At 46.4% G+C, this 121,896-nt stretch overlaps 3 protein-coding genes and 1 long non-coding RNA gene across 21 annotated transcripts; 1 reads left to right on the top strand and 3 right to left on the bottom strand.

Moving 5' to 3' along the window:
- Positions 1 to 733: 733 nt before the first annotated feature.
- Positions 734 to 89,218, bottom strand: LOC111837980 (disks large homolog 3-like). Of its 14 annotated transcripts, none has more exons than XM_023800478.2 (24): positions 89,003 to 89,218; positions 88,102 to 88,233; positions 77,920 to 78,017; positions 73,624 to 73,734; positions 40,640 to 40,693; positions 40,290 to 40,340; positions 38,369 to 38,493; positions 37,176 to 37,345; positions 36,812 to 36,948; positions 34,847 to 34,991; positions 34,011 to 34,188; positions 25,440 to 25,596; positions 24,789 to 24,891; positions 18,759 to 18,873; positions 10,611 to 10,787; positions 9,917 to 9,992; positions 7,892 to 7,994; positions 6,678 to 6,719; positions 6,512 to 6,562; positions 6,302 to 6,403; positions 5,902 to 6,101; positions 5,355 to 5,464; positions 4,108 to 4,199; positions 734 to 3,575 (listed from the first exon to the last, which is right to left on the bottom strand). In XM_023800478.2, the coding sequence occupies exons 1-24, from the start codon at positions 89,016 to 89,018 to the stop codon at positions 3,469 to 3,471; spliced, it is 2,652 nt and encodes an 883-aa protein (XP_023656246.1). In that variant the 5' UTR covers positions 89,019 to 89,218; the 3' UTR covers positions 734 to 3,468. The 14 variants fall into 14 exon arrangements, with proteins under 14 accessions (XP_023656246.1, XP_023656257.1, XP_023656254.1 ...); XM_023800489.2 differs by having other exon boundaries at positions 5,902 to 6,074; positions 7,892 to 7,991; positions 89,003 to 89,216; XM_023800486.2 differs by lacking the exon at positions 73,624 to 73,734.
- Positions 22,681 to 24,322, top strand: LOC140579462 (uncharacterized). Its single transcript, XR_011983478.1, has 2 exons — positions 22,681 to 22,905; positions 23,792 to 24,322. It is a non-coding gene; the product is annotated as an uncharacterized lncRNA (long non-coding RNA).
- Positions 89,219 to 89,820: 602 nt separating the features above from the next.
- Positions 89,821 to 106,950, bottom strand: LOC111838049 (arf-GAP with Rho-GAP domain, ANK repeat and PH domain-containing protein 1). Its single transcript, XM_023800616.2, has 23 exons — positions 106,845 to 106,950; positions 106,683 to 106,753; positions 105,886 to 106,342; positions 105,426 to 105,542; positions 104,538 to 104,669; positions 103,920 to 103,980; positions 103,496 to 103,616; positions 103,250 to 103,407; positions 100,104 to 100,210; positions 99,354 to 99,553; positions 99,160 to 99,245; positions 98,039 to 98,221; positions 96,557 to 96,731; positions 96,288 to 96,350; positions 95,516 to 95,639; positions 95,300 to 95,399; positions 94,685 to 94,877; positions 94,251 to 94,296; positions 93,567 to 93,745; positions 92,533 to 92,742; positions 92,028 to 92,133; positions 91,142 to 91,289; positions 89,821 to 90,766 (listed from the first exon to the last, which is right to left on the bottom strand). The coding sequence occupies exons 1-23, from the start codon at positions 106,931 to 106,933 to the stop codon at positions 90,713 to 90,715; spliced, it is 3,180 nt and encodes a 1,059-aa protein (XP_023656384.2). The 5' UTR covers positions 106,934 to 106,950; the 3' UTR covers positions 89,821 to 90,712.
- A 2,059-nt stretch (positions 106,951 to 109,009) lies between these two features.
- Positions 109,010 to 121,555, bottom strand: LOC111838007 (ras-related protein Rab-6A-like). Of its 5 annotated transcripts, XR_002836783.2 has the most exons (9): positions 121,204 to 121,555; positions 119,227 to 119,285; positions 118,918 to 118,971; positions 118,247 to 118,352; positions 113,955 to 114,066; positions 112,919 to 113,012; positions 112,441 to 112,534; positions 111,798 to 111,864; positions 111,134 to 111,199 (listed from the first exon to the last, which is right to left on the bottom strand). XR_002836783.2 is itself a non-coding variant. In XM_023800546.2 (8 exons), exons 1-8 carry the CDS (start codon positions 121,277 to 121,279, stop codon positions 111,135 to 111,137), a joined length of 633 nt encoding a protein of 210 aa, XP_023656314.1. In that variant the 5' UTR covers positions 121,280 to 121,555; the 3' UTR covers positions 109,010 to 111,134. The 5 variants fall into 5 exon arrangements, 4 of the variants coding, with proteins under 4 accessions (XP_023656314.1, XP_023656316.1, XP_023656315.1 ...); XM_023800546.2 differs by lacking the exon at positions 112,441 to 112,534 and having other exon boundaries at positions 109,010 to 111,199; XM_023800548.2 differs by lacking the exon at positions 112,919 to 113,012 and having other exon boundaries at positions 109,010 to 111,199.
- Positions 121,556 to 121,896: the final 341 nt, after the last annotated feature.

Genomic DNA, 121,896 nt, shown 5'->3' with positions numbered 1-121,896 from the left:
CTACATTGTAACCTCTCTGTTGGTCCTTAATAAAACTGAATGAGATTCAAAACTGAGAGTCCGTCCTTTTGAGTGTGATTTTTAAATAACAGGGATTTCCCCCCATCACCCTAAACATCATATGTGGTTAGAAGGGCAGGGGGGCGGGCGCAGCATGTTTTAAATAATACACGGTAATTCTGCCAATGTACATTTTAAATACTTAAAATGGTGGACAGACCAAACTGTTTTTTGTATTGTACCAAAGGGGGAAAAAAAACGGAATGAGAGACGACTGGGTACATTCTCCTGCTGGACTGAATGGATTGGGAGGGGCTCATCAGTAGCTGCTTCCATATTCACCCTCGGTCACTCAGGACAGATGGCATTCCTTTGCGATTCTCATTTTCCAGTGTGAATTCGGCCATAGTTCTCAAAATGCATTTCTTATGCACGAGGGATATAACACCCTATATTATCTGCTATGCTTGAACTCTCACAACAATAGGATACCGCACCTAATCTACTGGATACATTGACACTTATGCTTTTGTATTAAGTGATCACAGGCAGAGAAAAACAAAAAGGCTCTGTAGTATTTAAAAATTAATGGATCAGATTACTACCCAATAAGAATAACTGTAACACACCACAGCGATTTTTAGATTAAGTGACCTATGTCTGTCTGACAAACTCAAATAATGAAACGTAGAAAAAAACAAAAAAAAAACAGGCTGAGCAAACTAACACAATAGCCAATTGAGTCACATATTTTATTATTCATCTTAAAATATTTTTGTCCAGTCCAAAAAAGGAACAGAACAAGATGAAATGAAACAGGACCGGCTGTCTTCCTCCAGCGGCCAGTGGTCTGAAGAACAGAATCGTCTAAATCCCAGCGTCCTGGCTAGTTCCCAGGAAACAGCATCCGAATGATTGAGAGCTCCAGCTTCCACAAGCTCTCCTGCCGCACAGGCGCACCACCGCAGCCGCAGAATTATACATCAACACCCCAAGAGGACCAGCTTAGGACCCACGGAAGCAGACAGACACCCAGGACGCATTCGCAGTCGACCTCAAGCGTACAGCGCTCCAAATGAGAGAACAAAGGAAAGACAAGGATCCTGCAGGTGCACTGAACATGGCTGACATAATGATAGTCAGATACATTAACAGTCAGCTGTATTTAAAACCAAAGAGGAGCAGTATTCTATGTTGCTAAGTTAAGAATATTGAAATCCAGGCTTTTCTTCCCCATTTATTACAGCCTGTTTTATGCTTTTATTTTTCTATTAAAAAAAGTCTATATACTGAGACAACTCACAACAAATCACAAGTAGAAAGCCCCATTACTAGAAAATGTTGTATAGTCAGATTCTGTTTACATAGAATACAGACATTACAGGATGTTTGTATGGAAAAAATTTATGTTTGCGTTTCACTGGAATTCTAGAAAAGTTTCAGCTGTCCCAGTTGCCTTGCTTGAGTGAGGGGAATCTTTATTGTTGGCGTTCAGACATCAAAAGCAACAATACCCTTTCAAACAGTCAAACGGTAATGGCTCAGTAACCTTCAGTTATTCCCTGAACGCTTGCTCTGACGCAGGCATTTAGTTAAGTAGAAACATCTGGCACGCTGCCCATTCATGAACTACCCAGTTGTAAAGTCATAAATAGAAAGGAGGTGATGGGGGGGGGGGGATTATTAGCTTGGTTACTACCCGTTCTAAAAGCAGGACCGTCAAAATATAGATACCTTAGATAGCGTGGCATAGCCTTCAGGAACAGGGAGTCATCGAGCACGTCACTGACTTCAGCAGTTGTGGAAAACTCGCGCAACAGAAGAGATGGACAGAGACATGGAAAGAGTGATCCAAGAGTTTTCTGCAAGTCCCACACGTCCAACACAGCGGCCCTTTGTGTCTTCGAGATAGGAATGTCGTGAAGCTCGTCTCCACCCAGACACCCAGTATTGTTTCTAACTCTAATAAGATTTGATGTCTCAGTACAAAAAAAAAAAAAAAAACATAAAATCTTTCAGTCAATGGACACTAGTGTCTGTTTATTAAGATTCCTGAGCCCGGAAATACAGAAGTTGATATACTGGCTCAAACACCTGACTGGAGCTATGCAAACCACACTAAAATAATCAGACCAAGTTTCATATCACCTATTTCTTTAACCTGTTTGTGAAAAATGCAGAAATAACCAATGCCATAGGCCTCAATATTGTCTTTTTAGCTGCCTTCTGGCCTGCCTGAGGTGGACAGCACCGCGAAGGCAGAGAGTGCGTGCGCAGGGGGCGTGGCCATTCCCGGCGGCTGGGGCACAGCCCTGACTCTAATGCACCAGCTCTCACATCAGCATCGCCATGGAGGGGGGGAGGGAGGGGGGATAAAATCTACTCACACAGCAAGAGACGACACCCACTCCAGTCCCACCCCGCCCGCAGTAGGGGAGTAACGTAAGGATACACAAGTATCACAATGTTACTCGCTGAGTACCAGCAGCAGCAGGAATTACATCGTGCCATTCTTTAGTACTTAATTTTAATGTTTTGCGTTTATGAATTTCCCATAAGGCAGTTTGGCATTTTGCAGAGAGCCCAATTACTCCTCTCTACCTCCTTCATAGATCCAGCAGCTTAAAAAAAAAACCCACAAAATAACAAACCAATCGACCTTTACGAAACCAGACAGCCCTCCTCGTATGTAGAAGTCTTGTGAAGTGTAAAACACCATGTAGTTTTTAATATGTTGTAGAATCATCTCTCCATAAGATTTTATTCTTATAATTTCCCACTTTGATAATACAAATGTATAGATTCATATTCCATTCTGTCTCTTCGAATCCAGCTCCTGAGAAGAGGCCTGAGTCAGCATCACTGCACTGCCAGCAGCCAAACATATCGAGCTGGTTTGTGGTAATTCGGAATTAGCAGTGTTTTTTGTGATGGATTATTTAAAACTATGAACATTGGAAAAGATTCCATGAATAGAACAGTATCATCAGGGATACTGAATTTTATCTAGTCCTCATAGAAAAAGAAAAAAATTAAACCTCTGGTTTTTCTTCCTCCACTCCTTTTTCCACGCGTTAAATTCGGCTTTATAAACGTGTCGTTCCGCTGGAGTCTGTGCTGCCTCCTCGTCTGGCAGCATCTTCACGTCCAGCTCATGGCATCTTTAAGACACTCTGCTCTTCAGCTTGTTCACAGTAATCATAAACCAACTCAGTTGCCTTTTCCCTCTTCTGTTGTAAATGACCAAAATGCATCTGGTGTGACATTTCTGCCACTGATGGTCTGGCTGATAAACTCATGCAGGGGGTGTGCACAGTCACAGAAAGTATGATAAGACTTTTTTTTCCCATTTAACAGAATGATGACAAGAGAACTTGATATGCAACATATCCGAAAAAAAAGGGAGGGATAGGACTTCAGTTGGGTAGGTAGACTTCAGTGTGGAAGCAGGACCACAGGACAGGGCGCTCAAAGCTTTTCTGGGGAGGGAATCCAGATATAGGGGCCTGACTGTTCCTCAATGATCATCTTGATTTTGCTGTAGATTTCCTCTAGCGAGTCACCCTGTACAATAGCTAAAAAGAGCAGAGAGGGAGTTGTTAAATTCACTTTATTGCTGAAGTTAATCACTTTCTCCTCTTCCCCCATTGAAAATTATGGATACATCAAAAAAAAAAAAGATGCATCTTCTCTCTCAAGCCATCAGACACTCTCTCTGAATAGCAAAGGTAACCATCACCCTAAGTGAGCGAGAAATGCGATAGTTGACTCACTGCTTTAGCTACTGCATTTTCTTATACTTTGATGCATCATACTGCATGTCTACCACAAATCAAGTAAATTAGGGGTGTCCAGTGAATAGACTGCATAATATTAATTGCAATTCTTTTTAAGAAACGTCAGAAGTATTTGTGGCCAAAATTTGAATTATAACCAGAATTACTAGAGTGAATTATTTCCGTTTACTTATACATCTATTTCCAGTAAGATTCTTTGGCATGTAAAATTCAATCTGATGCGTATTTAGACCTAATAATTATATTACGTAATATATGGAATATTGCGGCTCCTACATAGCTACCGAACTCAGGCAGATTAAGAGCTTACCTGTGAAATACTCGCCAAATTCCTGCTCCAGTTTCATAGCCTTGTCGAAGACTTTATTGGCCTGTTCATACGTCTGCCTCTTATTCATCTCCCTGCGGGAAGACAGACAGGCCATGACGCGCACTAATTATATGATCAGGGTAAGATTTTTAACAGAGACAGATAAAACAAAAGAAGCTGTATACAATAAGTACAACTGAACAGATTCACATTCAAGGGATCCTGAAACGAGCAGAGGAGGACTGCCATACAAGTGCTATGGAAAGCAGTTATTCATTTACATGACAATTATACACAGCCACTCATTATTTAGTGACTAGCATGATTAGTGACCATTCGCAGATATGTAAATTTGTTCCACAAAGCAGGATCTCAGTTAGCTGGGTTAACTTAAGCCAAAATCATGATCGCCCAATGAGAGTTTAGGTAAGGGGCATTCCTATTGGAAGTCCTTTCAGCACAAGTTAACCCAGCTAACTGAGATATCCTGCTTTGTGGACTACCCCCCCCAGGTCGCTGGAACATAACAGAGGAGTGGTTGTATATGCATTACTCTCAGAGGCCGCTGTATTTGGGCCATCTAGCTGATACCAGGCAGGACCTACTTTGGCCTCCAGAACCACTTCGGGAGTTTACTAGTTGTGCACCCAGAAGCCTTTCTACACCCCACCGTTGCATGGAGCCGTTACGCTTTGCCATTACCTTTAACGAGTCTGGCCAATCTCCTGCAAACTAGCTGTTTTTGGCAACAGAACTGCCAGAGTTGATGTTTGTCCGTCACACCGTTCTCTTAACACTGTAGTGTCAATCCAAAATGGCAGCCGTTTCTGGGATGTTGGAAACCCCAAGTCTGGCACCACTGATTCTATCAGGTTAAAAACCGCTTATCATGCATCTTAGCTGCGCTAATGCTTGGCCAAACAGTAACTGAACCTGCTGGCCCAGTTTCTGGGCTCTTTCTATTCAGTTGCAGCCACGTGATGTTGTTGTTAGAGGAGCAGGGCGTTAATGTTAACAAGCAGCTGTACCTAATGCAGCGGCCGCTCAGTCTACATTCTGTCTCAAGTTTGTTGATTTTTATTCATCATTATAAAAAGGTTCATATGAAGATCCAAATATTCAAACCACACAAGATCTATATTAAAAAATCCCAAAGTCAGGATTAAAACATTTTCCTGTATAAAGACAAAACCGATTTAAAGGTAAGAATTCTTCCATTCATAGTAGACATTCGGCCCAGAACTCACATAAGAGCCTCGATGGATTTTGGTTTGATGAAAATGGCGATAGGATAAAGTTGTGCTTGTTGCAATCGCTTAATGGCGTTCCCAGACACATCCAGGATACAGTGTTTCCCCTAAAAAAATATGGAAGCAGACAGACAAGATAAAACAATCAGATCAGACAAGACTTTCAGTCCGTGTGGAAAACATTTATTATGAACAGTATACCTGTGTTTTGTGGGAAGACGGCCTGCAAACTTAATAGATGCATGGTGGTTGGTTACAACTTATATTTATTTGTCCAAAGGGACGTACAGATGAGGATCAGAATGTATCCTTGGAGTAGCTAAGGCTAAGGGCCTGGATGAAGGACTCAGTGATGATGTCACTCTGCTGAGCAAAGGGGCCTGCCTGACCGGCAGAGCCGCACCCTGCTCTCCGTATGCCACCCCTCAAGCAGACGCGAGGTCTTCCTCTAACGGCCTTTCTGGCTACACAGCGCCGTGTGTGTTTTAGGAGCTCCTGCTGAGGATTCCGCACTGTCAGCATCTCTAACGACGCCTCGGCTCACCCTTTCAGCCACGGCGCGGACCGAGAGGACGCTGGTGCCATAGAGGTTCTCGTTGAACTGGCCCGCTTCGATGAACTTGTTGTCCTGGATGTCCTTTTCCATCTGCTCACGTGAAGCTACAAAGTGATAGTCCTGGCCATCCATCTCGTTCTCCCGCCTGGGCCGGGTCGTGTCTGCAGCGCAGAGCGGAATGATTCTCACTGTGCACATGCAAACAAATTCTTGCAAAAAGGACAGGAAACTACAAAGGAACTCTACCTATACTGTCAATCCTGTTATCATACAGATAAAGAGCACTTCTTACGAAGAAAACTAAAAAGAATACTCAAACTTTTACCATTTCATTACACTAACAATAAAAGCAAACCAGACCTCACAGACAGACCCCCGGAGCACTTACGTGGAACACAGGATCCAAACTTGTGCGGAAATTCAGAAATGAGGTCGTCGTTTATCCGGTCCTTCATAGGTCCCAGAATGATCACAGGTCTTGTGTAGTGAACTAAGGAAAACAGTCACGCATACAAGTGAACTACAGGCCGGACGGAAGCAGGCCGTCTCAGTGTGAGCAGAGGATGGGAGGTAGGCCGGACACAAACGCTCTACTCACTCTCCTGTCGAATCACTGGTTCATACGACAAGATTGTGTCCTCCTGACCCTCTGAAAAAGGAGAAGAGAAATTTTCAGCAAAGAAACCTAACTCTAAAGAAACTACCTGGATGTGTATATTTTACGGAGGGTGTCTGCATTGGTTGGTATACGGAACGGTTCTTACTTGAACTACTCTCACTGTCACTGGTATTAGATGTCAAACATTCTGAAAAAAGATAAATAAAAATTAGGAGAAACCAGAAGATTCTGATGAGAAAAAAAAGCTCAGACTATCATATATATTAATTTGTGCCGTTTGTTGTCAAAATTCTTTGTACTATAAAATGCGCAAGCACCACAAATCCCTACAGGGCAGCTGCCCTTGTCCTTTTAGGCCCAGTGTACCAGTGTCTGCATGTCTTAAAGAGCGCTGACTGGCATCTGAATGATTTCAGATGCCAGGATTAGGCAATCAAGCTCTTCCTCCTCCGAGGTCTTAACCAAGTGGGCCTCTATGGCGGATGCTGGGGGGACTAGCACATGCCATAGAAAGATCTCTATACATGTATGAAAGGGGATTTAGCGAAAGGGCTGAGAAGCAGAGAAGATGGAGAAAGACAGTGGACTGAATCAGGGTTATTCCACTCCAGTCCGGGAGGAGAAGTCTGGGAGTCTTTGGTCAAACCCCTTCCCCCCTTTCAGAGCTGCCACCAGTCTGCTGGGAAACTCTGCTAGACTCAGCCCTCAGGGATTACGGGTAGATAACCCTGCCCTACAGCCTGAACCATCAAGCAATACCTGGAAACCTCCTTGAAGCCATTAGGTTCCAGTAAGTCACAGTTAATTTGAGACTAGTTAAAATGTCGACGAGAGTCTGGTTGGAACACAGCCAGATGCGGCAGCTGCTCAGAAGTGGATTCGGTGACCCCTGTCGAACCATGGAGGGGGGGGGGGGGGAAGACCCGCACACTTACTCAAACTCTTTGATCCATAATAGTCATCACTTAAGCCCGGGAAGTCCTGATTGGCCAAGCGGGTGAAAAGAGGAGGAGAGAGGAAAGGAGAGGAGAGAGAGAGCACACAGGAAGAAGAGGTTAGTGTGAGAACGAGGATAGAGGCTGCCCGGGGAGAGGAGGGCCGTGTTCAGGGTTAGCAGCAGCACCGCCCTGCCAGAACCATCTCCAGGAGCCCCCCCAGTATGGGGAGGAAAAGGGAGGAGGGCGGAGTGCCAGGCTCGGACGTCACGCCCTTTGTGGGACGGCTCCCAGGTAACCCAAAGCAGAGCTGCATGGTGCTGGCGGTCTCCCCGCGGCGCGAGTGGAGAAGCAGGAGAGGGGTGAGAGATGGGAGACGGAAGCGGTGATGGCCTCCCCCGTCCCGCAGCGCGCCGGTACTCACGTTCGGGCTCCCCGCACTCCTGCACAATATTCTCCTTGCTCTTGTAAAAGGGAAACTTCCGCGAAAGGTTGAAGCTCTTTTTGCGCTTTACTTTGACCGACTGCTGACAAACATGCAGTTGGGGAGGGGGGGGTAGGGGGATGGAATAAAACAAAACACAGTGGCTTTAGGTGTGATGAGATGGCACAGGTCAACCCACGGCAAAAAAGGGGGGCGGGGGGGGGACATGCAAGATGGATCATCAAAGTTGTTTTCATAAAACAAAATAAGATGCATGAGGCACGACAGCGACAAACACAAGGCAGCCACATTCAAATCCACTTTAAACAATGACGCCGCTCCATGTATTAGCATGCAAGCATTAAATTAAAGTAATAAAAAACTGAAAACAGGGTCAATCAGCACAGGAAAGCCTTAAGTTGATCTGGTGGGGGGGGGGGGGGGGGTTGGGTGATATTCGGTTTTCGAAACTGCCGACAGGCCATTCTCAAATTTTGTGATAGATGATATCAATATTTAAAAATGTTCATTTAACAATCTGCATGTATATATACAGAAACATGACAGTGTACACAATTATTTTATACACATTAAATTTGCTGAAGAAATTACACATTAGCTACAACTACTTGCCTCGAAAGCGAAAGGTGGCCTGGTGGCCTGCCTTCCTAGGTTTATGAAATAAGCTGTAATGGATGCATGAGGCTCTGAAGTTACACTGGGCAACATGCCAGTTCTTAGTGAAAAGCAGCCCTGCCTCGGAAGGTCGTCAGTTCAAATCCCATTGCTTTCCACCTCTGGGGCAGGCAGAGTGATTTCCCCCTTATGCAAGGTCCTTAACCCCAGTTACCCCAGGGAATGTCTGACCTCAATCCCCAAACGTATGTTGCTTTGGATAAAAGCCGCCGCTAAATAATTAAAGGTAAATGACAGCACTGTCCAGCTGAAACTGCAGGTGCTGGACCTGACCGTAAAGTAGCATTGCTGATCTCTGCAAATCCAGCTGGATGACAAGCTCTCAGGTCAGACCTGTGGCGTCTCCATCTCTATATGCTTTTGGCAGATGCAGAAAATGACTTCATTTAAATCTGCCGGCTCCCCCCTTTCTCCTTTGGCTTGAAGCTCAGATACCTACAGCGGTCATCTTCAGGGTTATGTTTCCCATAAGCATAGATGCTAACTATGTTAGCAACTTACACATTTGGAACTATGCAACCAAATGGGTCCAACTGTGTAAGTTGCCAGCAGGAGCCTGTGGGATACTGACTCCAGGTCGGTCATTTTTGCCATAGAAATTGAGAAGCTACTTTCTGTACTACAGAGCTTAGTGTACATGTGCCCTTCAAGGTCTAGATGCAACACAGATTTCTCGAATGCCCACAGCGGAATAGAGATACTGATAAGTTTGCACGAACAATTAAATGGCAAAATTACCCAATTATTATTTCCAAGCAAATTATCCCCGTGCATCACAGCCGTTGTTAAAACGTCGTATCGCCCAAACCCGCTACATCGAACGGGATGCCAGTGTGGCACGATAGATACGTGCACACGCCCAATCGTACACTATGGCCGATTTAGAGATGCCGATTCACCCGAGTGCATGTTTTTAACTTCAGGAGAAAACTCAACATGGGGAGAACATGCAAGCTCTACACAGACAGGGCAGAGGCCAGATTCAGCCCCCCCACACTGGAGGTGAGAGACAACAGCACCACTTTCTATGGTAAAGCACAACAGATGTTTAAATACACAAAACCCCCAGTCGCTTGTCCCGAAGATATAATCATGCAAGGAAAAGAAGAGCGTTAGTTTCGGATCACATCAACTAAATATGGTATTTTCCTTGACCTATTCAGACAAGTTATTAAGACTAGTTAGTCTTACTGCAAGTAAGAGCCATTGTTTGTGTAGGTGAATGTCCATGGCTTTGACCCACCAATGTGTATAACAGCACTCCGGATCACCCTCCCGGAGTGCGAGTGTGGAGTGTTGGGTCAGGAAGAGCCCCGCGGCATAGCTTACCCTGTTGGAGTCCATCATCCCCGTCCTGGCGTGGAACTTGACGGTTTTTAACCTGGCACGCTCCTTCTTCTCCACTCTGTGGTGCACACAGGAAGGAGGTCTTAGTTACAGCCAAGCTGCACAGACATAGAGGAGCTCTGCACGGCCCGGGGTGCGCAGCGCAGCGACAGGTAAACAACGGCATGAGGGACATTAAGGTGCATCATAAGAGTAAATAAACGGAATGAAACGCTCTGAGCAGAAACGCCAGGCTTGCCTAACATTACTCCCCCTCTCTCCTACACCAGGGCTTCTCAAACCTTCAGATCAAAGGTCACCATTAGATTTTCGTCAGAGGTCCGGAACAATTTTCAATAACAAAACAGCGTTTCATTATCTTTAATGAATTAACAACAACCTTCGATATACACATCAATAAACAACAATAATGGGACCTTAACGCTTGACGGGATGGTTATGATGAGTTATGTGTGAGAGAAGATCGGTTGATCTACCTCGTATTTTGGTACTTCAAACCACATTAAGCCATTTTTATGTTAAACGTATTGACTCATAAGGTGCATTACCGGTTCCGCATCCGAACTGTGGTCCGGACTTTGAGAACCCCTGTCCTAGATGAAAAGAGTTGGACTCATACAGTTGACAAGGGTGTGTGTGTGTGTGTGTGTGTGTGTGGGGGGGGGCAGCTGCGTACCTCTTTTTGCTGGGGATGACCCCGATCTGCTCGCTCTCGCCACGCGGTGTGACCAGCCGCGCCTGCCACCACTCATCATCCGAGGCGTTGATGACGTGCAGGATGTCCCCGTAGGAAAAGCTCAGGCCCTGGCTGGGCAAGCAGCTGTCGCGGGTGCGGTCGTAGTCAAACAGGGCCCTGGGGGGGGGGGGACAGGAGACTCACCACCATGGCCACAGGAGTAGACGGCAATGTACAAGACGTTGTTTCTGCATCGATATGTCTGTCCACATGTTGGGGCGTCTTTGGACATCATAATTCAGTTTCATTTCTTTCCCCCAATTTCAACTTTCAAAAATGCCCAGGGCTGCTCCACACTGAAGCAAAGGATGACATTTGACCCCAATGCCCACGATGCAAAGCTCGTCCTTCCATCACGGAGAAAAAAGGAGCTCTGCCAATCAGCCCGGACCGAAGGGTGTGGCAGAAAGGAAGCATCCGGATCCCTAGCCGACCCCTGGTGGCGCCGCCCGCTTCTTATACAAACACGATCCTGTCAGTGGCGTGTTCTCCTTCAGGCCGTCATCTTAAAATGTCAACACATGTCCGTGTTTTGAGTATAAAAGGGAATTCTGACGCATGCTAGAGACAGCAAACTGCCTCCTTCACACTGTAAAACTGCATTGTGCCGGATGATTGAAGGACAGCTTTTCTAAGTCAAAGACTTACTACACAAACAAGTTTCTGGCTAAATTCACACACTGATTCTGAGAACATTCCCCTCACCGAGACTCACTGGCTACTCAACTCTGCAGTTTTTGTAAGCACAACTTCCACCCTGTAATATTCATGTCACTTTTGTTGAAGGTTCAATGTTGTTTAAGTACTTGCAAATTAATATGGGGTGAGTTTCCCGAAGCGTTCTTAACGCTACGTCGTTCTTATGTTCTGTGTTAAAAGATAGAACTAGCGAACGACGTAGCGTTAAGAAGGCTTCGGGAAACTCACCCATGATTATTAGGTAGCCGATAATCATATCTCAGCCTGGCTAAGCAGACACATGACCACCAGTCACTTCCCATGGAAGATTACCAAACCTCTAGTGAATATAAAGGTGCAGCAATACCAGTGTATCAACGTGCCCTCAGGGACCCTCAGAAGGTCCACATTTTCACTCCCACCCAACAGCCTACCTGGGAGTGAGCGAAAACGTGGACTGTCTGGAGGCCCCCCGAGGACCGGGTTGAGAAACACTGGCTGAGACGAAGACAGTGAGGTTAAATAACATTTCTGCTCAATGCTGGATTTATTTCTATATTTTTAGGCAAACCACCAAAATTCAACAGAAGCATCACCTTATAAGATCAATGACTTACTGCTGCAGCGTTCATGTACTTCTGAAGTAAAACCCATCTAAGTGAGCACTGGCTGTATCTGCTAATGTGTTACAGTGCACTGTAATGTTTTACAGTTTGCAGTGGTGTCTGGTGCCACCAATAAGGCCTCACACTGAATTATTTTTTCCCGAGAGATTATCATCCAAGTTAGTTAGGTGTGGGGGCAATGACGCATCTCTCTCCTAGCTCTTATAACTCAATCTCGCACGCACGCACACGCACGCACGCACCATAATTTTAGTGTTGTCATGTGGGAATGGAAGCAAAATGGCGAAGTCTACTCTACTAGCTAATCTCTTCTGATATGACTGCAGTGTGAATGTAAAACAGTGACAGATTACCATGGTTTGGGGTGGGGGTTCTCCTCCTCCTTTATTTATCACATTGATATCAGGTAACAGTGTATGACATGTGGTACTTCACCATTATGGAAGACTTAGTGGGAATGAAAATATGTTATCCATCACCTGATACATTAACAGGTTTTGTATGTCATGGTGGTGGGGGGGGGGGGGGGGGGGGGTTCACACACCAGAAGACACTCACTTCCGACAACAAACCTGCTAAGTTTGACTGAATCATACGCAGGCTGTGTGCAGTGCTGTTGCGCTGTTACTTTCTTCAGTGAAGCACCAGAGACGGGCAAACTGCTGAGGACTTTATTTAGGAGCCGCTAAAAAAGTGTAGTTATACCTGTCACTGGCAAATAACTAGCCTGTAACAACTGACAATTATGAAGTCTTTGCTCATCTCCATAGAGAGATGGAACATGCCATCACTGCACAATAATAAACACCTCTGGCACACTGTCCCCACACCTAACCTCGGTCCACAGGAAACACTGACTTGTAATGCCAGTTTTGCACAAACACAAAGCTCAGTTAAACAGTATTTTCTTTCACTGCCTAAGACTTATGCGCGTTGCTGTCCATATTGTGCAGAAAGCACGAGGCACCTGATGCCACAAATAACTTGGGGGGGGGGAGGGGGGGACAGGTATCCGACACAGAAAAGCACTACAGGGGTACAACTGTTCAGAACTGTGCTACTAGCTGGACACTGTGTAGCTGTGAATGACTCGTTATGATTATTATAAAGAAAACTCGGTCATTACAAACCCCTAGCAAAGTTTAATAATTTACATGAGACTTACAAGAGTAAGATCAGCTAATAATTTATGCAAAAATTCAAGCATCACAGAGGCAATGTATTTTATACCCTGTCTTTCCAGTCAAATTCTAATTATCTCCAAGTAACTGCTATAAATAAATAGCAGTCACTTTCGTTGGCCAACAACATAATCCACTCCCATGGTGTAAATGATTTGTGAAATTTACAGTATGTAATAAATAACAGTGCAGCTAGTACTGTTCTCTAGGGCTGCAACTAACGATTATTTTGATAATCGATTAATCTGTCGATTACTTTTTCGATTAATCGATTAATCGGATGGGGGGGGGGGGCAAAAAACAATTTGATTTCCAGCAATTTTTAATAACCCAGTCTGTCTTTGTACAAAAGTTGTTTCCAGCAACTCACATAAAAAACAAATGTATGCTACATTAAGAGTATACAAAAAAAAAATTATAATTTATAGCAGCTGAATCAACGTAATGAAATACACAAAATCTTGTTTTATAAAGTGCAACCAGCATGGTGCTTTAGATAATGTATTCAGTACTCCAGTTTTTCAATGTAAAAGCACAGACTACCGCTGCTGCTACTAAGAATATTATTAAATAATCGTCTAATGTTATTTAATGTTGATACACATATATGACAGGGGGAGAGAGCACGCCAGCGAGTCTGTCTGCATTTATTACGGACAAATAAAGTAAACATTTATTGCGAAGAAAAAGCCTTTTCCGCATCTTACGCTAAAAATTACTGAGCAACGCAAATAAGACGATTGGTGACGAAAAACCCGTGAACGGCAGGCGGCAAATTTTGTTTTAAAACGTGTCCGGTTGTTTCAGCATACTACAGTGATGAACTGTAAATAAGATAAATAACATAAGGCTATTTAGTTTGTTTAATAAAAGGACAAGATATAAACCTGTTCTATCGGAAAGGTAGCCTTAAATGACTTCTGTTGCGATCTGGAGCTATATAGAAAATGAAATTAAATAAAATTAACTTGGGGCGCCCACCTAATAGAATGGTAGGGTAAACACGTTGTGGTATACTGTATGTAGCCGCATTTCTAGCCCCATAATAGCTGATTGTGTTGACAACCACGACTTCCCCTGCGTTCATTTAAACACATGTGCGTGTGTGAAGGGACGGGGCGGGTAACGCGGCCGGCAGTAACGCCATTGGTTGCAGTTATTAGTTATCCAATCCGACAGTAAACGGCTCATTAATAAGAATATTCTCAGAGTTATGGTCTCGAAATAAAATCCCGAGTCCTTGACAAGAACGAGTACAAATACGGCTGCTTCAAAGACAAGATCGAGACCTTCAAAAACTGGTCTTGAGTACTACAACATTTGATATTACTATAAATTTCTATCGTGAAGAAATGAAGCAGTGGTGTAGTGGTAACAAGAAATTTAAGGTGGGTAAACTATATGCACAGCAGTAAAAACGGTGGGCAACTATATCATTAACATTAGTGATCTTAAAAAAGGTGAGTAAAAGCTGTTTTGTAAATTTAAAAGGTGCGTAAATGGCGTTTATGTGCATTTACTTTGTTCTTTTATGGCGGTCGGCATCGGTTTATGTGCATTACTGCCACCGCGGCTTTGGTTAGCTTACTGCTCCCAAATTAGGAGGTTGCCACTGTACTTATGTGTATAATAACGTAGACTCAACTAATCGATTATTAAATTAGTTGGCAACTATTTTAATAATCGATTTTAATCGATTAAATCGATTAGTTGTTGCAGCCCTACTGTTCTCACACACCTGCAGGGCTGAAGGTTCGAATCCTGCCTCGATCCCATGTGTGGAGTTTGCTTTTTCTCTGGTAGTCCAGTGATACGCCTTTAGGTCGAGCTAAGAGGTGTCTGTTGCTGCATTCCACACACACGCACACGCACACACACACGCACGCACACACGCACACACACACACACACACACACACACAGCTTCCACAGGTACTACAATTTCTGAAGTAACTCCCATTAGAGCCCAACCTAAGAGCATCAGAAAGACAGGCTGCCATGAGAAACTCGTCCTGTTTCATCGTCTACTTGATGACTGTTCAGGGTCTGTAACATCTTTAATGCTGGAGGGTGTGTATTAGCCAAAGCTACCTCTTCAGTCTGGGACAGGGAGCAGGTCCCTGAATATACATTTTCTGAGGAGAAATTGCCCCTCCCCCAAAAAAACATCTGCTCCGGATTATGCAGGAAAGGATAGTGTGATTTGTTGATTTGCCGATGCCCTTCTCCAGAGCACTTCCACAGCATCTGTTGCAAACTGGGGGGGGGGGGGGGGTGTAATCTATATTTATCAATAATTCAGCATATAATTATTTTAAACTGTACATCATACAATTGACGATTATTTTATTTAACAAGTTGAGATCAGTGATGCGGGCGCTGCATCGGTCTGTCATGGTAAAAAAGGAGCTGAGCCAAAAGGCAAAGCTCTCGATTTACCAGTTTATCTACGTTCCTACCCTCATCTATGGTCACGAGCTGTGGGTAGTGACCGAAAGAACGAGATCGTGAGTGCAAGCGGCCGAAATGAGTTTCCTCCGCAGGGTGGCTGGGCTCTCCCTTAGAGATAGGGTGAGGAGCTTGGTCATTCGGGAGGGACTCAGAGTAGAGCCGCTGCTCCTCCGCATCGAGAGGAGCCAGATGATGTGGCTCGGGCATCTGATTAGGATGCCTCCTGGACGCCTCCCTGGTGAGGTGTTCCGGGCATGTCCCACTGGGAGGAGGCCCTGGGGAAGACCCAGGACACGCTGGAGGGTCTATGTCTCTCGGTTGGCCTGGTAACGCCTCGGGATTCCCCAGAGGAGCTGGATGAAGTGGCTGGGGAGAGGGAAGTCTGGGTTTCCCTGCTGAGACTGCTGCCCCCGCGACCCGACCTCGGATAATCGGGAGAAAATGGATGGATGGATGGAAGTTGAGATAATGTTTGCTAGTCTTTCACTCAGTATTTTCAGCAGTGGCTAGAGCACGACAGCCTGAAGCTAAATGCTGTGAATAATTTCACGACTTTCTTAATGGGCAAATTAACCATCACAGCATCGACAATATTTTGGTGACATCTTTAGCTGGGAATCAGCTGACCTTTTCCAGGAAATAAACAGTGTCACTGACAGTGATGGATCTGCTTTGCTCACAAGGATGGAAGGGTGTCATCCTTTCAAACGATCCCTCAAGTTTATGTTGCCTGAAAAGGGAAAACTCAACTGACACTGTTTGCAAATAGATCCTTTTCTGGTTCCCAAACATATCAAAATACACTTCAAATGCATTTCATAGCCAGTTTACACCAGCAGTACATACACTGTGGACGTGTCTATTAAGTCAAACCTAGACCGGAGTTCTCAGATAACAGGATACTGCACAAAACGTTTATAGCTGTTACTTATTGATAATGCATGTAAAATCGATAAGTGGTCCCAGCCCTGTTAGACACGCCTCCCAATTACACCATTGGCTCTCTCCTGGTCCCCCAAGGACACTGCAGCAATCTCATGCAGCAGAAAGCAAGAACAGCTTCTCAAACAAAGGCTGATTATTTAACCTGAGCAGACCTACATGTCTAAAGCATATTTCCTTCATCTGACTGGACCTTCTTGTTTGGGCATGTGCATTTTAATAAAGGTGACAGAGAGCTGGCAGACTTAACAAAAATGTGTATTTCACTCCCAAACATGCCAGATTAAGCCTTTTTAAGGTTTGCAACTATATTTTAAATGTATAGAATCTAAATTACAATTTAATTAACGGAAAACCTCCATCCATCCAACTCTCTGGACAGAGTTACAGGGGTCACAAATAACATTTTTTGATAATTACAGTGTGTCATGATAATTTTACTTCTTGAATGTGCCACTGTTTCAATCATCCCAATGTAAATAGGTTCACATTTATTTTGTAACAGTTCACGTCTGAGAGGTTTTAAAAAGTTGGCGAAAACACCAAAAGCAGTTTTGCAAAATTTCATTCATGAACATTCTTGATTTCTCTGCCACCACCACAGTCAGTTGCCAGTATAACAGCCCTTCATCCTGTTTAAAGCGAATCTGTTCTCAGAAAACCGTCTGCATTACACCTGGCAGTGTTAGGAATTGCTCGGTCATTCGGCGATGGCGGGACACAAATCCAAGCAAAGCAGGCTAGCAGGGCTGCCCTGGCTCCCATTGTTAATTCTCCTTATTCAATACACTTTGCCCTTAAACCTCAAACCATTCAGAGGATGCGTAAGACACCACACACAGCAGCCCCTGTAAACCACGCTGTGATGATATGCAGCCCTACTGTAAGCGTTCCACAGTAAGTGTTCCACAGGCCTAGCACTGACTGTACAGTAAGCGTACCCCAGGCCTCAGCTCAGGCCTAGCACTGACTGTACAGTAAGCGTACCCCAGGCCTCAGCTCAGGCCTAGCACTGACTGTACAGTAAGCGTACCCCAGGCCTCAGCTCAGGCCTAGCACTGACTGTACAGTAAGCGTACCCCAGGCCTCAGCTCAGGCCTAGCACTGACTGTACAGTAAGCGTACCCCAGGCCTCAGCTCAGGCCTAGCACTGACTGTACAGTAAGCGTACCCCAGGCCTCAGCACAGGCCTAGCACTGACTGTACAGTCAGCGTACCCCAGGCCTCAGCACAGGCCTAGTACTGACTGTACAGTCAGCATACCCCAGGCCTCAGCTCAGGCCTAGCACTGACTGCACAGTAAGCTTACCCCAGGCCTCAGCACAGGCCTAGTACTGACTGTACAGTAAGCGTACCCCAGGCCTCAGCACAGGCCTAGCACTGACTGTACAGTCAGCATACCCCAGGCCTCAGCACAGGCCTAGTACTGACTGTACAGTAAGCGTACCCCAGGCCTCAGCTCAGGCCTAGCACTGACTGTACAGTAAGCGTACCCCAGGCCTCAGCACAGGCCTAGCACTGACTGTACAGTCAGCGTACCCCAGGCCTCAGCACAGGCCTAGCACTGACTGTACAGTAAGCGTACCCCAGGCCTCAGCACAGGCCTAGCACTGACTGTACAGTAAGCGTTCCCCAGGCCTCAGCTCAGGCCTAGCACTGACTGTACAGTAAGCGTACCCCAGGCCTCAGCACAGGCCTAGCACTGACTGTACAGTAAGCGTACCCCAGGCCTCAGCACAGGCCTAGCGCTGACTGTACAGTAAGCGTACCCCAGGCCTCAGCACAGGCCTAGCGCTGACTGCACAGTAAGCGTACCCCAGGCCTCAGCACAGGCCTAGCACTGACTGCACAGTAAGCGTACCCCAGGCCTCAGCACAGGCCTAGCACTGACTGCACAGTAAGCGTACCCCAGGCCTCAGCACAGGCCTAGCACTGACTGCACAGTAAGCGTACCCCAGGCCTCAGCACAGGCCTAGCACTGACTGTACAGTAAGCGTACCCCAGGCCTCAGCACAGGCCTAGCACTGACTGTACAGTAAGCGTACCCCAGGCCTCAGCACAGGCCTAGCACTGACTGTACAGTAAGCGTACCCCAGGCCTCAGCTCAGGCCTAGCACTGACTGTACAGTAAGCGTACCCCAGGCCTCAGCAACCCTTTTTTTGGGGGGGGGGGGGGGGGGGTGGGTCAGGGAGCAGAGAGCGACAGCATACCTGACATAGAGGGAGCGCTTCTCGCTGGTGCGCAGGGAGCCTGACCCCGAGCTCATGCTGCTGTTCATCATCTGCTCCCTCAGGTCGTGGATCTTGGACTCAAAGCGACTGTACTCTGCAGGGACAGACAGAGAGGGTCGATGTGATACACGTCTGCCAAACATGCCCCCCCATTTTTCATATTCTGTGGTTGCCTCTCCTGTGCATAGCAGGCTCATATGAGCACCTGGCTACATCTAGTCATTTGTTCTGCTTGAGCAAACAGATGGAGGTTCATCAAATATCCACAGCAAAACTGATCCTAACGTGCATACTGTCTTCTATGGGGATTTTCCATTAGGAAGTCACAGTAAAAAGATATTATACTGTGCAAAGAACTAGCTTGTTAAACAATCTTTCTTTAATTAGGCGTGCTATTTCTATCCTAAAGTGTCACGACTAACCAGAGGAGCGGGTAACGAACCCCAAAGCTATACTATAGCAGGAAATATTAACCCCCCCCCCCCCCAAATAAGCACTGCACACCAAAAATGCCAGGCAACATTTTCTGAATTTGAATCAAGGACAAAATACCAAATGGAGAACAAAACATAATCATATAATATGGGAAGTTAGAAAATGTAAATAAACTCACTTCTTTGTAATGCAGTTTAGTTACATTGTAAAGGCTATTTCCTTTCATCAAGGGGAAAAACATTTAAATCGCTACAAGCAAGGGGATATTTGCAATGCATCCTTTAATCTGAAGATTCCACATAAATTTCATGATAATCACAAAGCTACTACATCTACGTTTCTTTGGAATGAAAAAATAAAACGGACTAAGAAGAAGCAAGAAGTAATCTGCTGTAAGAAACGCTCGGATTGTAACAGGACAGGCTAGTCGAACCTGTGGCGGGCACTTAAAAACACTGAAAGCAGGCCCAGGGCATGTGTGCAGACCAGCCTCCTGCGACGACGTTTTCCGGAGTCATAAAGGCGCTTAAAGTACAGTCGGCCAACTCGCTAAGGTAAGGTAATCTGACACCACCTGCTTGAAACCAAGGCAACAGCAAGGGCTGCGGGAAATAAATTACACACACAGGGCCACTGAGGCAAAGCAGCCACACAAATGAGGCAAGGAAGGTTGGGGGAGGGGTAGTGACACAATAAAAGGTGCATATTCAGTGACTGCAAGACAGATGGGCAAAATAAATTTTTAACGTTCTAAAAGCACAAACGGACTGTTAGTGGGACATGGCGAAAGCTACCTGACACTGAAAATCCCCCCAGAACAGCAGGGGGCGCCATTACAGGCATTTAACTCTGGCAGGTAGACACAGCGCCATCTGGAGACAGACACGCCGATGAAGGTAATAAAAGTGGCCCCGTGATTGGCTGGTTAATTACATTTACCATCACGGTGAGGGCTGGTCCTTTCCCGCAACCCGGACAGGGAGGGGATAACATGCAGCACGTCGTCCCCAATCCCCCAATGCTGGTGAATTCTAATAACCCATAAAGGGGACGCTGTCAGCTCAGTGACTGAAAAACAGGTCATTCCGCATCTTGCCAAGATGCTCCTCAACCTCATTATTTTTCGTTTCATCGGCTTGGCGGCAATGTTAACTTGCAGTCACTTATGTTTCAATGTCATACTTTTTTACGGAGAACACCAACGTAATAATATGAGCAGGAAGTGCCATTTATCTTAGTATGGACATGAAATCTTACTGCCGTGAACAGCTATGGAAACAGGATCCATAATGACCAACAGTCTTCAGCCCGCTCACTCAAACGAGCACAAAAGGTGGGCAATATATAGAGATGCCAAGAATCAAACCAACTAGGGAGGCGTGAGGCCGCATTGCTAACCACTATGTCACCATGAGAAGGTGTATGGAGACACAAAGAAAGGGAAAACAAGGGGTAGTGAACACAATCTTCAAAAGGATAAGCAGTGGACTTTCTGGTGCAGTGGTTCGCAATACAATACAAAGCATCACCTGGATGATTTGGTTGTAACAGTTTCTATCTATTTATACATCTGTACAGTTTTATGGAAGCAACTCAGATACTGGCTGAGTACTTGGGGATGGCTACAGCCCGTGTCCTTCAACACTAACAGAGCGTGGCACACGATCACCGTGAAGCCAGGCGGAGCTGAGTGTCATGCCCTGACAACTCCCTCAACAAACACTTTCCAACTGTGATGACATCACGCTGGCTGAACTCCACAAACATGTTAACAAAACACAGAAAGAAAACAAAGCAACAGGGAAGAAATTAACTTTATTGTGGCCATTCCTGGGTTTTTAGCCACTTTGTGTTCTTTGTGTCAAATGGCAACACGAGCTCCTTCCACATGGGTTGTTGTGTTTTATTACATGACTGGACATTACAATGTTGAGTCTGGTAGAACTACGATGCAATTAAAAAATCTCTCATCAGAGCAGCAAACTCTCATTGAACAGTACAACAGAACCACGATAGGGGCTTAAGTCTTAAAAATGCCTCTGTTTGGCAGGACAGAAATGCTTCATTGGTCCAACAGTTATAAGACATAAGATTCAGTCCTTAATATTTTACTGTTGGTTCGAAAATGGATGGAAAGAATTCTTCTGCTATGTAACCTAATGATAAACAGTCCCAAAAACTTGTTGAGGTAAGTAGTTAGGCTACTTTTAAACTGGCTACCTAAAACTTCTTAACTGAGCTAACATTTCATCACCATGATGAACTAGTATCATGACCATTTGTCATTACCTGACACAAGAATAGGTGTTTCAATGCAACTAATAATATTTATCACGAAAAGTCTTCAAGAAGTTTTAACTAGGCTTAAGCAGACCAATAGTTTACTGATATTTTAATAGCGAAAAATAATTCACATATAATAAAATGGTATATTAAACAACATAAATGAATTTGGTGTATGGATCAGATCTTGTTCCAGATTCTATTTTAATTACTTGGCTGTCAGCTTGGTGTCTAAAATATTTTTCCTGGGTTAATTTACACATCGCAAAAACAAAACCTACACACACACTGTGCTGTACTTCTGCTTTTGCCCAAGGAAATTCGCAAGATATGTGCTTTTCTATCACACCTACATGCCACTTTACAACTAATACACACCGCCCAAATCCCTGGTCACAGTGGGGGGGGGGGGGGGGGGGGGTTGGCCTCAGTCCTACTCATCACACTAGTGGGAAAACAGCAACAAGAAACAGAGCAGCTATGGGTCAGCCAGAAATAAATAAAACGTAAAACAGCAACAAGCAGCCAGCCAGCCTCCGTCTACTTTCCTTACCAGAGAGCCTTGATAAATACCGATAGCCTGATTGCTGGAAGTCACCATTAATTTAACTTAAGATCAGGTTTTGCTGAAATGTACATTTTTCCCAAAAAAAACAGGACACATTCCATGACCTATTCTATTTGCTATTAGGCTATTCTGTAAATTCACAAAATGATCCATTTATAGCATAAATAATCAATAAGGGTTAGTTGCCCAGATCAGGAACGTAAATGATTTGGTTCACCTGTATTAGACACACAGACAGCAGAGCTCCAGTACATGCAAAACAAACCTGGAAGCTGAACACACACTTTCGTGACAAGGTTCAAGTAGTTTAAGAAGCATTTGCACATTAAATGGAGCCAGAAATGGGAGGTGCGGAGCAGGGGGTAACCTTGCCCTGAAGCATTAAAAAAAGACCCCTGACTTTAAATTTACATTACAGAGTGGAAGGAGAACACCCTCCCCCACCCACCCACATTCATTCAGTACTTTGCTCCAGATCCAAACTTACCGACTTGTTCGTTTGCCGAAATCTCCTCAGAGTGGTGGCCGGTCTCAGTTACCGGCACAGCGGAGGACATGTTGTGACACACAGCGCGTGTTTCCGCATTTTTCTCATATCCACAGACAAATCTTTAACTAAACACTTGCCTTCACCATATCCGACATTGTTGTGCTCCTAATGAACGCCGCTAACCTTCGAGCCTCGCTAACTATCCTTTCCACCAAGGAAAATCATTCAAGATCAACGTCAGAAAGTTAATATCGGACCTCCAAGCGTCCATCCAAAACACACAACGCACAAATTAATCATTTACAACAGTGAATGTGTGGCAGCGGATTCAACAGGAAAAGGACCACAAGGTCAGCCACTATGCTACCTTAATAATTAATATTCAGAGATGATAAATATTACTGTAAGCTTGGTGATTAACTGGGTATTAATGGATTTCTAAGCTCATTGCAAACCTGAATGTGTGTTTCATGCAATGCTCCATGGCATTGGCTACTACTGTACTTGAGGGAAAAGTTTCCAAAGCACATAGAAAGTGTGCTGTCGCACTCCAGGAACAAGGCGGCCGCAGATGAATGCTGTTACAATGAGTGTACAAAGGTTACACTGACGCATATGGTTATTATAACCTGACTGACATTTCTATGGGGAAAACCCAGTCTCGGGGGGGGGGGGGGGAATCAAACTAAATATAAATACAAATATAATATTAGATCCTCGTTTTAACCTGAGGCTAAATTATTACCAAAATCTTTGCCAAATACAGAGCACAGTTACCAATCCGCCCAACCAGACATACTGCATATAAACCAGCAAAAGGATTTACAGTACGTCACAGGATCCCCCATTTGACTAAAAAAAAAGTTTAACAATGAGTTCCTACTGCCCTGACTTGTACCAACCAGTACAAGCAGAAAATGAGGCAGGACACGCTTTCTTCACCAACAGCTGCATGCAGTTATCGTGACTCAAGCTAAAAAAAAAAAGTGAAATCGCTTCATTGAATCGGATCGTCGGATAAATGCGATCGACTCTCGTCTGCCGTAGCCTCGCAAAACAATCCCGATTCACTACTCGATAACTAGTTTGCGAACTAGTTTAACCTCACCTAGCTAGCTGAATGCGATAATGCTGTACCTGAGTTATCAAGATTTTACTTTAACCGCGTTATGCCACATGTATAGAAAATCACGTCCTTATGCATACTAAAAACTATTTATTTGCTTTTTGTGATAGGAAAGTGCATCTTACCAATAGCGCGGTCGCTGAACTGATAAGTCCTCGGCCAGCGGCAGAAACCCGAAGAGACTGCTGAAAACCCGGGAGGCTGGCGGGCGAGGCGCTCATCGGAGCCCCGTCCTCAGATTACAGCCCGGAAAAGTGAGTCCCGAAGGAGGGCGCTCTGCGATCTCCGGCCGATGTCTGCTTTACGCTGCAAATCGCAGCCCTCTGTTATCTATCCGATCATGTGGGCCCGAAGAGCAGCCCGGGCGCCTCGGTCAGGTACACACACCCCCATCCCCCAGCAGTTTGAAAAAGGCTCCTTCTTTCCTCTCCCGCTCCCACTCCCACTCGCTCCAGGGACGCCGCCGCCGCCCCTCCCGCTCGCTCGCTCTCCGGCGTCCCCTTTTGTCCTGCTTAGCGACTATCTGTTGACGTACAAACTCGCAGGGGAATTATCAAAAAAATACCCCCACCCGCCATCAAACAGCAGCAGCACTACTACCACCCCCACCTCCCGCTGTGGGATTGCGGCGACACACAAAAGTCCGAAAAACCGGTTTGTTAAAAAAAAAAAAAAAGAGAGTGGCTCTCGCGGGGGATCCATTCAGGAACCAGCCAATCAGCGGCGCCGCCGCGAGGGCTCATTTGCATTGGAGAACAGTCCGCAGATAAAAAGTAAATTTGGAGAGCTACCTGCCTTAAAGGGAAAGCTGTCAGCAGCCTGTAATTCGGCTTATAAACTGTACTTTCACTTTTACCATTAATTGGTATAGTATTCATAAATCAGGTCAAATTTAAAGAGTTACACTTACCTTCAATATTACAACCATATTTAGCATTTGTTTGAATCTTTTCCCCATTGGTTTTTAAACAGGAATTACAGTAAATTGGTTTACAAGTCATCATTAATCAGCAGTATAGCATAGTCAGGAAGGATATACTTTTATAACCAATCAGTTCGTAACAGTGAAAATCGTGATGACAGGAGGCTGTCCTCTTGGCATCCTACCTTCAGGTCGGAACTGAGCGATGATGGTGACGGTCTGTCCAGCCCGCTTCAGTGCAGCTGCGGCCTGCTCGTGTGTGGCATTCCGCAGATTCACGCCGTTCACCTGAGAGAGCAAGGCAACCTTCAGCAGCTGTGGCCCCCTCCATTGATTGGCTGGCACATCACTTACACTTTAGTGTAATATGTCACAGTGTAGATAGGCTGAAAGCTGTACTTTTAATTGCCCATATTACAAGATAAATAAAAGTAAGTGAAATGGCTGACATGGCAGAAGAATATTCTGCTCTGTTTTTATTTTGCTATTAAGTTTTATCCATACAGCAACATACATACTGCAGGGAATCCCAAGAAGCAGAGGGGACTAAGCAGGACACACACACACACACACACACACACACACACATTCGTAATCATATCGTTCTGGGGACTGTCCATTCATTTCTATTGGAAAAACCCTAATCCCAACAATGACAACTTTAACCCCTACCCAGCTCTAACCTTAACCATAAGTAACCAAACAAAATACAAGACTTTTGACATTTTTAATTTTATATATATATATATTACAAACACATATATGTTACATGGGCCTCATACACATATACAAACATATAAAAGGAGCTCTGAGCTGCAGGAGGTGCTGTTACTCACAGACAGGATCCGGTCTCCTCTCCTCAGCTCCCCGCTCAGGTCGGCAGGGCCTCCTGCCAGGATGAAGGAGACGAAGATGCCCTCGCCATCCTCGCCGCCCACGATGTTAAAGCCCAGGCCTGTGGAGCCCTTGTGCAGCACAATCTTCCGCGGCTCCCTGTGGGAGGGAGAGGCAGCGTCAATATGTTGTACACAGTGTCAGTGTGCAGCACAGAGTGTCAGTGTGTAGCACAGAGTGTCAGTGTGCAGCACAGAGTGTCAGTGTGCAGCACAGAGTGTCAGTGTGTAGCACAGAGTGTCAGTGTGCAGCACAGAGTGTCAGTGTGCTGTACACAGTGTCAATGTGCTGCGTACCATGTCATTGTGCAGTACCGAGTGTCAGTGTTCTGTACAGGGTGTCAGTGTTTTGTACACAGTGTCATTGTGCAGTACCGAGTGTCATTGTGCTGTACAGGGTGTCAGTGTTTTGTACACAGTGTCATTGTGCTGTACAGAGTGTCAGCATGCTGTGCACAAGATCAGTGTGCTGCACGGTGGCTGGAAAGCAAGTACACAGCCACAGGAACATAGGAGTGTCCCAAACATGCAATGTGCACATTTTACACAATCAGTCTTCCAGCTACTTATCCCACCCCAGGCAGCACAGGGTCCTGGATGGAATGTTAGTCAGCCTATCACAGGGCAGAATCACACACTGTAGACAATATATGGCTAATCATATAACTGTACACACACACACACACACACACACACAGGCATGGAGGTGTGAGGCACAGCTGCTACCCACTGAGAAACTTTCTGAATATAATAGTACCAGTTATATTATCCATCCATATTCTAAATGCCTATACAGGACAGGGTCACGGGTTCGAATATTAGTTACATTTTCAAGCAAATATTAAAAGACTGTTATAAAATCTTAATGTACTGTAAGTACAGATGTGTTAGACGAACTGAACATTATCTACAGTATATATCTAATGGGATGTATGATATTCCTGCTTGGGGGATGGGAAGCGGGAGCTGGAGCCGACGGCTCCTATGAGGAGCGGATCCCAGCTGCCATGCGGAATAAATGCAGCTGAAAGGGTCTCTTCTATTCCGCAAGCAGACCACCTTCAATTTCACCAAATCTATAAAGCTTTAACGTTGCAAATATTTACAAATAGGCATAATAAAGGAAATATTCAAACTGAAGGTGATGAAATATATGACACTGACATCAGCATAGAGGCATTATGCAGCTGCTGCGCTTTTCCATGGTGCCGACGCTGCCGGCAGCCGGTCTGACCTCCACCTCGGGCTCTGCTGGGTCTCGCTCCCACCTGCTGCAGCCCTTCAGCCAGAAAGCGGCCTTGTCTGTGCCAGATCAGGGCCCTGCATAAGCCGGACCGCCCCCGTCCTGCACGCAGACCCCCATCACCTCCCTGCAGATTACTGCAGTGGCTCTCTATACGCCTCCGTGCATGAACATGCACTATTATCCCATTCTGCTCTTCGGTGTGTCTGTCACACATTCACATTTGCATTTCACATATTACGCAGACGTTTTAGTCCAATGTTTTGGACATGTGAGGCAAATAGCATATTAGAAACATGCTGTCAAGGACTCGACTAGGTATTAGTGTAGCCAGGCTGAGCTTCCAGTGAATGCCCAGGTACAGGTGTGAACAGTACTGAAGCAGGAGCTACTCCCCCAGGCCCCTGCTCCCCCAGGCCCCTGCTCCTTCATGCCCCTGCTCCCCCAGGCCCCTGCTCCTTCATGCCCCTGCTCCCCCAGGCCCCTGCTCCCCCAGGCCCCTACTCCCCCAGGCCCCTGCTCCTTCATGCCCCTGCTCCCCCAGGCCCCTGCTCCTTCATGCCCCTGCTCCTTCATGCCCCTGCTCCCCCAGGCCCCTGCTCCTTCATGCCCCTGCTCCTTCATGCCCCTGCTCCTTCAGGCCCCTGCTCCTTCAGGCCCCTGCTCCCCAGATGCTGCGTGTCACTTAACCAAGTAGCTACGCCCAGTGAGATGATCTGGCTTAAAGGCACTGGGGGGCAGGCAAAGCCCAGCAGCCTGGTGTATGTGACGTGTCTGTCAGCAAACAGGTGTGAGAATAAAAGCCGTCCCAAGCAGAGGGAAAGCATACAGTAATTACTCGTCATATGCATATTATGTACAGTTAATGGAGGAAGCAGTAAGATGGCAATCTGACCCAGTAATGACCGACATACTCTACTGGATTGGTGTTATTGCAACATTAGGATTTTGTTTATTTCTCTTAGACTATGTAACTTCACATACACTTACTTGGCTTGTGTTTTCAAAGAACACTGATAGATACAAGCTTTCATTGTAAGTCATTCTGTAACCGGCTATTTTTCCGATGACATTTCATAGCTGCTTATCCGTTTATCTTCAAGGTCACGGGGAAGCCTGTCCCAGACAGCAAAGGGCATGAAATCCCGCTGGCACGAGCCAACAGGACCAGCTACACAGCCACCATGCCTCCTAATTACCTTCTATGATATGTTATAACAGATACACATGACCCTCTGCCGGATAAGCCGCTGAAACACGGATTGATGATACACACATATAAATATGTAATTTATGCAACACTTGAGCTTCCTGTGCCAGAGAAGCCATGGATACATTCCAGTGTAGGTTTGTGTGTGAATGTGAGCATTTGTCTGGTTCGTGTACGTTTCTATTGGAGATAATATGTGATCCCTGGGGATCGTGCGGCGGACAATTAGACCTTCCAGAAAAAGCTCCCCAGTCATTACCTAAGACATGGTTACTGCCTCCTGCTGGCGTACTGAAGAAGCTCGGCCTTATCTGTGACCTGCCGCAGGGACGTAAACACTGGCAGGTCTCTGATGGGAAGGTGGCGCTTCACATGCAACCCGTCTCCTCGCAAGTAAATAGTTAATAGCCTCGCCTTTTAGTATTGATTTGTTCCCTCGGCTCTTATGGTGTCGTGGGAGTGTTTTCTGCCCTGTGCCGCGGCAGATGCAGTTAAGATTTCTGGGTAATCAGGCGGAATAGCGGCCCCATTCCGGTCACGTGACTGTGCCCGTGGCGGCTCGGACTGCAAAGGGGCAGGAAGCCAGCAAGTCCACATCCCTGGGGAAACTCGGCTCTTGTGCAAACTGTAACCCCGTCAGGGATGTATCTACACAGGGGTGATATGTGACCTGAGCGACTCCCATAAATGGTCTGGCTCTACCGAGGGACAAAGCGAGAGGCCATGTGCTGTGTAAACCAGCCCCGGGATGACGGCATCTGTCGGGAAAACAATGTAACAGGAGAACACTCCGGGGAAGTGACCCTTACGGCCTGCACTCCCAGGGACACGCTTCAGCTGACAGCCGTCCAGCAAAATGTCCCCGTTCCACTCAGGTGACAGATGGTGCTATTTCAGCCACTTACAAGAAACTAACATTAAACTGGGCAAAACAAGCGTTTAATCACTAATACCCCGGTGTTCCGCTGTGCCCTACTTCCCGGGCTCCTTATTAACACGTCCTTCCTGGGTAAAAACAGCTGCACCCTTCTGAACAGTTACTTTTTTGCAAAGTACAAGAGGGTAAGAAATGCAGGGATCTACCATCCGTACAGCCACAGCTGTAAGACGTTTTGCTCTTCGTTCTCCTTTCAGCCTGGGTTTGAGACACCACTATGTTATTCTTTAATTTGCCCACCGCGCCGGTATGTTGATTCTCTCAGTGGATAAGAATGTAAGCGCAGAGGCAACAAAAGGGCAGCCCTCCCCCACGTAAATGGCTAACCTTGTTGGGGGCAATGTTTTTCTTTGCATATGGGAATGCTTGTGTGATCCCTGGGACGATAGCTTTGTCTTGGGATCTGCTAGAGAGAGTGGTACCAGGCTGCTGGCCCTGCCCACTGTGACATCATAAACGGGCGACAGAGGTGGAGACGGGGCAGGCGTAGGATGCCGAGAGCAGCTGATGTGAGGCTTCAAAGGCTGCTGGGATTCTTCATGCAATTTTTAAAAAATATTTGATTGGTTATGTAAGTGTGGTCTAAAATCTTCCCTTCCGAGTCTGAAAAGCCTGGCCTGATCACCAGGCGCTCCACTTTCTGCTCAGAAGCAAACTTTCCATAAAGTACACAGACTGTAGCAAGCTTAAATTATGATGCCTGTCTTTACAGTTCAGTGGGGAATGTGCTCTATTTGTTCTTCTTACTATTGAAATTCTCACATTTTACATCATAGCAAATCTGTTTTTTTTTTTTGTTATAGCAAAAATAGTTTGTTCTTTTCTATAAAAAGATAATACAGCAATAATATAGCAGCACAGCAAAAATCCCACATAGCCTTTCATGAATAGCTGATGGACAATCGCATCAATAAAAAAACAAAACATATACTGATCTCTGATTTGGTGAAACGCTGCATGTGACAATGGACATGTGGGCCGGATGCCGACAAACCTGGAGCTAACAACGAATGGAGCTGTAGGGCGAGCAGTTTTGTCATTTCAAGAATCTGCCAAGAACAGAGAAGAGCAATGCAGGCAGAGCGAAACGTCCTGCGACGAAAGCTGGGCAGCAGCAGCCTGGAGCTCAGGGAGAACAAGGACCAAAGACCCAGGGCGATGCCTGGCACTGCGGGTTCGCACTCTCTCGAAAGGTCGCCTCTTCAAATTGGTCAAAGTGGTTGCCGTAGTGATGTCATAGTTGGGCCCTTAACCGCAGTTCCTCGGGACACTGGCTGCCCCTGCTCTCTGATCCTCACCTGGACGCCGCTTTGTACTAAAGTACCTGCTGCATAAGTAAATGTCAATGAAATTATCATCTCTTTGGCTCTGAGTTCTCGGTTTGCACGGTGACTCCACTTTACGGAACCAAGTGTGATGGCATCATTCCGATGGTGGCGGGGAGGGGAGGTCGCTCAGGAGCGCCCCCTCATGTCAGATGGAGACAGGTGCCCGCAGGAGTGTGATGGCATCATTCTGATGGTGGCGGGGAGGGGAGGTCGCTCAGGAGCGCCCCCTCATGTCAGATGGAGACTGGTGCCCGCAGGGATTATGCCGGAATCATCTGTCGCCATTGCTGTGTGTGAAACAGCCGCGTTCTGCCGTTTACAGTCAGTCTGCGGCTCTGGCCAACCAGACGCGAGAAACGGTGCTTTGAATATCAAGCTGCCAATGCGGGCGCTGTGCTGCCTGACGTCCGGGCGTCAGAACCAGCGTCAGGATGTGTGGATGTCTGCGTGGATGTCTGCGTGGATGTCTGCGTGGATGTCTGCGTGGATGTCAGCGTGGATGTCTGTGTGGTCATGTATATATTATATCATGGGGATTAAATGTCCCCATAATGTGAACCTGTTATTTTCACACTGTGGGAACTATTTTTTCAGTCCCCACAAGGGGAAACTTAATTTAATTAAAATCTGTAACTGCAACCAAAAACACCAAAATATCAAAAGTCTTGTATTTTGTTTGGTCACTTATGGTTATGGCTGGGTAGGGATTAAGGTCGTTATTTTTTGGGATTAGACTTAATCCCAAAAAATAAAATAGAAATGAATGGAAAGTCCCGATACAGATATAAATACAAATGTGTCTGTGTGTATGTGTGTGTGTGTGTCTGTGTGTGTATGTGTGTGTGTCTGTGTGTGTGTGTCTGTGTGTGTGTGTGTATGTGTGTGTGTGTGTGTGTGTCTGTGTGTGTGTGTGTGTATGTGTGTGTGAGAGAGAGAGAGAGAGAGAGAGAGGGGAGGGGCCACGCTGAACAGCATGCGCATGTTATCGCCCCCTAAGCGGCCTCCATCCTGGGATAAATCAGGGAAGCAGGCAGCTGTCCAAAATATCAATGGCAGCAGAAGGACCCAGTAAGTCACAAGGGCACAGGAGAACACAGCCGAGTGACTGTGCCACTGGGGAGCATATGTGCCTGAGGTCTGTGCACGAGAGCGGCATTCCTCTCTGCTGTCCCTGCGGGTCTGAGCGCGAAGACCAAGCCGCCGTGACGGCCGCGCGCACGTACAGCCGCGCGCTGCATTCAGGGCTAACGGGATTCTGGGTCAGGCGAAACGCACATCAGCACACACGACAAACTGCTGCATGTAAACCAACATACCGCGTTTTCCCAAAAATAAGCCCTAGCATGATTCTTCAGGATGCTCGCAGTATAAGCCCCCTACTCCAAAGATAAGCCCTAGTTACTATCCCATGGACTGTATGGTAACTAGAATTAGATGCGATTATATGTAAACAGGAAACAGGAAATAATATTTATTCATTTAATATTTGTATAGATGTATACACAGTAAATCTTTGTTTGTTCACAGTAAATCTAAATGTACCGTTAGATTGTTTACATGGAAAGATACAGTTAGAAGATGACATAATGTCTGTATTTGAATTAATGTGGATTTTTGTTCATGAAAACCGGTAGATGTACTGTAGTTTGTTGTATATGGGAAAATAAGACACCCCCTGAAAATAAGCCCTAACGTCTTTTGGACCAAAAATTAATATTCCCCCAATTTTTTTGGGGAAACACGGTATATGTGTGCTATAGACAGACCACTCATTTTCTTGATAATCTAGAATGGAACGACACGGTCATCTATTTCAGTTCACATACTTCTGACTAAAGCAATTAGGGCCTGCCTGATATTATACCCGGGTGCACAGTGTACAAAAGCACTTGGCCGGGGATCTAATACCTCTCGCGGTTGGTTCTGTTCTCTAACCACAATGCCTTTGGGTTTCGCTGGGCTGCTGCAAAGCAATGACACATACCCACACCGCCCCCAGCCCCACCCCCCATCTCCATTTGCAGAGTCATGTCCTGAGGCCAGAAATCTGTTGCCATGACAACAGTCTAACAGTTACTGGGGGGGGGGGGGGTTTGGGGTGGTGGTTCTCTCTCTGAATGCTCAGTGCACGATGGATTCTTTCTTGTTCGAGGGCATTAATCGCACCTGTATGCATCACAGTCTCGTGCACTGGTAATCACCACTGGCATGCATCACAGTCACGTGCACTGGTAATCACCGTTAGGATTAAGCTCACAGTAAAGTAATGACACTGCGACCGAGATTTACCATTGCACCAGTGCAAGACGCCTGCCTATACTGCTCTGCGAATACTATGATAAAACAGAGTGTCTCCAGGCTAGGATTCATTTAAAAGGCAGAATTGTACATAGGATTCCTCTTTGGCTTGGACCCGGAATATTAGGATCACATTCCTATAGACACACAAAGGCATGGATAAGTACATACACACACACTACACGCACACACAGCATATAAAAATGGGCACATTTCCAGCTGATGATAACTCCAGATGCGTGTCTATATTATATTCAACGGTGTTGCCTGGGGATTCACATGTAGCCAAGACAGCAACAGACACAAACTGTGCAGCGGTGCAGATGTAACGTGTAAATTCATTTCACCACTCGCATTTTCACAGGCCATGGCCCTCATTTTCCAGCTGCTTTCCTGTCTTAGGCCTTTGATTTTGGTGAAACAGCAGCACAGGGGGAGAGTTCAGGCCCAGAGAGTAAAAATCCAGACCAAGGTTTGGTTTCAACCAACCTGTCAAGTGCTCTGTGACTGACTCTTTATACTCAACTGGTTGGTTGAAACAAAACAATGGTCTGGATTTGTACTTTCTGGACCTGAACCTTCCCACCGTTGAGTTAGTTAGCTAGCTAACTGGGCGTGATTCAGGCAGATCTCACACAAGGACCACACCACGCTCAGTGCCGGTGACAACAGGCCTGGAACCCGGGACCGCACACCGGAAGTGTCTCAGGTCACTGGCCTTCGCACGAGCACCAGAAAGCAGAGGAGCCTGAGGAATTCGAGGTTTGGCACGTGCGTGTTGCGTGGGAACATCTCACACGTGTAGGTAAACCAGGCAGTTTCTACGCTTCTGTGACTCAGGTTTCACACTATTTATTATTATTATTAGTATTATTATTATTATTATTATCGTTAGTAGTAGTATTTTTATTATTGTTATTAAGAACAACCTGTGAAGTGAACATAACCCAAACCTCAGCACTCAGAGCCTAAGCTTAACTATTAATGGTATATATGTGTGTGTTTGTATGTGAGTATGTGTGTGTTTCCTCTGCTCGAGAGAAAAAGAAGCATTCTAATGTATAAAATGCCATCAAAATGACTAAATGCCGGAATGACTAAATCTGAGTACGTAATATTTCCGGAGCCTGCTGTCTGAGGAGCGTTCCTGTAAGCCCCATGGCAGTTTGTGGACCGCACCGTGAACAGAGTTCCAAGCCCATAAAGAGGGCTGGACCTATGGCAAGCTGGCGCGGGACTCCGGAAGCAGCAGACAAACAGGCCCTGATCCGCATCTCCCTCCCCCACATTCTCTCTGACCTCAGGCAGCTGGAAATGCAGGTCAGACCAGACTCACAGCTACGTTTCCAAAACCAGCACGAGGCCCGAAGAAGATGATACAGCAAAGCATAGATGCGGGACAGCTGCTAATCAGCGTAATCAGCTGCAGCCGCATAGCGCCACCCGCTCCGTCACGCAGACCAACAGGGCGGGACGTCACCATCGAAGGGCCACTCACCTGGTGAAGTCCTCATCCCCTAGCATGTGCCGCGGCACTGGGGAGTAGCGGGAGGGCGTGATCTGGGGGGGCTGCTGGTACACAGGCTTGGGCTCCATGCCGCCCATGTAGCCCATACTGGGGCTGTGGCTGACGTGGTTATCGACCATGGTGGGAAAGGCTGCAGGGAGGGCGAGGCCAGTAGGGGGAAAGGAGGCAAGATTAAAACAGCGAACGGCAGCGAGACGCTGTGTGCGCAGGGCCCTGGGCTACAGGCTAGGGGGCGCTCTGGGCACCGCAGGATGCAGCTTCTGATCCGTACAACCAGTAAAACACTCAGGGCTGTACCAAGTGCAATACTACCTACCTTGGCTATTTATTGACCTTTTTCGTGCAATTTTTCATTAGTTTAATTTGTATATTTTTCACTAGTGTGCTATACTTATTTTCATATCCATCCGCTAACTTATCATCTTCATACGTTATACCTATTTTCATATAGAAATCGCTGTATGTGGTGCTGTGTACCATCTGTGTAACTGTGTACTGTGCAGTCTGCAATCACGAGCAATTATCTCCGAGATAATAAAACCGTTCTGATGCAGATCCTGAAGTTACGGACTCTCTGCGGGACAGAAATATGCACCCAGCGAACAAAACAGCAAGCAGAGAAGGCGCGACACAGACGGGCAGTGCCCGTGACTGCATTCCTGGCCGTGCACGACCGCATTCATGGGTGTGGTATGCATGTGCTTGCGTAACGTGGTTGTGTGGAAGTGTGTGGCATGAGTGTGAGCGCGTGACCCCGTGCGAGTGCCCCGCGGCCCCCGAGCCGGCCGCCGTGATTCGATACGTACTGCTGGAGTAGTCTGGGGGGGCGTACATGTCGTTGATGTGCACCGGTCCCGGCTTGGCCACTTTCAGGTAGACCATGTCGGAGGTGTTCTTCAGAGCTGCCACCGCCTCCTCGTGTCTCACATCCTGAAGGTTAATGTTGTTGACCTGTCCGTGTAAGATGTGTGATTAAACACCGGATTGGGTAACCATATCCATTTCATCATAATCTACCACAACTCTGGTTAAAGGTTCCGGGAAAGCTGCGGTGACTCGGAGCTGTTTTTACTGGAGCAAGCTGAATTACTTCTCATCGGTATAATACTGCAATGGATCCACACCGTTTTACTGCAATCGAACTATAATGGCAGGTTTATACAGACGCGCGTCTGATCAAACCCGCTGGCGTCACGCACAGCTTTTGCATAGAAGCCATATAACACACGGTGCTTTCCCACAGCCGAGGACTGGTGGTGGTGCGGGGTGTACTGTGGCACTGCAGAGGGTCCGCCTTTCGGGTGCTTTAAACGCTCCGACGCCTGCCGACACTTTCGGAAAATACGGAAAAAAAAAAACGAGGACGCGCCGCAAACACGTGACCGCATGGCGCACACTGATAGGGGAGCGAGGCCGGTAGTCGCGCGGATAATTGCGGGTCACGCGCTCTCCTGTGTTCTGATGCGAGGCCCGCGAGATTGCGACAAATGAAGGTAATTACACTCGCATTTCTCAAAGCTGCCGGCGACATTAGTTCTGTTTGCTCTGTCACTGAAAATGAGTTTACTGCTTTTGAAGCTACCTTCCTATTGTCAATAATTGTGTTAAGCAGCTTGTACCCAATACAAGAAATAATTGCAGTCTTAAGATAATGTCCCCAAAAAATGAAAGCCCTTGCACCATCTCTTCAGGCAAGTTTTAAACTTCTTAATTACGAGAGACATTTTAAGAACAATTATCATTATTATATTTCGTATTATGTCATTATTTCGGTTGATTACACTTCTTCCAATTCCATGGAGACATAATTAAGGCTGTTACCGTGATATTAAAATACGCAAGATGCATTAATATTCAATATATACATTATACTGCAAAAACCCTTTGCAAAAATCTCAAAATGATGCACATTTTTAATATTTTATCCATAGTTGAACCCAAATGATGCATGCACATTTTTAAAATAACATTTTATTCATACCCGAATGGTTATTAAGGGCAAGCTTAGTCTATGCTGTTTTGATGTGTTGACTGCACCATCCAAATTCATTATTTGGAGGAAAAACCTCATACAACAGTAACAAAACCAAAAACAAATCTCTGCTAACTACTAAATCAGCTTTGTGCGATTTCTATTTATGCGGCATGTTTACTCAAACCACTGCTCAGTATGTTTTGCTCAGAAGCCTCAAATGTGCTTTACACTCTACAGAGATACATTATTCTGAGTTGATTAGCTTTGCTCTTGGCAGACGGGCATGGCTGTACTTTTTCTCTCTTATTGCTAGCTCATCTCTCTGCTGTCCTGCACACTCAGCATAAACGGCGCCATGCAGATGACGGGACATGCGGGGTCCAGGCGGGGGAGAGGCGGGGTCCAGGCGGGGGAGAGGCGGGGTCCAGGCGGGGGAGAGGCGGGGTCCAGGCGGGGGAGAGGCGGGGGAGAGGCGGGGTCCAGGCGGGGGAGAGGCGGGGTCCAGGCGGGGGAGAGGCGGGGTCCAGGCGGGGGAGAGGTGGGGGAGAGGCGGGGTCCAGGCGGGGGAGAGGCGGGGTCCAGGCGGGGGAGAGGCGGGGGAGAGGTGGGGGAGAGGCGGGGTCCAGGCGGGGGAGAGGCGGGGGAGAGGCGGGGTCCAGGCGGGGGAGAGGCGGGGGAGAGGCAGGGTCCAGGCGGGGGAGAGGCGGGGTCCAGGCGGGGGAGAGGCAGGGTCCAGGCGGGGGAGAAGCGGGGGAGAGGCGGGGTCCAGGCGGGGGAGAGGCGGAGCTCAGCTCACCGCTAGGAGGCGATCTCCTGTCTGCAGTCGGCCATCCTTCTGGGCAGCCCCTCCGTCGATGATCTTGGTGATGTAGATGCTGTTGTCTCCAGGGATGTGCTGGTTGCCTATTCCCCCCGCGATGCTGAAGCCCAGTCCTGGCGGCAGAAAAGTAGATAAGGCAGTGTTTCCCAACTAGGTCTTTGAGGCCCCACAGACGGTCCACGTTTTTGCTCCCTCCCCTTTTGCTCGAGGGAACTGGAAGGGAGCAAAAACATGCACTGTCTTTGAGTCCTTATTCACTGAGATAAGGTCATGTGATGTGGGACAAATACAGATCACGTGAAAGCAGTGATGTGTTCAGCAGGCAGTGCGCCGGCCTCACCCTTAGGCCCCTTCAGCAGGTTGACCTCCAGGATGCTTTCTGGTGGTGCCTGTCGCCTCCGCACCAGCAGCCTCACCACAGGCCCTGCCTCCTTCAGCGCCTCCACCGCCTGGCTGTGCACCACCTCAGACACATCCACCTCGTTCACCCGCAGGACACAGTCGTTCACCCTGATGATGGGAAAGATGGAGGAGGCGATTCACATCTCACATATATTGACATACAAGTGAGGCAGACAGCACATTGCAAACATACAGCTGTCAAGGCCTAATGCCGGAGTGACTCCTGATGTCGGAGTTCTTACTCTGTAAGTCAGAGGAACTGACACAACCCCGACCTCAGCATTCAAGATGGCTGCGCCCTTTATCAACAGAAGCTGAAGCTGTAGTTACACGCTGTTTATTATCACTTTTGTCTTACTTGTAGCTCATTAAATCGGCCGTGCACACAGTACTGTCCCACTGCTATCTGTGGACGTGTCGCTACAGTGTTTTTATGCACAAAATACCGCATCATGTGTTGTTATCAACTGATATTGCTAACTGTAGCTAACAATTAACTGAGCTAGAACTGGGGCCCATTTCTGAAAGCAGGATTTCTTGCTTAGCCGGATAATTAACGGATTTGAGGCAGTCTGGGCTAAATGTAAGTGAATGAAGATAAATGTCATTTAAACTGGGGCACCTTAAATCCGATAGGTTATCCAGCTAAGCAAGAAATCCTGCTTTTTTGAAACAGGCATCCGACTGGCTATACTGGAACGCGGTTAACTCAGGCATGACGTCAGTCCCAGCTCCGGCTTCCAGCCTCTGGGGTAAATGGAAGGCAGCATACGTGCAGCTAGGCTGCTCTTCCAGTGAATGCCCGGGTACAGACGTGATGACGGCTAACGCAACCGGGAGATGATCTCACTGCCCGTATTATGGATTTTTGAAATGCTGACCATGCAGAAGGGACAATGAACTCAGAAGGGGGGGGGGACAGAAACTGGCCAGCACATTATATCAGTGTCTTATTTCATGCACTGTTGTCCTACACTCCTAACCACAAAATATCCATTGTGAGAACAAAGTGGGGGTTAATTGTCTGGCAGGACGGACTTGGGAATCCCACGAAGCTGTGACAGTGAGTTTTGGGTTGGGCCTCTGAGGAGGGGCCCGGGGCCGCAGGGGCCCGGGGGCGTGGCCACATACCCCAGCCTGCCGTCCATGGCAGCCGCTCCACCTGGAATAATCTTTGTGATGAAGATCCCGGGGTCGTCGGGGATGTGAGGATTGTCGATCCCGCCGGCGATGCTGAATCCGAGGCCGGAGTTACCCTGTGTGGGGGGGGGGGAGCGGTGAAGGGTTAGAACAGGTAATGGATACGGGGGGGGGGGGGGCGACGTACACTGTGACACTGAAATCTGCATGGGACCCCTTCTCAGCCACACACCATGTGTGCTGCTCGCATGATCGTAACAGTAATTATTCTAATAATAGATTGCCTGGGGGGGGGGTCAAGAAATTATTTTTAGTTTTCCCAATATGGCTATTTTGTGTGTTTTCCTGTGTTTTTATTTTTATGGAAAACACCTGTAAAACGGTGCAAAGTGCTTTGGGACATTGATGTGGTTTCTGTGGATGAAATACCTGTTTTTGTGAGACATACAAAGTAATTTTCTGGGGCAGGGGTACAGACTCCTGATCCTGGAATGTCGATATGCAGCAGGTTTTCCATCCTACCTGCTCTCTGATGTACCACACCTGATCTCAGGATGGAAAACCTGCTGGGTACCGGCACTCCGGGATCAGGACTGCCTAGCCCTGTTCTGGTGTGATATTGGTGGGTCAGTGCCCAGATTGAGGAGCCTCTGCAGCTCAAGCCTCAGTATGTAGCACCTTCTGCCACTTTGCGAAAATACAGCCGGACTTAATAGCAAAAATAAAAGAAAAAAACAGCTGTTGACCATTTATGTCAGCAGATCAGAACATGGTGAAGGCTTGGTATTCCACATCATCCTGTACACAGGATATGAGGTAACAATATGTTGTATAATATGAAATAACAGTTAACCTCAATAGGAAAATGGCACTGTTTGATGAAAATGAAAAGCTTGTTATTGTAATTCTGAGTCTTTTTATTTGCCAACTTACATAAACTATTATTCAAATAATTCACATAATAGTCATTTGATTTTGCATACAGTAGCATACACTTGGCAGGAAAAAACATCGGAAATGCAGCCGCGGTGATTTCACGAAGCCAAGAGTGCACTGTGAGCGTGTGCGTGTGAGCGTGTGCGTGTCGCGTAAAATCAGGAGGAACGAGCCACGGAGAGCAAAGACCTGGGAGAAAGCAACAGAAAGACAGAAAGGGCTTAATTATTATTTTTTTTCATTAATGAGCTCTGACCACATCAGAGGAAAGCAGAGGAAATCTCGGAAGTTCCTGCACGTCACTCCGGATCGGAACAAATCCACACGGATTAGCCAGCAAATGCCACACGCTAACGCGTCGTTCAGAGTGGGATTTAACAGATGAGTGCTTATCTTCCACATTTATGATTTGTGTAAGTTCTATGGGGCGTACACACAAACGGCATAGGAGAGTTCGATATTAGGGGGACAGGGGACATAACTTATATAGGGGACATAGCTGTATTCCTGTAGGGTGGAAGATCGAGAAGTTTCCCTTGAGATTAAGTGTGAAGATGCCCCTGAAGCTCTTAGTCATATTCGCTTCAGGGCAGATCTGTCTATGACTGATCTTAACACAGTCCTGCAGAACGGCCAAACCTGCCCAAGAATCTCTCGCTGTCTCATTGGTGGGCTGCAACACGTACATATCAATCTATGTAATAAAACGAAGGAGTGCTTCATCGCCATCTAGTGGCCATAACTAAACACAAGGAAAAATACTCAATCATAAGGAATTCATGTCATACATATTAAAGAATAATATAGTGCAGCAGTTTACTTCCATAAGAACATTCACTAACTTTATATTTTCCTTCTGTAATTGTCACATACATTACTGTAAATATAGTTAAGTGGTAAAAACACCTCAAAATGGTTTTTAACATAAAAAAAACATGTGCAGTGGAAGTGGCCTTTTCAACGTCAGAATACTCACCCTTTCTAGAATGATCTCCTCATACTTATACATCCCATCACTTCCATTTACCTGAGAGAGATCATGACACCAGAATAAATAAATCAATTCATGCTATTAATAATATTTTTCTATTGATATTGTAAATAATCCATAAATCTGATAAAAAAAAAACACAAAGCTGGGACTGGTCTACAACGGGCTTCTGATGGTTGCTATGTGAGAGTAACGTATAAATGACCAAGCAGTAGACGTTTTGGTGTTTTTTAGTCACTAAGCACTGACTGAAATATGATATGAAGCATAAAGAGAGAGAATGAGAGTGAGAGAGAGAGAGATTGAGAGTGAGAAAGAGGGTGCTTGATACTCACATAAGGTCCTGCATCCAAGGAGTCGGCACTGACCAGGATCGGCGGTGGGTTGGCCTGCAAAATGTAGATTCACACAGTCACTCCTAAGTGCAATATAGCCCCTCTGCAACAAAATGCCCGTCCATCAGTTCTCAGGCAAACCATAAAAAGGCTGTCCAGCGCTACAGGAGGATGCTGCGATTGACGGAGAGTTTGTTTCAGAGAATTCCTGATTCACCAATTCAGCAGCTCCCAGGTTTCGGTGATCAGGAACTTCATCAAGCTACGGTGGAATCCAACGCTCTGCTCCGACATACAACCTTGCTATAAAACAACGGCAATAGTATGATCCGGTCCGCTATACGCTAGATGTGTCTGGGAGCGTTTCTCATCACTGTCGCAGACGAGCACTGAGCTCTGCGCATATCTACTGCAAATCCAGCCCCTCGTCGTGTGGGCAAAAAAAAAATAATTAAAAAAATCTCAGACTGTTATGCATTGCAATGTAATTAATTCTGGTGCATATTTCATTTTTTATCATCCATCGCCAAGTGTCAGGTGGAGTTCGGACACCACCTTCAGAACTGGCCGTCCCACGCGTTGCTTAGCAGCCATGGCAGCCGCCGGCCGAGATGCAAATGAGCGCATGCTGAATGTCTAACCAGCACATCTGGCGAGAGGAGCCGCTTTGCGGGGACTCTGGCCTGCACAGAGGGACCCTGAAGGATGCCAGGCTGGGCGACAGACAGGCTACCATTCCAGCATTAATAGGCGCACGTGGGTGAGACCACAGGTTGGGTGTCAAGGCCCGGCCAGAACTGTTATTTTTGTGCCAGAACCTTCTGCACAAAAGCTGGAAAAGGACCATAACACCCCCCAGAGTGCAATCTAAGTGAAAAATTTGGCCCTCTGATTCCAATTTTTCTAAATTCCCCTGCTTGACACGCTAGCATGAAGTTGGGCCAGCCTGCAAATACTATCGTAATCAAAGACAATTAAATATAATGAAAATGACCTTCCTGACCCTCGGCGACACGGCTCCGGACACATATTAACCCCGCTGAGTGTCTGATTGAGCTAAATATCTGTTATTTACCATAACAGCCTCGCACATAGATTTGACTCGAAAGTTAAAGTGGCAGATACCAGCCAAATCCCTTCTGCATTATGCAAGATGCAACATCACAAACGTTACAAAAAGCAAACGCAAACAAAAGAGGGAACACTTGACACCTTTAGATCAGCCCACACCCCTTAAAAAAGAGAAAGAGCTTTAAATAAACAGTTTATTTACTCTTCAAGCTGCTCTTGCCAAGTGCTTGATAAAAGAAAAGGTGAAAGATTTCTTGTGCTTTTACACACACACACAGAAATATATATATACACACACACACATATATTTGCAAACACGTACCATATGTGTAATAATTTAAATATATGATACACACATGTACAGACGCTCCCAGGGTTGCGATGGGACGTGTTATGATATTTCAGCTTTACGATGGATAAACGCCTTTCACTTTCAGTACATTATTCAATAAATGACATGAAATATTTAACGTTTTATTATAAAATAGGCTTTGTGTTAATAGTTTTGCCCAACTGTAGGCTAATGAAAATGTTCTAAGCATGTTTAAGGTAGGCTAGGCTAGGCTAGGCTAGGCTAGGCTATGATGTTTGTCAGGTTAGGTGTACTGTACTAAAATGCATTTTCGCCTTACGATATTTTCGCCTTATGATCGGTTTGTCAGAATGTAACCCCACCGTGACCTGGGGAGAGGCTTTACATTGATCATTTCTGCATTGACTGTTATACATGAAAATGACAGCGTGACAAAGACTCCTGAGGAAATGTAAAATGAAAGAATATCAGTAATGGCATAACAACACAAAAGCATATTAGCCTCAGAAACGCTTCATAATGTGCATCTGTTTGTACAGTGTTTAATTACCCTATTTCTCACTACGGCACCATGGGCTCAGGGTCAGTATGCTTTCATGCATGCAGACTAAACCCAGCATAAGTCATTGGCTAGGATCTCAATAATCCCTGTACGCAGGATCAGAAAATCAGAAAGGCAAACCAGGAGGAAACAATGGCGTGTGCAGATGGCCCAGGACTTTCCCTCTGGAGTGAGAATGGGGCTGCACTCCAGTAGGTGGCGTAGAGCGAGCAGTGCGTCAGGGCGGCCTAACCCATGCTGAAGCACGCCCTTCTGCAGATATGTTGGGAAAAGAAAGGTAATATCAGATCTGCAGCCTCAAGCCGTGACTCATTAACAACTACCATTAGTGCACTCTGTAGGCAGCTGCGTCAGCTTCACGAACCTCAACCAGTCTGAGCCCCAATCATACCATGTGATACCTACTGACTGGAGAGCAACCTCAGTCCTTAAAGAGATACAATAGATGAGATGCATGCTGACACAGAAAATGTACATCGCTGCATGTGATGATAATGACAACTTGGTGTGTAGGTGCATTAGGGGCCCCCAGGTGATCAGGGAGCCCCCAATAGGTCAGGGATCCCCCAATAGGTCAGGGAGCCCCCAATAGATTAGGGAGCCCCCAATAGGTAAGGGAGCCCCCAATAGGTCAGGGAGCCCCCGATAGATTAGGGAGCGCCCAATAGGTCAGGGAGCCCCCAATAGGTCAGGGATCCCCCAATAGGTCAGGGAGCCCCCAATAGATTAGGGAGCCCCCAATAGATCAGGGAGCCCCCAATAGATCAGGGAGCCCCCAATAGATCAGGGAGCACCCAATAGATCAGGGAGCCCCCAATAGATTAGGGAGCCCCCAATAGGTCAGGGAGCCCCCAATAGATTAGGGAGCCCCCAATAGATCAGGGAGCCCCCAATAGATCAGGGAGCCCCCAATAGATTGAGCCCCCAGTAGGTCAGGCAGCCGCCAATAGATCAGGGAGCCCCCAATAGATCAGGGAGCCCCCAATAGATCAGGGAGCCCCCAATAGATTAGGGAGCCCCCAGTAGGTCAGGGAGCCGCCAATAGATCAGGGAGCCCCCAATAGATTAGGGATCCCCCAATAGGTCAGGGAGCCCCCAATAGATCAGGGAGCCCCCAATAGATCAAGGAGCCCCCAATAGATTAGGGAGACCCCAATAGATTAGGGAGCCCCCAGTAGGTCAGGGAGGCGCCAATAGATCAGGGATCCCCCAATAGATCAGGGAGCCCCCAACTGAGAGGGTTTGCCTTCTGTACACAGTGAGAGGGGTATCAGATCAAGCAGTAGACTAAGCATTGTTTTTGGAGTAACGGTAACTGGGGGGGTGGGGTGGGGGTGGGACAGAAAAGATCAGATCATGACCAGATATGGCAGAAGGCAGTAAACGAGGAGTTACAGATGGAATTACACAAATCTGACTCAGATTATCTTAAATCCCATTGTCCCTCATACTTTGCCCCCAGCTCGTTAGAGGTCTTCAGCAGTGGTGGGTGGCGGGGCTTCGCCTGCCGGCCCAGCCAGACCACGTTTGCCACACCAGAGTGCCGAGCCGTGCCGAGCCGTGCCAAACGATCCCAAACGATCCCCAAAGATCCCCAGCTCCCTCTCTTCCAGACTGTGTTTCTGTCCTTGCTGTCGATCAGGCTATGAACCTGCTGTTCCTCACGGCTCACTCACACTGAAAACATTTACTTACATTAAAAATATTTATATTATTATAAAAAAACCCTAAGTAAACACCGTAAATAAAGGCAGAGAGCTCTGTATATATAGTATAAATTGACAGGCAGCCATATATACAGAAATACCAGTGTCCAGTGTTGTACATCTAGGCTTTGGCAGTATCTAATTTTTCATACCATCACGGTGTCCAGTGTACACAGTGTTAAATGGTATTTTCACTGTATTTTCAAAAGCAGCGTTCTTCTGGTATTATTGCATCTTGGTGATAAAATTTGCTGAGCAGGGTGGGGAATGCATCCCCATGAAATATTACAACGAACTTTAATAGCGCGGGATATCCAAAACACCGTGGTATACCATATTAACGTAAAACCACCCAAGCCTGCTTAGATCATAGAGTCTTTCCATGTCCTTCATTTGACTTTGTGGGTAGCGACCGAAACACAAATTATTCGTATTGTTCCTGTGACACTTTAATAAACGCCCACTCCGCGAGGGCACTAAGTGCCGTTAGTTCTTATTTATTTATTTACGTTATAAATGTGCTTCGCCCGCTCAGAAGCAGCTAATGCTCGGAACACTAATTAGCGAGAAGCGGAGCCGGGCCGTACTCGTTATCGGTGGGGTGCTTTGTTAGCTCCAGAAGCAGCACAACGCCTCCCTGCTCGGACCTTGTTGCAAAGCCTCTGGGATTACAGGACCCACCGAGGGCCCCGTGCAAGTCCCTGAGGATGTGGGGCCAGGGCTCCGTCCATGCTGCCACCCCCCCCCCTTCCAGGTCTGTTAAATAATCCATGTGTTCCCATGGCGACCACAATACAGAGCCTCAGGCCCTCCCCCGTCCTGTCCCCTCCCCCAGGGGAGTGGACCGGGCTCCAGGAAAATGGCACTCCGCTCTGCGCCGGGGCCTGTCACGCGGCCCAGACCAGGATCTGCCTTCTTCTGTTCCTCAGGACAGACTGAGGGCAGGAGATGAAGGGAGCCTCATTCCCATCCCACTCCTCCCTACCCTCGCAGAGTGAAAAGCATTATTTACAATGTTTCGGTAGCGGTTATAGGTGATCTGTGAGCGCATCCGTACACCTACACACGTGAGCGGCATGGAGAGGCCAGAATGCAGAGGCTTGCTGTCCAGGTCTTTAAATAGAGCCCATTCATCACGATGCGCTGCTTCATTGGTGGAAGACAATGCCGATTACTAAGTATGAGTGAGTCTGACGCAAAGGCCCGGAGTGCCAGCGCAGAGTCAGGGCACATCTAAGTGCAGCGCCAATCGCTGCTCCAATTAACTAAGCTTTGATAGGCCTCTTACAACCGGAAAGCGGCTATTTTAGTACAAGACCGTGGCAAATTATAGCAGCGTTATTTGGCCAGTATTTTCCTTCATTAACGACGAAGTGAAAGGCTCTTCGTTGTGCGTAAGCCATGCCCCGTACGCCGTGAAGGCCGTTACATATTTTTGATTGTCCTGATGTGAGCCCACAGAGCAATTACTTTGCTAGTAATTATTATGATCATTATCTTCATTATCATGACTGGCACATATTTAACTGTCCCCAAACATGTCACCATTTTTTAATTAAACTATTTTTTCAAGACTGAGTGACTTTTGTCCTGGGTCAAGTAGGAAAACGGCAAAGATGTGTAACACCAATATTAGTAAATATGAACTGCTTCATATTTGACTCGTGCATTTGTACACATGACTGAGAGAAATCAGTCTAAAAGCTCTGTCTTGAATGTAAAGACAAACATTTAGGTTGTATACATAGTACCAGTCAACAGTTTGGACACACCTATCCATAGAAAGGTTTATCTGTAATATTGTCTACATTTTAGAACAGTTATAAAGACATCATTACTACAGAATGATATATAGATAGATTATGCACTGACCAAAAAAGTATTAAACAAAAAAAAATAATTTGATGGGGGGCAGGTATGTGGATCTGGACTCAGAAGGTTACTGGTTCAAATCCCTGGGTCGGCAGAGTGATCCCACCATTGGGCCCTTGAGCAAGGCCCTTGACCCCAATTGCCCCAGAGACTGGCTGACCACACTGTCCCCTCTACGCCAGTTCCATGAGGTGGCCTCCTGGGATGCTTTCCCAGCTGTCCTGAAGGAGCTCCCACATATATGCTGAGCACTCATTGGCCGCTCTTCCTTCACTCTCCGGTCAAACTCCTACAAAACCATCTCTGTTGTGTTTAGGTCAGGTGGCCAGGTCATGTGATGCAACACTATCACTCTCATTTGTAGGCAGCTTGGTGTGTCCAAACTTTTGACCAGTGCTGCATTTTAGCCCTAGTGCAGACCTTACTGGAGCAATCTTGGTACAACCCCAGCATGCAAACGGAGCTGACAGCTATATATAAATAACTCTCCTGGGTGCAGGATTTCGGAGCGATGCAGGGAAGTTACTTTCAGCAAAGTCACTTGATTCGTGAGGGTTCTTTTCAAATCTTCACCAAATGGACTTATGAATCAAAGTTGCTGAAGCCAGAGGATACACTGTTTTATGTTATTATCATCAGTAGTAAACTATTGTAATATAATCCCTTTGTTGTTCACTTAGAATTTAAGAGGAAGCACCTGGAACAGCAGATACACAGATACATTGTAGAGATTAATCTCATATATTATCATCATCATATTATTAACATAGATAATCTCTTTAAAGCTGTGTCACACTGATCATGCTGACACCCCTAGCAGCTCGGCGTAGGCTGTGCTGATTGTCAGCATCTCCCACATCGCCGTCCACATCGCCGTCCACATCGCCGTCCACATCGCCGTCTGGCTACCACTGCAGGCCAGGGGGAAGCAGGGAGGAGAGGGAGGAATACTTTATGACTACAGTAACTGGCAGTGAAAGAAGAAATGGCAGCGTAACTAAATAGCAGTGAGGAGATATGTATGTATACACAGTAGTAAAGTGATAATTATGAACCTGTCACTATCTCCTCTCCTTTGACTGTAATTTGTATCTTATCCAATACACCTGTTTGCTGTGTGTCGAGACGTAAATGTAATGACCACAATAGATGGGAATGAAAGAGTCTCTTATGGGAGTGAAGTCCCTTTTGTTTCAGAGGGAGACAGATCTTCCTGAGTCATGACTGTGGTCTTCAGGACTACAAGGGGGAGACAGATCTTCCTGAGTCATGACTGTGGTCTTCAGGACTACAAGGGGGAGACAGACCCTCCTGAGTCATGACTGTGGTCTTCAGGACTACAAGGGGGAGACAGACCCTCCTGAGTCATGACTGTGGTCATCAGGACTACAAGGGGGAGACAGACCCTCCTGAGTCATGACTGTGGTCTTCAGGACTACAAGGGGGAGACAGACCCTCCTGAATCATGACTGTGGTCTTCAGGACTACAAGGGGGAGACAGACCCTCCTGAATCATGACTGTGGTCTTCAGGACTACAAGGGGGAGACAGACCCTCCTGAGTCATGACTGTGGTCTTCAGGACTACAAGGGGGAGACAGACCCTCCTGAATCATGACTGTGGTCTTCAGGACTACAAGGGGGAGACAGACCCTCCTGAATCATGACTGTGGTCTTCAGGACTACAAGGGGGAGACAGAGCCTCCTGAGTCATGACTGTGGTCTTCAGGACTACAAGGGGGAGACAGACCACCCTGAGTCATGACTGTGGTCATCAGGACTACAAGGGGGAGACAGACCCTCCTGAATCATGACTGTGGTGTTCAGGACTACAAGGGGGAGACAGACCCTCCTGAGTCATGACTGTGGTCATCAGGACTACAAGGGGGAGACAGACCCTCCTGAGTCATGACTGTGGTCTTCAGGACTACAAGGGGGAGACAGACCCTCCTGAATCATGACTGTGGTCTTCAGGACTACAAGGGGGAGACAGAGCCTCCTGAGTCATGACTGTGGTCTTCAGGACTACAAGGGGGAGACAGACCCTCCTGAGTCATGACTGTGGTCATCAGGACTACAAGGGGGAGACAGACCCTCCTGAGTCATGACTGTGGTCTTCAGGACTACAAGGGGGAGACAGACCCTCCTGAGTCATGACTGTGGTCTTCAGGACTACAAGGGGGAGACAGACCCTCCTGAGTCATGACTGTGGTCATCAGGACTACAAGGGGGAGACAGACCCTCCTGAGTCATGACTGTGGTCTTCAGGACTACAAGGGGGAGACAGACCCTCCTGAATCATGACTGTGGTCTTCAGGACTACAAGGGGGAGACAGACCCTCCTGAATCATGACTGTGGTCTTCAGGACTACAAGGGGGAGACAGACCCTCCTGAGTCATGACTGTGGTCTTCAGGACTACAAGGGGGAGACAGACCCTCCTGAATCATGACTGTGGTCTTCAGGACTACAAGGGGGAGACAGACCCTCCTGAATCATGACTGTGGTCTTCAGGACTACAAGGGGGAGACAGAGCCTCCTGAGTCATGACTGTGGTCTTCAGGACTACAAGGGGGAGACAGACCACCCTGAGTCATGACTGTGGTCATCAGGACTACAAGGGGGAGACAGACCCTCCTGAATCATGACTGTGGTGTTCAGGACTACAAGGGGGAGACAGACCCTCCTGAGTCATGACTGTGGTCATCAGGACTACAAGGGGGAGACAGACCCTCCTGAGTCATGACTGTGGTCTTCAGGACTACAAGGGGGAGACAGACCCTCCTGAATCATGACTGTGGTCTTCAGGACTACAAGGGGGAGACAGAGCCTCCTGAGTCATGACTGTGGTCTTCAGGACTACAAGGGGGAGACAGACCACCCTGAGTCATGACTGTGGTCATCAGGACTACAAGGGGGAGACAGACCCTCCTGAGTCATGACTGTGGTCATCAGGACTACAAGGGGGAGACAGACCCTCCTGAATCATGACTGAGGTCTTCAGGACTACAAGGGGAAGACAGACCCTCCTGAATCATGACTGTGGTCTTCAGGACTACAAGGTGAAGACAGACCCTCCTGTGTCATGACTGTGATCTTTATTCCAAGACACTGTGGTTGCCACATTCATTTTCAACTCTGCACTGCACAGTCTGCCTAGCTAGCAAGCTGTGTTAAGTGTGAAGGGACATTAGCGGTAATTAGAATGATAAGAGAAAAATGCTATATGACTTCACATTATACACACAATTGAGAAAACATCCATGAATACACTCTTCAAAATTATAGCAGGTTTCTTGCCAAATGCTTTTGAAAAAACCACTGGGAAGAGAATCTCACTTAAATGACTCCTGTGGCAGCTCTTTTATGACCCAAATTATTTGTTCTACAAGCGTCACAGGAAAAAAAAATGAATTTCTAATCACCTATGTCCCATTGAGTCGAGGGATCGAGCGATTTGACTATCCACAGCAAATGAATGAACCCATCCACCACAATCAGCCAAAATGACCTGACCTTACATGAAATACACAGTAAAAATAGTGCTAAGTGTTATGTAATGCACATCTTATGTAATATGAGTGTAGAAAACAAACCTAAAAAGCAAAGCAATTTAGTAAATATTTATGTGATATTGTAAACCCAACAGGAAAACATCATTAACACAATGTTAGTTTAATTCATGGCCCTCTTATATGAGGACTCAGGCACAACAAGGATGAAAGATTACGAAGCAAGCAATTACTAATTTCCTTTGTGTTGTGTGTATGACAAAGAGACTCATCGTGGCTTTGGGCGTCACTGGCCTTTGGAGTTTGAGGAGTGAGATATGCGGCAAAATCAATAATAGGGTTTGCATCTACCGGGCACCAGGGCCGAACAGAAGAATCTACAGCCTGCTGTAGTGTTTCGCTATCATTCACAAAGCACCATTAACTGTAAGTGAAAGAGAGCATATGGTTGGCCACCAAGAAAATGCTATGCTTTGGTTAACACTTCAGTATCACAACATGATCCGGCAGAAACCAAAATAGCCCAAAGGGGCTGACAGGTTAGTCCTCGTTCGGTTAGGTATCCTCCAACATCTCCCAATGTCGGGACATTTGGATGAGTAAGCAAAATGTATGGGCACTGTGTTGATTATGTAACTGGAATTTTAATGCGGAATTCTCATCCAAAGTATCTGTATTGGGCTTTTAAAAATGACCGGATCTGGATCTGCAGAAAGCGCAGGCAGCATATTCCGTTAGTGCTGCACCCTCTTGGTATCACACAGGCACCGCAAGGCGCATAAGAGGAGAATGTAACGGCCGATGATAAAGCCAAACCGATCTTCTTACATGGACCTACCTGGACCCATCTGTATCAAAATGCACGCGAAACGGCATATTAGAAAGTACAAGAGCAGAGGTTATTCTAAGATCTTACGTAAGCATTCATTGTGGCCGTTCATCGAAAAACGGTCATGAAACCTCGGAACTTCTACACGTCAGGACAGCATTGCCTTGATTGTAAGAATCACTCCTTGTCGGGGAAAACCTCTCGAAAAAAGAGCCACAGCCAATGAAAGGCTGCCATTTTCTGCCTTGTGAATATTCACAGTATTGCATATTATACGTGTGTATAATCATATATAAATAAGTAGTTTCTTCATATTAATGTATATAACACTCAAATCAATTTATTATTTGTGATGCAGTCGCTGATATTTTGCTTCTGGTCGCGATGTTCACATATCATGTATATTCTGGTATATTCTGGTATTCAGATCCTTCCAAATCTTGGGATGAGTCACTGAACGCTGGTGCTGATCAGAGGCCATTTTTCTGAACTCAATCATTCACGCACTAGAACTCACAAAAAATCTAAGGGGAAAAAACCAGTAGATTAATAGAGATGCTCCAATTTTAAACTAAAGGATAAGGGGGAATGTCTGCAGACTGTATTTTGCTAAGCTGTTACAAATTGGAAAATATCCGCCTTTGGCTCTTAGATGAGCAGAGACGTGAGGAAGCAATGTTATATCTTCTGGTGTCCGTCTCTGTCATGTTTACTGGCACTCAAGAATCCTGCTTCACAGGAATGTTTACGACGCTCTTCGTCCCGTATGAAAGGCCTGCCTTTTGGTTACCTTACACTCATGCTATATGCTGCACTGCTTTCTTTATGTATGTCCCATTAGATGTGAAATTAATATCACCACATGGCAGAAGAAAAGGAGACCTGTGGAGATGCTTCATGGTTTCTGGCAAAAGCAAAATTTTGGCTGGCTTGCAGTGACCCATTCTGACAAAGGCCCGGTTCTAGGGGGCTGCTCTCCGCATACGAGTCAGTCTCAGGCTTCAGGCTCCCGCGGCCCCAGACGGCACGCAGAGCAGAAAGAGCATTCATGCAGCAGCGAAGCTTTTAGCTTTTCAGAAAGAGACGAGAGGCCAGGAACGGAGCAAAGGCAAGAGGAAAAATACACTGACGCTGACCCAAAAGTGCAAATGCCTCTGGACTGACATCCACGAAAACACAAAGTGGGAGCGAAGTGTGTATAAGGCAGCCGCGTTTCCGTGACGATCACCGAAGCGGTCGGCATCACAGACGCAGCCAATGCGGTAAATCTGCTGGAACGTTGCAAATATGCTACTGCTGTTAGCCTTCAACTGTAGCTACACCATCCTCACGCCTCTGTGCGCAGCTCCTACAATCAGCCTGTTACTATGGCTACGCCTCACGGCAGAACAGACTCGATGTTCCGACGCGGGATGAGATAGGAAGGGAAAACCTCCAGTGCTTTAAACGACTTCTCGCTGCCATATTCTTTTCCACTAAAAACAAGAAAACAATAAAAGCCGCAGTGCTTATGTAACACAAATCCTTCATTAGCCAGTCAAATGATCATTACCATATGAGCTGTTGGTCCTGCCAGCTCATATGCTGGATTTTTGCTTGCTGACCATGTACCTGTGCCAAACATCTCCGCTGCTTTTCTGTAACCTGGATCTTGTTTTCTAGGAGTGTGTGTGTGTGTGTGGGGGGGGGGGGGGGGGGTAGGATGATGTATGATACACAACTTTGAGTCTCTGCAGATAGGATTAAATAAAAAAAAAAAGAAAAATGCACCCGTCTGTTTAATATTGAATGACAAACAAGGCCAGTACAGAAGATGCCTGCCTGTTTGTCAGATCCAGGCGAGGTTAGCGATATATCATTGTGGGTGAATAAAACACTGATGAGACTCCAGCAGAGGTCAGCAGGGGCAGCGGATGCCCTAGAGACGAAGGAGAACAGAGGTCACCATGAGAGCGTATTGATTTTAGGGTGTCATGGGAAAGAGGGCAACCTCTTACATCTTAATCCTTGGCAGCCATGAAATTCGCCAAAGCTAGATCATGCGTCTAGGATTCTGGCACAGAGCATAAAAAAGCAAAAATCTGTTTTAAAATGTAGCTTTAGATGACAAAGATCGTTTAAGGGTTTAAAAAAAGCTACACAGGAAGTTACTGTAGCACCGAGTCCGAAGAGCCGTGTAACCTGAAGCAAGAGGCCCGCGCCAACGGGACCAGGGACCAGGGCTGGCTGAAGTTTCAGAGTTTATTTAGGTGCTGGGACTCTAATTTACCCCCGCACCACCTCCCCAATCACCCACCAGGGCCGCAAGCACATGTGATATCCGTCTCTGTCGGCTTGACAGCTTTACTGCAGTCAGCGCTATGGGTACCGTATCCAACAGAGCCATGATGACTGATAATGAACCCAGAGGCCCACTGACTGAGTTCTGTGTTCAACTCATTCCTTTTAATACAGCTGAACAAGATGGCATTTTGGAAAAAAAATAAGCAAACATGCCGGTCTCAAGGGGGTTGTGTTCCATGGTTGAAACAATAGTGCATGATAAGGAAATGTGCTGCAATACAAGAAAAGCAAAGACATAAAGAATGATGTAGCATAACATATTCATTCACAGCTAATGATTCATATCGCGGACAGGACTGCTCTCTGTAGCCAGAGACTACCAGGAATTACATCTGAAATATATAACAAGATAACAAGCCACAAGGAGACGAATAACTGCTCGGGATAAATAAAGATACCTGAGACCCAAGTAATACATCACTAAGGAATTACAAAGTCTCTGTGCATGAAATGCAATTTTAAATGGTGGATTAAAAAAATCAACATATTTCATGGACCGAAAACAATTTAATGTTCAGCAGTAGGGGTCTGGTTAAAAACTACAAAAATATGCAGCAACTCCTTGATCAAAAATCAAAACATTTCTTGATTTTTGCTTGAATATGAATTTTCAAAATAAATTTATATAGGCAACTATGTAAAACAAAGTTATAAGTATAGATACGTTTTAGTAAATATTACAAAATGCCTTCCCTTCTCAAGGTCTGAATCTGCATCATGGTAAAAACCAGTTGCAGCCTTTCCTGGGTGAGTAACGTAGACACCTCAGCAGCTTCTGCCTCCCAGTCTACCCAGTGCTTGCCAGGCCTTTGCTGGACACTGAACTGCTATCTCAATCATCAGAGTGGGAGTGTCGCCAGACATTTCAGCAATCACACATCCAGCCAGGGTAGAGACGCAACCTAATGTTAGTGATCCAGTCCTGCTGGAACCACAGGGAGAAAGTGAGAATCACTTTGGATACTCAGAGCAGCCCGACCTGTGGGCCGAATCTGTTAGTAGAGTGTGAAGATGTCATGGGAGAAAATGCAAATATCAATATTCTGCATATTACAGATTGACATTGGTGGTTTCAGTTCTGGTTAGCCTAGATCCAGGGCTCATGTAGCATTAGCATGAAGCATCGAGGTGAACGGGCATGACAATTACGGGACACTTCCCCATTCATCCTGGTAGTGACCACCATTTCCAGCTGGAACAGAGCATTTAAGGCAGCAGTACATAAATAAACTAAATCAGCAAAGACTAAATCACAGGCTCATTGTGGTTAATTTCCTCATACTGGCCAGTTACATGGTTTCAGAAACAGAGGTACAGATGGCATTCGTGTTGGGACAGGGTCGATGCGCTTCATAGTCATGCCATTCAAACTATGCAATGCTCCAGCAGTCCTGGTTCACCGCACTGACGTGGCCTGGAGATGGAGTGCTGGGCTCCTGGTACACACATCCACATCTGACTTCACCCTCTTGTTTACCATCAACTAAGCTGTTAAAGTTCCTGTGAGACCTAGTGGGACCCAACCTAGTGACCTAAGATTCTGAAGAGGTGAACAGGAGTTGATACCACAGAGTCGGTAAGTGTTAGTGGGACAGATGTTCCTTAATCACCTCACTCCTGACCTTCAATGATTCCAAGAGACAGGAAGTAAGATGGACCAAAAGTGCTACAGGGTAATGACTTTGACTAATGTGTAATGTGGATACTCTGTCCCACTGACCGCGTAGTATGAATAACTCCATGGACTGCATCCAACTGGAGTAGTGACTGAAAGCCCTTGACTATGATTATCTATAGCTTTTGCTGCAGATGAGGGGATGGTGAGCTCCTGACCATCCATCATATGCAGGAGATCCAGGTCAGTGCCTGGATGTGGTGCACAGGTTCATCCGACGACATCGATCAGAGGTGAGAAGCCTGCGGGAATGGGTGTACGGAACATTCCTGCAGTTAGCCGTTACAGACAAAGAAAATCTGGGTTTACCACCATCGGCTGAAACTGACTAATAGCCAGGAGCTACTAGACCATGCTGGCCTTTACCTCGCATGGTGTTCTGAATTAGTTCCTGCACCACAACCTGCTGGCATCCTACCACCCACAGGCTCCCGTGAACGTACCTTCCCCTTAGAACACTGTTCCTACAATGAACGTACCTTCCCCTTACAATACTGTCTCTGCAATGAACATACCTTCCCCGTCGAACACTGTTCCTGCAATGAACGTACCTTCCCCTTACAATACTGTCTCTGCAATGAACATACCTTCCCCTTACAACACTGTTCCTGCAATGAACGTACCTTCCCCTTACAATACTGTTCCTGCAATGAACATACCTTCCCCTTAGAACACTGTTCCTGCAATGAACGTACCTTCACCTTACAATACTGTCTCTGCAATGAACATGCCTTCCCCGTCGAACACTGTTCCAGCAATGAACATACCTTTTCCTTAGAACATTGTTCCTGCAATGAATGTACCTTCCCCTTGACATACTGTTCCTGCAAAGAACATACCTTTTGACAGTCCTGTGAGGGCAAAGGCAGTCATCTCATGGCTCTGCAGTGTCACTGAACCCACAGCATGCGGCTCAAAGGGGCTGCATGAAAGCCCAGGGCCTTAGTAATTTCGTTTTCAAATAATTGGGGGATCGACAGAGTGCCTGACCCCCCCAGGGGGATAATGAATGATGCTGGTCAGTTACGATACTAGAGGTGGATCCATACTAATTTGGTTATGAATGTCTTTTCCCTATCCTCTTGTACCTGTACAAATACAGAGGGTATTTCCTAGGAGATTGTGGCTTTTTACCCTTCATCAAGTAGCGATAAAACAAGACAATGAATTCAGTGTCTGCTTAGGTATAAAAAATATATCAGCTTCAGGTGTCTATATAAAGAAAAGAAAGCCTCTTTTGCGAAACAAAAATACCATGCAAATGTTACATATTGAGCATAAAAAAGCAATGGGGAATTTGTGAGCTGAAAGACTATTGTAATAAACTGACTAATACACATACTTTTATATAAATTCACTTTGTGAAATTGAAGTGGAAAATATAACAGACATCACGCAGTTAAATGAAATTTCAAAAATCCAAAGGGGTGACAGAATCATCAATCTCTCCATGCGATTTTGGCATTCGATCATGCTCGGTCATAGTGAGTCACAGGCTAATGCTGAGCTATCCCGGAAACAAAATCACTGGGGCAGTTTTACTGATTCCATGTTGACAGAGCTGAGTTCAAACCTGAACCCGCTGCCCCGAGACTGGGCTGGCTGCTGAGTCACTGAGCCACTGTTAAGGGAATGACATGTAGGCTGAAATCACCAGAAAGTACTACTGTATATTTCTTGTTGCTACACAGAAAAGCTGACCTGCCAAAAACAGACCCGAGCAAATGACAGAGGAACAGCTCCAATCACACAGATGGACGGCTCAGAACCTCTACCTACGGATTACAGCCAGACATGGCTGCCAGCACCAGATTATCAGCTCCTTATAATCTCCTTTAACGTATGTTTTGACGGAAAATACATTTCATGATTGTTATGAAAAATACATTTATAGTAAGACATTGTGTTACATTGTGCATTTGTGCAGGAAGGCTCTCTGTTGATAAAGCAAAAGGACCATAACTAATATCACTACGATCAAACCTTCACTATCTGTATAATAGTTGAATTATTAATATAAACTAGCAGGCACACAAACAAAGCAATACACTAAAAAAGAAAGAAAATAAAAAAATAATGCAACACCACGGAATAAAAACTACATTTCTCACATCCAGGGGTAACAGATGCTATATTATTTTTACTGTTGCTATTTGACTGTAACAGCACTGCTGGGTGAAAATCTTAAACAAAGACGATAAATAAATATAAATTCAGAATTCACGGCTGTAATACTATCAACAGCAGAATCCTGGCTGTTTAAGTAAAATGATCTAGAATGTTCTAACAGGCCAACACCACCTCTTTTGGAACACTGCAGTAACAGCCTTGGGTTGCATTCTAGAACTATTTCTAGCAGAACAAAGGGCATGCACTCTTAAAAAAACAAAAAGATCTATGGATGCCTCTGAAAAAGACGGCTTTGGGATTGGCTGCTCTTCAAGTGTATCGATTGTGATGCATGCAAGCTGTGGGAGTAGATGGTGTGTATGTGGACTCACTGAGAAACTGCACTGCAGTGAGAATTTATTTTCTGGACCTCTCTGGCGACTTCGGTCACGGTTCGAATCTGAGCTGTGTCAGAGCTCAGAGCTGTGAAGGGGTGGGGGGGGGGGTGCCGGGGGAGACAGCTTTTAAGAGGACCTCCGTGGGTGCAGGAAGAAACTGGCACCATTCTGTCAAGAGGGGGAGAGTTAAAAACGGCCACGGTGTCTCTGCCAGTCACTGTACTGCTGGGACGCCAGAGGGCTGAGGTCGATGATTCCCCCACCGGGCACTTGGCTGTCCTGTGTGCTGCCATGTGATTCACGGCGGGGGAAAGACCAGGCGGAGAGGCAGGGCCAAGGTTTGCCCGTGCACCATGATTTGCAAGGAGTGGAGGACGACACGCAATAATACAAAAGCAAAGGTGGCAATTTCAGGTCCAGAAAGTAAAAATCCAGACCATGATTTACTTTCAACCAACCAGTTGAGTACTCTGTGACTGTGACTCTTAATGCTCTACTGGTTGGTTGAAAGTAAATCATGGTCTGGATTTTTTACTTTCTGGACCTGAAATTGCTACCTCTGCATACAAGTGGCTTTTATTCTGAATGCCAATCTTTCACATAACCTCCTTTGATTTTTGGATTCACAGATGTCACAGAAGCCAGTTTATCTGAGGTTTATTCCTGCTGGGTTGTCAAAAGACCAAAAACCCTTTATTCACCAGGAAATTACTTCTTTATGTTCTCAATGATAAGAATCCTAAAACATCACATGACAAGCTGGTCAAAGGTCAAGTAAGACATCTTTACAAGCAAAGAAACAGTAAGCAAAGTGATAGTTAAATATCCCATGCAATTTCTGGTTAATTACCTTCTCAATAAACTGAGGCTACATGACTAACTTAATGTTATATGTCTATAAAAAACACATTTCAAAAGCCTTTTGTAATGCAAAACTGTTCATTTTCAATTGTATTACTATTGCCATGATAATGAGCCTCTGAATAAAACAATAGGCTTGACGCTTGGACCGTTCTGCAGAGTGACCGCATTCTGTTGCTTAGCGATAAACCCACTCCATCTAATGACAAAAGACAGCGCATCAGTCCCCGAATCGGGGGCCTCTTTGCACAGCGAGTTTCCATTTCCAGGCCAGTGGCAACTGTGGTCAAAAATCCAAGCGAAAGCCAAGCAAAGTGGCAACAAAATTATCAGGCCCCGCCCATCAGTCCCCCCCCAGGGCCGGAAGGACAGGTGAGGACGTGTTGTTTCAGGTGAGCCACTTGCAAACGGTTGACATGAGCTCTGACAATGGGACACTGCAGAAGCAGGATGGACACAGTCATCTAACAGCCTGTCAGCACGTGTCAAGCGGGCGGAATGTGAATTTCCGGACATGGAAATTGAAACGGTCACCGAGAATGCTGCCGGGGTCACCAGCCAGGGTCAACTTCTACTTTATGACAGAGCAGCCAAATAAAACATCCATGAGAAAACATTTCAAGTTGTATTCAACATATTAGATCAATTCCCCAAATCCGGTCCTAGAGGGCCAGAATCCAACACAGTTTGCAGATTTTCCTGTTCAAACACACATACCAAACCTGGTAATTCCCTGACTAAGATGTGTTTGAATAGGGAAATCTGCACACCGTGTTGGATTCTGTTCCTCCAGAACTGGATTTTGGGGAACCCTGTTTTAGATCAACTAATCCTAATACACTGAGAGACACATAGCTAACAGTTATATTTACATGATTACAGTTACTGATGAAGAAAATTTAATTCTGTCACACCCTGCAACGACCGCAGCGTGAGAAACAATTACAGTACTGTTTATGGTCCAGCCATATAACCTGCTATATAAAATATATATTTTATTTGGAATCTATTGAATTTATTGGTTCAACAACAATTTAGCAGTAAGTTAGCATCAAAACCAAAATAAATAAATAAATAAATAATGTGCTGTGTGTTTTAAGCGTCTGCCTATTCAATACTATTATACTGTTAATATGCAGATGCCAGTCATGTGAGAGTAGGTGTCTATGGCACTATCAGTCACACAACACGACATGAGAATAGCAGCAGCAGTTCGTCAGAGTCGGTTTGCGGTAATCAGATCCATTCGTGCATCATTCCCAGGAATCTATAACACATATCACATTTCCTTTTCATATACCAATGAAACGATTGTTTTCATTTCCTACCACAGAATACAGCTCCCATTGTTTGTCAGCTCCTAAAATTAGCTGCCATACTCATCTGATGCCACATCCCTGTCCATAGCACCTTAATGTTTGGTGCATGCTACTATTTCCAGTCCTAGAATGATCAGCTTTAAGGTATTCACGAGCTTGGTACTTAGGGGGAACAAGGTGCAAAGAGCTTAAGATGGTGATACAGGCATATAAAATGCCTTTGAAAAATCGACAAGCTGTTCATTTTTCTTTAATGATGATGATGAAAGGAAAACTATTTTATGGTGAAACTCCCCTGATCAAAAGTTTGACTCCAGGCTCACATGTACTAACATTTGTAGCTCAATAAAAAAAAAAAAATATATATATATATAGTATATATAGAATATATAGTATTCTTCAGTACCCATATGGTTTCACAGTGCACACCAGATTTATGCATAAATACAATTTATGAATTAATACACATTTAATGAAAATAATAAATAATATACATCGTTAAACTATGCAACCCTAGAACGCAAATCATCCATCTGCATACAGGTGGCGGACGTTCCCTATGGAAATACTTTGATCACAAATACAAATAACTGTAGTGACTGCTACAAACAGGGGGAATCTGTCTGTCCGTGGCTTGCCATACACCGAATGGAGGAGGATGGTGTGATTATTTTCATAATTGGAAGCAGATGGTCCTCAAAGTCTCAGTCAGAATCCTTTTAAGGCATCAGCATCCAGTTCCTCTCCATACTCCATGATGTCTCTGTTCCTTTAAGCGACGCGGGTGGGGTGGGCAGAGCAGGGAGGGCCAGCACAGAGCAGCGGAAACGCAGTAATGAAATAGCGTGTTTCCTACGCTGCTCTGTTCTGTCCCATTAATGCATCTGTAATCATGCTTCTGCGTTCCCAGTGTTTCTGGTTTCAGGGTATTGACTAGCACAGTACCTCCCAGTACTTTTGTTTCAAGGGACCCGATGCTCTTACTGGCAGAGAAATGCATTCACCTATTTATCAGTTTTCAATAACTGCTGCTCCAGTTGGGGTCAGGGCAATCTGGAAGCCTCTCCCAGAATGCACAGGGCATTAGGCAGGGTTCACGGGTGGGGGGCCCGGCCATCGCAGAGAGCTAAGCACAGCTTAATGCTAACATATATCTGTCTGTCACACATGACGATAAACATAAATCAGGTATATGGTGGAGATAAAAATGTACACATCCCAGTCTGCAGGCTGCAGTACCTTGTGGCCCAGAATGAAAACACATTAAATCACTTTCATTCGACACATTAACCTATATAATCACAGAAAAAACATTGTTTCATTTCTGAAAAGAAACAAATGGGGAAAGAACATTTTAATGTGATACATGCACAAAACCCTATGACTAATGCAAGTCATCCATCCATCCATATATCCATCCAACCTCCACCTGCTTAACCTAGACAGTGGTGCACCGGGGACCTGGAGCCTGTCCCAGGTTAGACAGGACACATACCCACACTCACCATCCCGAAATACAGGCAGCCACCAACACTAGAGATTCCAGGTAGCTGTCCCACCCAGGGAGTCATCACGCCACGGCAAAAGCACATCAAAGCTAATTTCCTAGACAATACCTGAAGTGATTCTGATTAGATCAAAATAAAACCAGCACTTCCTGTAGAATTGCCCTCAATGTTAGCCTTTCGTCACGTACGTCAGTTTGTGGAGGCAGCCACGAGCGACGAGCAGCTAACAAAAGACCTTCGGTGGTGTTATTGTTGAAAGGTACCAATCAGGAGAGGGTTATAAAAAGATCCTGAAGGCCATAAATACACCACGGAGTGCAGTGAAGACCATAATCAAGAAGTGAAGGAAATATGGCCCCGACAGACCCAGACCTAGATGACGCTGTCCCTTTAAGATGGATGACTGTCCGGGGAAGAAGCTCATCAGAGAGGCTGCAGGAACACCAGCATCAGCTTTAAAGGCAATGTGCAACACTGCAGCAGAGGCTGGTCACTCCCGCTATTTAACTGCTCATTTGCATACTCTTGATAATCCCAAGCCAAAGCGGAAGCAACATTCTACGAAGCTGTCAATCACAATTGCATTGTGGGGCTGTTTCGACTCAGCAGTGTGCCACAGGCTTTGGTAAGGAGTGGGAGGGGAAACGAATGCCTGCAAATTCAGGGATTTTTCGGAGGGAAACATGCTTGCGTTTGCAAAAAGAGACGAAGCTGAAAAGAAATTTCAAATGACCAAATCAACCACCAAAAGGAGAGTGTTGTGGTGCGGCCCAGTCAAAGCCTGGGACCAGTGCTACGGAAATACCGTGCAGTATAAGTGACAGGAGGTTATCATGCCAGTATTAATCGAAGGGTTTGCACACTTTGTAACCACGACACTGAAAGTATTAGATTTCTAATAATTACAAAAATCCATTTGTTTTTCACTGAATGATTGCTGATTAAAGTTGGAATAAAGATTTACTTGATGTCTCCTACGGGCATTTCCAAACAAAGGAAGCACTCTCCGATTTTATCCTGTGTGTAGATAAATCTGCAAATACACACATACATACTGCAAATATGAACCCTGTTCTCATTTCCTCCAAACACATAAATGTATAAATGCACAGGAGTGTTTATATCCCAGGCTTGGGTGGTGGATGTAAAAATCCACTCTGCCTCATAAAAGAGCGTCAGCCTGTCTTCAGGTCCTGGACGATGGTCGTTTTGCCAGAGGAGCGGCGGGGGTGGGGGGGGGGGGGGGGCACCTCAGATCCGCACTCTGCTCATCCCTTTTTTTCCCTCCCCCAGTCTCACACAGGCCCTGGCATGACATCACCCCCAGCGAGCCCGTGCTCCGGGTGTGTTTACCGTCCCGCCTCCCTGGAGGAGTTCTCCTGGGCACTGCACTGCACTGCACTGCACTGCGCCTGCCAGCTTTCTGACATGCTCTCCTATCGAGCTCCGCTCCCACCTCCCCCCTCCAGGCCCCTCCCCCAGCCCCCAACCCCCCAGCATGAGTGTGGCATGTCCGCCCTCTGGCCTCTGCCCCCCCTTTCCATGCCCCCATCTCGTTACATTAATCTCCAGCCCCTCCCAGAAGTGACAGCCCGTGCCCCGTCTCCGAGGCGCCTCCAATCAGATGCGTGCGCATGTGTGCACTCCCGCACTCCCGCACTCCCGCACTCGGGGCGAGCACCCCCAATCACCGGCACGCCGAAGCTGTTCCTCCCGCCCGGCCCAGGATCAGCCATGATAAGGTGGATAGATCGGTATAGGTGTTGCTCTGTGTGGGTTATTAATGGAAATTATGGGATGTTTCTAAACAAAGAATCTGCATAATACATCACTTCTGACCAAAGGCATATTTTCACCCGAGCTTGAGCATTAGGAATGTCAGTACAAGAAGCAGCATAAAACCGGGGGCTTCATTTAAATAGGAAACCATTAAAATATGTGTTAAATGCGTTATAAACCATTCATATAAAGTATAAAATCTCCAAGTATGTTATGCATGTAAGTGTGTATAAATATATACTAAGCCTCTAAATGTTGTTACAATGGCTTTTCATTGGCAGTGACTTGAGTGTGACTTTTAATTGGGTTTTCTTTGTTTTGGCAAAATGATTGCCCATTCATTTTACAATGTGTTACAAAAGCACCATTGTTAGTGGCTGGCTAAGGCAAAGTTGCTTGTAAAAGTATTTTCAGACACCGGCCATTGTTTAAATCCACTCAAGTAACAGCTAAAACACCAAAACTGAATGTGTACTTGCATGTTGGTGGTAAAAGCACATACCAAATAAACATATGATATGAACTTATAATGTTGCTACTGTTTAAGAGCAGTTATTGAATAGCTTGTCCTGGGTAGCTGGGATATTGCAGGGAACAGTGCCAGGAATATGGGTAAGTAATGCCAAAAACGCCTTTGGTGCTCACCACACGGGCGCTAGCATTGGACTGGTCAGTACAAAGACACGAGCAGGAAACAGTGTTTATGTTCCTGTGTACCCATTTTCAGAAAATGAAAAACTGCTGGAAAAAATGGGTGCCGGCGTAGAAGGAAACTTACAGAAGCTAAAGCGTATGAAATGCCATGCAGATAGCAGGAGTAATGCCGAGGAAAGGTGGAGGCTCATTGGTGAAGGTGACGCATCAGTAATGAGGTTTTAAAGCCGCTACCATGTCTGTGATGGGTATAGACTTCCTCACTATCCACCCGTCTGTTCTTAATTAATGCCGCCTGACTCTGTCTATGATCCTGCTTCATTATTTTCCTTTCGCAGTGGTCTGCAAAGTTGTGTGTGCGCAGCCGAAGTAGATGAGCACCGGTAATGATGCTCTGCTCTGGATCAGCGTGAGCTGAACGGTCAGCGAGCCCGTGAGGGGCAGGGACATCTCGCAAGCCGTGTTTACACGTCCGGCATCATGTTTGCATTTCAGCGATCCAAAATTTCGCCCAACATGAAATGAATGAGGCACACAGAAAAAAATATGCAGCTCTGCTTCAAAGGTAGATTATGTTTCCTATAACTTTAAGAACTTCATGCCCTATAAATATTTTTGAACGTATAGATGATACAGAACACCAGTGTAATGGAGGTTTATATGCATCCAGGAACGCAGTGCATTCAGTGATAAAAATGTAATCTATATTCTAATTGATACAAAATATAATTCAGTGTTAACGAGATACCATTGACATTTGGTATTTTCTTTGTAATAAAGAAATAATCATTATTTACTGTTTTTCGCATAATAAACACTTTCTTGTTTCAAGGTAAACAGGTCAAGACCTGCAGATTCCAGAAGCATTTTCACCATCATCCACAGCGCCGATTTACGAATCGTACATATAAATGTAGCTTTAAAAGGCTGATGACAATTTTGATGACAATTAGAAACGTTTGTGGCACTGTTGACACTGCAGACCTCAAATACAGATTGGCACAGAAATGTGCCCTAGTGCCGTCAGAGGATGATATTTTCATGGAATAAAGAGTCAGAGCTCTGCTTAAGGTGTACATATATTATGATTTCCTTTAAATGTAAAACATATGTGTGTGTGTGTGTGTATACCCACACATATATAAAATGCATCGTGTATTTATATATGGGTTTACACACACACACACACACACATATACACACACATTTCTTAAAGTTAATTTCCATGAATTTACATAAAAATTCATATTAGCATATCTATAAAAATTATTTCAACTGTGAAAGGAAACGATCTGTTACATTACTACAGTACTGTCATTTTTTCAGGATTTCTCAGAAGCTAGCGTGAACACTCCGGTAACGAAGAATCACAAGTTTCTTTGAGCTAAAATCTCCTGCAGAAATGTTTTTAAGTCACTGAGGTCTCGTAATAATAATGTGGTAATTAGCTCAACTATGACCTAGGCGATTTGAATTGGAGGCAGACAAGGCATCTGCTTAGCTCTAAGCTATGGAGCATGACATGAGGGGCTGGAGATGAAGGGGTTAAAGGTTTCCTGCTGTATGCTCTGAAGCCGTCCATATAGCATCCAGACTGCGGGACAGATGCCTGCTGCACTGCCACGGCTCTCTGATCGTCCTCGTGCACCACACCGAGCGCCTGCCTCTTACGTGACTCCCAAACCCATCTCACTCGCTGCCTTCATCCTCTGCTTCATCTTCAAAAACACTTTGCCATAAATCGTATAGCTCCACGGCACATCATTCCCCTTAGTTCCGCCCGTGTGCGTCGCGGCTCGTTTATCTCGAAGCGGACGGCCGAAGGGACACACGGGCGACGGTTCCCACAAACCAGAGCCGATCCCACATGGAGAGCCACCCGACAGCAGAATTCATTGGCCGGCATTCGTTCGCCCAGAACAGCAAGGTTGCGTTAATGGCACCGTGTGAGACATGCACGCCGTTGCCTTCTGCTGGGGCGATTTGAAACATTACCGGTGTGATTTCAGTCTCCATTTTGCTCCTGTGCTCCCCGGGAGAAGCGGAGCAGCACATATATCGCAGATGCATACACGCCCAGGAGCCCTCTGCCATTTCATACATGGAGAGCACCCCTCCCCCTCAGCCACCTCCTCACGGTACACACACGCACACACACGCACACACATGCACACAGGCAAGCCAGCACACACCTCAAAGCTTCACAGGCCAGCTTTGGTGTGGAACCCAAGTGTCTGCAGAGACGCAAGTAATAGATAAACAAAAACGGAACGTCTGTATTTAACTAATGTAATGAATTACATAATTACTATTACATTTAAGGGGCTTCTCCACCTGCATATCGTTTCACCAGCCCTCACTCCCTGCTTAGGAATAAAAACACTGACTCACACGATAATTACAAGACATTGTCTCCCGCGGCTCATAGTTGCTACATGTATCTGAAGAGCATTTTATTTCCACTGCTCCATCTCACACACATCAGATGAGAGACTGCCCCTTCCATGGCTATATTGTTAAGAAAATCATCACAGAGGATCAACAGAATGGAGAAAATGACTGAAAATGATGGCTTTACATAATAATGATGACTGCCTACCAATCAAGCTCGATCTATCTGTATCTGAAAGTCACAAATAACATCATCCTAAATATGAACACCAACCAAGATTAGTATGCAGAACAAATATCAGAAATAAGCTAGCATATGAATTTTTTTCAGTAACTGCGGGGTGCATGTGTGTGCATTCAGGTGTCAGGCGTATCAGGGCTACCAGTGGATAGATATGAGAGTTAACGTACGATATACGCCGCTGGATGATAAACAAATATCTGGAGAAGACCTGGTATGAGAAAAGGTGATGAGAATGGCTACTGCAGACGGAGCGATCAGCGTGTCCAGTCAGGCTTGACTTGGGAAGATAAGCAGTCCTATAAATATGATCGTGCCTCTTCCCCGTATGAGAGGCAGCGATAAACCTCACGCGAGACTGACAGCTTTGGGGTGAGGGTGCCGGCCCCCTCCTGGTACCCTGCTGACAGGCCCATGCCGCAGGCTCCTTACCTGGTCGTACCACTCTCGCCCGGAGCAGGTGCACTCCGGCCACCATCCTCCTTGGCCGCCCGAGCCGTTGCCATTCACTTTGGGGCCGCCCTTGGACTGGCCCTTGGAGTTGGGGCCCCCGGGGCCCCCAGCAGACATGGCTTTGCCCTTGCTTCTCCCGAGTGTGCCGCTCCCGCCCACGCCGCCCCCTCCTCCAGGGGTCTGGGGAGGCAGCGTCTGCCCGCTGCCGTACCCGGCCGGGTATCCATAGGGCTCCGGCTGCCAGTCGCCGTACGAGGGGGGGTCCATGCGCCGCAGGGCGGCCATGCGGGTCACCTCGTAGCATTCTGGGCACTTGCAGCAGTGGTGGTGCTTGTGCATGCTGGCTGGCTGCGAGGTTCGGCGCGGCGCCGCTCGGCTCGGCTCGGCTGGGCTCTCTGCGCTGTTGCCGCTGCGGGAGCACGACGCTGTCAGTTCACCGGTGACGGCGCTGCTCAGACGGATCTGACGGATTCTCCCCTAATATCCCAGTAATTTCCTCATGCGCTGCGAATGAATGAAGGGAGGAAGCAGCGCTTCGAAAAAAGAGGAAGGCGCTTGTCTTTTCCTTGACGCAAAGAAAAAAATATATACTGAAAATATTAAGTATGGATCACAAAATCAGAGACCAGCCCTGATGGTAGAAATCTCCAGCCACGCTGTTTTCACAGTGGTATCTATATAAATACATAGATATACTTATATATACACATATATATGTATATGTACATATATATTTACACGCGCACATACATAAAAAAATATCTATATAAACAGACAAGAACACATACAAACAAATGTATATACGAATAGATAAATAACTATGTGCGTGTGTGTAGAAATGTATATATACATATATATCTGTGTATATATATATATATATAAATGTATATATAGATAAAAAAATCTCAATCCTTTCTTGAAATCTCCTTCTGTATTTGTCCCTGCTTGCTTTAGGTTTAAGATGCTTGCTTCTCCTCTTTCTCTGCTGCCTTTCCTTTTCACTCTCCTCCGCTGCTTCCTTCCTCGATGCGCAGACGGGCAGGGTGCTCTGCTCTGGGTCGCCTGCCGGCTTGCTCGCTTGCCCTAGTTGCCGATCACACGGAGAGATGCGGGCGAGCGAGCGAGAGAGGGGGAGAGAGCAGGAGGAATGAGGGAGAGGGTGAGGGAGACGGGAGATGAAGCAGCATCCCTCCAGCGCCGCAGCCCTGACGGCCACGTCCAATCAACTGGCAGTACTGTCATCAGCAGCAGAGGCACTAAGCAGCTCATCAGCTCTTCTTAAAGGGGCCACGCTTCCCCGGAGTTGCAGAGCATCACCGTAGGCCTTCTTAGCGTTGGTTCTTCTGTCTTCCAAACCCAGGAAGCAATTAGGGAACCAGCCATTTTGTGGTGGCGAGTTCCTTGGTAAACCGCGGAGCTGGGAGGCGGCCCGCATAAACCTCGCTGCCCCGGGTGCGATTCTCACAGCCTGTGATCCATAGCCCCAATCAACCCGGAGGGGCTCAAGTCCTCAGAAGAACCCCCACGAGGCTCCAGGCCACAGTAAACCCACTTGATGTCCCCATCATAGTCCCCGAACCGCGTCCAATGAAACTGTTCACAATCCGTTGCGATATCGTAATATAAAGATGAGAATGTTTACACTGAGTGAGAATGAGTCCATGTTACATTACAATCTCAAACGAATGAAATGAGTCTGATGTTTTTTTTAACAAAATCATGTCATAAAGAGGTAAATCCTACAGAATTTAGTTCCGCAATATTCAGTATTTTGGAATTAATATGTACAAACTAGAATGGGCATGATGGTCTCCTTCCACAGTGGAGACTCGGTAAACAAACAGTGAGGGGTTCACTGCATGGATTCCATGTGACACGGGAAGCGATGTCACACAGGTAAAGACTCCAGGTATCTGTCACAAAGCAGGATGACCAATATCAGCGCTCCTGTGCTGGGTCACACAGCAGGCCCTCCACTGAGCATGCGGATTACACCTGCCCAGCCATACCTGGGGCCAGAAAGCACAGGCTCAGCCGCCATTAATTATATGTGAGGGTAACTCTACTCATTATCACGCCATTCTATTCCTGTAACTTACGTAGGTTTCGCAAGTGAAAAATCTGAGGTGGGGGGGGGGGGGTGATAATGAAAGAAAGATGCAAGTGAGAGCTCACCTCTTCAGAAAGACAGCCTAAGCCAGTGAGGTCTGAGGGCGGGCACTGACAGGTTTTCTTAAAGGCACAGTACACTGCTAGCTATGCAGACCCCCTAGTGCAGCTCGCTGAGCACATGCTGCAGTGATATACAGCCTCACATACTGCTCTAGCTGTGCCATAGCGCATCACCTCTTTACAGTGAGGGGCTGAGGGTGGGCACTGACAGTTTTCTTAAAGGCACAGTACACAGTTAGGGCTGCAGACCCCCTAGTGCAGCCCGCTGAGCACATGCTGCAGTGATATACAGCCTCACTTACTGCTCTAGCTGTGCCATAGTGCATCACCTCCTTATATTGAGGGTTTGAGGGCGGGCACTGACAGGTTTTCTTAAAGGCACAGTACACCGCTAGCTCTGCAGACCCCCCAGTGCAGCTCGCTGAGCACATGCTGCAGTGATATACAGCCTCACATACTGCTCTAGCTGTGCCATAGCGCATCACCTCTTTACAGTGAGGGGCTGAGGGTGGGCACTGACAGGTTTTCTTAAAGGCACAGTACACTGCTAGCTCTGCAGACCCCCCAGTGCAGCTCGCTGAGCACATGCTGCAGTGATATACAGCCTCACATACTGCTCTAGCTGTGCCATAGCGCATCACCTCTTTACAGTGAGGGGCTGAGGGTGGGCACTGACAGGTTTTCTTAAAGGCACAGTACACCGCTAGCTCTGCAGACCCCCCAGTGCAGCTCGCTGAGCACATGCTGCAGTGATATACAGCCTCACATACTGCTCTAGCTGTGCCATAGCGCATCACCTCTTTACAGTGAGGGGCTGAGGGTGGGCACTGACAGGTTTTCTTAAAGGCACAGTACACCGCTAGCTCTGCAGACCCCCCAGTGCAGCTCGCTGAGCACATGCTGCAGTGATATACAGCATCACTTACTGCTATAGCTGTGCCATAGCACATCACCTCCTTCCAATTCCTCAATACGGTGCGGCACTTCTTTACATGTATTTCAGCAAGTAACAATTTGTATTAAACAAATTATGAAAAGGGACAAAATGTGAAAACAAACATGCCTCTAAGATAATGAAACATAATTTTACTTAAACTTCTTTTTAGTCTAAACATCTTTTTAGTCCACGTCGAGTGACGGCATGTAACCACACTGTCAGTAAAAAAAGTACCTATTTGTACCTTTGAGGGTACAATTATTTGTCACTGGGGCTGTACCCTCAATGGTCTGCGTATTGTACCCTACCCCAGAATCAGGGGCCCCAGCACTTTCCAGAATCTACCACTAGGAGCGACTCCACAAAATCTACTGAGGAAGATCCCTCCCTCCCACTCCCTCCCGCTCGGCAGAGCTGTATTTCTTCGACTGAAAGTGCCAACCCAAGTGGGGGTCCAAGGAAACATTTTGTCAGGGGGCCAGAATTTCTAGCTACGGCCCTGCATGTAACACAGACATCAAGAGAAAAGACACCAAAGTCCAGCTCATCAGTGCTGATTTCAGGCAAAGGGAGCGAAAGGTTCCGAGGCGCTGGGTAATGCGACCTGCATTGCATGACTCTGTTTTTGCTTATAGAAGTGCATTAACCAGTTTTGTTGATTTGCCTTTCGCATTCTGAGGTGAGGTACGATGGAGGATGAAATGACGATCCGTGTCTTGGGGCAGGCTGATGTCCTGTCTAGATGCACCTCCCTCTGGGCCCTGTTTTGCCAGGAATAGGATGAAGGATCGTAGTGAGTCTGCACTGGGTAAACGATTACGGAAAAGGCACGGGGCGAGGGCTGAAATTAATATCCAAAGAGGGCATTGATATTTTGCAGACTCATCTATTGCCTTTTGAACTTACATCTATACCCTGCAATATTATCTCCATACAGGGGGCAACTGTGTCAAATAATTCTTAGGCTACCACCTCAAAAGACTGAATACATTCAATATACCACTGACATGGAAGAGACGCAATGTGCAATAATACTGAAACACCAAACTACCAACTGACAGGGTAGCGATTCCTAAAACGCTACAACCATCCCAAAGGTGTAGCTTGTCACTTTTATTAAGTGCAGATCATATACTTTATCAATAAGTCCTGCATCTTTCCTTACTGTGGATTATCAAGTGAACAAATTCCATTGTTAAATTTTCAGCCATGACAAAGTCCATCTTTTTAAAGAAATCCATGTCCTTTAAAAAAAGTTATCAATAAATTACAGTACATACACGGAGCTGTCAATATGTGCTTATTTATTTGGGAAAAGATGTAAATACCTTAGACCCTCTCTGACAAACAAACATTTTACACTGAAATGCTGTTTGAGGATTTCAGCTAATCGGGAGAAGGCTGGATGCCACATCTGTTTTCCTAACACATCCATGTACATTACGCTCTGACAGCCTGTCTGATACGAAACCTCCACCGGCCTGGTGTTCTGCTATGAAAACAATAAAAAAACCCTTAACACACACACACACACACACACACACACACGCATACACACGCGCACGCGCACACACACTAAATGTACAACCTGCAGAACAGAACATGGTTTTTCTTCTGGAATTTCTGTGCATTCTCTCACATGCTGACTCTCAGGTCACCTGACAGGACAAATGCCCTTATATGGCAAAAGGAAGTGATGGCAGGCTTAAAGAAGAAGCAGTCATGCTCTTGAGCGATGACAGCCACCCTTTTAACCCAGTGTTTCTTCTGAAGCCGCACCATTTTGTGCTGCGACGGCGTCTAATAGCCGCACTGGTCAGCGTGTGTCCCTGCCACCCTGACTGAGGGCGCTGCACCATTTAAAGGCTGCCATAGCAGTGCCATAGCAGTGCCATAGCAGTGCCATTGTTTGTGCCTGTTTACTCCTGCTTTGTGTATCACTCCGTGTAAATCCGGGCACTCACTTTCCCATTGGCCGTGTGATCTACAGTGGTGGCGCTTAATTGCAGAACCAAGTCCCCCGTCCCCCGTACCCGCTAACATAAAGGGGAGTGGGGGGGGGGGCAGCCACATCTCCCTATTTATAAGTGGCTTAGCTGGGGTACAGCTGCTCCACCAAAGGCAGCACATCCTGCTGACAGGGTAATGATAGGGAGGCTAAGGAGAGGGATACAAAGGAGGAGCAGAGGGGGGAGAAATAGGGGCAGGCAGGAGAAGGACTGGGGAGGGGAGGGAGGCAGCTCCGGGAGAGGGAGCGCAGCAATATGGAGCTGATGAGAGTGGAGGTGCAGGGCAGGCTGGCGAGAAGGTGAGTGGGAACAGAGGAAGCAGATGGCGAGAGAATGGAGTAGGGGAGGCAGTGGTGGGGAGGGACAGGAGGCAAGGAGGCAGAGAGAGTGGAGGCAGGGAGACGGGATGGAGCAGGCAGAGAAGGAGCAGAGAGGTGGGGAGGCAGGGAGACGGGATGGAGCAGGCAGAGAAGGAGCAGGGAGGTGGGGAGGCAGAGAGATGGGATGGGGCAGGCAGGGAAGGAGCAGGGAGGTGGGATAGTGGTGGGGATTGCATCATCATCACAGAGCCTGGGTGCCATGTTCAAGTGACAAAAAGAGCTGGCATGCTGGAGCAGAGAGGGGCACAGAGACATCGGCACGTGTGTGTGTGCGTGTGTGTGTGTGTGTGTGTGTGTGTGCACTTGAGGTGATCCTTACCTACTGGGAGTGAAGCAAATTCCCACACCTCCCTGCATCAGTATGCCTATGAACACAGGCGTATGTGAACTCATGAAACGAGTGAACACTGCTATCTATGAAAAAATTGTGTGTTTGCACACGTGTCCTCTGTATGTGTGAGTGAGCACCACAGAAGGAGAACAAGGGAGAGAGGTAGAGAGAATGTGTGTGTGTGTGTGTGTCTGTGAGAAAGAGGGAGGGAGAGAGAGAGAGAGAGAGAGAGAGAGAGAGAATGGCTATGATGATGCAGGCTGGGGGGAAAAATGTGGTTTCCATGGCGACGAGAAGCAGGCTAAGTGCTGGGTGTCCGTCGCAGCCTTGCGTGTGTGCTGCTCGCTGCCGCTGCCTCGCTCTCCTCCCTCCTCGGGGCCCCTAACCGAGCTGTCATCCCTTCCCCACGCGGCCTCCAGCTCGGCCACCGGGCCTGGACCGAGCCGCCGTGACGCGGACGACAATAACAATAAAAACACTGTCCCCCAGGCCCCCCCAGGCCCCCCCGCCCCCCCAGGCCCATGAGTGCGGCGCTGCCTCAGCAGCTGTGTCTCAGCCTCGCCGTGTAACCGGCCTACGATCTTTAATCCGAACAGGAGATCTCACGCCAGCACCCCTACGGCTCACATCCATTTGGAGACTGACGCTGCCAAACTACCCATAAGGCTTAGGATACCAATCAATTTACGCCCAAGTAATCGGGGCAAAGCACGTCTGCGTTTTAGGTGCTGTGTTGCCAGCACTTGAGAGTCTGATGTGAAGACATGAGCACCCTTGTGAGAGCGTGCTGTTCCCTGCCGGGAGAGCGCTCGCAGGTGCCTACAGCGCCCCCTCTGTGGAAGGGCGGGAGTGCGGCATGAGCACCCTTGTGAGAGTGTGCTGTTCCCTGCCGGGAGAGCGCTCGCAGGTGCCTACAGCGCCCCCTCTGTGGAAGGGCGGGAGTGCGCCGCATCTCTCTAACAGCCAGCGATTCCTCCATGGTCTCGTTCGGTTGCAGCCTCAAGGTGTGACAGTAAGAGAATGTGAGCTCACAGTGGGGCTGATGGTTTCCCCTCCGCGATACTATCCATCCCTGCCCCCCTCCCTCCGATTTGTTCTGGAAGGCTTACTCTAGCCACCTCGAGGGATTATCCAGCAGACGCACGCTCGCCGTCAGCTCTGGGCTCCGTTACCGGCGACGGTCCCACGCCACACCTTAGCAACCACACGGCGTGACGTCAGCCTCGCACCCCCGGCTCACGTGAGACGGCTAGCGGCCCACCCTGGCTGCTCACGCCATCAAAGCCTTTCGTTTCCTATACACACACATTCACGGCTGGCTTTGCCCCGCGAGACTCTGTTATCGAGTGACTGTACACCCCCACATCAGGGGGATCACAATGTTGCTGGGTTCAGCCTGTTTGTGGCTGCCCCCCCCCCCCACCCCTGCAGAGATACCGGCTTACATTTATTGCAGTGAACAAGGGCAAGGGGGTAATCATTTTACAGTAATTAAGAGTGACCCAGTTACGTGCTCAGTAAAAAGGGCCCCTACAATGGCGGCTGCAAGCAGCTTCACTGACCTTGGGCGGCTCGATGACAGAGCGGCTAACCAGGCAGGACACCCTCTCCACCGCAGGAGCGACAGTCCCGCAGGCGACCCGTACGCGTGACACGGCCTCCACGCTCTCCTTCTGCAACAACAGGACAGCCGCATGAGGTCCACAGGAGCGGCGAGGGGTGGAGATAAAAACACCAGGAGGCACGAAGTGTGAATTTACAGGACAGGACACGTCAGGAAGAGAAAGAATACAACACAAAACGGCTTCATTTTCTGGTTGTATCTTCCATCCAAACATACTGTATAGCATAATAAAGAAGCGGATAGGCAGTGTGCAGTTAAAGTACAACACACAGCTTTGACAAAACTAGGTTTCACTTTGCATACTAGGTCTAAAGCACTAGTTCATAGTCAGCTAAGTCAAACTCAAACTAATGCGACATAATTTTTAGCTGGAAGCCCTATTACATAACTCACAGGCAACACAGAAATTTGTAGCTTTAATAACAACTTTACAAATACGTAAAATACTCAATTATACACATTTACCAAAAAGCACATGTAGGGACGTGGCCTCCCTGAGCGCATTATCCTCCGTAAGGCTGATCTGAAGATTAACTCCTGGTACAGGTGCCTCATTTTGAGATCCCCACCTGTTTTATTAAACTGAGTCATTCAAACGTCACCTTCTCATGTTAAATGACCTGAAATACACAGTGAAATTCTACCCAATCAGTTTGTTCCAGACACAACCAGTAGAGAAATGGCTTCCTGTGTTCTAGTCATGCGCTTGGTTACATACAGTGTTCTAGTCACATACAGCTCAAAACTGGTTTGGACAAAAATCTGGGCCCTTGCATTCTCGAAGAACATCCACATGACATGGCATCTAAATAAAAACTCCAATAATGATGCCTTTGATTCATCCATTTTCCACAATTGCCTATCCAGTACAGGTCACGGTGAGTCTGGGGCCTATCCCAGAATGCACTGGGTCCAATGCATGGAACACCCTGGGTGGAATGGCAGTCTATCACAGGATATGCACTTACACACGCAAAATCACACCCGAGGGCAATTTAAAGATGCCAAGTCACATGAACCACATCCCAAAAGGCTATGCTGTTACCCAGAGAGCTACCAAGTTACACGCCCTACTGCAGCCCAGGCCAGAGAAAGCTTTAGTCACAGTGCTGGTTGCACGTTCCTCTCTGCTATTTTTCTGTTACATTAAAATAGCTACTAACTCATAGCTACTAAAGTGTAACTTTCATTTACTAATTAAAGATTTTACCTGTTTATTAGATTGTTATATTTGCTCGTTTGTTAAGTTATTTTGTATTTATTAATATGCAGGGAGGTTTAAATTAGAAAATGCTTTTTCTGACATGCTCACGTTTAAAGATATTTAACGACGTTGGCAAAGCTGAAAGCGGCAGCATTCGCCAATTCTACCGGCTGTGATATCGGATATTCGGTGGTTAGGAAGTTGTGTCAGTATAATAAAAATCACTATGTTTAATGAACCATGCTTTTATTACTTAATTTATCAAAGAGAAAGATTCATGTTGCCAATATCAAAATTAGCTTAGGTCCTTAATAGATATTTCAAAGCACATACGAAACAGGTACTGTATTGATATCATATTTATGTTTAAGTCTGATATTCCATATACCAAAATGTAATAAAATTAATTATTTCTAAAACGATGCAAATTGGAACAAACTAACATTTGATCCCCTGCCTGCTTTGATACTCTTGCTACATTGGAAAACTCTGGGTTCAGTACATTCCCCTTTCCATTCTGACAACATTTCATTCATTTCCAGTTAATGCTTGCTTGCCTTGAATGGCAGTGAATGGCATATTATCAAAAGCTTGGGAATTACTCACCACCACGACAGCGAAACCTGCCACCCCAAGCCGGTGCCCCTGCAGCACCTCCTGTCGACGATGAGGCATGCGAATGATCACCATCACCAAGTTCGCGCCGTCACCTAAAGTCAGCTAAATCCCGTTTGGGCTTCCTCGCATAGAGACGAGTCACAAATCGAACAGAAGCTGTTCAGCTGAACCACTTGGTTACAATCTAAAACGAGGACAAGCATCACCCTTTACACTCATGCCAAGCAAATACGCAAACATGTAACACGCAAGGGCCAAACGGAACAGCGACGGGACCAAACCCACCAGGACCTGGGAGCGCGGTGGGGACTGTCATCGGCAGGCACTGCCGTCATGCAAACAATCTGAAAGCAGCATTAGGGATGGGCTGGGGCCCCATTTACCCAGCCGAGCGGTGGAATACTGGGCTAGAGCGATCACTGTGCTGTGGCTGGGGGGGCGCTGACATCACAGTGCGCATTCTGCATGGTGCTACAGTGTAGCCAGAACTCTCCACAGGGCTGTGAGAGAGACTCACCCAGTCTCATTCACTGGTCATCAAATGCCCCTCAGTGTCAGACGTCAGTGATGGCGAAACTCGGACCTGGCTAAACACACTCTGAGTAAGCATTCTGTGCCTGTGATCGGAAGGTTGCCAGTTCGAGCCCCAATCTCAGCAGAATAATCACATGTCCATAGGCCCTTGAGCGAGGCCCTTAACCCCCAGCTCCTTGGGTGCTATACAATCGCTGCCCTTCACTGTGACCCCCCCCCCCCCCCCCCCAAGTCATATGAAAAGCAAGATGGGGCAAAGTAAAAAGAGGATTTCCTCACACTTAAACTCCCTTCCTCACACCTCAAACTTAGGGCGTATATACTAATATAGTTCTACATATGCATGCATAAACACTGATGGTCACAGAAAGTGGATGGGTGGATGAGAACAGATTACTAAAAGAAGAATGAATAGAAGGTAAATGTCAGCTTAATGAATAAATGTCTGTCTGATTGATGGATATTTCACACATACCAACTGTTTGTGTTCAGCGAGCTCTGATGTATGTTTTAGAGATGATTTGTGTAATAATATTGTATAACCAGGGACCCCCCCCCGCCGAACTTCCATGAGCCAGTCGCTGTCATGGCAGGATCGCCTTCTACCACCCCGCCTGTCTTTGGCGCTGCGCTCAGCCGAAGCGGCGCTTCTGCTCCTGCTGCACCGTGCAGCTACCTGCATCTCATAGGCTCTCAGCCGCCCGCTCCGCTGGCTTCGTGGCGGCCGGGTGGGCCGTGCCAGGCCGTGCCAGGCCGCAGCGCCAGTGGGTGCTGGATCGGTGTGGGCGTGCCCACGCAAAATCGTGAGTCCGTGGTTGTCGACTACATCCAGCAGGACTGCAAATCCTCCTAGTGCTACTATATAGTGCTGAAACACACTGCGACTCTACTTAGATACGTAGATTGTGCGTCTGTGCAGGTGTAAGCGTTAGAGTGAGCTACCATGGGCCTCTGCATGTTAAGCACATGGCTGTCTGTAACATGCATGTGTCTGTGACAGGTGTATGAGTCCTCGAAATGTCAGAGACAAAAAGATGGGTGGCTGCGTGGGCGGTGAGAAAAGCGCTTTTTCTTGGACGGTGCCATTTCATAACTAGACATTTGCTGAATAGTCTTATCATGTCTGTTCCCCTCTCAGCAGCGCTTACCTATTACTTGACCGTCCATTCAGAGATGCGTCTCCATGCTGTTTGGAACGCCGCTCGGCTTAGCGTGTCACTGCTAACCAGGGCCTGACTTCTGCGGGGGGGGGGGGGGTTCACTTGTCACGCGGAGAGAAACCCAAGGGGCCAGTGTGTTGGGTAAAAGCTGCTTTATTTGCTGGGTTTATTTATGCACCTGCCAGCATCCTGGCCGAGTGCTGAGTGACGGTGTGGAGGTGCGGAGGTGGGGAGGTGCGGAGGTGGAGGAGAGCCTACCGGCCAGAGCAGGTCACCTTCTCTCTGATCCAGCTAACAGACCCAGGTGATGCCCACCGCCAACCGTGTCCGTTTCCGTAATATTCTAGCTAATTCTCAATACGAGCATAATATTAAAAAGTGTGGTCGAGGATGTTGGAGACCAGCTCCAATACCAGAGCTGTTAACACACCAGAACCAAGGTTTGATGAGGGACTTCAAGGCCATGGGTGGGGGGGGGGTTTGGGGGGGGGGTGCTGAGAGACAGTGGGCACGTAATCTGCATTCACAGCTTTTTTGGGAGCCTTGAGCCAAATCCCGCAACAAAAGGAAACATTCCTGTAATTCTTATAATTATTCTCATTTTTATAAAAAATACTTGCTAATATTGCAATGCAGTCTCACCTCTGCATTCCCTGTCATCTTTAAAAAAAACTTTAGTTACGTTCCATTTTTAAACTCTGACTTTATTTAAGATTACCTTGTTCTCTTCGTCCTGCTCGTGATCCTCTCGCCCGGCCACTTGCCCATTCTGCATACTGTTCAAACTCAGGGTCACCTCGTAGCATTCCTGGATATCTGCACAGAGAAAAAGACACAACCAAACATGAAAAAAGCAGCCTATCTGCTTCACCACCTCACCCTCTCCCCCTGAACTTTTGTTGCTGGTGTGAACTGAAGGATTTAATTGCAGTCCACTAATAGTCACACATCCAATGCACATAACACAAGGCCTGTAAAGTGTTACTGTTACCAAATGCCTAGTGAGTCAGCTTACAAGCATTTTAACTGTTAAAACTGCAAGGATATCTGCCGGCAGCTCAGTATGGCACTGCAGGGCTATTCATCTGCTATTATCAGCTCTTTACCGCCACCTACAGGTAACAATGGCCACTAACTCACAAAAGGAGAGCCTTGGTAACAAAAATGAATCACAGCTTTGGCTTCAGCTCCGTTAAATGGCCACCAAGCAGAAGTTACTCCCAAATCAATGACAGCATTAATCAACTCGGAAACACTTTATCAAGGGAAGATAAAAACAGCCAAATAAAATTTGCACTTCATTTAAGCATTTATGTCCTATATATTCATGCTTGTTGAGCAGTAATGTACTACATCCCTGTCGCTTGGGACTTAATTAAGACCAGAAGCCCCAGGTTTAATGTGCCGCTGAACAGCCAGCTTCGCTTGGGTCTCGGCTTCCTCGCTCTCCCAGACCACAAGGCTTTGCACTCCTCCCTTGTTTTTTGTAGTCTCTTTTGACTGCAGTGTGTTTTAAGTCTTTAGGACTGGTAGCCCATCTGGAGCACACTTGGTTTCCTTTTCATAGCCCTGTTTTGTAATCCTTCTGTTTTGTTTTTGTCCAGTGATGGTTCTCCAGGTTCCTGTTCCACCCGGCCAGTCAGCAGCCCCTGGTTCCAAGGCCGCCCGGCCAGTCAGCAGCCCCTGGTTCCACGGCCGCCCGGCCAGTCAGCAGCCCCTGGTTCCACGGCCGCCCGGCCAGTCAGCAGCCCCTGGTTCCAAGGCCGCCCGGCCAGTCAGCAGCCCCTGGTTCCAAGGCCGCCCGGCCAGTCAGCAGCCCCTGGTTCCACGGCCGCCCGGCCAGTCAGCAGCCCCTGGTTCCACGGCCGCCCGGCCAGTCAGCAGCCCCTGGTTCCACGGCCGCCCGGCCAGTCAGCAGCCCCTGGTTCCACGGCCGCACGGCCAGTCAGCAGCCCCTGGTTCCAGCAGTCGCCTATTTTCCATGGAGTTCTACGTGATGGGTGAGGAGACGTTTGGGCAGAGAATCCTGCAGTGTGGCCGGGATGATCGAGGTTGGGATGTTTTAAGCCTGCGTCCTGACAAATCTTATGCCAAATAAATCAGCTTCTGCAAACCTTCAGTCCACTATTTGACAAGGGGGCAGTTTTTTAACATTAGTTTTCAACATTAGCTAAAGGTTACTGACTTCCATTATAAACACTGTATACAGCTGACATGAGTGGTTTCCGGGGGTGTCAGAAACGGGGGGAGGGAGACACCTCCTAAAAAAACCCATAAATAAATAAGCGTGTTCCTTATCTTTTATTATATACTTGCATGTTACTGAGGCCAATGTAGAGCACAAGGACGAAACGTATACCTGACACAGACTGTAGTCATCTGTCACACCCATTTTACCATACGGATGTTATTTTTTGTTTTGTACCCTAAACATTGTTACTCTTTTTTAAATGATGAAATCTTTATTATTCTAAAATTATTTTAAAAACTCTCTTTCTTTCACACTTTGACTTTCGCGTGTGTGTCTGTGTGTTAAAGGATATTTCTGTCATAATATACATCATCATAGCCCTCCCAGTGTCAGTCTCCCTCCAATGCAACTGGTGTGTAATTACAGTATAAAAGGTATGCATGTTTTCACCACTTCATATAAGCAAATTAGTAGAAATATGTAAGCAAATTCAAAGGCATTCCTGAAACAGTTTGCAGTCCCGCTCCTCATTGGCCCCCGTTTACCTGCATCTCCGCTAGGTCATGCTGTTCGCAAGGCTAAGCACTCCTGGGAGACTCCCCTCACAGTGACACGTCTGTCTGGCTTTTCCATTTCACTGGTTGGGTCCCTCTCTACAGCCCAGCCCTCTTCGTCTGGACTTTAATCCCGCGTTTGCCTGCCCACATATTCTGTTGTTTATCTCGCCAGTGGATATCCACCCTTCCCTCTCTCTAAAACACACACACACACACACACACACACACACACACACAAGCCAAACACGCATATATGTGTCCTGTTCTTTCCCACCAACAAAGCAAAGGGGCAGGGAAGCTGTATATAACAGATACAGATATTTAAATTAACAATGAATAAAAAAAACAAAACATATTTACTACATTTTAAAAATGCCTCATCTCTGAGTCTAGACAAAAATGTCAGCTCACCAGAAGTAAAAGAAAATTGCGACTTGACAATATTAGGTTGTGAACGAATGTCTCCACAATCTGCTTTTACAGAGAGACTGTTAGTATCCAGATTCACTGCACTTTCTACCAGTTGCAGTTCTATGGCTCATACACGCATCTAAAATTGTTTTGTCCGCCAGATTCGTTGCAACACACCAATAAACCAGGAACAGCAAACAGCAGGTAATGCCGTGGATTTCCTCCTCTCTCCCTTTTGTGCCCTCATCCCAGCATACATTGCGCAATATGCAACACATTCCCTATTTGGCAATTTAGTGGCATGAGCGAAGTGGTGGAATTCAACATGATTACTGTAGAGCAGGGGTCCCCAACTCCAGTCCTGGGGGGCCGGAGCCCTGCACATTTTTGGGTTTCCCCTCATTTAACACACCTGGTTCAGCTCCTTGTGCTATTTACCACACAGCTCTTGAGCTGAATCATTTATGGTGGAACAGGTAAAGAACTAAGCTACACAGGGCTCCGGCCCCCCAGGACTGGAGTTGGGCACCCCTGCTGTAGAGTAACTTGCAAAACAGGCTTAAAGACCGACACAAAAAAGAACCGTGATAATATCGTGGATCATGATCCTTCCTGAAAAAGAATCATGATATGATATTTTTGCTATATCGCCCACCCCCACTTCTGCTTCTGTGCATCACTGGGTTGCACAAACGAGAGGACGGCTCGCTGGCACGCAGACCCATCAGTGATGTGATTACATGCATGTGGGGGTCGCGGCTGAATGAGCAGGGCTGAAGCTAGCCCGCGGGATCTATGCAGCGCTCTGACCTCCGGCAAATACTCCTGACTTCTGCAGACTTAGGATTTTCACCGGACAAACAAGGATCTGATTCAGAGTGACACATCTGTTGTTTTGAGGCAGGAAGACGGCTACATACAGTATGATGTAGGCTATGGGTTGTGAAGTTAACCAGAACTGCTGAGGTAAAACATACAACAATCATCCATCCATCTGTCCGTCCATCCATCCATCTTCTATACCCACTGGTCCTATGCAGGTTCACGGGGGTCCAGAGACTATCCCGGAAATCATAGGCACAAGGCAGAAAACAACCCAGGATGGGGTGCAAGCCCATTGCAGGGCACAGGCAACACCTTACAATAATAAAAATAGAACGAGCAAAAAAAATACCAAGAAGAACGCACTCTATCCGGTCCAGAACAGGGTTACCAGTGAATGTCTGGTCAGACCTGGGTATGGGTATGTAGACCCATCTTGTGAACTACACACCCGCAAGATGGAAACTGGGAGTGCGGTGCAGTGCCATTTGGCAAGCATGAGAGTGAAGTACTCAGAGGGATTAGACCTTGGCAACAGACACTGTCTTTGGGAATGTGGAACACTACCTCTCTGGCAGGGAAGGAGCTGACCCAGTGCGGGAGTAGGATACTGGCTGCAGAGCTGGCCTTGTCCCACACACAGAATGCGCTCTGGAAGCAGACCTCTGCATCGGGGATGTTCCTCATGGTGAATTATCGCAGGTGGGAGTGGGGACATCCACAAGTCCAGGACTGAGGGCTGTGCAGCTGCAGATTTTCCCCGTAGACAAGAGGACTGCAAACGCGAGTCACAGAGAGCCGAACTCTGGCTGCTGTTTGTGAGTATTCACTAAAAAGTGTTCTGGAGGACCCAGCAAGGAAGTTGGTGAGGTGCTCAAAAGGGAACCACCTATGGGAACCATGCATCTGCTGCGAGACTCCAGTGTTCAGATGAGGAATAATGGAGACACTTGGAGCAGCGTGTTTGGGAAAAAAAGCCCTCTCAGATATCAACCAGACTGCTGAGGAGTGGACATCAGTGCAAGCCATGGATTGTCAATGACAAGAGCCATGTTCAAAAAACAGTTCATAATTGTAAACAGCACCAGAACACCTTAGACCAAAGGACAATGATTGACTTAGCGTGTCATCTGGTTTGAGGCTGTGTGTTTTATACCAGTGTTTCTCAACCCGGTCCTCAACCCACCTGCCAGACCGTCCACATTGAACTGTCTATGGGTCCCCATGGACCGGATTGGGAAACACTGTCTTAGACACTTGAGTAAAGAGAGGGGCAGAGCCATCAACTGATCACCACTTGTTGATGAGATGGATGGATTTGCTTTATAGGAAATGTCCAGTTCAACCAGAATGACCCAAATGAGAAGTCGGGTTTGCTCAGAACATCTGACTGAAGCTTCTGTCTGAGGAAAATTCAACCCACACTTCCAGGAAAACATCTCACATGTGCAGAGTGAGGTAGAGGACACTGAGTCTGTCCAAGGCCTCAGTTATCGCAGCAACAGCAAACAGCTGTGGCTCTGGTGGACACTTGTGGTGAAGGAAGTTTTCAATCTAACGAAGCAAATCTTCAAGGCAATGCCTGCACAGGGGTCTCCTGAAACAGGTGAAAGGCAAAAGAAGGCCAGAAGGGCAGCAGTGAAAGCATTTGTCGAAAAAAAATAAATGAGAGGCAGGAGGCAATAGATAGTAACAGAATCAGGTGGCACCAAAGATGTTCTGGGGCCACAGGAGTGAAAAATGGGACATTGCTTATGCCTGGTTCATGCAGATGGTACTGTATCAAGCAGTGGAAAGAATCTGAGAAACTCCTTAACTCAGCAGATATGACCTCTCACCAGGACGCCATCTTGGAAACTTCTGATGAATCAGAGTCTAGCAATTCAGCAGAAGTTGCTACAGTGGTCAGAGGCCTCCATAACAGAAAAGCTGCAGGAATAGTTCAAAGATGCCAAATGAACTAGATGCCGTTGGGGAGACATGGTTGATGTGCTTCAATGTTGCATGAAAAATAGTATCTCTGGACCAGCAAATCGGTTATTATTTTTACAAACGGGGGACCGGAGGGTGTGTCCCAAACAGAAGGGAATGAGACTTCTCAGCCTACTCGAGAAAGATTATGCCAGGGTACCAGAGGGGTGATTCTGCCCCATAGTTGAACCTAGGATTGATGAGGAACAGTGAGGATACTGGCCTGGCTGTGGAACAGAGGGCTAATTCTCATACCCTGCACAGTTATGTAAGGATTCGTGGGAATATGATAACACCATCCGAATATACTTTGAACACTTTGTGGAAGGCATGAGATCATATACCTTGGCACTTGAGATGCTACAGGGATACGGGTTACCAAGGCTGGCACTGTGTGCTATTTGCCCCCTGTTATAAATGCAGTATGAGTTGTGCCAGCACTCTTGGCACTAAATCAATGCTGTTTAGAGTGGGTGTTAGCCTCTGGGCAGAGTATGTCTTGTCTCCACTCCTGTTTGTGATTTGCATGGGCAGGACATCAAGGTGTAGCCATGACCGGAAGGGCGTCCAGTATGGGCGACTATGAGTGACATCCTTGCTATTTGAAGATAATGTCATGCTTTTGCCCTCTACTGATTAAGACCTCCAGCACGTACTTGAGCGATTTGATACTGAGTGTGAAGCAACAGCTGTCAGAATATGGACCATGCGGCAAATCTGTAGCCATGGCACTCTCACAGAAAATAACGAATCGATCCATTCAGGTGAGGGGGGAGAGTCGACGCTTAGTGAAGGAGTTGAAGTATCCCTGGATCATTCTCATCAGCAATGATAAGAAGGATTCTGAGATAGACGGGTAGATTGGTTTGGTTTTGCGGGTTATGAGAATGTCCATGGTGGAGAAACAGGAGATTAGTGGTAAGAAGAGGCTAGCCTCACCTGTGTTTCATGACCTGAGGGTAATGGCCAAACAAGGTCGTGAGTACAAGCAGCCAAAATGGAGTTTCTCTGCAAGGTTTGCTGGACTCCCGGCCCGTGACAGGGTGCGAAGCTGCAGTCCCATCAGGTCAAAAGGAGTCAGCTGAGGTATTCTGTGCGTCTTATAAGGATGCCACCTGGATGGCCTCCAAAGGAAATGTTCCAGGCATGCTTCATTGGCCAGAGGCCCCAGGGAAAAGCCAGAACATGCTGGAGGGGCTATCTTACACCCCTAGAACAAGCTAGAGGCTGTGACCTTGAAAAAAGACTTCGGGTTAGACTAGACTGCCATGCTGCCACCATGATCCACACTGACAAAAAAGGCAGTGGGAAGAGAACGACGGTGATACTGATAATAAGGACTGTTAACCGAAGGGTGGATCACTGAATAGCACTGGTGTCTTATAAGTCCAAGGGTGGGAATTCTGTCCCTACCCTGAGTCTGCATTAGCGTGTTCTCCCTGCTTTGTGACGGTTTCGTTTGGGCACTCTGGTTACGTTGTGTAGTTCAACGTCACGCAGCACAGCCACATAGCAACGTGTGATAGTGAACGTACCAGTGAGTTCAACTGAGATCAACTGGCATCCTGTCCAGCGTGGATCCTGCCTCAGGCTACCTGGGACAGACTGAAAGCCTCCCACAACCGTGTCCCTGAAAAGCTGGGAGGTGCATGCATGAATAATAATAATGATAAGAAGAAGAAGAAGAAGAAGAAGAAGAAGAAGAATGGGACATGCATGTACTGTAGGTGGTGCCACACAAATATACGTGTGTGGGTGTAGCTGAAGACCCATGACTGTCAGACTGTTTCCAGCAGCAAGGTAAATAAACCGCATTTACAAATAGATATGGTTTATTGAACAATAAAACACAAGTGAAAGCACCACCATCCATACCCTCCCTCTCTTTGTTCCCGGTCTAGCAGATTCACAGATAGCAAAGGCCCGTGTTCACACACCCTGTTCAGGTTACACACACGATTCTCCTGTTTGCTACAGCAGGCTTTGTTCAACACCAACGAAATAATGTGGCAGGTGACCAGTGACAGGGACGTAGCCGTTCCTGTATCGCTTTAGACATTATTTACCGACGCCTCCTTATCTCTACTGAGCTCTCACTCTGCTGATTGTACAGCTCTGTGGTCGTTCTCTTCCCATAGCCTGTGGTCAGATCTCTCACCACGGCGTCGTCAGGGTCTCTGTGCCCCCTGCACACGCCGCCCTGATCACTCCTGTTGCCAACCCCTTCCAAGCCTGCCGGTGTCAGTCCTGCCCAACCAGCTTGGAAAAATACCGGCCTGTTTAAGCCCCGTTCTGAACAACACTGGGAAAAGTGCAGCTCCAAGTCTCCAGTGGAAACAAAGTTGTGCTTTTTTTCTTCAGCGACAGAACTTTCCTAATCCTCTACTCCCACCCCACCCTTCGCCGCCCCCGCCTCTGCAAAACCGCCACGGTAACGGCCCCGACCCACACTGCCAGTGGTATGCGCACTCGGGACTCTCCCACACAGGCCCCTTGCACAGGCAGTGCACAAAGGAGACACTGCGGTGCTAATGATGACCTTTCTGCTCCCCAGTCGCTCAGACATGCGGCGCCTGAATTATCAGCCTTCTGCTCCTCATATATTTGAAAAATGAAATGCATCTATTAGAGAAAAGAATAAGGATTTTACTGATCTGTCACTTTTTTCACTCCTTTGTTTGTAAGTGTCTGGCATGTTCTAAAGTGCCTTCTGAACTGCCGGTTCATGGACAGAGAGGTGCAAAGAAGAGAAGGCGGAAAGTTGGACGTGACCAGTGTGCAGTGGTTATGGGCCTTGGAGCTCTTTAATGCTTTTCATTACAATGAGCATTGAACTGTGTGATTTCCCTGCTTTCTGGGTCATCCCCCCAACTCCATCCCTCCCCCCCTCCGTCGCTGACTGTGGAACGTGTGGCATTCAACTCAACCACTGGACAGCCACACCACAGCTCACAGACCCTGAGCACACAGCAACCAGACCCGGAGGCAGAGAGCACTCTCAGATAGATAGATAGGTTTTTAGGAGGTTTAACTGCGGACACAGGGGTTTCCCATTTCGCAACAACACAAAGTAGATGAGTGTAAACTTGCGACATGAACAGAAAACATCTGTTTCACTTTTGCTATGACCACTTCACCTTTTCTAACTGACTCACTAAAATTCGAAGACTTGGTGTGGGCGAATCACAACAGCTAAAATGCCTTTCTGAAGGGACTATCACTAGAAGCTCAGGCTAAGAATTCAGGCCCAGAATGGGGGGGGGGACTGCGTGACAGTCTACGTCGATATGCACCTACAACAGGATGTACGGCAGTGACATCTGAGCGTCTCCGCCGCTGACTGACAAAAACAGGGCAAATCAAAATCTCACTCTCAAAGCCTGTGTTCTTAAATGGAGTCCCAGAAGCAAGGCAAGAAAACACTGGTTTTAAAAACATGTAATTTTGTTGGTATAATTTATAGAACTTTCAAACTAAGATCCAAAACTGTTTTTGAAAAATTGTTCCAAGTACAAAAACTATGCAGTCTTCACACTAAGAATCTGACCTGACACATTAATTTTCAGTGACAAACCCAAGGATAAAAGTGTCTTTCTTTTCAAAGCCATGCTTATTATAATAAATATATTATAATGTTTTATATCCATCCATCTTTCATAACTGCTTATCCAGTGCAGTGTCATATTGAGCCAGGAGACAATGGGCACAAGGCAGGGGACCCATAGATAGTATGAATTGTTTTATATACATAAGATAAAATGTATCATTCAGCTACTGTCAGAAGTATTGAAACACATTTTTGTCAGCTGACTCACTGCCTAAGTAAAAGAGGCTAACACTAACGATTGCAGGCCTGCCGTGACTCTGCTGTACCATACACACACAAGACATTGTTGAAACTTCACTCATTAGCTATGTGTAATAGGTCCATGTAAGCAGGCCTTCATGTAGCCACCGTTGCGGTGAATTTCACAGACGGGACGTGCATGTCTGTGCTTGTTACTTTTCCCTTTTCATTCTCGATGCCAAGGAGATGGCCACTGCAGTGACCACTCCAGGGACCGTTTGTGGGAACTCATGGAAAGTGACCTTAATCACTGTCAAACAGATCTGTTTTTATTTCTCTGGAGGCTGAAAGGGACCCTCTGTCTGACAGGGGGGGGGGGGGGGGCGGGGGTTTCTCATATCTCCTGTAACAAAAGAGTCGTGGTTTTCAAAAAAAAAAAAAAAAGTTTCTTTTTCACGCACACTAAAGCCATAAAACTCAAAATGGGGTTTTTGTGAGCTGTGTTTTACTGGTGCATCAAAAAGGTATTTTTACTGTATACAAGACTACAAAACCAATTATAAGGCACTTGATACCTGTTACACTTGAGTTGTGAAATATGCTGCCACATTGACTTAAAAACACACTTTAGAAGAATTATGAAGACACCATGGAGTTTAAAAAACCATTCAGGTCCTTCTTAACCTTGAGTTATTGTTTTCTTTCCTCTTACAGCAAAAATAATACCTCTGAAAGCTATATCTGTACTCAGTTATGGTCAATACTATCCTTACAGCTAGGGGGGGGGGGGATTTACACTGTCATGCTAACAATATTCAAGAATATGAAATGGAAGGGAAACATCTGTTGAACAAACGTATGTATTAAAATAACTGATTAGTAATTAATGTAATTATCTAACACTGGCAGGGAAGGGGCAGAATAAAACATCCCTAGACAAACCCAGCCCTGTGCCCTATGTTGCCCTGGCAACCCTGACCCTTAACCCGGATAAGCGGCTATAAAATGAATGGGGAGATGGATCCAAAATCAATGTGACTTCATAACATGGGAATGATATCGTGTACAGTGTGTACCTCGAGAAGGTATCAGCAATGCTGGACTAAGGTCATATAGTTCATGCAGCAGTCACGCCAAATGCTAAATATTACCGATTCTTACCCATAAGAGCCTGAAAAAGTTGGCTGTTGAACACGGCAGATACTTTCCCCATATTAATCCGCAGTGATTGTTCCTCTGGGCCGGTGAGGGTGGCCTCGTATTGTTTCAAGAGCTCCACTGCTCTTTTAGTGTCTGTGAAACGAAAAGTATACCCTAAATTTACCCCACAACCTTATTACATTCTCATCGCCAGACATTAAGTTGTAAATATGCATTATACTTCTTCTTAACACTGATCAGGTCTTTAAAATATTCTTTCGTACGATTACGCACATCTTTTATGAGCATCTCCGACTGCGCCATAAATAGAACGACGTGATTGTATTGCATATAGGCTCCTTAGTTCCGTAACACATGGTTCTCAGTAGTTATTTTGTTTTTTTGCGTACTAATAAAAAGTGGGCCGTCATATACCTGGGGGGCATCCCTGTTAGAATACAAGAATAACGCCGTATTGTTGCGCATGTTAAGTCTGCCTGGGGCTGGTGCGCCGAGGGAGGGGGGGACGCGCTTTGTCGCGGTGACGCTTCGGGAGGCGCGCAGATGTTGGGCGAGCTGTCCGTGCGTGCAGGTGTGGGATGGGGGCCGAAGCAAACTCCCCCCCTCCATCAGCTGCCCTAACAGCCATTACCCCGTCCCGAAGTTTGTTCTGTATCGCGCCGCAGAATGAGTAACTTGGGAGGAAGGAGGGAGGGCTCGCGTCACACGGTGAAAAAGAAACTATAAGTACATCGCCCTCATTTACATTTTTTCGAACAAGTGTTACAGATACTCCAGTCAGAGGAATATACAGCCACAATCCGTTAATACGATAGCGCTTTATGTTACAGTTTATCACTCCGAATGAACGATAAAGTATTATATTGGTAATAACCAAGGAGGAAAATGTTGTTTAACTTACCGGTTTTGTGCACCATGTTATATAAAACTTAACGGTTTTTTGTCAACTCCAAAGGATGACGACGGAGGCACATATGGCGCTTAAGCCGTTTTCGTCATACGAGACTATCAAAGCGAACCCCTAACAAACAGAAAGGGGCGCATAACCGGTGGTGGGCGCCGCATGGCCGCGTCCCGCAGCGCTGAGAGCCGGTCACTCTGCGTTTGGGAAGCGCCACCCAGCGCGTCACTGTCAGCCCCCCCCCCCACACACGCCCGCCCGCCTCGGACCCTGACAGGATGAGGGGGGAGGCCCGGCGGCTCCACGTCACTGTCAGCCCCCCCGCCCCGGACCCTAACGGTGTGGAGGTGGGGGTACCCGCCCGCTCCCCGTCACTGTCACCTCCCCGCCTCGGAGCCTGACAGGTTCAGCGGGGAGGGGAACCCGGCGGCTCGTGTCACTGTCAACCACCCACCCCCCCGTCTCGGACCCTGACGATCTGGGGGAGGGGGCGGTGACCGCTTCAAGCCGCGCGCGGGCACCGAAGCCAAAAATGTGTGTTGCTTCAGCTGTACGACTTTCATTTACTAAACGCATCTGATACTTTATTTAACTTGGCCGCAATAGCCTGGCCCGAAGTTCAAGCTGCTTCTCAGTTTAGTTCAAAAATAGGGAATTACAACTTACAGTCGGTGAATGAACCGACCAACTCTGCCACCCAGCGGCCATTAATGTACTTCATGGTACATTTGCGGTTGGGCCATGCAAACCTTATCATTCACACGGCTAAAATAAAGATAGACAAATGACGCAGTGAATAAAGACATTTACCCGATATATTCATGAAGATTCAATTGTCTTTGATTAATTTTTTTAATTCATATATTTGTGTAGTCTGTGGAATATAGAAATACAAAACTTTACATAAGCAAGTTATTAATTTCAATTTTATAAAATTATGAAATTAAAGTCTCAGTTTTAAAGTGGCCATTTTATTAGGCAAACCAGCCTAATAACAGGTAGGAGCACCAGGTCCCCAAGGAACTGTATTCTCAGGAATAGATTCAACAAGGTGTAGGAAACTTACAAAGGTTCGTGCATCACATTGCATACTTAGATTTCCTATTGCGTATTTTCTCCTCATTACCAATGTTTTTTTCATCCTCAGAACAGATGCCAGATCTTTCTTATTTTATCACACCATGCTCTGCTAATTCTAGACAATGTACTGTTCAAAAATCCCAGCATAGTGGCTGTTTCTGAGATGGTGGAACCACAATTGACACAAACAATCATGTATCCCATTCACAATCACCTTATCCCCCGTTTGGAGGAACAGGTCGTTCACATTAATAAGCACTAATAAAGTGGCCACTGGATGTATATTACCAACATCCATGCAAACACATACACTATGTAATTGTTTAAAAAATATGAAGTACAATATTCTTTTTTTTTTTTTTAATAAGCCATAGTGGTAACTAGATTAGTACAGTAGCATTTTCAGTCTCAATCTGGACTACAATGCAGTGACATTTAATCAAAATCACAATGTACAAAAATCACTCTGCCCAAGCAAACCCAGATACAGAAGATCACCACAAGAGGAAAAAGAACTTTTCCACTTTAACTACACTGGTCATTTGTCAGATTTTGGAATTTCACTTTGAGAAACCTGCACTTAAGATGTAATGCAGTTTAAGGGAGACTCATTTCTCTTGATGGTTTATTCTATAGAACAGTCACTATTATGTCTTCTTCCTTAGTGGGGTCATTGTTTTCTCTCTACAAGATGGGATAAAAAAAAGGATGTTATTGCAGAGCCTCTGTACCAGATATGGACAATTTCTCCTTAATTCACATACATTCTTCATTTCAGAATACTACAAAACAGCGACCTCACTTTCGGGTAGTAATATTTCACAGCATCAGACATTTGAAACCCCACAAAGCCTTTATACCGATAACCTACAAATCATTCACAAAACACTCAGCAATGAGGTTCATTTATGAAACAGATGTTCAATGTAGATTTCGTTTACTTTGTTTCCAAACATTATACAGAAAAAGGGGTCAGCTTTTGTCAGTCACAGCTAACGCATAAAGCACAGTATTACTGGCTGTAGTTGTTCACGGGAAGGTAGCGTAGGCTGGCCTTGCCTGGAAGAGGAGCGTGTAGTGCAGGATGAGCTCACGGGTGACGCGAACCATGTCTGCACTCATGGAAAACTCCTGGAACAGCGTGGGGACGAATACCACCGCCAGGTTGTGGGCGGTCATTCGGTTCTCCTGACTGTACAGCTGAACTCTGCAGGTTAACATACCGGCATGGGTACACGTCAGACTTAGAGCGAAGGCCAAAGAGAAACAGCAATTAAAGTCCACTTTAAGCCCTTCTGGAACATCAATGCAGTGCTAAAGGCATAATTAATTGTCCTGGTACCGCATGAACAGGAAGTGAACTGAGCATTCAGTTTCCCCCCCTCAAATTTACTCATTTTATAACCAAACCTCCACTGACTACAATCTCACTTTTCATACTGATGTCTACACACAGACACCAGAGATAGTCACATTTGGATTACATTGTTACAAGTGTGATAACCACAATAAATGGCCTGAACTAACTTAACAAATCCAGTTGCACAAACAGCTGGAAATGTAATCATTGCCCAGGATTCAGGTCAACATACTAATAATTGTAACACTATTACTTAAGGCCACGTTTTTAGTCATTTTTAAACACATTCATAAAAAATAATAATGCATTCATAAAGCATCAACGTGGCTATAAATATTTATAAAAAGGCATGACATTATAGCCATGTTTACTAAGCATTATGACTGCTTTATGAAGCTTATTACAAATCATCCATAATGCTTATACCGACCATTATAATGCATTAAAGTTATCCATAGTGCATTATAGTCGAGAGCTTCATAGAGCATTTTTATGAATATATTTATGAACTACTAAAAACATGGCCTTAAGTAAGGTGTTACCCAAATGATAAATGAGAGATTATTAAACAAAAAAAAACATCACATGTAGAGGTGTCCGCAGAGGGCACTGAGGCTTATTCTGTTGTCTGGTGGCAGCTGGTCCAGCAGTTTGCGGTAAACTTGCAGTCTCTGGGCCTCTTCTGCGACAGCTGGGAGAACAGATAACACAATACGGAAGGAGGTGGGCTTCTTTCAAGCTGCAGGTAGGCATAGTGTCAGGTAGGGAGAGCATAGCCAGCTACTTGTTTCTGGGATGGACTCCATATAAAAGACAGATGGATGGATGGCTGGATGTGGATGGCTGGATGGATTGATTGCTGGGTGGGTGGATGAATGGATTGATTGCTGGATGGATGTGGATGGATGGAGGGATTGATTGCTAGATGGATGTATGGATGGATGGATTGATTGTTGGATGGATGTCTTAATTACTTCAGACTTGATCAGGGAAGCCCATCAGATAATGGCGAGAGCTGTAGCCACTGCTGGCGTTCGCCTTGCCAGACGGCTCCTGATGAAAGCCTAAGGGGCACGAATCCGTATGATACCTGAAGCCTTCACCCAGTGCTCCATGTTCGAGCCCGGGATGAGCACCACCTTCTGGCGGACAAACTGCTTAAGCGCCCCGGCCACGTCCAGCACGCTCAGCTCGTCCGTGTCCAGCCGGGTTTCCTTGGGCGACCGGCTGAGGGCCTCCACCAGCTGGGTGATCTTGGTCACCATGCCACATCGCCGATAGATACCCTCCACCTTTAAGCCTGGAAGCCAAACCATGGAGCTTAAATGGAGAAGTTCCACATGGCCTGAGCTGTAATCTGAGCTGCATTTTGTCTGGCATACGAGTCGGTGCTTATCCATACAATCATCAGGTCTTTAACAACTTTACATGGCTGATTTAAAACTGATAATCTTGATGTCAGCCATGCTTTATTAAACCCCCGATGTCACTGGTCTCTGTGGGCGTTTCCTTGCCCCTTCTGCACCTCACCAGCCAGCCAACATCTGTAAATTCCCTCCTCTGAACACGTCAGCCACAAAAAAGTCCCTCCATCAACATTTAGTTCTCTCTTTTGCCATTATCTGCATTTTCAGTTGTGCTCATGCTGTTGTGGGACCAAGCTATTCTTGGAAAGATCCGGAAATGACCTCGTGCCTTTAAACAACATTTTCTGCCAACTGGTCGTGGTGAGTTACCAGAGATCACTGCATACAACCCATTCCCTTTCTATTGGGCAAGCAGTAGAGCTAGGGGCAGATCTAAACGCCATTTTACACCAATTCCATAAAAAAAATTTTTTGCACAAATAAACTGTATAATCATTCTGAAACTAACAAATGTATTTCTGTCAAAGCTTTCATACCAAATTTGCATTGTCAAGATGTCATTTTTATTTTTTATTTTGAGAGAGCTAGACTGCAGTTCTGCAGACCAATAACCTAAAATAAGTGGCAGACCCAATATTCCTGCTTCCCCTGGCGCTGTCAGCTTTCACACTGAAATGGTGACCCGTGGGAGAGAGATCAGCTCGGTGCATCGCGGGGGTTAGACTGCCGTGCAGAGCCGAGGGCCGGCCGTCCTCACCGTGCACTGTGATGTGCGAGATGCACCTCTCCATGGCCGGTGGCATGGAGCCCACGGCAGAAGCGGGCAGCTGGTACAGCGAGCGGCGATGGGTCTTCTCTTTGCCCAGCAGGGCCACCTTCAGCAGCACGTCCCAGCACTGGCAGGGGGAGTCCATCTCAAACTGGAGGGTCAGGGTCCTGCAGGTGGGACACTCAGAAAAGTCAACAGGGCACATACTGCAGACAGAGGGACACGAGCAACAAACGGGCTTCAAGCAAAATAAAGACTCTGCACACAGGGCGCCATCTTCTGACGGGGCACTGACATAGCAAAATCGCCAGTGCTGCTGAAAGAAGCTTCATCGCTGGCGCCCTCCCCTGGCGGGAGGACCAAAAAGCATAAGTGAGATTGGGCGAGAAGTTTGCCAGGGAGGCGGATGCCAGCAGAGAAACTTGCCAAATGTTTTATTTGCGCTTAATCTAAACCGGGTGTTGCCTTAAACAAAGGTGCACTAAAGAATGTAGATACGTACATTACTGTAAGATTGTTACATTATTTTGATGCATCACTTTGTATTTCACTACTGAATGTAATTCAGCTGATTTCCACAGAGCACATTTTATAACAGTCGCCCCAAAACACGTAACGACGAGCATATTCAGCAGAAACGTTTTCACCCTTCCGGGGTTTTCTTGTCCTCACCTTTTTGCGGTGGCCACTTCAATCGTGTTCTCGGATGCATTCAGTTCTGCAGACAGAAAGCAAAATCAATCAGATTTTTCCCCCTCTGATTCCCTTGACCATATTGACGTCGTTAATCAATCTTGTTTGCTGTAGTCATTAGATGTAAGATATTAGGTATTCAGTGGTCAAATTAAAAACATTCAGCAGAATTTATCCCACGTATGACCTTCAACAAAATGATCTAGCTGTGATTTATGAGACAGCTACAGTAAGGTATTCTTATTAACTCTGTGACTGGCAGAACACAACGCTAGAAACTAGCTAATTTGCTCTTTGACTGATTTTGTAGCTGAACAGTCAAACAGAAGCTTATTGCCGTTTCTGTTTATACTCTGTTTTGTGTCTGGTTCCACACAGGAACATTACCGCCTTTCGCCACCGGAGGCACTCACTGTGGGGCCTGTCTGCAGTCAGTTGCAGCCTGTCCATTGCGCCGTCCTTGTTGTGGTAGACGAGTAGCTCGTCATACCTGAGTGCCACCCAGGCCTCTGAGTGCTGAGGCGAGGTTCCATCCCGCACCAGGACCCGGGACACGGCCTGCACCCCCTGTAGGTCCTCGTCGGAGACGGTCCCCGGCAGGATCACCTTAAGGCCAGAGAACAGGCACAGCTCTCAGTGCCACATTCTCCATCTTTACCAGCCAATTCCACACTTCATCTCACACCATTTCATTGGGTCTCAAAACCATATAGTCCAAAATATAAAAAATAAATAAATAAAAAACCAAATACCCAGTAATACCCTAAAGCACTGGGTCCCCAAACTTCGGTTTCAGCACATGACCCCTAAAATAAAGTCTCACAACCATTTTGCGGGGTTCCCATGTTAAATGTCACCCATCACATTTTTCAATCTTCATTAACATATTCTATGACCTTCATGACCTTCCCACCGGTCTCTCACTGACGTAAACCATCCCAAAACACATTTCAACCTGTCATGTTATGGAACAGCATAAACATACACACAGTCCAGGATGTCTCCGTTTGACTCTATAATTACGGTACCTTCAGAATGTGCGTCAGGTGTGACAGCAGATCCTGCCGTGTGTCAGCACTGCACAGGAGCTTGTCAGTCAGCGTCAGCACCTCAAACTCATTGGTCGGTCTACGGAAGGCGACATCGTGATACGGTTACTAGGTGTCACGCTGACTTTTAGGTAGACACAGTTAAAATGATATTTATGCCTGACTGTTCCATTGATGCAGTTAACCTCTTCTTACCCAGAAGAGCAGTCAAAGACCGAGACGACCTCCTTCAGGTCCATGACATCGCAGGCGGCGGAGTCGTTCTCCTGGGAGAACAGGAAGCGGTCGTCCTCCAGCTTCCCGTGGAGTTCCTCTTCTCCTGAAGAAAGACCAGACTGATGTCTGCCCTAAGATAACTAAATTCACAGAAGCTTGGATTTACAACCTAAAGTCTGAGAAGTGGTCCAGTTTTATTACTTTTAAATTGGACCGTAAAATATCCAGTTTCAGGTCTTTGATAACAGCCTTTAAGTCAGTGGCTTATATCGCTGTCATCACTGCAGAACACATACAAGGAAAACAACATCATAATCTGTGCGGGGGGACGGGGACGTTTTCCTTGGATTTTTTATTTTTTTTTTAAAAAGCTTGAGAAGCAGCGCTTTAAGCGATTAAGGCTGATGCCATTACTTTACAGTCAGCCCCGTGAACAGAAGGGTTTCTCATAAGGGGATTTCGGTGGGTGGGACCATCATGCACTGGCAACCTGCAGCCGGCCTCACTGATTCCTCAATGGTTCACACCAAGCCGTCACTGTGAGCGCATAGCCTCACCCCCACCCCCCCAGAGAATTTAAAGCTTAATCCCTCCCATCACCAGCACAAGGTTTTGTAGAGTTACCTGCACTGAAAACTACACTGAAATATATGCAGGTGTGAACAAGCAAGTGAAAATGCAACTGTAACATTTTAAAAAACCTCACCACAACCATGCCCTAGTACTGGACGCAAAGTCCCTTAGATATTACCTGAAGAGGCTAAATCCATCGAGCGGGATTGTTTGCATAACTTCTTAGAAAAGGTTGGAATCTCTGCAGGAACAAGGAAAGTGACGAAACACAAATGAGTATCAGCATTACTGATGTCCTGAACAATAATAATTGAAAAAATATTAAGTATTGCCAACAGGTATAAAGTAACGCAGAGTTAAATAAATAAATGGCTGAGGGCTTATTTTTCCCCTGGGTAGGCTTGTTTAAATATTGCAACACTGTAACAGAGATATAGGCAGCAGTACCTGTGAACTCATTGTGCCGCAGAAGCTCTGTCTGCAAAGCCTGTCCCGCGTTCTCAGCCAGCGAGATGGGGGAGGGGAATTTGGGGTCGCACGACTGGCACTGGACGCGAGCTCCGGACGCCAGCAGCGATAAGGTCTCTGGCACGTCTGGGCCGCGCACCACCTCGCACAGCCTCTGCAACAGGGAGGGGCACGCCGGTTACCATCCGCCGCGGCTTTCCCGAGCACGAGCCGTTTCGCCGGAAATGCGGCGGCACTCAGTCACAAGGCTGTTTGCAGAAGTGATGAATAAGCAAATGAGTCAGTTAATATTTTTGAAACATGTTGGAAATCTCAACCTTTCAGCTCCTATCTCATGAACTGAACAATATGAGTAGAGTATAAACCTCATTCTGGCCGTACCACACGGCTGCTTTTTAGGGTATACTAATGGCATTGGCATAAAGAATCTTCTTTTATAACTTACATTTTTAAAAACCCAGATAAATTTAACAGACTGACTGTGTTCCGATCTCAGAGAGCCAAGGAGAGTGACAAAGACGTTTTGAAAGTGAAGTGACCTGTTAACGCGTCAGTGTATAAAACCCACTGTCGCCTATTAACATTCTGCTTCGAACCTCATACCGCACTATACTTTCACTACGCTGACACTTCCCGGACTCCTGTGGCATTTTCTTCCTCGGAGAACCGTTTATTCGTCTTTATACCCGCTTTATTCTTTATTCATTTTACGCATGATTTATTTAGCAAACGCTTCTGTCCAAAGCGACGTACAACTGAGGCAAACTACAACACAAACAAACAGCTATCATGGTGTCCATTAGGCATTAGTGCGGCTCGGCTGAGCTCCCAGGTGTGAGCAGGAGCTACACAACAGCTTCTAACAAAGCAGGAACCTAAGAAGACAAACGTAAAAAGGAACAGGCAAAGTGCCACACAGCGCATACAGGGAACAGAGTGGTGAACTTTGTGCCAGGATGTATAGTTTATAACATACATATCACTGGCAAACTGTGATAAACCTGTATTATTATCAGTTTTGACCAAATAAGTCTTTTTGCAAATCAAACTCCCTGACGACCAGCATTTGCAGGCGGTGGCGAGTGGCTCAGTGTCTGATCGGAAAATGTCTGTGGGCCCTTGAGCAAGGCCCTTAGCCCCCAGCTCCAGGGCCACCGCTTACAGTGACCCCTAAGCGACAGACAGACAGACAGACAGACACAGACAGACAGACAGACACAGACAGACAGACAGACAGAGACAGACAGACAGACAGAGACAGACAGACAGACAGAGACAGACACAGACAGACAGACACAGACAGAGACAGACAGACAGACACAGACACAGACACAGACACACAGACAGACAGACAGACAGAGACAGACACACAGACAGACAGACAGACAGAGACAGACAGAGACAGACAGACAGACACAGACAGACAGACAGACAGATTACACGATTAGACGACACAGGCACCTGGTTCAGCAGCTTCAAGCTGGAGGCCAGAGGGTGGGGCCGCTTATAGCGCCCCCTGCAGTACTTGGCTTTGGTGAAGGCGGCGCGCTGGTTTGGGGAGGAGTCCGGCTGTATCTGCTCTGCGGCCGGCACGCTGTAGCCCCAAACGTCATTGGCAGCCTTGTTCCCGTACTGCATAAACAGCTGAAAGCGGCGAGATGAAAAGATTTAAAACAATAAAGAGGAACGTGACTGAAAAGCAGGGACGACGGCAACTCAGAAAGACGCCAAATCAAAAGGTAGGTCAAGTCAAGTCAAGGGCGCTGTATTATTACACCAGCTGTACTTACTAGGGTTGTAACGGGACTCAAATTCATCATGTACCGTTCGGTTACATCATTTTCGGTTCAAAATGAATCCATACATTTATTCATACGGACGGAACCTAAATTCAGAAGTAGAGGCTCTACGCGTAAAACATCATGGTAATTGCGGCTGTGAATTCGTTAAGGCCAATGGTGGTTACAGCCAGTCGTAATCGGTGGTTTGGGAACCTTTTGGTTTCCCAGTAAACTACACCAACACTGGAGAGAGAGTAGCTGGTAAAACCAAGGCAGTCTGTCGACTCTGTTAATGCTGAGCTTGGATATGTTGCTGGAAACACATCCAACATGCGAACTCATCTGGGAAGTCATGAAGCGAGTGTCTACGACCAGAGCAGAGCAGAATCAGGGTTCGGGTTAAAAAAAAAATAATAATAAAAAATAAATAAATAAATAAATAAAAACACACTACGACTATACGGCTACGATCATCACGACAGATCATCAATAGCAGAAAACACAAGATTTAGTTCATTACCTTTGCAATGTGCAAATAAGGGTGTCTCAGATTTCGTTATTCAGACACGTCAACAGACACACAGCACTGCCTTTTGTTTACAGCAGTTCCAAATTGTGTTTTGTTTGTAATTTTAATAATGACTTGAAAACAAATTTTGATTTCCCTGCTGCACTGGAATTGCACCAAAACGTGAACCCCAAACCCCCAGGACCACAGTATGAGATCCAAACAGCCAGTAACGAGGGGAGGGATTCCACAGCACGTGGGGGCTTATGTGGATGGTGCATGGGCTCCCCCACCTGAATCAGAGGATTCGTCCACACTTTACTGTCCATCTTCAGGCTGCGCACTTTGGACACGTTAATCCCCAGAGACCGGTGCTGACCTGCAAACCACAAGCATGCATCAGAAGAGCATTTAAAGGCTTTAGGAGGCAAAGACCGAACAGCATGCAGGCTGCTTCTCCCTGGGCTTGTGGGGGGGGGGGGCTGACCAGCGCATGCATCACAGATGACCACCAGCAGGTTGACGGACGCCCATTCGGGGCTGGCCGCTCCACAGTCAGCGCAGACTTTGTTGGCAGGGTTGACCCAGAGGCGACGCGCCACCTCACTGCAGGACAGGGCACTGCGGATGCCCTGCATCAGGGAGTCCAGCCACACATTCAGGTCCTTGGAGGAATCTGCAGAGAAGCTGGGAGGCAGATACAGGCCTGACTACATTTCCCAGAAAGCCCCACTGTGTGTCAAGCCGTTCTCCATATATACTGACATCTGTATCGCTTTAAATACTTCAAAACTGGAAACGTTACAGTGCTGTGTAAAAGTCTAACTAATAAATACCACATCAAGTAAATTAAGTTAAGCGAGTTGGTGGTGAAATGTAACAAATACATGGAATGGCTGAGGTGCCCCTAAGGAGAGGTTTGGGAACTGAAGCGGAGTTCATCTAGATATCCAGCAAGATATCAGTAACTTTTTTGAAAACACAAGAAATCATTATTGTGTCACTATTGATTTCATATATTCTAATAATGAACTGCATTTTTTCTAAGTAAACATGCACTTCCTACCTCGATAAATAGCTTTAAACATTTCCTTTGATGGCTATGAAGTTCTGCAAAGCACTGTAACTCCCTATTCACGCAGCCGAGATAGAGACCCATGGATCTGCCTGAATGCGGATCTACTGGGCGGACAGACCCACTACAGCTTAAAGAGGGAAGCGGCTGATGGAATCTCACTTGAACGTCCTGTATGGTGTTATGAGGCAGAAGCTGTGACGACCGGTCGGCTTCACCGATGCCACGTTCATGGACACGCAGGTCATCCCCACGCCGGAGCCAAAATCCTGCAGGTGAGAAAGACACACGGGAGTAACACCCAGCGGACATACTGCCTACCCCTGACACAGCACACGGGAGTAACACCCTGCGGACATACTGCCTACCCCTGACACAGCACACGGGAGTAACACCCAGCGGGCATACTGCCTACCCCTGACACAGCACACGGGAGTAACACCCAGCGGACATACTGCCTACCCCTGACACAGCACACGGGAGTAACACCCAGCGGACATACTGCCTACCCCTGACACAGCACACGGGAGTAACACCCAGCGGGCATACTGCCTACCCCTGACACAGCACACGGGAGTAACACCCTGCGGACATACTGCCTACCCCTGACACAGCACACGGGAGTAACACCCTCCGGACATACTGCCTACCCCTGACACAGCACACGGGAGTAACACCCTGCGGACATACTGCCTACCCCTGACACAGCACACGGGAGTAACACCCAGCGGGCATACTGCCTACCCCTGACACAGCACACGGGAGTAACACCCAGCGGACATACTGCCTACCCCTGACACAGCACACGGGAGTAACACCCAGCGGACATACTGCCTACCCCTGACACAGCACACGGGAGTAACACCCAGCGGACATACTGCCTACCCCTGACACAGCACACGGGAGTAACACCCAGCGGACATACTGCCTACCCCTGACACAGCACACGGGAGTAACACCCTGCGGACATACTGCCTACCCCTGACACAGCACACGGGAGTAACACCCTGCGGACATACTGCCTACCCCTGACACAGCACACGGGAGTAACACCCAGCGGACATACTGCCTACCCCTGACACAGCACACGGGAGTAACACCCAGCGGGCATACTGCCTACCCCTGACACAGCACACGGGAGTAACACCCAGCGGACATACTGCCTACCCCTGACACAGCACACGGGAGTAACACCCAGCGGACATACTGCCTACCCCTGACACAGCACACGGGAGTAACACCCTGCGGACATACTGCCTACCCCTGACACAGCACACGGGAGAAACACCCAGCGGACATACTGCCTACCCCTGACACAGCACACGGGAGTAACACCCAGCGGGCATACTGCCTACCCCTGACACAGCACACGGGAGTAACACCCTGCGGACATACTGCCTACCCCTGACACAGCACACGGGAGTAACACCCTCCGGACATACTGCCTACCCCTGACACAGCACACGGGAGTAACACCCTGCGGACATACTGCCTACCCCTGACACAGCACACGGGAGTAACACCCAGCGGACATACTGCCTACCCCTGACACAGCACACGGGAGTAACACCCTGCGGACATACTGCCTACCCCTGACACAGCACACGGGAGTAACACCCAGCGGACATACTGCCTACCCCTGACACAGCACACGGGAGTAACACCCTGCGGACATACTGCCTACCCCTGACACAGCACACGGGAGTAACACCCAGCGGACATACTGCCTACCCCTGACACAGCACACGGGAGTAACACCCAGCGGGCATACTGCCTACCCCTGACACAGCACACGGGAGTAACACCCTGCGGACATACTGCCTACCCCTGACACAGCACACGGGAGTAACACCCAGCGGACATACTGCCTACCCCTGACACAGCACACGGGAGTAACACCGTGCGGACATACTGCCTACCCCTGACACAGCACACGGGAGTAACACCGTGCGGACATACTGCCTACCCCAGGCACAGCACACGGGAGTAACACCGTGCGGACATACTGCCTACCCCTGACACAGCACACGGGAGTAACACCCAGCAGGCATACTGCCTACCCCTGACACAGCACACGGGAGTAACACCCAGCGGGCATACTGCCTACCCCTGACACAGCACACGGGAGTAACACCCTGCGGACATACTGCCTACCCCTGACACAGCACACGGGAGTAACACCCTGCGGACATACTGCCTACCCCTGACACAGCACACGGGAGTAACACCCAGCGGGCATACTGCCTACCCCTGACACAGCACACGGGAGTAACACCCAGCGGACATACTGCCTACCCCTGACACAGCACACGGGAGTAACACCCTGCGGACATAATGCCTACCCCTGACACAGCACACGGGAGTAACACCCAGCGGGCATACTGCCTACCCCTGACACAGCACACGGGAGTAACACCCTGCGGACATACTGCCTACCCCTGACACAGCACACGGGAGTAACACCCTGCGGACATACTGCCTACCCCTGACACAGCACACGGGAGTAACACCCTGCGGACATACTGCCTACCCCTGACACAGCACACGGGAGTAACACCCTGCGGACATACTGCCTACCCCTGACACAGCACACGGGAGTAACACCCAGCGGGCATACTGCCTACCCCTGACACAGCACACGGGAGTAACACCCTGCGGACATACTGCCTACCCCTGACACAGCACACGGGAGTAACACCCTGCGGACATACTGCCTACCCCTGACACAGCACACGGGAGTAACACCCTGCGGACATACTGCCTACACCTGACACAGCACACGGGAGTAACACCCAGCGGACATACTGCCTACCCCTGACACAGCACACGGGAGTAACACCCTGCGGGCATACTGCCTACCCCTGACAGACCTACTTTTGACACTTCTTCGTGGTTTAACCAAGACGACAGCACACTTTACACCCTAATTCACAAACTGGAATTTCACAGCTAGAGAGGAGCATCAAGCACAGTCAGGTTCCCATTATGGTGAAGTGAATCCTAAATTCCATCCATTTTCCGTCCACATAGCCAATACAGAGCTGTGGCAGAGCCTGAGCATGAGGCAGGGGTAAGGCCTGGACTCAGACCTAACCCTAACCTTAACCTCTAAATAGAGGTAAATAAGCAAATGCTACCCTGCTTTTTGAACTGCAGTCAGGAGCCAGGGACTGTATCACAGAAAGAGATCTGTTAGCTAACTGTCGGATTTAAGGTAGCCCAGGTTAAATGGGCTTTATCTTCATTCACTTACGTTTAACCCAGACTACCTTAAATCCATCGTAGCGTCTATGCTAGCTGTGCCGCACCTCTTTGCTGTGGTAGATCCACAGGTTGTGTCCGCAGAGGGCAGCGTACACCTTGCCGCGCGGCTCCTTCATGCTGAGCGGGCCTTGCTGCTCGGGTGGTGCGGGGAAGTCCTGTCCCCGAGCAGCGAGGAGGGAGCTCACCCAGCCGTCCTGCACCACTGTGTGTGTGGGGGGGGGGGGGTGCATTTTAGTGACTTAGAACGAGACAAAGAGAAGCCGTGAGGAGAGGCGTCCGGCGCATCCCACCTCGACTGTGCGCCATGAACTCAATATGCTTCTTCTGGAAGTAGATGCAGAAACGGCCCTGCTCCTGCACCCGGACGTTGGTGATGCTGGAGACGTGGAACACCACCTCGGTGAACTTGTCCTGAGGAGCACAGGTCAAGGCAAAGTCACCTCAAAGCTTCTTTACGGTCACCTTTGGCTGTGTGCCCCGAGGGCGACACGAGATCAGTAAAAGTGCAAGAAAATACTGATAAAAACCAAGATAAATGTGAACAGGAAAGGCATTTAAATACTGACAATACGACATTAGTTTTTTTTTGGGGGGGGGGGGGTACTCCCTTCAGGAGGTAAGCAAAGGGGAGCAAAGACGAGGTTTGACAAAGAGCAGGATGGTCCCAGAATTACACAAATGAAAACGTGAAGATGAATCATTCAGAAGACTTACAGTACGCTTCTTCCAGAGACACATAATCTGTCCGTCCAGCGTCGCCCACAGTACGTGGTGCCTGCAGACGGGCAGACAAGAAAGGAGGTAAGTAAAAGTACGAAATTTAAGATGTTACTTCGTGTCACAGAGAAGTAACACACTGTTTAGTATGTTGTGAAAAGGTGTTAGGCATAGAAAATTATGTTTTAATGACCATCCGATATGCCACTTGTTTTTTATTGTGTTACTCTTAGTTTGCATGTGTTCTAATGTTAAACTTTGTTTGCTTTTTTTTTTTTTTAGCAAATATGCACTTACTACCCAGATAAATAGATTTGAACACCTTCTCTGATGGTCTAAGACAGGGGTGGGCAATCTTATCCGCAAAAGGGCCGGTGTGTACGCAGGTTTTTGGGATAACCTGTAGGTCAGCTGTTCAAACCCAGGTGTGAGGACTCTTCAGCCAATCAGTCCTCTAATTAGTAATCTAATTAGGGAGCTGCGTCGAAAACCTACACACACAGCGGCCCTTTGCGGATTAGATTGCCCACCCCTGTTCTAAGACATTCACTCAGTGCCGTATGCGCTGTGGTAATAACTCAGCGCAATAACTCCACACTGTAGGGGGCGCTATACCTGCGACCTTGCCACACATCCAGCCAGCTAGAGCGTGACACCACATTCTCCCCGGAAGACCCCTCGCCAGAATGGGGACCCCCACTGGAGACGGCACTTTGCTTCTTCCTGCTTACTCGAATGGTGGCAACACTATGGGATTGGAAACACACACACACACATTATTAATAACAGCAACAATAATAATTATTATTATTATAACATTTTCTTTACACCCCCACCCACTTGCTCTCTGTTAGTGAAAGCAAGCTGGCCACAAAGGGCAGCCACCCATAGCAGCACCCAGGGAGCAGGGGGTTAAGGAGGGGGATGGGGTCCCCATCAGGGTCTAGGTTCCTCTCAAGGTTTCTTCCTGCTAGAGGGAGTTTTTCCCCTTGCCACTGTCGCCTCAGGCTTGCTTGGTGGGGTTCTGGCCAGTTAAATGTAAAGTGCTTTGTGACAATGACTGTTGTTAAAAGCGCTATATAAATAAAATTGAATTGAATTAAGGACCTTGCTGAAGGACCCTCAGATGTGGGCTGGGCTCGAGCTAACGAGCTTATAATTACAGGCACAGAGCCTTAGCCCACTGAGCCACACACCATCTTGTCAGAATACACAGAGCATCCCCTCACTCATTCTTGTATGAAGCATCACCAGTGTTTTAATAAACACATAAATAAGTAGCCCACTGCACAGATTAACTGCCACACTGCCCAGTGACCGTCCTTGTGAACGATACATCGTCTTGGCTTTTTTAGTCTATGCCAAAACAATTACTAGACTGCTTGAAAGAAGGATGGTCAGTTTGCCCTCCTAATGCTGGTCTGTCTACCCTGCCTTTTATCTCCTGCCTATAGCGAAACGTTCCTGCGCCTCGGTGCGCCGACAGCGGCTTTCTGCACGTACCGGGGCAGCCGCTGCTTCGCAGGCTTGGTCTGCAGAACCAAAAACTCCTTGCGTGGTTGGGGGGGAAGCTCTTCACTCACAGTGTGGACCATCTCACCAGGCACTTGGGGCACAGAGCTAAGGCAGACAGACAGCAGTTCAAAGCTGGATTTAAACAGCAACATCATCTCTTTCCTGTGAACCGACCCCCCCCCTTCCCCATCTTCCCGAAAAAAGTAGTTAAAAAATTACCATAATGTATGTATAGTAACACCCCATGAATTACACAACCTGTTCATGTGCTACAAAGGCTAGGATTAAAAAAAAAATAACTTGCATGAAATACTGATTACAAAATATGAATTTGCGAATTGTGCAATACTGGATAGCTGTTATTTGAGAAATGCTACAGGATGAGTTCTGTGTCACACTTGTGTGCCATGCGTCTCATCCTCAGGAGGACCTGGACACTAACACTCACTTGTTAGTAGTAGAAGATTCGTCTTGAAGCTTTGGGACAGGAGGCGGATCCTGCGATTCGTCTTCTGCCGATGAGTCGTCCGCAGGTTCTGTAGCCCAGTCAGCCAAGCTTTTGAGGATGGAGTCCAATTTTTCAGTAGGACTCAGCGGAGGAGTAGCAGAGCAGGGGTCCAGGCAGCCATGGCTGGGCTCAGCAAAGTCTGCCTGGGCTTTGGTTCCCGCAGCAGAGTTTTCTGGAAGGTCCCATACAGCCAAGTCGGCATCCTGCCGTGAACTCGAGGAGCTTTGATCACAGCTCTCCTCCAGCGTCGGCTGGCTTGAAGCAGCACAGGTCGCCTGGTCATCTGTACCGTTAATTAAGCCAGTCCTGTCTTTGGTTTCATCAGTAGGACAGTTGCTACCGGAACCACCTGGGATCACAGCTGATTTAAGATCTTCTCCAACTGAAGCAGGTGGACCTGTGGGTGCATCAAGATGATGGAGAGCACTCAATAATCAAAGCACTTACAGGGCTCGCTGCACTGGGACACCACAGGGCTCACTATTAGCACCTCAACATATGAGGTGTTTAACACCAGCCGTAATGATATTGCTGATGAAATTTCAATTCATGGCCACAATGTGAATGACATTCATCTTCAAGGTTTCCCAGTAAAGCATTCAGAATACTAAAAATATTTTGCTTATGTGTTAAACCCAGAATGACCTTTCAGGGATGCGAACCTCTGACCTGTCTCTCAAAGCCCATATATCAGTAGCGTGTCGCTTAACATGCTCACAAACACCCGCCCTGCCCACCTGCAGCGCCGCAGTCCGGGCTTCCTTGCCGGTCAGACTGATTCTCATCTGGCACATTATTTGCGGAAACGCTAAATAGGAAAAAAGGTATTAAGCAAGTAGCAAGACTGCAAGAAAGTAAGCTTTACTGTATATACAGTATTAGAAATGAGCGCGACTCACCTGTCCGGAGGCGGCTGGTTTAGAAGCAGCTTGTGCCGGATGCGCGGCTTGGGCACAGGCGGGGCCTGGGTGCTGATTGTGTCCGACATGCTGGGAAAAATCACAACTGCGAAAGAAACCGGCCACAGTGACTGATAATGTCACTGACTCAATAAGCAGGTGGGACTGTTCAACAAAAAGGGGGAAACAGCTTTTTGCGATGTTCAAAAGGCCACAAGATCACGGAAACGGCTTGTAAATAAGGTGAAATACATTAGTTCCTATCGCACGTATTCGTGCCAATTATAAACTTTTCCCCTTTTCCCTAGAATGCGGAATCGGCCGCAATAGTAAAGCCTACGGCGTTTCCAAATCTCATACGAGTATCCGTAAACACAATGGCTATAAGTATGAACCCGGCGAGAGGTATAAAACAAACAAACCGACACAAATATGTGCTAATCATTCACCCTTAGCTTAATAGCCAACAGATAGTAAATAAAGATTAAATACCATGCGGCATGGTAACCTAACTGCTTACTCCGCGTTACTTACGTGGCAAGGTAAATGTCCGCAGCGCTAATATAAAACCGATCTAAACACGGTAGTAAATAGTATGACTTTAGTGAATATCCAAAGCCCCCTCTCCTTTCCCCGCAGCGCCGCCGAAAGTGGGCTGAAGCGCAGATCCAGGCGAAACTGCGCGCTTCGCCGCCGCCACACCGGTTAAACCCGCCGGGTGGCTTCTCACTGAAATGCACACCCTCTCGGTCAAGGCAGGAGCGAGAAGGCAAACGATGGGGAACCGGCCCTTCTGGCTCATGCATGTGACAAGCCGTGCGCTCATTGGGGAAGTCACGGAATTTATGTCGTCATATGGAAATAGATTCATATTCCTGATATACTTTTAAAATGATTAATCTCATACCAGCGGTGAAGTAGGAGATGAATGGATATGTCCATCCATACCCAGATCCAGGCCACTTACACCAAGACTGGGCACTGGGTTGTGAACATTTTGCTACCTGTACTTTGTACTTCGCTACCCGTTGTTTGGTCTTAAAGTAAAAAGTACCAAATGTCTTTATCCTCACTGTATCAATAAATAAAATAACATCATGTAATTAACTTGGAATGAATGTAAACTGAAAGATAGAAACATTTTGTAAAGTATGAAATTACTAGCCAAACGTGTGCTGAGGATTAAAATCTTAAAGATTTGTAAAGCAAGAGCATTTGTTTCTTTGAAGCATCACTTTCTCTTATTAGACTGGAAAACATTTAGTTTTGTTTTCTAAAGTGTTGTTAATTTTCTCATGACAACTGCTGTAGAGACACAGGGACTGATCATCCATGAATAATAGAAAAAGCTCAGAATATTTACTTTTCCCACAATGACATCACAATAAAAGCATTTCATCCACGTGTCAGTTTTCATTGACTGTTATTCCTTACTATTTACAAAGTCTGTGTAGCGTCATGATGGTGTGAGTATGACACAGGCCCAGACGGGTAAAAACCCAGAAACCTGCAACTAGCACAGAGACAAAAGATGGAATAACTGGTTTATGGCGTCACTATGCCTCTGCAGATCTTGCACTCATGCATCAGTGAAAAGCAGAAATTCCTGGGTATCTTCCTGCGCATCTTAGAAATGTAAGTTTAGACATCACAAGTTCAATCTGCACCAAAACTATTGGAATTACAAGGCTGACTAGTTTGAGTTTGAGATCGAAATATAAATGAGATGTCGTAGTCTTTATTTCCTTGTTTTTATATCTAGACGTGTTACACATACAAAATAGAACCCTTTGTGTCAGACCATCCAATTCTTAGGTGAGTAAAAGATGCTGAGTCTTAAAGTAAATGAAAGTAACACTTAATATTTGGTTGCAAATCCCTTGTTTGTAGCAACTGCACCATCTGGATCCGTTTAACATTTTCAGTGTTATGTTCACATCTATCTAGCCTAAGGTAATTATGATCTCTTTTGTATACTTTTCGATTAACCATTAGCTACAAATTCTAAATGATAGTTCCTCAATTAGAACAGTACTGATGGATATTCCTGTATGTATGTATATTGAAAAATGGGGATTATATTAAATCAAGCAATTTATATTTATAAATTTATAAATATGTATATTTTATATTTAATTAAGCAACTGAAAAAGTGCAGAAACAAATCCGGTGAAATCTTAACTTTATTTTGTGCAATACACTTCAATGTTTTAATTATTTTAACAGCAGATAGCAATAGTACATTATTCACAAAAACTTTGCTAAAGACTAGTAGACAGCATGTTCCACATGGACTGATTATCCAGAACAGCACAGAACAGAATTCAGTCAGTGGCAAATAAGTGACCTAATTAAAGAAGATTCTTTAATACAAGGTTTTAATTATCTACATTTTTCTCCCAGTCTTTTTTGCGTAACATTTTCTGTCTCACACACACGAAAAGGGGCAACAGGAATGTGATTGGTGTAGAGTGGATGTGAGGTGGATGTGGATGCAAGATGGACAGAGGAAAATGAGGGCCGAGAGATTAACTGGCAGCCTGCGGGTATGTGGCTCCGATTGTGGCACAGAAACACAAAACAAGAGTGTGACTGGGGGTCAGTGGTTCAGGTGCCATCAGTTATTTTAAAAAGGGACACACACACACACACACACACACACACACACACACACACACACACAATCAGGCTCACGCACCAAAATAACGCCCAAAAAGCAGGCAAGGTATATCATCTTAAAAATGACTTCAGATTAGGAAAGCAACTTGTACCACTGCCTGCACATTTTTTTTTCCAGAAAAAAAAAAGTGAACAAGCGAACAGTTCTTAAATGAACTATAGCTACAATTTAAAACTTTCCCTTTCCACAACCTGAACAATAGATATACTCTAGACAATTCTTAGGTTACTCGCACGAGTACTACTCTGTGGCTTGATGACGTATAATGCATGTGAACAAATAAATGCTCAGCTTCTATAAACCATATAAATGCTGCATGCAGGCCTACTACAGTGTGACATATGCCACGTTTCCTATGGCAGGGAAGATCACAGATAATCACTTCATCCACAGGAAAAAAATGTAGAAAAAAACTGGAAAGTTGTCCTTGTTTTACACTTAAGATACTTTGAAATTTTGGATGCAAGCGTTTTTACAGTTAACGCAGGCTATTGTTCTCAAGCAGACTGAGCAAAACCATTTTACATAAATGGCAATGTCAAGTTTTATGTACAAAAGCAAGACGACGCTTGTATACAGCTTGAACTTTCTGTCGGGGGGGAACAAACACTTAAATTGTTTGACTGAAATTTGTCCTGGCTTGTTTTTTAATACATTCTCTATGCAAAGTATCGCTTTTAGTATCAGCGAATGCATATCGGCCGATGTTTGTTTAAACCTTAAATGATCATTCTGCATTTTCTGCATGTGTACTTCAGGATATGGGTAACAAGTTGATTTTGGTAATTGAAAGGAATTTAAGTTTTATTTTAAAATCATCCAAGCTACAAAACCATCGATAGTTCACATAGCATAGATTCCATTCTTCTTAATTTTTTCTGTATTTGTATCCATACTGACTTTTCTCTTTCTTGCACCGACAAGGAAAGTCTCCCAGTCTCATTGTGCCTTGTGCAATGACGAAGGCATTCATTCATTCGTTCATTCATTTGTTAGTGACTGCTTGACCAACCAGCTCTAGGCTGTTCGGTCCTGAGCTAATTACGTCGAGTGGGATTATTTGTTTGGATAGGTTTAAGAACCTTACTCACTATTTGCAAACAGAAGAAAACAACATTTGTCTGGTAATCTCTCAACCTTGATGTTAGAGTGATCAGCCGGAGACTTCCTCATCCACAACCAAACAGAAACCAACGCAGGGGAGTCTGAACCAGGACATTGGTGAGTACGGAGCATAGAAACGGCTGAAATTATTGTTCGACAGTTGTGGCTAGACTGACCACTCTGGTTTTGTTCAAAATGAAAGCAAAAAGAACTCCAGAAGTGGTAGGCAAAAGCTCTCGCTCTGCAACCCTACAGGCACGCCATGCGACTGGCATAAAGGAGATGGTATCCAGGTTTATCTTTTATCTTAGCGCTGCTTTGTTTTTTCAGTTCCTGAAAACCCTTTTAAATACAGGATAAAAGCACGTCCACACTTACTCCGAAAAGGGAAATGTGTTCTCTAACCAATGGCATTTTTAATGTGGTTGGTGCAACTGGCCATCAAGACACTGGGGTGGGGGAGGGGGCTGGGGTGGGGGCGTGGGTAATGGCACGGGAGGCGTGCATTAGCAGGAGCAGCTGCTCTCGGTGACGGCCTGCTCCGGAGCTTTCTCCAGCTTGATGTCGATCACTGGAAGCTACAGCTCAGGAATGCAGACAGACGCGGGCAAAGGCAAAGCGCGCATTCCGACGGACGTCAACAAAACTGCCTCGGCTCGCCTAAACTGGGAAATCCTCTCTAAAACGCAAAGACTATCCGAGCGGCCTTTTGTTAACACAGCCAAGCTGAACAGCACATCTCTCTTTAGTTTTGCAATAAGCAGCTAGGATTTATAATATTAACGCAGTATGCAGCTCTCATATGCAGAATTCAAGTAATCGGCATTCTAAAATATCAGTATAAAAATCCATAAGAAGTAATAACGTTATTGTATTAAAGTTTACACTTAACTAAAAATGAAGAAAATGGCTGCAGCAATGCCAGTCCCTGAGCATGCCTACGGAGCGGGTCGCTTCAGTAGCTGGATCACGGCAGTGCCACTACAGCGTGTTCAAACAGTACAATCATCATAGCGCGTTTGTAGAAACGGATTAAGGAACATGCTACAATTCATGTTTTTCCAAAAGTAACATATAACTATTCAGAAAAGTCAATGCAATACAAACACTAATCCTAGGAATTAAAGTGACTATGCTTATTTTTGTCCCGCTCCTCAACTGAAGGATACTGTCCTCTTTGCTCTTTTCGGGAGTGCTGTCCATCCCAGGCAAGGCAGCAGCTACTCGACGAAACAACTGTGAAGGGGGGAGAGAGAGAGAGAGAGAGAGAGAGAGAGACACCATTGGCAACCTGCCTTCAGTTCTTACAGCTCAGTCTCTACACAGGAGGATCCACCATTTTGAGCTTTTTTTGGAAAGCAAACTTTAAAACTGACTTGCCTAAATAAGTATTCTTTATGCACAAAAAGGTAACAGTAATAAAATTCCAAAATATCAAAGCTAGAAAGCCATTATGACTAGTGTTAAATTTACTTTAGCATTTATTTACACAAATAAAAGGTGAGAATCCACACCTGAATTAAATGCAAGCATCAACACTTCATACAATCCATTTTGCAAAAACTTTATATATAAAGAAGTGCAGATTAAATGAAAATGTCACTGAAATCACAAAGGGGTGGAGGGGACTCCAGGAACTACCATGAGAAGTAAATAAAATTGGTGAACCTAGTGCTGACACCTGGTGGTGGGAGTGGACATCACAAATTAAATTTTGTTGAAGAGATTATAGGAAAATGTTTTATTAAAAAAAAATATATTAGAAAACTGTGTGAAAAGACTGGGCTGAACTGTTCATGCTACAGTCTCTACCTGTTTCACATTGTAGCCAGTCTTTGCACTGGTCTCAATGAACATGACATTCAATTCCTTAGCCCTCCGCTCCCCCTCTTCCGTGGTGATCTGTCTGCTCGGGCCGGAGGACAGAGCAAAGGTAGCAGAGAGGAGGACATAAGAGAGGTTAGTGAGAGGAAGAGAGGAGGAGACAGACAAAGAGGGAGTGGGAGAGAGGAGCCGAGCCCACGATGGATCCCAGTGTCAGTATGAGGAGACAGTGTTACACTCCACCCTCTGAGGAGAGAGAAAAATGACGAATACAGACACACCGCTTCAAACGAAAAAGGAAAGAGTGCTGCATGGCCGACACATAGCAATCCAAACATACGCACACGCAAGACCAAGGCACGTAAACGGCAGCTGAAAGAAGAGGCCTTCTGCGAGAGAGAGCGAGTGAGCGAGCAGAAAGCCGCCTCCGCGTGGTCTGAGCCCGGCCGCCCCTTCCGAGACGCACCTGTTTGACGTTATATCCCGCCTTGGCGCTGGTCTCTATGTACATCACATTGAGTTCCCGTGCTTTCCTTTCTGCGGCCTCTACCGAGACCTGCCTAATCGTGAGCCGGGGGAGGGGGGCGGCCCAGACCCCAAGCGACAAGCGACGGGGGTGGGGGGGCGGGGGGGTAAGGGGAGGGAGGGAGAGACAGGTTCACAAGTAAAAACGAAAAAAAGAAAAAGGAACAAAATATCATAAAATATATATATTTTTTTTAAATACAACAATGGCTGAGTTTATATAGGTGAATGAAGTGGTAAGACGAGTGATCTTGGTATAAAAATGGTCGCACAGCCTTTTATTTATATCTTCCCACCAGATTTCACGTAATAAACAGGCAGCCACTTTAGTGATCATACAACCGCTCCCCATTTAGTGAAGTTCCGTTCTAACGACCATGTCGTTAACTGAAATGGTCACTAAGTGAAAATCACGCTAGCCTAGGCACGACCATGACTTACGACTTCCTTTTAGCCTTCCACACTCAAGTTTCTTTTACCATTTATGAATTTTTTAATAACATTTTGTACTTCTACTTCAAAGATCTCACTCCAGTGTGTGCCATTGTCAAGCGTACGAAATTGTCATCATGTTTTGACCAATGCACATATTTAATTTTTTTTATTACCGTCATTGGTGGACGGTCCCTAACCAAGGGATCCCCTAAATGATGAGCGGCTGTATGACATCACATTGCAAATTCATTAAATGTTCAGAGGGGACACTAGAAGGTACCCCTATGCAGCTCATTTAGAAACCCTACACAAAAACTCAGCCATTGAAACAGTAAAAAAGAAAAAAAAAAGAAAAAAAAGGTTCAAATGAAATCAAATTCAACATAAAAATACTAACTGAAAGCATAGGTTAATTATGGATGAAGGCCAAATGAATGATAAATTCAGCAGAAAATTTAACATGAGACTAAATCGTGATAAAAGACCCATCGCTGCACTCACAAGTGGCGACTATCATTGCAGACCATGTACAGACCATGTACCTTTTATCCGCCAGGTCGGTTTTGTTTCCCACCAGCATTATTATTACATCACTTCCTCTTTCTGTTCTGACGTCATCAATCCACTTTGAGGTTTGCTGGAAGGAGTTGAGGTCTAAGGAAAAGCAGGGAAACATCAGATTCTGAACCAAAAGCTATATCCTTTTGTTTATAGATTTCAGCACGGATCTTAAAGTGTAATTATCTTCACACAAGCCGCCAGTCACAGGAAACTGCAAAGAGCATGTGGATCAGGACCGAAGACGCCACAAACGCTAAGGTTATAAGCTAGTAAGCTTTTTCTGTGAACCAGCTGCATCTGTGAGTACGTGAGGTGGAAGATGGAGAGGACAAGAGCAAGCTTCAGGCAGCAGGAACGAGAGACAGCAAAGTGCTCCAGGACTCCCAATGAAACGCAGCTCCCGCTCAAACTGCACAGTACCATTTCTGGGCAGAACCGCTACATTCTTGAAACTGACACCAAAAAAAAAATAAACCTTAAAAATACTAGCTTGCCTTTTTTGCCATTTTTTTTTAACACCCTTGAGCCTATGTCACCTAAGAAATGAAGGTCTTCCCTGCACAAGGAAAACTCTCCCATAGGCTTCTGGGAGGAGGCTATGACTCACTGGTGATGTCATAAACCACCACAGCGATGGTGGAGTCGCGGATGTAGCTGGGGATGAGGCTGCGGAAACGCTCCTGCCCCGCTGTGTCCCACAGCTGGAGTCGCACCTGGGGGCAGGGGTGGAAGGAGGAGGAAGAGGAGGAAAGGAAAAAGACAGAAGAGAAGTATAAAGGGCCACAAAGAAGGAATACGCTTTGCTTCCGTGTTAAAAGAGACTGACATGAAGAAGAAAACCACAGTCCAGCAACAGCTGAAATCCCAACCTAAAGAACCAGAGAAGAGCAAAAACAAAACAAGGTTCTGTGTAGGGCTGGGCAGAGTAGTGAGACTTTACTGATACTGACGTTCATTTTACATTAAAATGTCGGTATATCCTGCAATTACTTCCCCTGGTGTTCACTTTCACGAGCCGTTCCTTTAAAAAGCACAATGTCCATGCGCCGTACTCATCCACGAGCATCCGCATCATCCAGACGTCACCAAAGTAAAGCACAGGGCATGTGCAGACAGACAGAGGGCAGATCTGGCTTTGGACGGCAGGGACTATCCCTACCGACATTGCTGGAGCACACGGTCAGAAAAAAAAAGGACCAATTTGATCTTTGACGGCACAATTACTTGTCACTTGTCACTACTACCTAGCAGTAGGTCTAATATACCTTTTAAGGTACAGAAATGGACTTGGGAACATTTGTGTACCATTGGGGCTACATTAATGTTGTTCGGGCCTTCAGGAACAAAACCGTACCAGGGCTGAACCCTTTTTTGACAGTTTACCATGTGTGTTTGGGGGGTGAGGGGGGCTGATTTCGTCCCTACCAAAGGCGAAACCAAATGTAGATAGGCATCATGTAGATCAGGGGTCTCCAACTCCAGTCCCGGAGAGCTACTCTCCAGTAGGTTTTCTATCCTACTTGGCTTCTGATGTGCCACACCTGGTCCTGGTATTTACCTGAGAACAGCTGTGGTTCATCAGAAGCCAGGTAGGATAGAAAACCTACTGGAGAGTAGCTCTCCGGGACTGGAGTTGGAGACCCCTGATGTAGATAGACATCACGAGTGTTCATGTCGAACTCCTGTCAGGCAAGGACGGTGATTTGCTACCTAAAAAGGACACAGTATCGATTGGTTGTATTTTGGCTTCAGCAACCAAGATACTGAACAAGGTGAAATGTGAACCCTGTCAGAAAATGATTTCTGCAAGAAAGGCTATCAGAAGATGTCCCGTCACTTAACCCTCTGGGGTCGAGCGTGTCGTCGACGACGCAGCGTATTTTTCACGTCTATTTCAGTTCATATCTCGCTGAAATCTTTATGTAGAATCATGAAAAAAAACGCTGGCTAAATCCATAATCTGTCTTCTTTTCAAAACTTCCATTGTCGGAAGTATTAAAGTTTTAAAAATTAGGTTAAATCAGCAAAAAAAGTAAACCATGTCATCTTACTTTGTTTTACCTGCATCGGGGGCGTGTAGTACCGCTCTCACCCGAAGATCGCTATTCACATTCTAAATAGCCGCGTTAGCGCGTATTCAAATCTCATTCGCATGGTAATTTGGTGAACAACGCAACGGTGAAATGCGATCCAGATACATCCCCTTCAGCACCATAAAAGGGGGGAGGGATGTGGCCAGGTGACAATGGCTCATTCATACACATGAAAGTTGCTACATATTCAATGAAAGGAGCCAGAAATAGTGGCATGAGTTCGGTTTTTCTTATTTATTAATCCAACTGAATGTTGCAACTACATTATTTAGTCATCTTCATGTAGCCAAGACTTTGGTGATCAGATATCTGGAATCAAAAACTGCCACCATTGTTTTATTATGTACTTTTATAATGTTTCTGCAAGTGTTCCAAGCTGCATTTTGCAATGTCTATACTTTCATGTCAAATTACAAACTTAACATAAATCTGACATGTTTTACAAAGTACATTAAAATAAAGATAATGCCAAAACAAATATATAAGAAATCATTTATTTGCCATGAATTAAGTTTATGATGATTTATGAAAGAAATGTGTGATCATGCATCAGTCAGTGAATGTGTGCCCCCCCCCACCCCACCCCAGAGAGTTACAGCATGGGTTCCTAAACTGTTTATCCTACGACCCCCAAAAATAAGTGGCAGACTCTCGATCCCCACTAGGTGGCGTGTACATTGACGACTAAATTGAGACACTTATTTGCACTATAAATACATTTGTAAAATATAACATTCCAAAATAAGATTGCATCATAGCAATGATAATGAACTAAATCCCTTGTTCTCTACTTCTGAGTAAGGTCACATATCTGTAGTGATACACACCCCTACATTTGTCTGAATTTCCTGGCAAAGTGGCGTAAAATCCCATGGGAGGACTCACTCGCAGAGGCTGTTTCTGCCCTACTCTGGACAATCAGATAGTGTCTTACCAAATGAGTTTCCATGTTGGGGGTCTTTCAAACAATATATCGGTGTTCGGTATAACAAGGCCAACAACTACTCCCTCTTCAGCGCTGGTGTAATTTCCTGGGAAACCAAAATGTCCTGAAAACTACTGACTTAAGTGATGTGGGAGGGACCCTGAGCTCTCTGTAACCAGCTCACAGCCAGAATTAGCATAATGGTTACCATACAGCACTTATCTCTGCTTTGATTGTAGACCTGAAACGCATCTAATTCAGCAAATGCCATTTAAAAATCATGATACATATCGAACCAGCATCAAATCAAGAGGTCTCTACAAATTCTCACCGCACTTTACATTTCATTCACATATTCTGGAAATCACGTGCCAACCACCTACTTTAGGAATCACCGACTTAAAGCAAAACCGTGTCACTGAATATGAAGAGCGCATGGCCAAAAGGAGAAGCTGAAATCTGTGCTTATGTCAGGATTTATTCCAATAATGCATTACGGAAACCTTTTTTAAAATAAACATTAGCAATCGGCAAATTGTATTTTACTGAAAACTATTTCCTGAGGTACGTGATACATAGAGATAAGAGTGGCTGTTCCACCTTATTTAAATAACTGAATCCCATTCTGAAACAATGTTATGTGTATTGCAATACACATTGCGATATAGGTAGCCACAATGACATTTTTCAGGGTTAAAAAAAATTAAATCATGTCATGGCACATCTAGCCACGATAAATGTGAATTTATCGTTAGAGGTAAATGACAAAAAAACACAAAATTTGCAATAACGGTTTTAGCTCACTTCACCCAGCCCTAGATCTGCATGATGACATTGAAATTTAATGGCAATTCATGGCAGCATCCAAAGAGCTGTTATTCAGCTGCGTTCTCCAGAGTTCCTGCCTTATCACAAAGAGCTGGACAGACAGCATACCATGGATGCTTTTACACCACTGTAACCACCGATTTCGAAGGACACGCTCCCTCCTGCACGTCTGGCACGGAAGCAGACAGAAAGGTGATTTTGATTTCCGCAAGACAGAGCGCAGAGCATGCAAAGCAAGTGAGAATGACAGACAGCCTCAAAGAACGAGGTTAATGGAAGCCTCATAGGGGAAATTAGCTCGCCAGAGCCCTAGTCTCGTTTAAAGCGAAGGTCCGGTCCGGCCCGGCAAGCCCAAAGGTGTCACCAACACCAGCGGCACGTGGGACCCTTGTGGGCAGGGAATTAGGGCGGTGGGGGCGGTACCTACTTGCGATGTCATAAACCACCACGGCAGCAGCCGAGTCGCGGATGTAGCTGGGGATGAGGCTGCGGAAACGCTCCTGCCCTGCTGTGTCCCACAGCTGGAGGCGAATCTGGGGGCCACGTCCGCACGACACGCGGGAAGGGGGCGGAACGTGGCAAACCAAGTGTGTGTTGGGGCAAGGTGACGAAGAAACGAAACAAAAGGAAAAACAAAACAGAACTTAACAGAAAACGAAACAACAGAAATGTAACAGAACGGTGGCGTAAAAAGTGTCCCTGTGCGACACTGTGCGCCCATTTCTGAAATTCTCCCGAGAGAAGGACATTCCGAAGGTTTTCGAAACGGGCCTGAATGTTCGATACATTGGAATCATTTTGCAAAAGGTCACTGATTAGATCAGAGATCCCATTTAAATAATAAAACTCAAAAAAGATTAAATTTAAAAAACAGCAATGATTAAAAAAAAAAAAATGGTAACCAAGCACTAAACAATGGATAGCAATGAAGGCTAGCATAGTGACACAAAGGACTGTGAACCCACTGTGGACCCAATTAGAAATAAAAATAAGATTTAACAAGAATCCATCGATAAACAATGACAAACACACTGACCAATTAAAAAAAAAAAAAATTCAACAAAAGTAGTATTTTGAATAAAGAGAAGTTGCACTTACCGTACGGTCTTCCAAATACATGGTTTTCGACAGAAAGTCTATGCCGATAGTTGCCTTGAAAAAAAACGTTAATTAGTATAAATATTAAGAATGTCGTAAGTAGCGTAAGCAGATTTTTCAATTTAATCTCCCTTAATATGTGAGCAATCCTAACACCCATATCCTTTTAAATATATCAGTTTACCTTCCTTTCCCCACACCCAAACTCCCTCACGTGCGTAAACGGCCAGCTGTGCTTGATTTGCATTGCGTGTCAGTGTCATTTGCATACAGGTCTGCAGAGTAAGTGAGGAGGCATGTGAGCCGTACCTGGTATGTGTTATCAAAGCTGTCATACATAAACCTGGTGATCAGCGAGGTCTTCCCCACTGACAAAAGAAGCACAGAGAGGAAAAAAGGAAAATCAGTTTAAACAGGAGGCCAAGAATGCACACAGGAACAATACATTAACATACATCGATATAAAGACAGGACGAAACAAACTGCTACAAATGTAACCAAAAACAGGTTTTCAATCTGCAAAATTTGCTACCAAAACGAATTGGACTGCCAAATACATGCATTACAAAATAAACAAAATAATATGCACTAATCAATTCATCGCATTATAATCCATTTCAGTGTCTTTTTCTTCCTGTGCCCTCAGTGGCATCACCATCCTGGCACAGAGTAACACAAGATATTCAAAATGAATAAACAAGGAAATCAGACTGAGAATCCGGTCATCATTCCACAGCGTGAAAGATACAGAGATGCGGTTATTGCTTAGGGTGGTCACGTGCATTGTTCACAAATGCCTTCTTTTTGGAAAAGACTACCGGGTCTTTTATTGAAAAGATCTTCGTGATTATTTTCCCAAGTTAACAAGAGCCGTGACGAACAACAGTGAAACAAAGGCTTTCATCACCTTGTCCTAGTTAAGAAAGTATTTGCAGCACTGAAATGTAAGGCGATTCATAATTTGGGATAACTGAATAAAAAAAGTTGGCTGAAAACTCATAACTTTTCAGAACAAACGGTGCGTTTTATGAGTATTGGTAAACAGACATGATGTATTGCCGATTCCAGGCAATTTATGGGACTTTAATAGGAGGTCTTAATTTTTTATTTGCAACATAAAACCACTATTCCCGTTTAATTTAAAATATAACCAGTCACCGAAGAGAGGGGGTTGTTTACTGATGCTAATATGAAGTCAAAACTTTTTATGTAGGGGGAAATTATTTATCGATCACTAAGAAACAAAAGAGCCCACAGTAAATAGCATTAATCACCGTGAGGCTCCTGCGCCGTGCAAAAGGGTGAGGTTCGCTGGGGGTGGCAGCGAGATATGAAATACCGATCACATGAAAACCACCAAAGCTGGTTATTTCTACATACACAGATATTATTCACGCATTTTAACATTATAACCTACAACGTGACTTATGAGAAATACAGAATCGGGAGCTCCCTGTATATACTCACCAAGGATACCAAAATATAAATGCATATTATAATTTATATTAGCAATATTAATAATTAACAGAATTCCGCCATCTAAATACACACACTTATATCCTGCTGTGCTATTGCATTAATGGCAAGAAATCCTAGCTGACTAATTGGGGCAGAGAGACGCATGAAATGCAACAGCGCGACAGTAAAAGCGAGACGCGTAATTCTGGCAGCTGGTCTGCAGGCCGGCAGATTTCTATGCGCCGGGAAGGTGGGCCATTGGATCCGCTATAAAGGGGAATATGCGGAGCGCACACCCTTCTCGTCGGGCCAAGTTAAGCTGGCGCTACCAACACAAATAAAATACTACGACTGAATGAAATATCCCAATGCGTTTTATTAATAAAGTGCTATTAAGGCGTGAGCAGACGTGCCAGCGTTCTGAGGTGCCGCATACGAAATGCCACCATAACCGCCTATTTGAGACGTGGCAGCGGCTCGGCGTAGAGTAATTTCAAATGAAACGGCGATCGAAGCGCACACGTATGACAGCCAGCTAAATTCAGGCGATATCTATCGCGAAACAACACGACAAGAGCAGCAGACGGCTCGACGGTCCTTGCCTGGCCTCGATCAGGAAGCGCCCAGTACCCACCCAGGTTTCTCCTCATCTTGTCCCCCACTGATCCTCTGGGCCCTGCGATCCGCCCGTCATTACAGCAGGCGGCCTCACCTTCACCGCCCCATCCTCGCCTAGCGCCGCTTTCAGCAAAGACGCTTCGGAAATTCAGTACACGTACTAACCAGCTACCTTATCCCTCATTCAATATTTACCATACGAGCACTCACCGCTCTGCTCGCCCAGGAAGACCAGCTTGAATTTCCGCAGGGGGTTACCAAACTCTCCGCCGCCGGGGTTTGACATGTTCCTTTATTTAGCTCGTGTCCAGACAATTAGCGATTCCGACAGCTACGGACGTGGCGAGTCTGACACGTTTCACTCGCAGAAAACGTTAAGGTTTGGGGTCAGGGACGTGCGAGTTTACGCCGCAGAGGTGAAACGGAGAATATGGAGAGCCGAAAGCAGACCCAAGCGGAGTGATGCTGGGTCATGCACGGCCCAGACTCGCAGCAGAGACGGTAGAAAATAAGCAGGATGGAGAAGGGATGTGCAGCTTCAGCTCCAACGTCAGCACGTCATTTCCGGCTACGCTATAGGGGAAAATATACCGGAAGTACCGCTCCGGGATATCTCTGTGAAGTCTATGCCTCTAGGGCAGGTGTAGTTATGTTTATATATGAAATATCATACAAATAACATATTTTATTAATAACTGAAAGTCTAATTAATATCCAAATTAAATTCTAGAACTGAATTAATTTTTTCTGCCTTCTGTCTCCTTGGTGTAGTTGGTAGTGTGTCAATTTCATGATCTGAAGGTTGTGAGTTCAATCCTTGCATGAATCTGGTCTTAACTCCATGACACATGTCTCACCTAAAAACCTGTCTCTTCAGTAATTTACAAAGGTTTATAGCATTCA

This window comes from Paramormyrops kingsleyae, chromosome 18 (assembly GCF_048594095.1).
Source record: "Paramormyrops kingsleyae isolate MSU_618 chromosome 18, PKINGS_0.4, whole genome shotgun sequence".
Classification (NCBI taxonomy): domain Eukaryota; kingdom Metazoa; phylum Chordata; class Actinopteri; order Osteoglossiformes; family Mormyridae; genus Paramormyrops; species Paramormyrops kingsleyae.
Note: the sequence above shows the minus strand (reverse complement) of the source record. Positions and strands in the feature narration are given on the sequence as shown.

Excerpts from the sequence above, each read along its gene's own strand:
- LOC111838049 (XM_023800616.2), bottom strand. The coding sequence starts at position 106,933 with ATGTCGGACACAATCAGCACCCAGGCCCCGCCTGTGCCCAAGCCGCGC. Across the intron at positions 100,211-103,249 it reads GGATCTACCACAGCAAAGAG|GATTTTGGCTCCGGCGTGGG; the intron begins GTGCGGCACAGC and ends TCTCACCTGCAG. Across the intron at positions 99,554-100,103 it reads ACACCATACAGGACGTTCAA|CTTCTCTGCAGATTCCTCCA; the intron begins GTGAGATTCCAT and ends TCTGCCTCCCAG.
- LOC111837980 (XM_023800476.2), bottom strand. The coding sequence starts at position 66,571 with ATGCACAAGCACCACCACTGCTGCAAGTGCCCAGAATGCTACGAGGTG. Across the intron at positions 37,346-38,368 it reads GCCATGGACGGCAGGCTGGG|GGTGAACGACTGTGTCCTGC; the intron begins GTATGTGGCCAC and ends TCCCATCATCAG. Across the intron at positions 24,892-25,439 it reads GAGGAGACCGGATCCTGTCT|GTGAACGGCGTGAATCTGCG; the intron begins GTGAGTAACAGC and ends TTGCTCTCTCAG.
- LOC111838007 (XM_023800546.2), bottom strand. The coding sequence starts at position 121,279 with ATGTCAAACCCCGGCGGCGGAGAGTTTGGTAACCCCCTGCGGAAATTC. Across the intron at positions 118,353-118,917 it reads TGTATTTGGAAGACCGTACG|ATTCGCCTCCAGCTGTGGGA; the intron begins GTAAGTGCAACT and ends CGTGGCCCCCAG. Across the intron at positions 111,865-112,918 it reads CGGGATATAACGTCAAACAG|TTGTTTCGTCGAGTAGCTGC; the intron begins GTGCGTCTCGGA and ends CCCCCTTCACAG.